We start from the raw sequence: 143,843 nt of genomic DNA on the forward strand, positions 1-143,843 counted from the left end.
TGCCTCATCTCTAAGAGGATGTCCCCACCCCCACCCCAGCATGCATTTTTTTTACCTTCATCTGTGCACACAATTTCCTTGATTACCCTGGTATTTTCTGCTTTGCATGCCTGTAATCCCAGCACTCCAGAGACAAAGGCAGGCAGAGATCTCTGTGAGTTCAAGGCTAGCCTAGTCTCACTATGGAGTGACTTTCAGGACAGTCACAGCCTCAAAACCACAAAACAAAACCACCTAACCAAAAACCAAGATGGTGTATGGAATACTGGCCTTCTTTGATAGGAAAAAAACAAAACTCTGACAATTCCATTATACATTTTTTTCTTTAAACCTGACCAGCATATACAGACTTTCTAAGTTTTATAAATAGTAAATTATTATTATGGTAAGTGACTGGGGCTGTTTTATGAGAGTGGTCTCAATGAATCTCTGGAAGAGGGCTCTAAGACAAAGAAATACCTCCATACCTCTCTTTAGCATGGCTTAAACTAAGCCTGCCTTCCAAAGGAGGCCCCTTGGCCAGGTAATTGACCAGGCCTCTCTGGAACATTAGTTCCACCCAGGCTGTAGATTATGTTCTCTAGACTGGAAGATTTGTCTTAACAAGCCTCACCTACTATTGTTTTCTTTGTTTTGTTTTTTGTTTTTTGGATTTTTTTTTTCCGAAACAGGGTTTCTCTGTATAGCCCTGGCTGTCCTGGAACTCACTCTGTAGACCAGGCTGGCCTTGAACTCAGAAATCCGACTGCCTCTGCCTCCCAGAGTGCTGGGATTACAGGCGTGTGCCACCACCGCCCGGTAGCCCTCACCTACTACTGCACCAGTTCTCGTCCTCTGAAGAGCTAACCTGGTCTGACCTCCATGTTTGAACTTTCAGCTGTGCCCCACCCTTGGGAAATAGCACCCCAGATGGGTTTATTGTTGAGAGTTGACATCCCACCCTAAAACACACACACAAACACACACACACACTCACACACCAGGGAAGGACAGAGGATGCTACACCCAGCTCAGTGGATACTTGACCTTCACCAGGAATGATGAGGGAATGAACCAAGGATCGACACAAATACCGAAAAGCTGGAGTCAGGAGGCACACACGAAGGCACACACGCACGCACGCACGCATCCACACACATGCACACACCAGGGAAGAACAGAGCTGGTGGCATTCAACGTGGCTAGGGCTTGGCTAGGAACAAGCAAGCAAGGAAGAAAAGGTTACAATGCATGGACAGAAAAAATCTGGCGCACGCACGCACGCATCCACACACATGCACACACCAGGGAAGAACAGAGCTGGTGGCATTCAACGTGGCTAGGGCTTGGCTAGGAACAAGCAAGCAAGGAAGAAAAGGTTACAATGCATGGACAGAAAAAATCTGGAGTCAGGTGAGCTGTGGGCACTCTGACGGAGTGGTCCCGGCTACAGCAACAACTCAGAACCTCCGCACCTTTATTGTGGCCAGAAGAGGCGGCGGCATTAGCTAGTCTCAGGGGTCTAGAGTCAAACAGTCTTCAGCTATAAACATTTGGGAGAATGAAGCTGCGGTTGCTGTGAGCCTTTTGCACACACTAACCGGTCCTTCACACGTATTCACATTTGCACACACTGTCCACATTCACACTCAAGGGAAGGCTTGGCCAAATTCCCATCATCTGCCATATACACCTTCACTCTGGCCTTTCTTCAGTTCTGCACACGAGGTGTTGGGCTGGGGCTACATCTTTGTGGTTATGGGAGCCCTCATCCTTGCTGGACAAGGCTTCCCAGGTGTGGCTGGTGAGCGGAGGAACATCCACACCCTGTAACCAACCCCCCATCTTCCTGTAAAGAAGCCCACTAAGTTCACCGGCAACCCTGGACTCGGGTGGAATTGTGCCCTGACTTGTCATTCAGACCTTAGAGAGAGACAGAGCTTACCTCTTCTCCCAGGAAGGAACTACCACCACATAACCCTAGAAACACCGAAGAACACTATCTGAGATCAGAGTCCCCCAGACACCTTTGGCAGCTCTGGCCCCTGGGAAGGCTGCCGTGGCCGCGGGCATCTGGCTTTTAGTCAAGAGAGAAACTGGTTACTCTTCTTTTGGACCTTTTGCTCTAAGCTGCCTAGTCAAATCTCACCCTCCCCTTCTGAAGAGGTAATCCTAACAGCTATTATGGAGTTAAGACAGTAAACATTCTGCCTTTTTCTAGCTCAGTGGAGGCAGTGGATAGGACTATTGGGGTACCTCTCCAGCAGACCTACCTAAAAGACCCCCCCCCAAAAGTGTTCTAATAGTTCCAGACATGTAGCAGCAAGGTACAGTGAGGGAGGGAAGTATTTGGTGCCTGCCAAAAGAGATGGTGACAGGGGGTCTAGGTAGGGGGATAAAAGCAGTGTGACATGTCCACACAGGTTCATGTGTGTGATCACTGGAAATAACAACAGTGTGACGTGTCCTCCCGTGTGCACACAGGCTCATGTGTCTAATCACGTGATCCCTGGCTAATGGCCATGGGTCGGAAGGAGACAGCCTTGGAGATTACAGGTCAGCAGTTAGCATTCCAGCAGCTGCTTCCTGGCCTGCCACCAAGTAAGGAGTTCCATTCTGTGTTCCAGTTGCCATGACGGACTGAGACTATCTGAACCAGGAAGCCAGGATAAACCTTCCCTCCCGTGAGCTGTTAAGTTGGGACTTCTGTCACAGCAACATAAAACTAATTACCAATCTTCAACAGCTGTCTCTTAAAGCTCCAAACCATTACCACAGTGACAAAAATATTAGTAATTAATTACTAATTAAGTAATGTCATCTTTTCTTTTCTCTTCCTCCTCCCCTCCCCCAACAAGATTTATTTATTTGGGAACACTGTAGCTGTCTTCAGACACACCAGAAGAGGGCACTAGATCCTATTACAGAGGGTTTGGAGCCACCATGTGGTTGCTGGGAACTGAACTCAGGACCTCAGGAAGAGCAGTGCTCTTAATCATTGCACCATCTCTCCAGCCCTTATGTTTTTTTGTTTTTTGTTTTTTGTTTGTAGTAAGGAACCAAACATTAACTTACTTGGAAGAAGGATGGATCGTGAAACTTTATTGATAGAGACATCTTTCCCAACACTTGATTCAAATCACATTCACAGTACATAAATACCAGACTTTCTTTTGTTGTTGTTGTCTGTGTTTTTGTTTTTGTTTTTTGAGACAGTGTTTCTTTAAAAACAAAAACAAACAAACAAACAAACAAACAAAAAACCCTCTGTCTTGTGTAGTCCTGGCTGTCCTAGAACTCTGGAAACCACGCTGGCCTCAAAACTCCAGAGATCCACCTGCCTCTGCCTCCCTGGTGCTGGGATTAATGGCTTGTGCCACTATATCCAGCAATACCACACGTTCTTGTTCAGAAAACAGAATCTCTGACCACTGTCCTGATGCTGAAATTGTACCTCTACCTGAGGCATGAAACCATTATCTCAAGCACTAGCCCAGGGACATATCCACTGAAACTCAGCGAGCAAGAAACTCACAGGTCAGCTTTTGTAAGAAGCTGACAGGTACTTCTTATTTATTTGTTTTTTGTTTTGTTTTTTTATAGTAGATGTTATGTAGCCTAGGCTGGCCTCAAACTCCTAATATAACCAAGGCTGACACTGAACTATTTCTGTTTGTTTATTCAGTGCTAGGGATCAGACCTTGAACTCGTTCCTCTGCCCCTACCCTGCCAGCCTTGATATGATTATTATATTTAACATCATACAACTAAAAGAACTGAATGTTTCCAGGAAAATGTAGCCTATGTGGACCTGAATTAGCACCTAGAAAGTAGAGAAAATAAAGAAAAGGAAAGTATGCTAGCTACTGTAATCACCTGGGCCCACGTTATTCTGGTCAAATGCTCAACCACTGAGCTATACCTCAAGGCCACATTAATCTCAAAGAAGATCCATACATGGGTGTGAAAGCCAGGGATCAACCTTGATTAGTTCCTCTGGACAAATGCTACTCACCTTGTTTTTTGAAGATAGATGGTGTCTCTCACTGGCCGGGGACTCTCCAAGCAGACCAGGCTGCCTCCACTTCCTCAGAGCTAAGATGACAAGAATGTCCCACCACACCAGGATTTTAACACGGTTCTGGGGATTGAACCCAGGGCCTCACACTTGCAAAGCTTGTGAGCTTTACTTACTGAGCCATCTCCTCAGCCAATTCACTGGCACCCGACCGCCATTCGCTGCTTTCTGGGTAAACATGGGGAACAGCTGATTCAAATGCTCTATGTCTTTAGCAACTCCCGATGCGTCAAATCTGGTATATTTAATATTAGCTTTCATAAAGCATTAAAGTTTTATATTTCACGCTGGAGAGATGGCTCAACAGTTACCAGCGTATATATTGTTCTTGCAGGAGACCTGAGTTTGGTTCTCAGCAACTAAACCACATAGCTCACTACAGCTGCCTGTCACTCTAGGTCCCGGGGATCTGACGCCCTTTACTGGCCTCCATAAGTACCTGCACTCCCACACATGCATACACAGAGACATAATTAAAAACAAAAGAAATACTTTTTTAAAGTTACATTCTTGTCCTACTTCTATTACAAAATTATTATACTGCATATTTGTAGTAAACATTTAGGAAAATATGTTAGGAAAGAAAGTCTTTCCCAGCCACTTGAATGGCATGACACTGTTGAAGAATGAATGGTGTCCTGAGGAACTCCTAATTTCACAGAGGTACTGATAACCATTAGAAGAGTCATCCATCTGTGGTATAATCTGGTTATTAAAAAAATCCACAGGGATTAGAGAAGATTCTCCCCTGCAGGGCCTCACAGAGGAAGACATCAAGTAACATTACACTGTATAATCAGTGCAATATCCTTTGGTCAGAGCGTAGTAACTACCAGGTGCATAACCCGCGTGCTGACAAAAGACCAGGGATTTTTAGCATTAGAGACATTAGATAATGTCCAGAGTCAGTCTCTCTCTCTCTCTCTCTCTCTCTCTCTCTCTCTCTCTCTCTCTCTCTCTCTCTCTCTCTCATGTTTTATTTTTTGGTTTTTTTGAGACAGGGTTTTTCTGTATAGCCCTGGCTGTCCTGGAACTCACTCTGTAGACCAGGCTGGCCTCGAACTCAGAAATCCGCCTGCCTCTGCCTCCCAAGTGCTGGGATCAAAGGCGTGCGCCACCACTGCCTGGCTCTTTCCCTCTGAGACAGGATCTCTACAGCCCAGGCTTACCTCAAACTCACTGTGTATGAGGACGATCTGAACTGCTGATCCTCCTGCCTCCACCTCCAGAGTACCAGGCTTATAAAGCACCTGACACCACACATGAATGGAGACCATTTTCCTAGAAACATAGGGGGCTGCTGGCATCTACTGAGTTCAGAAACTAGAAATCCTACACAACATCCCACAATGTACAAGGCAGTCTTGCCATAACAAGAAAATCTTAGGCCACAGTTGTCAATTCTGAGGTTGAAAGTTCCGGGAGATGTCTGTGAGAGCTGTTGACTCTGTTAGCTGTTGACAAGGTTAAGGCAGGCTGTGAAGAGCACGAGGCACCCACTTGCTTCACGCTTTGAGAAGTTCTGTCAACTCCCATAGCCTTATTCATTCGATCCAACTTCCATCCACAACCACATCTCTGTATCTCAGAATTCAGTGATAATTTGTCTGAATCCCAACATCGGTCGGCTGAGATAGGAGGATCACAAGTTTGAGGGCTTCCTGGGTTACATAGCAACAGCCTGTCTCAAAAGACCAGGGAGCAAAACAAAAACCAACCAAATAAAAAAGGCAACAGCCCCCACAACGCTGTGGGGGAAGTTTATTGGATAAACAAGGGAAAGGAGGCTACAAGCACAGTTCAAAGTCAACCGTACTAATCAGCAACTCCACGTGTTCATGTGTGTGTGGTACAGGTGTGTGGAGGGACACAGGCACGTATGTGGGTGTGTGGAGGCCAGAGTTTCAACCTTGGCTGTCATTTCTCAGGCTCCTTCAATCTTGATTTGTTTGCTTACAAGGGATCTCTCATCGTGAGAGACCCACCCCAGGGACCTGCCCCTCTCTGCCTCCCAGCAGTGCTGGTCCAAGTGTGTGTCACCATGCCCGGCTTGTCACATGGGGGCTGGACAGGGAGCTCAGGTCCTCACATCAGTGTGAAAAGTACTTTACTGACTGAGTCACCTCCCCAGGGTCCCAAAACAATTCTGTATGTGACCTAAAAGTTGGTGTCACAACTTCCTAACATGTACCAGAAAGAACCTCAGAGTTAGGGCAGTTAGTGCTAATGTCCTGTTAAAGCTCAAAATTTTTTAGATTATTTTTAGTGGGACAAACCAAATAAAATGGTGCTAGAGGCAAACATTCAATATATTTCATTTTCACCTAAAAAAAAACAAATCAGCTCATGAAATGCCATGCACACCGATATCACCCCTCCCCAGCCCTATTTTTTTTTTACATATTTACAATTTTACATATTTACTTATTAACATTATCTTCTATCTTTACAATTACAAAATTATTTCACACTTGAAGAGTGTGGGAACATAGAATTCATTTCAACATAGACTCTATAGCATCTGTCTTATCCTTTAAAAGGCAGTGTTTGCCCAAAACCAACAACAGTGTCTACCACAGAGGAAGCCCATGGGAAAATCAGGGAGGACACAAAAGAGTGACAGTTCACGCCAACCTACTCCACCAACTCAAATAAATAGTACATTATTACTTACTAAGCCTCCCCTGCTAGGGAAAAAAAATAAACAATCCCTAAATCTGTACCTTAAAAATACTTTGAAAGTTTAGCAGTTAACTCATATCCCAGACCTGGACAGTGGAACGCAGCAGCTCCTGAAATCAGCCCCGAGGACACGCGGCCGAGCAAGCCATCAGCCTGCGTACACCTGCGGCTGCAGTGGGGGAGGGAGCTTGTCATTCTCCACGTTCTCAGAGTCGATGGCTGCTAAGGGTGGGTTCGGGGGCTTGATCTCCAGTGGGTATTTCTCAACAATGTCTTGAACTTCCTTGGCAATCCCGTCTGTCCAGTCTATCAAGTCTTTTTCAAGTTTCTTGGCTTCGCTCATGATCCTTTCCTGCCGCTCGCTCAGCTGAGACAGGAGGTCCAAGTTCTTATACATCTGCTTCACACCTAAGCAGGCCTCCGGGGACCAACTCTCAGACTCCTGCTTCCTGGGGGACGTCTGGCCAGACATGTACCGGTCAAAATCCTCCTGACTTAAATTCAAAGACTGGGCATCTAATTTCTCAATGAACGCCACAGCACAGCACTGCAGAGAAAAAGAGAACCGCATGGTAGTCAGGCAGAAAGGCTGTAAGAATTCAGGCAGAGTTTTCCATCTTTCACCATTCCTAATACCGGGGATTGAACACGGGCCTTGTGCATGCTAGGCAAGAGCTCTGTCACAAGCTATATATCCTCTGCCCTGTCTCAGAGATAATTAGTAGCCCAGGCTAGCCATAAACTTACTACATAGCCAAGAATGCTCTTGAATTCCTAGTCTTCTGGATCCTGGTACGTCTGCTTCTGGAGTCCTGAGACTGCAGGCATGGGCACGAGGCCTGGCTGTCCTCTTTTTAGACAGGAACTCACTATGTAACCCAGCGCTTTTGATCTGCCCACCCATCCTCTCAGCTGCTTCTATGCACCGGTATGCCCAGTTTTCTGGACACTTGATTTTCCCCTTGTTCCAGAATCTTCCACAGCTTCACAGCTCTACTTCCCTGTTCCTCAGCAGACTGTGTCCCCTGCTCTCCATTCCACCTTCTCTAGCCTCTCACAGCTCCTCAGTCCAGCTGTTTCCCACCTATGAGCACTCCCGGGTCTGTGATACCTGCTCTAACCTCACCCTGAGCTCCTGTTATTACATGTGAAACATGCTTTCAGAGCCAAAACAGCTTCTACACCCAGTGCACTTTCATTTCCAAAAAGGGCCTATGCTATGTCCATGGCAATGCTGAATCTCCACTGGAGGGATTAAGTCAGCAACACTGGTGTCAGTGAATTCCTCCTTGCAGCAGAGCACATGGGGCTGGAGTGATGCTGGTGCCCAGTAGGCAACTGGCGCCGGACAGCCTGCTCTCCTCGGATCTCAACTCCTCAAAGAGATGAGCGGCCTTGAGTGAGAGGCACTTCTGGAGAAGTGCAGGGCGGTAGAACATGGGCACAGGCTGGTCATGGTCACCTCCACTCTGAGAGGCATACATCCTCGGGAGCTCTAAGCTGTCAGGGGTCCAAGGCCAGCCTCTCACCTCCCTCAGGTAAATCCCCTCCTGGGTCTTCTCCTGCCTCCAGGAGCCACCTCTTACCAGGTTGGTGAAGTAGTAGCCATCCTCGCCCGTCATGAGCCGGCTGGGGTTGCAGAAGCGAGTGATGTACTGGATGTTGGACTGTAGGCGAGGGGGGTTGCCCTTCAGGACGATGTAGATGAGGGTGGGCAGGAAGTCATCGGCAGAGGCTGGCTCGTTCTTGGTGATCTTGATGGCATTGAAGATGTGCTTGCTGCACCTGGTGATGCAGGCCAACTTGTCACGAGGCACACGCTTCGAGTCCATCTCAATGATGTCTGTGAAGAGGAGGCAGTGCCCCGTGAGGCAGTTACCACATAAGAAGCAACTGCTGGTGCGCACCTGGCATCTCAGCACAGGATGCTTAGGCAGAGAGAGACAGTAAGACCATCCTTGCATCAGCGTGGGGACAGCAGCAATAGGCTTAGTCCTCTAGGATCCAGAGCTGTCTCCATTATCCAGCACTCCAGCAGTTAACTTAGTATAGGGGAACTTAGCTCCCCAAAGCACCATCCACCTCAAACATGGGTCAGAGAGTGTCAGAGGGGCTGCTTGACTACCCACGATCATGAAGCCAGCAGAAGGCAGACTGGGAATGAAACAATTCTGCCCAAGAAGCCTTGGAGCCCCATGGAAAAGGAGAACATGGTTTTAAACGTGTCTCACTGCTTCTTATTGTTCACTTGCTTTTTGTGTCTTTATCTTTTCAACTGAAGCTTATATTTATAGCCCAGGCTAGCCCCAGATTCCTTATGTAGTAAGGATGACCTTGACCTCCCAACTGCTGAGATGGTGGATGTGCACCAGCATACTGGATGGAACACAGGGCTCCGTCAGCTGAGGTCCATCCCCAGCCTCTCCCAACACAGCTCTATACTCAGTTTAGAAAGTCTTCACTGTGCCCGCCGCTTCTCGGCCGCAGACAAGGCCTTCCTCAGACAGGAAAGCAGAGAGTAGGCTGAGTGGACAAGAGCAGTAGCAGTCACTGTCACCTCTAGCTGTGTTGGACCTTAGTTTATCTCAAGGATCAAAGGATGACACTGGGGCACCAGATGGCTTGGTATGTAACAGCACAGCTGCAATGCCTGACGGGTACGAGTTCAATCCCCTTGACACACACTGTGGAAGGAGAGAACTGATTCCCATATGTTGTTCTTTGTCCTCACAGCCCCAAAGACAGACAGACAGACAGACAGACAGAGGTGGAGGAGGGGACATGTTACTTTAAAGAGAATATCAGAAGAATGGGACCAGACGGGTGGCTCAGCAGTTAAGAGTTCTGGCTCCTCTTCCAGAGGACCCAGGTTCAATTCCCAGCACCTGCAGGGCAGCTCACAACCGTCTGTAACTCCAGTTGCACACACACAATGTAGGCAAAACACCAATGTACATTAAAAAAAAAAAATCAACCAATCAATAATTTTTTTAAATATCAAAATCAGTTCAAGTGAAAAGGAGAGAACTCCATCACAAAACAAGACAGGAAGGAGCTTACTTGCTGCAGTGTGGAGCGCCCAGCTCAGGTAGCAGAGGCCGAGGCAGGCAGATCTTGAGTCTGAAGCTAGCCGGGTCTTGCATAGCAAGTTCCAGGCTAGCCAGGGTTACATAGTGAGATCCTGTCTTAACTGAATGAGCAAAAGAAAGAAAGAAAGAAAGAGGGAGAAGGGAGGAGGGAAGGAAGAAGGAAGGGAGGATGGAGGAAGGAAGGAGGGAAGGGAGGAGGGAAGAGGATGGAGGAGGGAAGGGAGGATGGAGGAGAGAAGGAGAAAAGGGAGGAGAGAAGGAAGGAAGGGGGAGAGAAGGAAGGGGGAGGGAAAGAGGGAAAGGAGGGAAGGAAAAAGGGAAGGGAGGAGGGAAGGAGGGGGATCTCTAAGGGCTTTCCTATGGGTTATACTGCAGCATCATGGTAAGCCATGGAGAACATTCAGACAGAAAGGTTAGCCACACTGACCTGTGATCGCTTTCACCACCATGTCGGACACTTCAGGGATTTCCTCATTGACAGGGACACAGAGCATCTGAGGTGTCACCCAGTGCAGAGCCCTGCAGAGACAGGGGTGGTCAGGAAGAGGTCTGAGAACAGAGGGTAGACTCTAATCTTGTTGTTCCTCCAATCAAAACGAGGGAGCACTGCCTTCCTAGGCAACCCCAAGTTCAAGCATATGACTCTCACCTCTCTAAGATTAGCTGACACAGCAAGGAAAACCCTGGAGGCCACATGTTTCTGTCCCTATCACAGCAGGGGACAGAGGGCAGAGTGTCCTGGCTCAAAGGAGATTCTGCTGTGAAGGCTGGGAACCTGTGCTTGTTGTCCTCACGGTCCACAGCTGGTCCTGCACTGTTACACCCTGCCTTCCATGGCCAAGACTCTAGAGCCCCTGAAGAGGAAGACCTGTGTCCCCCAACCTCAGCCACTTCCTGGCTCACCCTGCCTGTATGCAGGCCTCTGCTGAGCTTTCCGTCAGCATGGTGAATGCTCTGAGCCCACCCCTCAGTCTTCCACCCCTCGGGGCTCTAGCCTGCGTCTGCCTGGTGTCAACTCCTCCCTTGTGGTGTCGCATCTCCATGTACTTACCAGCCCCTTTGTCTGAGACCTCACTTGGGGTCCTCAGCCAAGGACACAGGGTCCCCTAGAGTCTTTGTACGGCTGAGCCCTGGAACGCACCCTGTGTGCTGTGATGGTTAATCTGGTAACTTGACTCAACTTAGAATGGCCTAGAGGACACCCTGGACTCAGCGGTGAAGGCTTGTAGAGAAGATTAACTAAGGAGATAAGAGCTACCCTAAATTTCAGGGGCACCATCCATGGGCTGGGGGCTCAAGCGGAGTAGAAGGGAGGAAAGCATGGTGGGCAGACCTGTAATCCCAGCAGCTGGGAGGTAGAAGAAAGAAGATCAGGGGATCAAGGCTAGCCTCAGCTACGTGAGACTCTGTCTCAAAAAAACAAGAGAAAGAGGGCTAGGAGATGGCTCAGAGCTTAAGAGCACTGTCTGCTCTTACACAGGCCCTGGGTTCGGTTTCCCACACCTACATGGGAGGCTCGCAACCGTCTGTAACTCTAGACTCAGGGGACCCAATGCTTCTTCTGACCTCCATGGCTCCCCGTATGCCCGTGGCACACATAGCATATACCCAGGCACATTCATGTACACACGAGGAAGAGAGGAGGGGAGGCTTCCTGACCTGTGGAGTCCAAGGCAGCTCCAGCTCTGTGTCTGCCCTAGTTCTGCCTTCCCCACCATGATGGGCCGTTCCTCCTGAACTACAAGCCAAAATAATTCCTTCACTTCAGTTGTTTCTGTCAAGTATTTCTCCACAACAGTGAAGAAATAACTAACACAGGTTTATCTCTAAGTGTTCCACTGCTGCTGAACTGCGAAGTCTGGGTTCACCCATGAAGTCCCTGAGAATGTGTCGGTCAGTTCAGACTGCCAAAGTCGTGCCTACAGAGGAAGAAAGATGGACGTCCTCCACCACCTAGAGACTGACAGTCAGTTTCCCACTGGACTTTCCTTGAAACTTTTAGGGATCTAGAATGATCTCACATAGCCAACATGGGTCCTCTCCAGCCAGACCGAAGAGCAGGTTATCATAAGCCTGGCCGGGAAGCTCATGCTGCTCCTTCCAAGGCTGGAAACCCACACGCACTGCACTGTTAGCCACAGACTATCATTCCATTATCTACTGATAAGAGAGTAGATAGAGCAGACACTGCAATCCATCACCTGATCCTCTTTTGAATGGCGAGATCTTTCTTCTCGTCATCGGTAGTCTCTGGGCAGAAGACAAACTTATACAGACGGGTCATGATGTGCTTCTCGATCTGATCCATTATCTTCTCCACTTTCTCTGGAGGCACTGGAATATACAAAGCGGTACAGCAGCTCAAGACAAGGACTTCAAATCCAGACTTTATTTTTGTAGTATTTTCCATACAGAAAAAAATCTATAAACACACCTAGTAAAGAAATATTAAAAATCTTCTTTAAAAATTCATAACTAGTTGGGCTGGAGATGGGCCCCATTATGCATGAAGCCCTGGGGTCCACAGCACTGTATAAAGCAGGCAGGGTGGTGCATGTCTGTCTTCTTAGCACTTGGACGGTAGAGGCAGGGGGATCAGGAACATGAGGTTATCCTTGCCTATCAACAAGTCAGAGGCCAGCCTAAGCTATGTGAGACTCTGTCTCAAAAACACAACAACAAAAAAACCAACAACAAAAAAATTATAACTTTCAGCCGGGCGGTGGTGGTGCACGCCTGTAATCCCAGCACTCTGGGAGGCAGAGGCAGGTGGATTTCTGAGTTCGAGGCCAGCCTGGTCTACAGAGTGAGTTCCAGGACAGCCATGGCTACACAAGGAAACCCTGTCTCGAAAATAAAAAAATCCAAAAAAAAAAAAATTAACAACTTTCTAAACTCCATCACACAGAATTCCCACCTACATTGGAACTGGTTCACTGGAACCTAACAGGAATATGCGCTGCCTAGTAAGAAGACTTCTGTGGGGCCTTCTCTATTGCTACACTGGTAAAACACTTGCAGTTCCCAAGGCTGCCAAGCACTGGCAAATCTCCTTCCCTCTGTGGTTTTCCACAAAGCCACCTTGTTCTCTCTGAAGCATGCATGTGGACATCAAACATATGTGAAATGCATCTTCAAGTGCAGTGTCGATAGAAGGCAGGAGGATCTCTACAAAGCAAACCTAAAGCTGTAAGTCAGTGAGGCGCAATTTTTTTCTGCTCCCTCTCTCTCCCTTAGGTTTATGTCATCGTGAACAATGACTCCCCGAATGGCAATTCCAAGGTGGGGATTCATACAGAACAGAACACTGCCTGAGCATCTCTGAGCTTCCCCACTTTACTCACAATATAGGAAGTATATCACTCAAAGCACTGCCTAATTGCCCAGGTCATACATAGGGAGGCGTTCAAGGGCTCTGCGACGGGGTGTGAGGCGCAAGCCAATGTCAGTGCAGTCCTCTGGTGCCAGCCAGGCCAATCAGAGGAGGCAAGGGCAGCTACCTGAGCTACAACCGGCTGCCTCACAACAGCTGGCTGACAACATATTACCTTTCCCGCGGGTCTGCAATCTTTCAGCCACATTCTGGTAAAAATCCTGAGTACACTCTGACTGTTCCTCGATACTTAAATCCTGGAATCAACAGACAACAGGTTGGTGAGCAGCTGATAAGTCTGAGAACACCAAATTTGAACAAGTCTCTAAAACACATTTTTTTTTTTGCACTGAGCTGACTCTAAAAGAACTTACATATCCTGCAAAAAAGAAACCTCTACTACTGATAGTCGATACAGATCACTGTATGTACATACAATTTGTGCACACTCTATTTCATTTACATCATCTCCCTCACTATTAGTACTTATTACTATTACTACTACTGTTAATTTCTTCATGACAGGGTCTTACCGTGTAGGCTGAACTTCTTTTTAGACTTTAATAGCTGTAACATGTAGGTTTTGGATCCATTTTGAGTTAAATTTTAAAATATTCATTTATTTTTTTCACTTTAAAGAAACGCTGATTGCCCTCTAGTATCTCCATATTCATGGGTATCGTGATACTTCTTCTATACAAGGTGCAGCGAACGGACCAAGGCCCCCTTGGCATATGATCCTAGGTTGTCAATGTGCTGTAGCAGGAATATTCGAATTCCTTTCCACTCATTATTTTGGAATACACCATGTATGGCTATGTGTCAACAACCATAGTTTTCCTGCTGTGCTTAAGAACATCAGAAAGGCTGGAGAGATGACTCAGAGGTTAAGAGGACCTGCTGCTCTTCCAGAGGACCAGAATCAAGTTCTAGCATCCATATCAGGCGACTCACAACAGCCTGGAGCTACAGCTTCTGAGTCCCCACACCCTCTGCTGACCTCGGTGGCCACCTGCACGCATATCCACAAACTGCCATGCAGAAACACACACACACACACACACACACACACAGGAGCACTGGAGCACTGGAGGTTTAACCCTGTACCTGCTGGCCCTCCTTTCCTCACCACTTTTCCGTGCTGCCCAGTACCTGGAGGCACTGTTCTACAATCTGTTCCTACGATGTCAACATTTTCAGCTTCTGTGTATAAGTGAGAACGCATTGCTTCTAATTTTAGACCAAGTCTGTGCTACTTCCTCCCAACTTCCTCAAGAATTAAAGCTTGTTTTGATGAGTCTCTTCCTTTTAGCCATATCCTTCTGGTTTCTAACAGTAACCAGAAAGGTCAAACTACTATCTGGTTTAGACCAGTAAAGAGGGTGCTGGCAGTGTAGCTGAGTGGGTAGAGTGCTCCAGCACAGTGTAAACCAGCGCTGTACACCATGTGATTAAGCACTTGGAGGGAGAGGCAGGAGGATCAGGAGTTCAAGGCCAGCCTAGGTTACAGGAGACCTCATTTCAAAAACAGATAAATACATGCCCGTGAAATGCTCAGCAAAATTTAAGTTACAGAAGGGCCCACATCTTTCCATTTATTCTGGGGAAGTGTGAGTGAAGATGAAGATACATTTCACACTATAATCTCTTCACCAAAACAGAAAAAAAACCCTTTTCCATAAGTAAGTTAACATAAAGTAACTAGTAGCAATTGTTTCTGTTTTATTCATGTGCTTATTTAATTTTATGTGCACTGATGTTTTGCCTGAATGTATGTATGAGGGTGTCAGAAGCCCAGGAATGGGAGTTACAGACAGCTGTGTGTGGCTGTGTGGGTGCTGGGAACTGAACCCTAGACCTCTGCAAGAGCTGCCAGTGCTCTTAACCACTGAGCCAGCTCTCCAGCCCTTGTTTTTTTATTGTTGTTATTTTTCTTGTTTGTTTTTTGAGTCAGGGTCTCTCTATCATAGCCCAGTCTGTCCTAGGATTAGAACTTAAAAAAAACCACCCTCCTCTGCCTTCCAAGTGCTGAGATTAAAGGTGGAAGCCATCATGCAAGGCAGTAGCAAATCTTAATAGAAAGACTCTCTAAGAAACAAAACAAAACAAAAACAATGAAATGACCAAAAGATCCTATATTATAATTGACCACTTTCTTAGGAGATGTGATCACATACTATAGCTGCTCATAGGAAAACTGGTGTGTCTTTGCTACACACATGTATGTGCATCACATGCATGCTTGGTGCCCTCAGAAGCAAGAAGGTGTCAGGTCCACCACGCCAAGGGTGCTGAGAATTGAACCCGGGTCCTCTCTAGCTCTCCAGCCTAGAGAAATCGTGTTTTAAAACCCGAATTAAAGCCGGGTGGTGGTGGCGCACACCTGTAATCCCAGCACTCTGGGAGGCAGAGGCAGGCGGATTTCTGAGTTTGAGGCCAGCCTGGTCTGCAGAGTGAGTTCCAAGACAGCCAGGGCTATACAGAGAAACCCTGTCTCGGAAAAAAAAATAAAAAATAAAAAAAAAAAAAATGAAGGGTCTAGAGCTGGCTCAGTGGCTAAGAGCACTGGCTGTCCTCCACCCCACATTTCAGTGCAGGCCAGCCTCTAACTCACTGCTCTCCGAGTCACACACTGACATGAAAGCCATTCACCACCACACCCAGCATATGATTTTTAGTTTTGAGACAGGCTCTCATTATTTTATCCAAATCAGTCTCAAATTTGTGGGCACGAGTAATCCTCCCACCTCAGCTCCCAAGGGCTTAAAGTATGCCCTTGCATCAGCACGCCCACCCTAATAGCACGGTTGAGTTTCCACATAAACACACTTGAAAAGGCGTCATTGAATTAGATAAGAGGGTTTTGAGAGGATCGTCTCTCTGCATCTCCTCTGTGCTTTTTTTCTTCCTTTCCTTTTGAGATAAGGTCTCATTACGTAGCTCTGGCTGGCCTCCATCTCACAGAGGTAATCCACTTGCCTCTGTCAGTCCTGACGGTACAGATTAAAGCACGCGCCTCAATGCCCGCCTTTCACCATCCTTCAAAAGCACTCTTGAAGCACTGGAGAGATGACTCAGCAGTTAAGAGCACTGGCTGCTCTTCTGGAGAACCCAGTTTCTGTTCCCAGCACCCATATAGCAGCTCATACCTAACCCAGTGTCAGAGGATCCAATGCCCTCTTCTGACCTCAATGGGCCATGCAAACACTGGGTACACAGACATACATGCAGGCAAAATATCTATACACACAAAATAATAAAAAAAAATCTTTAAAATAAAATTACTCGAGACATGAGGCTATGTTCAGAGGTCAAAGGAAAGCTACAGATAGTGCACTACACAGGTGACCACATATACCCTTGAACCCACAGTCATTAGTCTACCAACTAAAGCTTAAGTCTTATGATGATGATGATGATTACTATTATTATTTAGTTTTTTTTTTTTTTTTTTTTGGTGTTTTGAGACAGGGTTTCTTTGTGTAGCCCTGGCTGTCCTGGAACTCACTCTGTAGACCAGGCTAGTGTGAGGTTATAACTGTGGTGAGACACAGTTATAATCTCAGTATTCAGGGGGTAACGAGTTCAAGATCAATGAGAAGGAAAGAGAACCCAGTAGGTGATAAGATGGCTAAAAACAACAGAGGTGGTTGCTGGACAGATGGCTCTGCAGTTAAGAATACTTGCTGTAGTTGAAGAGGGGTGGAGTTCTGTTCCCTGCACCCATGTGGCAGCTCATAACTGCCTCTAACTCTTATGCCAGGAGATTCAGTGCTTTCTTCTGGCCTAGAACAAATACCCACATTTTAAAAAGTAAATCTGTGCTCGTTTCGGCAGCACATATACTAAAATTGGAACGATACAGAGAAGATTAGCATGGCCCCTGCGCAAGGATGACATGCAAATTCGTGAAGCGTTCCATATTTTTAATATTTACACAATGGAATACTACTCAGCAATTAGAAACAATGAATTCACAAAATTTTTAGGCAAATGGTTTGATCTGGAAAATATCATCCTAAGTGAGGTAACCCAATCACAAAAGAATACACATGAAATGCAATCTCTGATAAGTGGATATTAATTAGCCCAGAAGCCCTGAATACCCAAGGCACAAATTGCATAACAAATGACGCCCATGAAGAAGTATGGAGAGGGTCCTGATCCTGGAAAGGATTGATCTAGCATTGGAAGGGAATATAAGGACAGAGAAAAAGGAGGGAGGTGATTGGAGAAGAGATGGAGAGAAGAAAGTTTATGGGACATATGGGGAGGGGGGATCCGGGAAAGGGGAAATCATTTGGAATGTAAACAACGAATATAGAAAATAAAAATATTAAAAAAAAAAAGTAAATCTTAAAAAAGAAAAACTGCAAGGCAGTGGTGGCACAAGCCTTTAATCCCAGCACTTGAGAGGCAGAGGCAGGCGGATTTCTGAGTTCGAGGCCAGCCTGGTCTACAGAGTGAGTTCCAGGACAGTCAGGGCTACACAGAGAAACCCTGTCTCGAAAAAAAAAAAAACCCAAAAAAACAAAAAAACAAAAACAAAAAAAGACTAGATGCCTTAGCACGAAAACAGCTGGTGCTGGTGTATTAGAGAAAATGAGCTGTCCAGCAGGCCTTCACACAGTTGAAGTCTGAAGCTCATCAGGTCTACCGATCGGTGATGGACACCCTGACAGGCAGCACAGTGTTGTGCCGCTTTGGTTTTCTCTATTTACTTATTCATTTGAGACAGTGTTGTACTGGCTAGCCTAGAACTCACTATGTAGACCACACTAACTTTAAACACAGAGATCCACCTGCCTCTGCTCCAGACTTCTGTTACTGAAGGCGTGTCCCACCACTAGGCTTGCTCCTTTATTTTCACAGACTCACTAAAAAGTCAATTAAGTGCTTACAGAATTAGGGCAGTTTATGCTTCTCAGAAGAAGAAAAACAAACCCAGTTGATCAGTGTTTCTGTAAGTACAATATAAACACAGTAGTATATATTTTGTACATACTACAGTGTAAATGCAACTTTATTAGAGTTTTGCACTCTTGACAGTGCAAAACCACCTCAAACTTGATTTTTTATACATTCAAGAAGCCTATCACTACACACACACACACACACACACACACACACACACACACACACACACAGCTCAATGTCATTACAGACACAGACAGACACACACACACACTTAGTGGCAGCTTGCTTGTACTCCAAATGTCACTGTTTCTCCACAAACACGTAAAGAGACAGTCTACCGCAGGGTGACAACACCCTGAAGAGCAGGAAGGAAAGCCCTCCCTTGGAGCATGCTCACAGCAGCTGCCTGGGGAACACTGCCCCGCCCCTCCTGTAAGCTCTCTTCCCCTCCCAGAAGGCACTGGTAGAGCTAGTTGAGTTAATATTGTAGAATGTGAAAAGACTTTATTTTTACTTACAAAACAAAATCTTTCACAAATAGTTTTATGAATTATGAAAACTGAAATTACGGATAAGAAATTATGGACTAAAGACACAGGTGAACAAGCACTGTGGCAGATGCCACCTGGAAATGACAGCAGCATCCCAGAGGCTGGGTAGGGGTGGGGGTTGAAGGCCCTATGGCAAGTGTGACCTAGGCTACACGTCCATACCCCTCTTCAAAACCCCACAAAATAAACCCCCTATCAGGCATAGTGGTGCATGTAATCCTAGCACTGTGACAGTTGAGGCAGGAACCAGGGAGCTAAAGACTAGCCTGGAACACACTCTCTCTCTCTCTCTCTCTCTCTCTCTCTCTCTCTCTCTCCTTCCTTCTTTCCTTCCTTCTTTCCTTCCTTTCTTTCCCCCTTTCTCTAAACAAACACAGAGAAGAATACTAAAACTCTACATGGTGGCTACACCTTTGGCTCAAATGTGGGTCTGAGTTCAGGCCAGCCTGGTCTATGGAGTGAGTTCCAGGCCAGCCACAGCTGTGACAGTGAGACCCTGCCTTAGCTGGGGAATAAAGGGCAGAAGAAAGGTCCAAATACAAAAAGGGAAACAGGTAACAAGGAACGAAGTCTAGTTCCTGCTCCTGGCCTGACAGTTGAGCGAGAGGTCTATGCAGGCAGGCTGCACTAGCTCAGGGTACAAGCCAGGCAGCCTGTCCCTCTAGCTGCAGAAGGTCCTCAGAGATGCTGAGGGCACAGTGGAAAAGTACTAGCCTGGAGTCGGGTGTTAGCTGAGCTAAAAGGCCGCCCTTAGGTAACTAGCACCTTGTTCTTCTCAGGTGTAGAAGATTACAGCTCCCCTAACCCTCCCTAAACCACAGCTCTTATTTCCAAGTGGTTAGCGTCAGCCTACCCTTTTATAAGGCATTGATTCCAAAAACATCTTCGTCTGTTTGTAGACTTCTTGGCCTGTCTTGTGGAAGGTCTTGAGAAAGTCTATGAACTCCTTGGTCACTCGGTCCGTCTCAATGCTGGTTTGCCGGGTTATGGAGGGACTGGGAGCTTTGGCTTCCTGAATTTCTGCTGGGAAAATTAAACACAGTAAGTTTTGTTACCCAGAAGATTGATGTATGGAATTACTCTGTGTAGCTAACAAGGTTACTGAAATTATGTTTAATCAAAGTTAATATCACTTTATATTTAAACACCTGTATGAGTTTCCTTAAAGTAAGAAAAATTAGGAAGTGCAAGCAGATAAAACTGCATGATGTGAACATGCTCAGCAGAGCTGGGCCTGCGGCTCGGCTGGCAGAGTGCTTGCTGGCATGGAGGAATCCCTGGGTCCCAGCCCCAGCAAGGAGGAAGCGATGATGCCAGCACTGGGGAGTAGAAGCAGGAAGACCCAGGTCAGTTAAGGTCATCCCCAGTTGCCTAGGGAGTTTGAGGTCAGCCTGGGCTACACAAGACCCTGTCTCCAAAACCTTATGTACAGATGACCAGTGGATTAACAGGTAAAGAGCCTGATGTACAAGCCTGGCAACCTGAATTTATTCCCTGAGATCCACTGGGTGCAAACACAGAACAGTTCTGCGTTGTTCTCTACTCAACATACAGCATAACAACTCTTAAAAGTACAAATACAGGGCAGGGTATGGTGTCAACGACCTTTAATCGGCAGAGGCAGAGGCAGAGGCAGGAGGATCTCTCACAGTGAGTTCCAGACCAGAGCTACAAAGGAGAGCCAGAAAATATACTAACAAATAGAAAAAGCTGGGAGGATGGATGGGATAGGGGATTTTCAGAGGGGAAACTGGGGAGGGCGGATAACATTTGAAATGTAAATAAATAATTATTTAAAATAAATAATTTTTTTAAATTAGAAAGGGAAAATTAAGTGCTAAAAAAGACTCTCACATTTGTGCTACCAACCTAAGAGCTGTGCTAGGTAGTTAATGATGTAGAAAGGCAGGATAATTCATTGTAAGGCAGCACATGAAGGGGCCCTGAAGTCACAGTTCCTCAGAGATGACTGAGTGCTGTGGAAAAGTACTAGTGCCTACCTCTCAAATAAAAAAAAATTTTAAAAATAAAAATGGGCCAGTAAGATGGCTCAACAGGGGAAATGCTTGCCACACAGGCCCAGAGGTGTGAATTTATCTGTAGAACCCACAGAGAGGTAGAAGGAAAAAAACTCTACAAGTTTGTAATGTTATTTCCACAGACACATACCCAACTAATATTTTTTTCTTTCGCTTTTTTTTTTTGTTTTGTTTGGTTTTTTTTTTTTGTTTTTTTGGGTTTTTTTTGGATTTGTTTTTTTTTTCTAGACAGGGTTTCTCTGTGTAGCCCTGGCAGTCCTGGAACTCACTCTGTAGACCAGGCTGGCCTCGAACTCAGAAATCCGCCTGCCTCTGCCTCCCAGAGTGCTGGGATTACAGGTGTGCGCCACCACTGCCCGGCCGTAATTTTTTCATTTTTTTAAAACAGAAAGCAAATAGAATACTTAACAGAAACTGCTCATTAGCATTTTAATCACTAACATGGATAGACAGAAGAAACTGTTTATTAGCATTTTAATCACTAACACTGATAGTGAAACAGCACCCTTCAACAACTTTCTTGCTGATCACCAGCGTGGGAACAGCCACCAAAGGAGGCAGGAAGGCATCAGGTGACACACAGCAGTGGAAAGGAGAAAAGGCCAGTTTATTTCCCCCACCATTCAGTTTGCAGGTCACACTGCTCGGAGTAAACATGCATTGAGCTGGGTGCACTGCCACATGCCTGTAATTCTAGCACTCAAGAGGATGAAGCAGGAGGATCAAGTTCTAGGTCAGCCTGGATTACACAGTGCATCTGACACCAGCTTGAGCTATATATAGCAAGAGTCTATCAACACACACACACACACACACACACACACACACACACACACACACGGGTGGGGGGGGGACTAGAGATAGAGATATTTTGTCTGATTTTTCCTTTTCAGACAGGATCCTCCTGCCTCAGCTTCTTCAGCAAGTGTGTGCACCAACACATCACACAAGAAAAAGAAATCAAAACATATTAAAATCTACCAACTTCACACTTTAATTTTGTCTGTTTTTGAGACAGGGTCTCACTATGTACAATACAGGATGATCTCACAGAGATCTGCCTGCTTCTATCTCCTAAACTCTGGGAGTAAAGGCATGGGCTACCATGCCTAAAACCATACTATTTAGGAAAAAGAAACTTGACTTCTACCACATGGGAACATATCCCAATCCTCACACTAGATAGACAGACAGATTGTGGAATTACTTATGTATTTTATGTATATCAGTGCTTTGCATGTGAGTCTGAACCACAGACAGAGAGGACATCCTAATAGGCAGCCATCTCTCCAGTCCCAAGACCCACAATCTTACCAGGAAGATGGGCACTTCATGCAGGACAAATATACAAATTAAAGCACAAGAAGATGCCATTCAAAAGTTAACTTCATAATTTAGATAATAAACAAGACCATAAAAAGTTGTCTTGGGCATGGTGTCTCTTCACAACAACAGAAACCCTAACTAAGGCAAAATCTGCAACTGGAGCTTGACAAGAACACAACAGCTTCTTACACTGTGTAGGCAGGAGCCTAAGTGTCGGAACTTTAAAAGGGGGCAATTCAGTAATAATCAGCAAAGCTAAAACCCACATGTCCAGCTGGGTATAGAAGCTGCAGAGCGATCCAATGCTTAGGAGGTTGAGGTAAGAGGAATATGGATTCTAGGCCAGCCTGGGCTACAAAGTAAGATCCCATGTCCCAACATGTGAACTGGGACACTAAAGGTAGGAAAAAGATACAGTCAAATAATCTAAAGAAGCTTACTCCCACCCACAAAGAAGGGCATCCCACAATGGAAAGTTAACTCTCCAAGGCACAGCAATCCTAAACAGGTATCTAACAACACAGCTTCAAAATGCAAGGAGCAAAATCAGAAATGTAAGGAACAAGAAACAAATTCAACAATTCTCTCTGAGTGACTGTCAAAGCAGGAGGTCAGAGAGAAGAGGAAAAATACAACACTTGGGCAGGCAGGATGGCTCAGCAAGTAAAGAAACTTGCTGCCACGACTAACAACATGAGTTTGATTCCCAAAGCCCTCACATGAAAGGAGAGAAATGACTCTCATACACTGTCCTGTAGAAGTGGTGCTGATGCTAAGGTCCTGTTCCCCAATTGGTTCTTGATAAGTAAAGAAAGCCATGGGCCAATTACTGTGCAGAAGGTACAGGCAGGACTTCCGGGTCCCTGGAGGAAAGGAGGCAGCAAGCAAGGAAGGAGAGGAGTTTTGTCATGCTTTGGAGGGAGAAGAACCCAGCAGCCATGTGAGGTCGCAGGAGAGCTGGGGCCTGTAGCCACTACTATGGGCGGGTTATCAGGGATGTTTGGCAGGGGCTAGACGGGACTAGCCACTGAAGTTTAGGGAAAGTGGGAGCTATGGAGCTAAGAGTATTGATAAGGACATGCTTTTCCAGGTGGGAGATGGCAGCACCCAGCAACTGTGCCAAGAAGGCAAGTTGAAAAACCACAGGTAACACTGTCCTCTAAGCCTCACATGCCCAGCATGGCCTCCCCACACATACACATTCATTCTCTCTCTCTCTCTCTCTCTCTCTCTCTCTCTCTCTCTCTCTCTCTCTCTGTGTGTGTGTGTGTGTGTGTATGTGTGTGTGTGTGTGTGTATGTGTGTGTGTGTGTGTGTGTGTGTGTGTGTAATAAAATCAATATGGCTAAACTGAAATGAATAGAGTGCTCAAAAACTGAAGCAGAACATACATTCCATGCAACAAAACTGACAAAGGAAGAAACTAAGCTTTGAACATGGTTAGAAACCTCAATGATCTTCAGTGGCTTAAGGTTAAGGACAGAACTGAACTCAAGTCAATGTGCTTGACTCCCTTATGGCAGAGCACTGAGCAGATCTTCAAAGAATGCCAAGCCCTAGACTATGTGGAGACTGAGAGCTTCAGGGCCAATGACAGAGAAAACCCAGTCACCTCCTTCAAGGTTTCACTAGCATACATCAACAAAGGGAAAAGTCCTCAGCTGGGCAAACTGGTTCAGACCTATATCTCAAGGCTAAAGCAGGAGTACGGTTAGGAGTTCAAGGATATCTTGGGACACAAAGTGAGATCTGGTCTTAAAAAAATGTAGTCTACCTCAAATCCCCTTTTAAAATTTAAGCAAAGGGGGCTAGGCTGGAGTGGAGCTCAGTGCTAGAAGACTGGGTTGGTTCTATCAGTGCTTGCCCAATCACAAAACCAACAAACCAACCAAGGAGACACACCTGTAATGTATACTAGGGGCCAAACAATGAAGCTTGTACATCAGCTTACACTCACCTTGTATTTCTCAAATGAAAACAATTTACAGCTCAAGTCCATCCAGTCAAACAGGATTCTCGAGCTGTCCGTCACCCAGCTCAAAGGTTTAAAGAGCTCTGTAGCCCAGTGAGCTTGAGCCACAAGGAGAGCAGTATTTCAGCTATCATTCAAGGAGCACAGGGTCTGTCTGTGTGGATTCAATCGCTCATTAACAGTTTCATGAGCTGGGTGGTATTACCACCTTACATAGGAATCTTAGAAAACTTGTCACTTAGCTGTCCAAAGCCACATGTTAGTAAAAGAAAGAGCTGGGATTTGAAAACATATTTGGATCTCGAGCCCAGGCCAGTTCCTTGTAACTACCCTGGACCATCCTTTTATTACTGCAGCATCTGTTCCATCTCCTAAATCCCCAGGAGGAGCTCAAAAGAATGACTAGTGAGCCAGGCGTGGTGGCACACGCCTGTGATCCCAGCACTTGGGAGGCAGAGGCAGGCGGATTTCTGAGTTCGAGGCCAGCCTGGTCTACAGAGTGAGTTCCAGGACAGCCAGGGCTACACAGAGAAACCCTGTCTCGGAAAAAAACAAAACCAACCAAACAAACAAACAAAGATCACTAGTGACTAAGAGCACATACTGCTCTTCCAGAAGCACCCATGTTGAATGGTTCACAGTCATCCATAACTCAACTCCAGTGGGCCCAACGCCCTCTCTGTGGAGATGGAACTCACATGCATAGAGTCACACACATAAATAATAGTAATACTACTAATAACAACAATAAAAAAGCCAAAAAGAAGGATGCAAGACAACAGACTCACTGCCAGGAGATTGAAGCCAGCATGGGAATACAGTGAGATCTGACCTCAGTCAATCAATTAAAAGTCAGTGAGTATCAACTAATCAAGTATTATTTGGTCTGTCAGATAGACCAAATATTACATCAGATTTCCTCTTTGATATATGAAGAGAATAAACCTTTTGGATCTGAATGATTATGAAGAATAAAGACAATATGAGGAGGTGCAGAGTGTCATTATTTGCCACATAAGCATGGGAGCCTGAATGTGATTCCCAGCATCCACCAAAAAAGCCAGGAGGACTATCATGTGACTGCAATGCCAGCACTGGGGTGGCAGACGCTGGAGCTCCCTGGCAGTCAGTCTTCCCAATCGGTGAGCCCCAGGTTCACTGAGAGAACCGTCTCAAATAATAAGGTAGAGAATAATCAAATACGATACCCAGTGTCAACCTAAGTCCCAACACCTACTCTAACACAAATGCACATACAGACCCACATGCACCCCCCCCCCCACACACACACACAACACACACACAAATTCTTCAAATCCCTTAGAAGCCTGTGCTTTGTTTGCAATCAAGCTCCCTGGGCTCAAGAGCTTTCTTTGTGTTGCTAATGTAAATAAACTAAAAAGGGCAAAGGCTCCACATACTAAGGAAGTAAAATAAAGTCACAGAGAACAAAGTTGACCACTGGTTGTACAACCTTCAGATGGAACTGATGACAAGGCCAAGCATCTTTTTTAATGTTTAAGTTAACATTTCCTTAGCTGGTTGGTTAGTGTGTAAATGCACACGTGTGCAATTATGTCTGAGTGTGCACATGTTGCAGTGCACCTATGGAGGTCAAGGACTCAGTCTCTTCCTTCTATTACTTGGGTTCTGGGGACCATACAAACCCCACTCATCATGCCTGGAAAGAAGTGCCTTTATCAACTGGGGTGCTGTGCTGGCTCAACGCCACACTTCTGAATTTAAATAACTGGTTCTCTTTTCATACAATCACATTCTGATCGTATTCTTTCCCCTACTCCAAAATAGCTTCAAGAAAGAACAAGGGAGTGAATGTGATTCCTGGCCTCAGCTCCATGTGAATCACCAGAGTTGGACCAAGACATCCTAGACAACACTTAAGCACTTCACAGGCCAGATATGCTTCAAGGACTTTGCTCCTTTAGACAAAAAAAAGGCCTGCATATGCAGAAAAAATATTACTCTAGAAAGGGTGGGGGTTCTAGAAAAGCAGTTCCCCTGCCAGCATCAGCGCTTCCTCTCAGTCTCTCTCACCATTTCAGACTTCCTGGCCTAAGTCCTGAGCAACAGCACCAGGGCTGTGAGACTGGGACATAACCAATGTCTTCCCAGCCTTGCTCTGAGCCTCTTCATAAGTTCACCGACAGAACAACTGAGCCTTTGATTACATTTATTTGTTTTAATTTTATATGTATGGATGTCTTACCTGCATAAATGTCTGTATGCCATTTCTATGTCCAGTGACCAAGGAGATCAGAAGAGGGCACTGGATCCCCTGGAACTAGAGTTATCACATGGGTGCTGGGAATCAAATCTGGGTCCTCTATATGAACACCCAGTACTCTTAACAGCTGAGCCTGAATCATTATACCTTTAATGACTTCTTTATACAGCATTTTAAATATCTTAAATTTTATTTGTATTATTTGGGTGTGTGTGTGTGTGTGTGTGTGTGTGTGTGTGTGTGTGTGTGTGAATACACAAAGGTGCCCACAAAGGCACTGGGAGCCCCTAGAGCTGCAGTTACAGGCAGCTGCCTAATATAACTTGAGTCCTACACACACACACACACACACACAAAACAAGGCCCCTAACTACTAAGCTATCTGTCCAGCCCTTAAGTATCATTTTAAGAAGCAGATGAGGGCTGAAGAGAGCCGAGGTGGTTAAGAGCAACTACTGCTCTTCCAGAGGACCTGAGTTCAATTCCCAACACCCACATCAGAAAACTCACAACTACCCGTATCTCCAGCTCCAGATTCCACTCCTCTTGTCTCTTCAAGTACTTGCACTCACATAAGATAGATACACACAGCTTTCTTAAAATTTTGGGTTTTTATGAGACAGGCTTTTCCTGTGTAGCCAGGCTGTCTTTGAATTCAGAGATCCACCTGCTTCTGTCTCCTAAGTGCTAGGATTGAAGATATGCACCACCACTGCCCAGCCTAAAAACATTTTTTTAAAGATTTATTTATATATTTTACATATGTGAGTACACTGTCACTCTCTTCAGACACACCAGAAGAGGAAATTTGATCCCATTACAGATGGTTGTGAGCTAGGAATTGAACTCAGGACCTCTAAAAGAACAGTCAGTGCTCTTAACCACTGAGCATTCTCTACAGCCTCCCTAAAAACATTTTTTAATGAGAAAAAAGGTAGATAAAGGAGCTAGGAAATGCTCATCAACAAAGCATAGCATGAGGACCTCAGTCTAATTCTCAGAATTCACACAAAAGCTGGGCATAGTGACAGAAGCTATAATCCCACTTAGGGGGTCAGAGACAAGAAGATCCTGAGTTTCAACAGCCAGCACATCCAGTTGAATCAGGGAGGTCTAAGAAACTGCTTCAAAAAAATAAGGGGGAGGCTGGAAAGATGGCTCAGGGGTTAAGAGCACTGACTGCTCTTAACAGTCGGTTATTGAAGTCCCAAGTTCAATTCCCAGAACCTACATGGCACCTCACAACCATCTGTAACTGCAGTTCCAGGGCATCTGACACCCATTTCTGGCCTCTGAGGGCACTAAGCACACAGAGATACACAGACATAGAAGCAAACAAAACATCCACACAAATAACATTCTTAAATAAGATGAACAAACACAAAACCATCCACAAGAAAATGCTTAAGAGCCCCAGCTGAGCCTTCTCCTGTCTGTTTTCTAATAGCATAGGAAATAAGCTTTAAGAGAGAAAGTCTCTCAGGTGACTTTCAAGTTTAGAAACAGCCACTTCTCCTATTGACAGAGTAGGTATTACACAAGGTAAACAAACAAGAATCAGAAAAAATAAAGGCATAAAAAATATAAAACAAAACTATCACCAGTAAGTGATACGCAGTGTGGAGGAGAATGGAGAGCTTCACTAACAGAACTACACAGTTCAGTTCTTTTTAGGTCTCCTGTGGAATAAAAAGCTTCTTTAAAAACACAAGGAAACAGTGTCTTCAAATCAAAGAGAATATTATTTCCCGTATGGCCTGGCCATCAGACTTGACCTCCATGGTAATCCGGAATGGAACTCTCTTGGGCTTACAGAAGTGACAGGCTGAGCCCACCTGCCCTCTGGATCCAGTCTACAGCTCATTCAGCGACGGAAGAAGAAAAGAGAAAATTACCCTTCTTGGATCCAGCCCTGGAAGAGGCACTGAAGAACTTCTTCACTGTGGTGACCTTGCGGGTTTTCTCATTGGTTTTCTTCTCCTCAAACTTAGAGAAGGTGAGAGACTGGGCTCCTTGGCTGCTTTGGCTGCTGGCGAAGGCCTCTTCCTCCTCCCGCTGAAGTCTGAAATCCAGGGGGAAGACTGTGAACGATCTGGATCCTCCCCAGGTTTTCCCAGGGTCTAAAAGATCTTGTTCAAATTACTGAGAAAGATCTGACTTTATAAACAGAAACTAAATATACCAAGAGGATCTGAGATCTCAGGTACATAGCTATTATAAGATGAAATTCTATACCTAGTGAAGATTTCAATATATAGCTTTGATTCCCAGTACCCCCCCAAAACAAAACAAAACAAAAAATAAAAAATAACCAAACAAACATATTTTACACCTATAGTCTCAGCATCTGGGAGGCCGGGAAGAATTATCACTGAGTTTGAGGGCGACCTGGGTTACAGACTGAGACCCTATCTCAAATGACCATATTAAGAAACAGGGCTGAGGAGTGCTGGTGGGATGGCTCAGTGTGTGAAGACACTTGTCACCAGCCTGCCCTCCTGAGTTTAATCCAGGAGCTCAAAGGATAGGAGGAAAGAAGTGACCACTGAAGTTGTCCTCTTCCCTCCACACAAGGGCTGTGGCATTTGCACACTCACACATACCATTAATCAGTGCAGGAGCTGGACAGACAGTTAGTTCAGAAGCACCTGCTGCACCTACAGAGGACCTCGTTTGGTTCCCAGCATGCACATGGCGGCTCACAGCCTCCTGTAGCTCCAGCTCTAGACATCTGACCCTCTTCTCGTCTCCTCAGCTACTGAACATGTGTGCTGCACTTATATGCATGCTGGCATCATACACATACAAATAAGTCTTTAAAAGTGTAGAAAGAGCGAGGCAGGGGTGGCGCACACCTTTAATCCCAGCACTTGGGAGGCAGAGGCAGGCGGATTTCTGAGTTCGAGGGCAGCCTGGTCTACAAAGTGAGTTCCAGGACAGCCAGGACTACACAGAGAAACCCTGTCTCTAAAAACCAAATTAAAAAAAAAAAGTGTAGAAAGAAATGTATCCTAAAGCATTAAAGGCTTAGGATATAGCTAAGTTGCCTAGCACTCTCAAGTCCCTGAGTTCAGTCCCCAGCAGTGCATACATGGTGGCACACCCTGTGCTCCCACCATTTGGAAGGTAAAGGCAAAAATATCCAAGGTCACCCTTGATGACACAGTTTGAAGTCAGCTTGGGATACAGAGAAAAGTCCTGCCTCAAAATTCTTACAGCACCAGCAAGGTGGCTCAGCAGGTTGAATAAGGACACCTGCCACCAAGTCTGATGACCTAAACGCAATTCCCAAACCCATCCGGAGGAACGAACAAAACCTCTGGCCTCCATACATGGAGAAAACTCCTCTCACAAAACTAGATAATTTTAAAATATAAACATTATGTAATATATAAATGTGTGTGTGAGTTATAGGGCTGGAGAGATGGCTCAGCGGTCAGGAGCACATACTGTTTTGCAGAGGACCTGTAAAAGTAACTTTTATTGGCCTGTTGTAAATGTTGTCTGGGAGGCTTACTCTAACCTAGGCTAGTCCTGGAAGCTTCTAGCCTTCTTAAGCTAGGTCTAGAATGTCTTCAGCCTCTGAGACTTGCTTTTGAATAAGCTTACCTTTTCCCAGTTCTTTCTGAACTCTGGTTCAACTCAGCTGTTCAGGCTCAAACTCCTCTAACACACACACACACACACACACACACACACACACACACACACACACCAGGCTGGAGAGACAATCAGAGAGCAGAGTTTAGTCTCCAAAGCCCATATTAAAAGATCCCAAATTCACCTGTAACCCCCAGCTCCAGGGAACTGACTCCCACATCCAGCCTCTGCAGGTCCCCACACACATGACATATAGACACACAGATAAATCTTTCAATGGTACGGAAGAGTTTGCTCCAAAGTTTAGAGCACTTGCTCTGCAGAGAACCAAGGTTCAATTCCCAGGATGCCACAAGGTCACAAATAACTCTATTTCCTGGAGATTGAATGACCCTCTCTTTTGACTCCCACAGGCACTAGACACACATATTACAAACATACATACATACATCCATCCATACATACATACATACATACATACATACATACATACTACAGGCCAAACATTCATAAGCATAAAATAGTAAGTCTTTTTTAAAAAATCTTTTATAAACAAAGGAAGAAGTAGACCTGCTGGGACAGATTCACAGGCAGAGTTCACACCCAGAATGTCTGGGTTCAATCATCAGCACTGAAAATCAGGGGTGTGTGTGAGGGGGTGTAGTTCTTTTCCCTATTTGAGAGCTACACAAAATATTATTATCCAGCAAGATAATTCCTAGAGCAAAGTGGAAACCAACTGTCTTTAGAACACAGGACAGAAAACTCCACTGGAAGAAAGGTCTGAGAAGGTTCTACAGTGGTGACATCCACAGCAGGTCTATAGGATGACTAGGATTCTAGACAAGCATGCCTGGGCATGGCAGGTTGTGTACCTGATTGTGTCCTGGTGACCACACCCCACCTCCACATAGCCTGTGAGGTCATTTACCGTTCTGCTAGTTCCCAGTCCTCCTGGATCTGCTTCTGCCGGGCCTTGTGGTACTCCTCCCTCCAGCACTTGGAGCAGAAACCCTGCCAGGCAGGGTTGCCGTAGTAACCGCATCCTTTCTTGCACAGGAGCTCAGATTGATCCACATGAATTCCCCTGCGTTCGGACTTCAGGCTCATCTTCTTCCTGATCACCAAGGAGTGAGAAGGCATTGAAAATTAATATGCTTCCATACTATTAAAATACAACACTTATGAAGCAAAATACAAATGAGTCTGAGATCTTTAAACCATAAGGGGAGAACAGAAGGAGAGAAGAAAGTAGAAAAACTAAAGTTAAACACGAAAAATTCAAGTAGAATCATAGTAAAGTAAGACTTCATCTGAGGCCCAAAATACACAGAGCACCTTAAGAGACTAATACTGGATTAAAGACCTAAGCATAAAGCGAAGAAAAGCTTCCTGACACTGGCAAGGACTTCTTCAAATCCAAAAGCACAGGAAACAGAAGAACAAGAACAGACAAGTGGTACAACAGCAACTTCTACACAACAAACAAAGCAATCAACCGAGTAAAGAGGCTGCCTACAGAACAGAAGTCATTGCCAACCTCTGCAGAAAAGGTTAAACCCCAAATACCAAAAGAACACTGACAACCCAATAACAAGGTACAATACACAAAAGTGTCCAACAGACATAAGACCTTGTCTCAAAGAACACACCAGAAAGTGGGTGGGGCCAAGAAGGTTTGTCAGCTTCCTGTCACCATGGCTAATGAGCTGAGTTTGAACCCCGAGACCTACATGAGAGATAGAAAAACAACTCCCCGAATGTTGTTCACTGGCCTCCATGTGTGGTGGCATATAAATACACACACAAGATTAATAAAATATACTTTATATACTGTCTAACAAGCTGGAGGTGGCAGTGCATGCCTGTAATCCTATCACTCAGAAGACAGAAGCAGGTGCATCTCTTTGAGTTCTAGGTCACCTAAAAATACTTCATGAGACCCTGTCTCAAAAAACAAACAAACAAGACTAAATAAGATCAAGAATGTTGGCAAATGCCTGTAATTCCATCAGTCTGAGACAGGAAGACTGCAAGTTCGAGGCCCACCTAGCTTACAGAGTGAAACCTTATCTAGAAATAAATATTTAATAGTCAGAAAACACATGGAAGTATTGGAATAAATCAAAACCATAACGAGACATCATTTCAGACAGCTGAGAAAGCCACCTTAAACATAAATATACACTCACTGGAAGTGTTGATAGGAACACCTATCCATTATACAGCCTTTTGTTCCATTCAGAATGCTGGGAATCAGAGGTGAATAGCCTGGTAATCTGTATTATCTATAGGACCAGGCCATACCAAGCTCCCACAACCAGGACCAGAGGTGGCTAATAACCCAAATGACCTCTATGCTAAATGTGTGACAGAAACTGTGCCAGATCACCCCTAGTTCCTAGCTAATGCAGGTAGCCATCTCTAGAACCTATCTTCTTGGAAGAAATGACATGTACTTTTGGATGAGTTTCATTATAATTATGCCTCCTGTGTACCAGGAATTGCATTACACCAGGAAACCTTTTTCCAAATTGTACTATGTTTAAGTATGCAAGGCAATAAACTACCAAGTATCAGACTCCTGAAGTTTGATCCAGCCTGGATTACTAAGTCAGTTAAACTGAATCGAGTTTACATTCCCACCTCTTCAAGTTTTTGCTGCCAGTCATGACACCTACCTTTATTTCTTTTTTTTTTTTCCTACCTTTATTTCTTATAAGTTCTTAGTTCATGTGTTTTGTTACAATCATTAAAAGATTATAGTGAAATGAAGACAATATCCAAAACGACTGTAAAGATTGATTAAAACTGGTCCTGTGGGCCAGGCAGTGGTGGCACACACCTTTAATTCCAGCACTTAGGAGGCAGATGCAGGCGGATTTCTGAGTTTGAGGCCAGCCTGGTCTACAAAGTGAGTTCCAGGACAGTCAGGGCTACACAGAGAAACCCTGTCTCAGAAAAAAAAAAAAGAAAGAAAGAAAGAAAGAAAAAAAAAAAACCGATCCTGTGGAAATGGCTCAGTAGATGAAGTAACTGTTACACAAGCATAAGGGCCTCATTTCAATCCTCAACATCACCTAAAAGCTGGGAATGGCAATATATAGATTTAGTGCTGGGGCACAGAGACAGGGAGATCCCTGGAATTTGCTGCCAGTTGGGTTAGCCAAAATGTGAGCTTGAAATCTCAGGTCGTTTTCTCTGCACCCACTCATATCTGAGATCTGCTTTTGGCTTTGTGTTATGTTTCCTTCTAAGGTTTACCTCATGTCTGCACACCTTACTATTCAGCTAGAGTGTGCTCAAACCTCTCTAGTCAGTGGGACGTTGGTTTTGAGGGGCAGAACCTGTGTATACAAAGGCAACATGAAGTGGCCCCAGAAAAGATCTGAAGGCCTGAAGCTCAGTGCATTCTTTGGCACATATATAGGGTGGGAATTTTATCTATTTTATGTGTGTATGGTATATGTATGTGTTTATATGAGTGTGTAGATAGGTATAGGTACACATGTGTGTGCGGATAGACTGCTTTCTTCAATGTTATCCATCTTATTTTTCAAAAATATATTTGCCAGATGTGCTAGGACACACCTTACTCCCAGCACTTGGGCTGTAGAGGCAGGCCAGACTGGTCTACAAGACATGTTCTATGCCATTTAGAGCTACATGCTGTGACCCTGGATGGGCTGGGGCTGGCAAGATGACTCAGCAGGTAAAGGAGCCTGCTGGCGCCTGACAAACTGAATTCAATCCCTGGGTCTGAAGTGGTGTAAAGAGAGAACAAACTCCAGCAAGTTGCCTTCTGACCTCTACATATGATATAAGATACATCCACAAATATACAGATAAAGCAAATAAAATGAAAAAAGAAAACAGAGAAAAGTGCCTTTTCCCAGAACAGTGGGAGAGGCTGTTTACCGTGCAGTCAAATGAGTACACCATGTCCCTCCCTGTAACAGTCAACAGACTAGTAAGGTCATGAAATCTGGGATCCTTAATCTTGGACTCCTTAGCTCTGACTCTGCCTGCATGAGACTTGTGAGGCAAATGCACTCACTGTGACACAGAGTCTATTCTGCTGATATCCTGAATAGTGGGTCCCTTTGTTTCTGATACAGGAGACTCAAGTCTTCTGCCTGTATCCATCAACTTTGGCAGGCTCACTTGCTACTTATAAGCAGAGTGAAAGTTCCAGTCCTTCACTGTCCTTAACATTTCCAGCAATCAGTATATAGGAAGCCATTTACACCTTCAGCCGTTAAAGCAATACAAGCAGCCATCAGATGGGGCTGGGGTACAGCTCTGTGATAGAGCACTTACCTAAATTACTCAAGCCCTGGATTCAAGCCCCTGCACTGCCAGAAACAAAAACAAACAAAAACTACACCAGCAAGGGGCATCACCCACACCTATCAGAACTAAGTAGGCATGGACGTTACACTGACAACGGCATCCTGTACACTCTGAAGGGGATGTAAATAGTCCAGCTGACTGCTAATAGCTTCTTTTTCATTGGTCTGGTTTTCTGAGAGGGTCTGACTCTGAGGTCCATACTGAGATCAAACTCATAGCAATCCTCCTGCCTCAAGCATCCTGAGTACTGGCTATATAGGTGGGAGCCACAATCCAGTATATTCTTAAGAGTTCCTACTCATTGATTCAACATTCCCACACTGACAGTCACGTGGGCCACTACCATAAACAAAAGCTCTGTGGATCTTAATGTTTAACATGGGCAGGATATAGCCAAGACCCCAAAGGAAGAAACACTAGTAATACTGAATAACTACTCGTTTTGCTTTGTTTTCTGAGACAGGGTTTCTCTGTTTCTCCCAGGCTGCCAAGGAGCTCTCTCTGTAGACGAACTCAGAGATCCACCTGCCTCTGTCTCTCAAGTTCTGGGATTAAAGGCATACACCACCACCATGCTGCTTACACCAATGACCCATGTTTAAGAAACAAGCCCTGTGTGTGTACATAGAATCTATGGAACTCTAACAACTACTTTGATAATAAGATGTATAATGAGATATAAAATATTTCACAGTACTATCAATATGCAAAAACATCTAGGAAATATTTTAATTGGAAAAGTATGTGGCCAATGTAAAAACACTGATATAAAAGCAATGGTCACAGATACAGCTATACTCCTAGAACCTGGGAAGCTAAGGCGCTAGGAAGATTCCATGTTCAAGATCAGCCTGAACCACAGAAGACAAAACTATAGAAATCAAGAAAACGTTAATGGTAAAAGACATACAATGTCATTGAGTAAAATACAAAACATTAGTAAAATGACATAGGCTCCAAAATCTGTACGTTTACTACAGAGGACAGAATTCTCAAGGCTTTTTGGGACTCAGCAAAATGATCCCATATTTCACCAGCAACAATAAACAAGACAGTGTTTAATTTTCTAAATTAATTTGCTGAATTTTTTTTCTGCATACTAGTTAAACTGTCTGAACTTAGACAAATCACTAAAAAATACAAAACTCCCAAATGAATCCTAATATACCATAACACATAATATTAAGGGAAGGAGGAGAAAGGAATGTTTTAAGTCAACAGTTGTGAATAACTAGACAGTGATCTGACATATCTCAAAATAACTGGAAAAACCTGTTAAGAGGGTAGAGCGGTGACTCAGTGGCTGCTCTTGTAGAGACGCTGGGGTTGATGCCCAGCGCCCACACAGAAGCTCATGGCCCCCTGGAAGCCCCGTTGCAGGGGATCCCCGCTCTCCTCTCCACTCTGGGGCATCTGCACTTGTGTGCACAGACAAGCATATATGCACATAATTAATGAACTCAGAGCAATACCTGCCTCTGCTGGGACCAATGTGTGTGCCACCACAGCCAGCTTTTCTCTTTTCTTTTTTAATAAGAGGACAGTTTTCAATTTATCACACTATGTAACCCAAGCTGGCCTGCAGTCCTGACTCAGTCTCCCACACGATGGGATTGACAGATGTCCACACCACAGCTGGTACAACTTAAACAAAGGATGACAGATCTCACATTAGATATTTATGAAACTTCTATACCTAGAAGCTACAGGAAAATCAAGAAGGAAGTGAAATTTGAATACACAAATTTAAATGTCCATCTAGTTTTAAAAACGGCCTCACCTGTGACCAAAATAGGTAGGCAAAAAGAAGAATGGAAAATACCATTTACATGTGACGATGAGATATTTTAGTATACAGAGATAGTAGCAAAAAGCCTGAGGTTGGCTGGCAGCTGTGCAGGACAAGGACTTGGGCAGGTTCTTTGCAAACTGGAGCAGCCTCCTGGAAACGCAAAGGGAAAGTCCTAGCACATGCACTTGACATTTTGAAAAGGCGGTGTCTGCCTGCCTGCCTGCCTACCATCCCACTCATAGGATAAGGGAACTGACATCCCACAGCCTCAGAAGCAAGTTAGAAAACTTCAGTTTTTGTCAATCAATAGTTAGCCAATGTTACTGCTATTTGTCTTCAAATTTATTTTTAGTTATGTGATGTGTGTGGGGGTGGGGTGTAGGGGGGGTGTCCTGTGCCATGGGTGCTAAATGTTCTCTGTAACAGCAGTACATGCTCTTAACTACTGAGCCGTCTCTTCAGTACCTGATATTCTTTTTGTTTTTTGGTTTTTGGGTTTTTGGGTTTTTTTTGGTTTTTCAAGACAGGATTTCTCTGTGTAGCCCTGGCTGTTCTGGAACTCACTCTGTAAACCAGGCTGGCCTTGAACTCAGAAATCCGCCTGCCTCTGCCTCACAGAGTGCTGGGATTACAGGCGTGCGCCACCACCGCCCGGACTTACTGATATTCCTTACCATGCATATTTTTTTCAAATAATTTAACCACTGATACTTTCTGCTCCGGTGTCTATATCTCTAAATTTTCCCTTTGATTCCCCAGGTGCTCTTTTTGAATTATCCTTTTTTGAGGGGGTGGGGGGGTTTCTCTGTGTAGCCCTGGCCGTCTTGGAACTCACTCTGTAGACCAGGCTGACCTTGAACTCAGAGATCTGCCTGCCTCTCAAGAGCTAAAATTAAAGACATGCACCACTACCACCACCTAGCTTGAATTATCTTTTAGCCTTCTTTTATGTATGAGGGCACCATCACACAAAGACATGGCATTTGAATCTGTGTACCCTTTTTTTTTTAAAAAAAAATTAGATATTTTCTTTATTTACATTTCAAATGTTATCTTCTTTCTTCCTATCCCCTCCGAAAACCCCCTATCCCATTCCCCCTCCCCCTGCTCTTCACCCACTCCCCCTTCCCTGTCTTGGCATTCCCCTACACTGTGGGGTAGAGCCTTCACAGAACCAAGGGTCTCTCCTCTCAATGATGTCCGACAAGGCCATCCTCTGCTACATATGCGGCTGGAGCCATGGGTCCCTCCATGTGTACTCTTTGGTTTAGTCCCTGGGAGCGCTGCTGGTAATGGTTGGTTCATATTGTTATTCCTCCTACGGGGCTGCAAACCCCTTCATCTCCTTGGGTTCCTTCTCTAGCTGCTTCATTGGGGACCCTGTGCTCAGTCCGATGGTTGGCTGAGAGCACCCACCTCTGCATTTGTCAGGCACTGGCAGAGCCTCAGGAGACAGCTATATCAGGCTCCTGTCAGCAAGCACTTGCTGGCGTCCACAACAGCTGGGTGTGGTGACTGTCTATGGGATGGATCCCCAGGTGGGGCAGTCTCTGGATGGCCTTTTGTGTACCGGTTTTAACAACTTCCCTCATTATACACATTCCTTCTAAAAGGAGTATTTCATGAAGACAACTGACATCTGAGTTTCTGTGTTAACTGTTACAAAACAGTATGCATGTAAACACTACCCAGTCTAAGTAATCCCCAAAGATCATCAAACCCACGGGACACAATTCAGGGAGTGAACTGAGCTAGTGGAGCAGGTTCTTCAGGCCTTCCAAACAGCATCCTCTGCTGTGCCCAGCCACAGCCTCTTCCCTTGAGCAAAGTTAGGGCCGAACTTCAGCACGCTCGAAATAATCCACCTATGCTGGCCAACTGTCGCCCTGTTTCAAGATTCTTCCAGAGAAGCAGCCAGCACTCAAACAGAGGTGCTCTCTGCTTACCAGAGCAACAGACTTGGCTCCCCCTGGGCAGCAGCACTTTGTAATGCAGAAGGTTTCACCACAGGGGGTTAGCTCCAGCTCTAGCTGACTTAGTTCTGCTCTAGCCATTTCACCTTTTCTCAAACACTTCTGAGTCACAAGGTCTGAGAATCTGAGTTTATCCAAGGCCTGGGCGATGCTAATGGGAACCACCTTGGAAACCACAGCTACAAAGAAAGCACCAGCAGTACTAGCCATTTTCTTTGTTAATTATTTTTTATTTTATCCAATAGGAGTGTTCTGTCTACACATATGCCTATACATCACAGAAGCTAGAAGAGGATAGGCTTTCTAGAGCTAGAGTTACAGGTAGCTGTAAACCACCATGTGGATGCTGGGAATTGAACCCAAGTCCTAGAGAAGATGAGCCAGTGCTCATAAGAGCTGAGCCATCTCTCCAGCCTGCAGTGCCCTTTTCTGAGTGTGACAGAAGCCTGTGCCAACCTCCTGCTGGGAACTGAAAATCTAGAAACAGTGCGAGACATCAAGGTTAAAGCACCATCATAAATGCAACCAAAGGCTTTGGAAGCGCCTTAATAGGGGTCCAGATCCTAGAAAACGATGTGTGATGAGGTGACTTCAGGGAAAGGCAGAGCACCCAGAATATGTGATGGAGGAGATAGAGGAAAGTTACGAAGAGATAAAAATCAAAGCTTGGGGCTAGGGAGACAACAGTTGATGAGTGCTTGCCAGGCATGGAGGAAGCCCAGGGTTCCATCCACAGCACCACAAACTGCATGTGGTGTCTTGTGCCTAGGATACTTGCACCCAAGTCAAGGCAGGAGGATCAGGAGTTCAAGGTCATCCTCAGCTACACAGTAAATAGGTGGATGGGATATGAACGACACTGTCTCAAAAAGGAAAGAAAGACAATGAAAGGAAAAAGGGAACGGAGGGAGGGAGGGAGGGAGGGAGGGAGGGAGGGAGGGAGGGAGGAAGGGAGGGAGGGAGGGAGGGAGGGAGGGAGGGAGCCAAACGAGCCTATAGGCATCTTGAAAGAGCTAGCAAAACCTTTGTCAAAAAGGCTATAAATTCTTTAAGAAGTTATTAGAGGCTAGAGAGCTGTCTCAGCAGGTGAAGGCATTTGCAGTATAAGCCTGATAATTTCAGTTCGATTTCTAGAACTCACAAGCACACACACACACACACACACACCCGGACATGTAAAAATAAGTTTTTTCTTTTTTAAAGTTCTTCCAGGGAGCTGAAGAGATGACTCAGTGGTTAAGAGCACTTGCTGATCTTGCAGAGGACCCACCTGGTTCTGTTCCGGGCACCCACGTGGTGTAACTGCAGCTCCAGAGGATCCAGTATCTTCTGGCCTCCTCAGGCACTGCGTGCACATACATATAGGCAAACACACCCTTATACAGACTTTAAAAAAAGAAATTAGAAAAAAATGGAATAAAGGTGTGTGTGTGTGTGTGTGTGTGTGTGGCTAAGAGTATAATGCAGAGGTATAGCACTTGCATAAAAAGTACTAAGTACTGAGTTTGACCCGCAGGACCACAAAACATATAAAAAATATATGGCTAAATAGACTACTTCATGTTATCTCTGACATAATGCATTCTAGTTTGTAGGACAGGTAATAACATAGTAAAGTATTCTAGGAGATAAGTGGTTAGCATCTGGATATGAAAGCATGCTACCATCCAAATCTCACCAATGGTATTAAAAATGATCCATCCATGGCTGGACAGTACCTGAAACCCTCCCACAAACTACACACTCGCCACCTTAAGCTCCAAGTGCAGCAGCTAACAAATTTTCGCAGACTCAAACGTAATTTGCTACACAGAAGGCAAACATATCATCTAAGCATATTTACTATAAAGAACTTTGGGTTTTTCCTCTTTCTTCTCTTTAATGCACTGCTGAGGATGAAGGTCAGGGGCCTGTGCACATGATGAAAATACTGCAAGCACTGCACACCAGGCCTGTGGTGAATTCTAGTCCATCTATCTCTTTTGCCTTCAATTCTTTCTGTTTTTATAATTCTCATTTGCATTATCCTATTGTAGCCAAAGCTTTGGCCACGGGTCCAACTCATTCTTTGGGGCACATTTAAAAAAACAACATCGACAGGGACAGTCCCACTGACTGTTTATTAAGGATAAATAAGAATAGTCTCCTGGCTGTGCCAACCATGCTGGCACTCTAGAAATCTTCACTACTGTTACTGACCTTAAACAGAAAGCCTGTGCAAGGCCTTTTCAAGCTAATGCTCTGTGCTGAAGCTAGAACCTCAAACCTGCATCCAGAGAGGAATCCTCACTCACTGCTATCCTTTCAGCCCATCTGCTGCCCATCTCAACCTTTTCCAACCATCCGAGGCACGCACGCACGCATGCACGCACGCACACAAAAATGCACGTGATTCTGACTGTCCAACAACATAAAATAATCTATTCAAGGCATTTTTCCAGACAACACAAGTTCAAAGTAAAAGCAGGAAAAATACTCGAAGGTAGTAAGAGGCTGTACAAGCTTATCTTAGTCAACTGAAACAGACCCTTGATTGAACTGTAAGATCGAAACTCTTGGATCACAAGACCAGGAGCGGGTCAGCTAACACACAACAGAGCACACAGCCCTTCCAAAAGGCATGCGGAAGTTAAAGGACTGAGCTGAGGAGTTTCTGATTACCTTTCAAGGCTACAAAACCATTATACTCCTTTCTCCACTGGCTACTAACGAGCAAAGCCACCCTTGTAGCTCTGGACTGGACCCTTCAGACGTCAGCCAAGCACTTGGTACACAGCTGGTCCTTGAGCCCCTCACTCTCTGTCTACTCTCAATCACTGAGCCACTCATCTCCCTGTGCGTTACCAGCGGCAGGGTGGACAAGCCCTTACAAGCCATTAGGAATCCTTTCTGGGACAAGATGTGGTACGAGAGCTGTGCTCTACTTAGGAAAACTATAGCATAACACAAACAGGGTTTCATCCACTAATAAACATTTTGAGCTCAATCTTTAAAGGCATGTTTTAAATATGCTCCGAAGTGCCATCTAAAGAAAAGAAACTGCTTTAGTAAACTGTATGCCTAAAATTAGAACATTCTATACGCTATTATAGAGGAACTTAAAAAATAAAACACTGTCATTATATACTTTTAACTTGAAAGCATAGAAAATTATAAATACAACCTATATAAAAATTCCCCAAATTATGAGCAAAGTACAATGAGACATGATGAAAAGGTAACATGAAAGGCATTATTTTACACTACACTTTCAAAAAAAAGAAAGAAAGAAAAGAAAAAGAAATAGAAAGAGAAATTACCAAAAAATTTTTTTAAAAAAGTCAAATGTGGGGGCACACGCCTTCATACCAGTGAGGCAAAGACAGGCAGATCACTGAGGTCAGCCTGTGCTACAGATCTACTGAGTTCAAGGCCACACTGACCTACCCCAAACTAACAAAAAGAATAAAAATAAACAAGATCAGCACAAATTTTCATATACAGAACATTAGTACTTTTTAGGCTACTAAAATATAGTAATACAAATAAGTACTTTTATCAGAGCTACCTCCGTGCTAAAATACCCAAGTTCAGATGCTAACTAATACCACATGAGCAGGCATCTGAAAGCACACCCTTCCCTCTGTCTGATGAACAGCAGTGTTGGGAGGGGTAGAAAAACCAGAAGCTGATGAAGGACTCTGCATCTAGTGTTCCACTCTTAAAAAAAGTTTAAAGTTCATGCAAAACTTTAAAAATCACAGCTTATTTTTATTCTCTAGAAAAATAACAACCCTCATTTTTCTTTCAGGGCTGGGCAGATGGCTCATTGAGCAAACACGCCTGCTCACCAAGCCTAACAATTTGAGTGTGGCCACCAAGGACTCATACGGGAAGGAGGAAACCAACCACCATGGTTTGTCCTCTGACCTCTACACAAGCCCTGAGCATGCATTTGCACGGGTGCATGGGCACACACACACATACATACAAACTAATTAGTTACAAAAATATCTTTAGACCCATTTTTAGCTTTTAAAGGTTTCTTCCTGTATCTATGAATGTTTGCCTGCATGTGTGCATGTGCACCACAAGTGTGCCTGGTGCGTACCAAGGCCAAAAGAGATGAGATTCTCTAGCATTGGAGTTACAGTTGCTGTGAGCTGCCATATGGGTGCTGGGATGTAAACCCAAGTCCTCTCCAAGATTAGCAAGTTCTCTTAACCACTAAGCCATCTCTCCAGCTCTCACCCCATTTTTAATTTTTAGTCCCCACATTTAATCTTAAAAGACCACAAATTCGATTACAATGACTATGTTGAATGGTGACTCGGCAGACCCACTTGAAAAGTGGTCCACAGATTTTACTCAGGATGGGGTTTGGCGGCACATGCCGGGTCTACACAGTGAGTTCCAGGACAACCAGAGCTACATAGAAAGACACAGTCTCAAAAAAACAAAACATTAAAAAACAAACAAACAAACAAACAAACAAACACAAGAGTTCACTCAATTCCACCTTGGCTGTCCTGAGCCTGGCAAAGGATCACACCTCGCTTAGAACCCGCAAGGCTCTGGCTACATTCTTGTTTCAGATCCTTTAACAATCTCCTCCCAATCATTTGGGAATAAAGGCGTATGACTTGGGGCAGGGAAGGAAGGTCAGGGGTACAGTACTTGCCGAGCATGCGCTCCACACACTCGCAGTAAGCAGCCCAGGAACCCCAGCTCAGTGGGTGTATATTGTCTGCTTCCTACTCAGATGGACGAGGCTTATCCCTCTGATCATAATTTATGACTTCTGTTACATCTAATTAACTGATCATAATCACCATAATTGGCTGTCCTGATGAATGTAAGCCTGTAAAGTATGCTACTGAAAACAAGGAAAACTTCTCTTATACAAGCAAAGTTATACTTCCTACCCCGTGGGAAAAGTTTCATTAAAAACAGAAATCTCTGAAAACAGGCATGGGGCTGGAGAGATAGCTCAGGCGTTAAGAGCATCTACTGCTGCTCTCTTAGAACACCCAAGTCTAATTCCCAGCACCACATCAGGGGATCCAATAGCCTCCCCTGGTCTTTAAGGGTACCTCAATTGCTCGTACCCACACACAAATACACAGAGCACATATAACTATAAATAAATAAATAAATAAATAAATAAATAAATAAATAAATAAAGGCAGCCTTCAAAGTGGGGCATGTTAGGTGCCCCACCAGTGAATGACAGCCCAGACCTTCTCCTGCAACTTTAACTGCAAGTTGCTCAGGGTAGCCTACACTGGCAATCCTCTGCTTCAGCCTCCTGAGGAGCTGGGCTTGCAGGTTTGCTAGAACACAGCCTCTTCTTAAAGTGTTTTGGGAATTTTATTCAAACATTAGAAAATACCAGTTAAATAATCAATGTGATAGGGTCAATAGTGGTTCCCCCTGTACCCACTACTTCTTAGAGTATTGTGAGCATTGGGCAAGATTCCCAAAATAGTTGGCCTTTTCCATGACACTCTCATTTTTTTCGGGGTGACTTTATTATCAGGCTAAGAAAGGCACTTTGGCAGTGTTTCTACTGATATATAGGTGTTGGCTGCAGATATCTCTTCTAGAGATGCTTATCTGACAGCCAATAAAACCAGTACCAAAATTTAAATGTACACAGTCAAGATTTAAAATCCTATGGTATCTAGCCAAAAACTGGGAGAAGTCCAGGGATTATTACTCTCATGCAGTCAGCAAGTACTCATGGAACCCATAAATACCCAATATGAATTGAGAGTGCAGAGATAAAAGTAGATTTCCTGTTATTGGGAATTTAAGAGGGAGTCTATCTTAGTAAATGAGTACACAATCCAACTCAAATGCTTAATCACAAGAAAAGACAGCCAGGCAAGACAGTACCTAACCAGAACCCCAGAACTACCTTGGACACAATCATCTTCAACCACACAGCAGCCTCTCTGTGTGTGTACCAGCACAGAAAAGCCCCACACCTCAGCATCTCTGCCCTCCAACATTCTTCATGTAAGCTGGGTGGTCTCTTCTCCTGGTCTCTGCTCCCCAATACACACTCACGTTCCTCCAAAATTCCCATCCCAGCTTGTTGGTTTGAACTGATTTACACATTTTTCAACACTCGGGGAAGGTATTTCCTAGTCCCTTCTTCCATCCTCCACACGTCACAAGGTTGGCCTGTGTTCTGATCCTCAGCGCTCTAGCCCAGCACACACCATGAAGAAATTCTGTGGAAGATTTTTGTCTTCTTTCTCTGTAATGGTAGGGAAAGAACCCAAGGTCTTGGTGCAAACTAGGTGAGCATTTTACCCCTTAAAGTATCTCCACTGTCCACTATCATGTGTGTAACTGGAGAAGGGCACAGATCCCCTGGATCTGGACAGTTGTCAGCCACCACGTCCAAACCAGGATCCCACACAAGAGCGGCCAGATCTCTTAACCACTGAGCTAACTCTCTAGCCAAAAGTTTTTAAGCAAGTAAAAATTCAAATCCTGACTGTACCTGAACCCTCTGATCAAGAACCAGTAAATCTTGGAGACAGACTCTCTTGAGAAGCCCACACACATGTCTTGGAGGTCCTTTTAAGTGTCTCCTCCTCTAAAGCCTGTGCTTAACTGTTTCTTAATAAACTCCAGCTTCATTTCATCAAAAACAAAAGAGGGGCTGGGGAAATGGCAAAAGTAAAGTATTTGCCACACACAAGCATGGGAACCTGAATCAGATCCCCAGTTCCCATATCAAAAAGGTGTTCCCTGTAACTTGGGGGCTAGCTATCCAGTCTAGGCAAATCCAGTTCCAGGTTCACTAAGAACCTGCCCCAGTGAAAGTCAAGGCCAGTGCGAAGCCAAGGAAGAGAGCTAACATTAGCGAGCCTCTGACCCCCGTATGCACACACTGTGAACACACACACCAAAAGAAAGACAAGCCAAGGCAGTGGTCCACACCTGCAATCCCAGCACTTGAGAGGCACAGGCAGGAGGATTGCTCCAAGTTCGGAGTCTTGCCTGATCTACACAGCCAGAGATGTATTGTGAGACCCTGTCCCAAAAATAAATATACAAATCGAAATAAATAAATAATCCCCCAAACAGTAACTCTCAAAAGCTGAATAGGAACTGGGGTTGTAGTAAGGTTAAACAGCCCCTATCTAAAACGTGTAAACCTTAAAGTCAATCATCACTAAGTAGCAAACTTTTTCTCCCCACCCCCATTATCTCCCCCCTTGACTGTCCTGTTCAAACTCATAGAGATCTACCTGCCTCTGCCTCCTGCATTCTGGGAATAAAGATGTGCACCACCACGGCACAGTAACAGGGCTGGCCTCAAGCTCACTACATAGCCCTGTTGATGTCAAACTCCCAAGATTACTGTTCCTGCCTCAATTTCCAAATACTGGGATTTCAGAAGTGGGTGACTAGTTGGGTCTTCCTTTGAAAAGTAATTCTCGGTTTGTAGGTTAAAAAGCCCAACTGTTAACTAACTTCCAGGAGGAGGCAGGGGTGGGGGTGGGGTGGGGGGACGACAGGGGCTCTTACCACAAAACTAGGTGACAGCTGCAAACTTCTGCCCAAGTGTCACATCTAAACTTCACAGGCAGACGGAGCCTACCACATCCAGCAACACATTTCCCAACCACAAAGGTTGGTCATCAGCTCTGAGACACAGCCAGATGCCAATGACCTAGACTCCAAGGCGCTTCCCTCTATGGAGATAACTTCCGCGAAGGGATGGAGGGACATCCCCTCGGCTCCTTCCAGACAGCTCGGAATCAGGGACTGCCTTTAGTAGTTTTTTTTTTTTTTCATAAGAGGTTCTTCCTAAGTGGCAGAGGCTGGCCTCAAACTCGTGGCAATCCTCCTGCCTCAGCTTCAGGACCTCTCATTCAGAGACACCCATAACCTTGGCCTCTAGCACCCGGTAGAAGTATTCAAAACCCCGCGCCACAGCAGCCGCACCATCCCCGAGACCCACGCGGGCTCCGGGTAGGACCCGCCGGGCTGCAAGCACAACAACTCCGGACTCGGATGGGATCGGAGCGGCAGCCGACGACCGGGGAGCGTGTCCTCCCGTGAGCCCGAGTCCCGCCGAGCTGTGAAGAACTCCGCCGAGGTGGAGAGGCCGAGAGCAGAGCTCAGGCGGCCTGGCCCTCTGCGCCCGCCCGCCCGGCTGAGAGGCGGAACGGAGCGGCCCGGGGTCAGCGCGCGGCCGGACACCGCCGCCGCCGTCCCGCTCCGAGTGGGAACGCGCCTCCGTAGCCCCCGTCCCTCCGAACCTGGTCTGCGGCTCCGCCGGCGTCCGACAGCCGCTCCCAGCGCCGCTTCAGTCAGTCGGGTCCCTGCCCCGCCCCTGCCCCCGCACGCCCCGCCCCCGGCACCACGAGCACCCGCGCGTTGCGTACGTGCTGCGTCATTTCCGTGACGCTTCGGATTTCCGGGGACTGGATGCTGCCGGCCGGAAAAGATAGCTAAGGTCCAGGAGGTTGTCTACGAGAAACGCTGTAGGGACAGTCCCTGAGAGCAGGGGACACCGAGTGACAGTGAGGCCATCGCTGACGTGTCTGTGACTCGCGAGAAGCCTCAGTTTCCCTGTCATCCTTCATTCGGTCTACCAGCTTCTGCTTACCTGGGGCGACCAGGAGCCCCGAGGACACTCAGAGCACGAAACGGGACGTCAAAGTCTGAGACCAGGAGACTTTTCCCAGCGCGTAGCGAATGCGGCCGCCAGAGGGAAATAAAACAAAATAAAATAAAAAATTCCCCTTGTGAGGAGTTAGCAGAGAATAGATAGGGGGAAAAATCGATAGGTAAAAAGTTAGCACATGACTTCCTGTAAAGATAGATAAAGCTCCCACTTGACTGAGATGCCACCTCACTAGCTTTTTGTTATCTCCCGGCGCCTAGAACCGTTGGGGTGGAGGAGATGAAGTAATAGGATAGTGGAGGAGAGAATTCAGAATGAGCCCGACGAATGATCAGCCCAGAATCCATGAGACTGCCTCTCAGCTCTGAAAAAAAAACCAAAAAAACAAAAAACAAAAAAGTGTTCACTTCTGGTGGCCCACAGTTCACAGAAGTGAACACTCCTGGTTTGCCTTCACAGATCTCAGGACTTTAAACCTATTCAAGTTGGAAGAACCTTAAGGAAATTGATCCAATAGCAAATAGGCTGTGATCCCAGCCCTGGAGAGGTAGAGACAGGAGGTTCAGGGGTTCTCGTGTTCTCAGACTGGGCAAATAGAAGGAAGGTTGTGGGTATAGCTTCACAGCGAGAGCACATGCAGACGATGCAGGAGTTAAGGGGCTGATTTTGGAGAGTTGGAATGTTATAGAGCCATATCTCTGCTTTAGGTCCGTTGAATGTCCATTTATGACTCATTCTATCTCAGACTTAACATCCTTCTGACCATCCGGCAAAATCTTTGGTGGGCACACACCTATCCAAAAGCAGAGAATGTTAACAGATAACATCCGGAGCCTAAAGCAGCGATTCCCTGCCTTTGCTCGAACTCCCTACCGGTTAAGCCCCACCTTTGTGTTGAGCAACTGTGTTTACATATGACTTGCTCAGTGACTGTAACAAGTTCACAGATATGATGGTACATGCTTAGAATCCCAGTTCAAGGGAGGCTGAGGCAGGAGAAACACGAGTCAAAACTACATAGTGAGTCTGAGGACAGCCTTATCTACATGAGACCATCTTAAATTATTTTTTAAAAGTTCATGTTAGCTGGGCGGTGGTGGTGCACACCTGTAATCCCAGCACTCTGGGAGGCAGAGGCAGGCAGATTTCTGAGTTCGAGGCTAGCCTGGTCTACGGAGTGAGTTCCAGGACAGCCAGGGCTATACAGAGAAACCCTGTCTCCAAAAAACCAAATCCAGAAAACAAACAAAAAATTCATGTTACTGCTGTGAATATGTGTCATCTAAGACAATCTGGAAATCCTGGGGGGGGCATAATCACTCCCACTTGGTTACAAATACTGTGATGCTGTTTTGTGTCCACAGGCTCAGTACATGAAGCCATCTCTGGTTAAAGTGCAGTCACAAAAACGCCAGCCTGAATTACAATCTAAACAACAAGTGGGGATTCATTGATTCCTTCTCCTCGGTTTTTTAAGTGCCTATTATTAGACAGATTATAAGACAAAAGTATCTTTGCTGAGGAGTTGAATTCTAGGGGACAGAGTGGGCCACACGGCGAACTTGTAAACACACTCAACCAAGCCTGGGGACCTGAGTTCAATCCCTGAAGCCCAGGTAGGAGAGAACTGATTCCTGCAAGTTGTCCTCTGACCACCAAGTGTGTGCCACAGGGCATGCACACATACATATACCCACATGTACACACACACACACACACACACATACACACACACACACACAGTAATATCTTCTTTTTTGAAGTTACCTGAGCTGGGCAGTGGTGGCACACGCCTTTAAGACTAGCACTTGGGAGGCAGAGGCAGGCGGATTTCTGAGTTCGAGGCCAGCCTGGTCTACAGAGCGAGTTCCAGGACAGCCAGGGCTATACAGAGAAACCCTGTCTCAAAAAACAAACAAACAAACAAAAAAAAAGTTACCTGAACACTCAGGAGGTAGATACAGAAGGATTTCTGTGATTTGAGACTAGTCTGGAAAGTTCTGGGACACCCAGAGCAGCTATGAGACCCTGTCTCAAACTAAACAAATTTTTTTTTTAAATTTAAAATACTGTTACATTCTCGGTGGCAGAGCCGACAAATAAATCTCCATTAGATGGCGCCATGAGGACAAACGATGCAGAAGAGAGGGAACAAAACAACCAATTTGCAGGGGGGGTTGTTGTTGTTGATGTTGGTTTGTTTTTTGTTTTTTTGAGACAGGGTTTCTCTGTGTAGCCCTGGCTGTCCTGGAACTCACTCTGTGACCAGGCTGGCCTCGAACTCAGAAATCCATCTGCCTCTGCTTCCTGAGTGCTGGGATTACAGGCGTGCACCACCACTGCCCAGTGAGATTTGCAGTTTTGAGCTGGCCTTAATAGCACAAGCTGGTGACCATCCGGTGGCTGAAACAGGAGAATTGTGAGTTGGAGTACAGCACTGCCTCTGTAGGAAGGAAGGGTGGGCGGTCAAGCAGATAGATCCAAGGTCATCACGGGAAGGAACTGTCTAGATTATAGACCCTGGGAATTCTGACTCATTGGCGCCGTTAACGGAACAATCTGCCCTCGTGCCTTTATCGTTCCTCTGCCAATTCTGGTGTTAAGATATAAAGGGGAAATTATCAGGCTGAGTAACTTTTGCTCCAGTCGGTAATGAAAATCTGCTCCTAAAATGCTGGCTTAGTACCAACATGATTAATCGGATGTGTTTGTTCATAAACATCCATTGCCCCTACTAGTTTTAAATTTTAGTGTTGACATTTATAGGTGTTCTGACAACATGTATGTCTGTGTATGACATGCATGCGGTGCCCTCCAGAGGCCAAAAGAAGGCATCAGACCCCCTGGGACTGGAGTTACAGAAGGTTATGTACGCCTAGGAAGGTTCTAGGAATCGAACCTGGGTCTTTTGTAAGAGCAGCCAGTGCTTTTTTTTTTTTTTTTTGGTTTTTGGGTGTTTTGGATTTGGTTTTTTCGAGACAGGGTTTCTCTGTGTAGCCCTGGCTGTCCTGGAACTCACTCTGTAGACCAGGCTGGCCTTGAACTCAGAAATCTGCCTGCCTCTGCCTCCCAGAGTGCTGGGATTAGCAGCCAGTGCTTTTAACCAATGAGCCACCTCTCTGGTCCCTTCCCCCATCTTGTCGTTGGGGATTACAATGTCTGAGGTAAAATATTTTATTTTTGGTTTTTCATGACAAGGTTTATCTGTGTAATCCTGACTTTTCTGGAGCGCACTCTATAGACCAGGCTGGCTTCGAACTCACAGAGCTTGACTTGCCTCTGCCTCCCAAGCACTAGGATTAAAGGCGTGCTCCACCACTGCCCGGCTTCTTGTGTCATCTTGCACTTGTGCTCACTGGCTTCCCCTTTTCCCCTTTGTTGTTGTTCTAAAATACTAGTTGGGTAGGAGGGGAAAGCGTAGAGAATCATCTTGGAAAAGAAGGTCATAAGAAGTTGGTTTCATGACTTTTCCTGGGAAGGCATGACTCTTCACTCCAAATGTTGCTCCAAATAGAGCACAGAAACCACGCCATCCGAGCCTGCTTGCTGAGACACTGAATTTAATAATGGATATTTACAGCAACATAAATGATTTATAGATAGCTATGGCAATGAAAAGACCTTACCTAAACCCTGCCCCAAACATAATTTTTTCTGAAAAGTTATCTACAATAACCCAGGCTGGCCTCAAATGTATTATATAGCAGAGGTTAACTATGAAATCCTGATCCTCCTGCCTCCACCTCTCGTGTTGGGATTATCAGCATGGCCACCAAACAGGCTCTAGGCCTGTCCTTGACAGAGATTGGCATCATATATCACATCTAGTGCAATGTATTAATTCTTCCAAAGCCAGAACTCAGGGACTCGGGAATTAACAAAACAGGATTCAGAGCAGGCCATTAAAGTTTGGCTTCTTACCCCTCACAACCTTTGGCTCTGTTGGCCTGAGGTCTTAGTTCCAAGGGGAGCGATGCTTCCACCAAAGACACAGTCATGATTCCTCTGAACCAGAGATTAAAACTGCCATTTTAGCCAGATGGCCCATACCTTTAATCACGGGACTTAGGAGTCAGAAGCAGGCGTATCTCTCTGAGTTCGAGGCCAGCCTGGTGTGCAGATTGAGTTACAGAATAGCCAGGACTATACATAGGAGGGAATACATAAAGCATCTTCAGGCAGAATGAAAGACTGGAACAGTGGTGGTTAACATTATATTAACTCAGCTGGGCCACAATGCCCAGGTCAAATAAATAATCCTATATACTTCTGATGGGGTGTATTGTGGATGAGATTTACCTCTATTTACAAGATATTTATAAGTGTGTGTGTGTGTGTGTGTGTGTGTGTGTGTGTGACCAGAGGCACTGGATTCACCTGGAGCTGTTAAGAAGCCACCAGCAGCAATCTCATATGTGCTAGACTCTAGGTAAAATATTAAGGCCTAGATGGAATGTTAAGGCCTATGTGAAATGTTAAGGCCTATGTGACAGTCACCTGGCTAGCATGCCATTATAAGGAAACTTAATCATGTTTTTTTTTTTGTTGTTACTAGGAAACTTTCTAATGCTAAGATTGATTACATATTCTATTATGTTCTGTGCCCTTGGAGGCCAATCACATTAGAAGTGAGTAGCTCTGTTTTGTACTATTCCCCACAATAAGCTTGGAACTGAACCACCCACCCACCAGCACTCTGCACCTATGTATAAGCTTATATGGTATTTGCCTTTAGAAGATGCCCCTGGGATGGCCCCAACCTAGGAGAGACACCTGTATTAGAACAAAAAACTATTTGGAATATGACTTCCACTTTGAGTAGTGGTATAGTAAATAAAGTTCCCAAGACTTCCCTGAGAACTGACATCCTACTTGGCAGAAAGAGACATGTACAAGGGTAACTGACATCCTGGTTGGCAAGTTAAGTCAGAAATATTAGACAAGGCAAGTCCCCTGCCGTGGTTGAATAACCCAACCAATGGAAACAGGATACGTGTACAACAAAGTTATGTTCCTACTTTATAGGATCTTAACTTGGGGTCATGATTCAGTTTCTGAATTTGGACCTTGCTTGGCCTTCGTCGGGTCGATCAGACCTGGGACATGTGCTCAATAAACTATCTCTGTCTGGCCGAGATCAATGTTTGTGTGGTTTGTGAGGTAGTTCCTGGACCCCAACACTGTGGGTGCCTGGAATCAAACTTGGGTCCTCTTCAAGAGAGAAGCCCACACCCCTAGCCGCTGAGCCATCTCTGGAGCCCCGAGATTTCCCCTTAAGCTTGTGGACTAAGTGGGGTAAAGAGACAGTACTCAGTTTTATGGGTGGACCTCGGTTAGGCAAGTGGAGGGTCTGAGTAGAAGAATTTGAAATCTGACTCTGGAAAGCAGATGGGAGGCCTGACAGAGAATGCTTTCAGAGTGTCTGACGTTGCAGGCTGGAGAAAAGAAAGGAAGCAAGAGCCTCGGGAGACCGCTCAGGGGCTGAGCACTAACAGCTCCTCTACAGTCTGCCCATGCTCTATTCCCAAACCCAAATGGTGGCTTTCAACCATCTGTAACCCCAGTTCAGGTGACCTGACATCCTCTTCTGAAGGTACCAGGTACCCATGTCATACCTACACATACACGCAAAACACTCATATACATACATTTTTTCTTAAAAAGAAAGAAAAAAAAACCTGTGTTAGGCAGGATGGTGCACGTGTGACCCCTGTATATATGTAGGAGTCAGGTAGTGGAGGCAGGAGGATCGCTGCAAGTTTAAGGTGAGCCTGGTCTGTACAAAGTGCAGACCCGGCAGGATGACACAGCAAGACTTTCAGCTCTCCGTGCTGATGAACTAAACCTTCCCAGAGATAAGACAAAATAGGCACCTCTTCCTGCGAGCTGTTCCTGGCAGGTATTTGGCTGCAGAATTTGGAAAGGGAGCTAATTCAGGAGGTAACTGGGGGCTCAGCCAAACCAAGAGGTATCTGTAGCAATGCAGTTGGAAGGTTTCACAGGCGATGACATGAATGGGTTCAAGCTACCTGTAGGAGATGCCGCAGCTGTCAACAATGGACTTTGTGTAGGGATGAGAGGACCGCTGGGGTTCAGATGACTTTGGTGAACGGTGCTACTGAAGATTGGAAAAAATGATGGAGATGGATGCAGGAGAGAAGGGTAAAGTATGCAAACCCATTCTTAAGTAGCCATGAAAGCAGTGATATTAACACGTAATTTGGGTATACCATTTCATTCACATCTGGGTCAACAGAAATATAAATGGGATATGTATTAGTCAGGGTTCTCTAGAGTCACAGAACTTAGGGAATGTCTCTCTATATCGAGGGAATTTATTTCGATGACTTACATTCTGTAGTCCAGCAATGGGCAGCTGTGGATTGGAAATCCAAGAATCTAGTAGTTGCTCAGTTCCACGGGGCTAGTTGTTTCAGCTGGTCTTCTGTAGAAGCTTGAATCCTGAAGAAGTAGGCTCCAACAGATGTGCTGGCAAGTTAGTGCAAGCAGGCGAGGAAGAGTGAATCTTCCTTCTTCCAATGTCCTTATGTGGACTTCGGCAGAAGCTATGGTCCAGGTTAAAGGTGTGTACCACTTACTTTGTCCCAGGCTGACCTTGAACTCAGAGATCTCCTTGCATCAGTCTCCTGGATTAAAGGCAAGTGATATCTTGCCTGGGCCTAAGCTTTTCGTAGTTACTATGCCTCAAGATCTCCATGCCAAGATCCAGTTCAGATCTGGATCATAGGTGAGCCCTCCAATTCTGGGTTGTGGTTCATTCCAGATATAGACAGTCAGGAATAGCTATTACAGGATTGTTATCAACGCATTGTCTCTCAGTTCCAAATACGCCTTTCATCACTTTTTCAGGAGGGGATCAATGGAAACAGAGATCTTTTAAGTTTCTAATGTTATATTCCTATTCGTCAGTAGGGGGCGCTGGTGAGACATGGCACAGACAGGCATTTGCCTACCTGGATTGTGCTGGGTTCAGCAGCAAAGTGTGTTGAGATTACCCAGAACTGTTCTTTGTTGATTTTATACTGCAGTGGCCCCAAACAAGCACTTGGAGACTTCCCTGCCACTCTGTAAGCCAAGAAGAACTGGACCTCAATTTTGGAGAGAGAAAGGAATTCTTCCTTTGACCTCTATCCCAACTCTAGACCAAGGCTTCTTAAATTTTTTTTTTTAACTCCTGATCCTTAGGGGTGGGGCTTGACATTTTATATAACTGGGTATATGGATAGTTCACAAGCTAAACATTTACTAAAAATAAATCATAAAAGAATTTGAGAATAATTCTTTAGTGTGTGATATACATATATGTGTGTATTTATATGTATGTATATGTATACAAATATATGCAAAAATGTGTATATGTATATATAGTCCATATACATATGCATTATATATGCACACATGCATATATACAATTTTACCATTTATAAACGATGAAGGCAAATTTGCATTCTAGTGAGATGCACAAAGAACTCAAATCTTATGCAGAAGACTTGATGCTGCATAGAGCGTCTCCCATGATTTTTCAGAGTTAATATTTTGATTTTACAATACTCCCCAATGCTGAGACTACTGCTTCACATACTGTCTTAGTTAGGGTTTCACTGCTGTGAACAGACACCATGACCAAGGCAATTCTTATAAGGACAACATTTAATTGGGGCTGGCTTACAGGTTCAGAGGTTCAATTCATTATCCTCAAGGCAGGATCATGGCAGCATCCAGGCAGGCATGGGGCAGGAGGAGCAGAGAGTTCTGCATCTCCATCTCGTGGCTGCTAGCAGAATACTGACTTCCAGGCAGCTTGGAGGAGAGTTTTAAGCCCGCGTCCACCGTGACACACCTACTCCAACAGGGCCACACCCACACCAAGCATATACAAACCATCACACATACATACACAGTACAGAACAGCGGAATGCACAGGTCTATCTAAGGAAGTGCAGGAAGGCTAATGAGAGGCCCTCCTGAGAGCTCCCAACATGCCGAGCGGACATCAGACTCTGACCGCCACGTGCTGTGGCACATGCGTGCCACCCCCCAGTGAATAAAGTAGAAACAATATAGAATGGTGGTATCAGGGTTTAGCCAGGCACCGGTGACACATGCCTGCAGCCTCAGCTACTTGGGAGGCTAGCCCAGGCTATGCAACGAGAGGTTTCAAAAAAGAGCTTTAAAATGGAGGGAGAAAGGCTGCTACTGCTTGTCTACCACTCATAAAGACCTGTGTTGCATGCCCTGCCCTGGATAAACTAGGCATGGTGGTACAGGTCTGAAGTCCAGGAGGGAAGCACAGGCGGGAAGATGAGGAACTAATGGTCATCCTTGACTACACCGTGAGTTCAAGCCCCACCTGGGACACACAAGACCCTGTCTGAAAATAAATTAGCGGTGAGGTATGGCATCTTACAACTGTCATCCTGGCATTCGGAAGGATGAGGCAGGAGGACTGCCATGAGTTCCAGGCCAATCAAAGAACAGTGTGAACCTGTGTCAACAAGAACAAATGAAACATGATATGGTGACACTTGTTGTCCTAGCCCAAAGGAATCGGTTGGGAACATCTGGAGTTTAAAGTTAACTTTGACCACTGGACAGCAAGCTTTTGACCAGGTTAGGGTATACGAGACCAGCTTTTTCAAAAAAAAAAAAAAAAACCAACTCAAATTCAAAATCAAATTCCAGGCTATAACAACTAGGAGCGTTCTCTAAGTCATGCACTGTTGGAGGATGAATCATAACGTGGAGGACAGAAAAACACTAAAAAATTTCCATGGGACCCGATCCGTGGATTTTCTGCTCCAGTTTCTACCTCCAGTCAGGAAGTCTTTCACACAGTTGGCTGGCTTTCCCCTGGTACACAGAGGCCCTGGTTCTGCTTGGTGTCAGGTGGAAGATTGTTTACAATAATGTGCCTTGGATCTCAAATGTCCCCTTTAGAGGCGTGGTCCCTATCTGGGTAAAGCGGTCTGCAACCATAATCCTGGTTTCTCTGAAGGCAAGAAAAGTGCGCAATCCCAAGGTTTCAAAACCAGCCAGGCAACATGAGCCATGTCTGGGGGACAAAAGATGAGACCTGTCTCCAACTTGATACTGCCAAAATGGTGACAGAAACTTTAGGAGGAAGGGCCTCTCAGGAGGTTATAGATCAGTAATTCTCAACCCTCCTAATGCTGTGACTCTTTAATATAAAGTTCCTAATAGTATGGTGACCATCAACCACAAAATTATTTTGTTGCCACTTTTGTAACTAATTTGGCTACTGTCGTGAATCCTAAGGTAAATATTTGTGCTTTCTGATGGTCTTAGGTGACCTGTGAAAAGGTCGTTCAACCCTCCCCTCAGTGGGGTCATGATCCCCAGGTGGAGAACGTGTTTTAGACCATTGGTAGAGCGTACTGAATGGCTGTGCTCCGTCTCAGGCTCAAAATTAAACTGTTCTCTAAGATGATTATCTCAGGTAGTTTAAAAAAAATGTTTCATGCTGGGCAGTGGTGGCACACACTTTTAATCCCAGCACTTGGGAGGCAGAGGCAGGTGGATTTCTGAGTTTGAGGCCAGCCAGGGCTATACAGAGAAACCCTGTCTCGAAAAAGCAAAGCAAAACAAAACAAAACCAAAAAATTAAGGAAGGAAATTGTGTCTACAGGACAGCCAGGGCTATACAGAGAAACCCTGTCTCAAAAAAACCAAAAAATTCATTCATTTGAGTATGTGTGTGTGTTTGTGTGTGTGTGTGTGTGTGTGTGTGTGTATGTGTATGTATGTGTGTGTATGAATACAGGGGATTGATGAGTACTGCCAGTACTGGAGATCAGATCCCCTGCAGTTGAAGTCATGGGTGGTTATGATCCACCTAACCTCTGTGATAGGAGCCAAATTTGGGTCCCCGAGAAGGGCATTGGGTCCTCTAGAAGGAAGGGCAGACTCCATCTCTCCAGCCTCTTTACCTTTTGTCTAACAGAAAATTGACCCAGGTAGACCCCGGGATCTCTGGCTGTTTTATAGAACAATTGGGCAGAAATCCTTGCAGTTCACTGATTAAGCTGCCCTGATCCAAAGTCCGTTCATGCTGTCCTTTTGTGTTGTGTCCAAAGCGTGAGAACTTTGAAAGAAGAAGTACAATTCTGGCTACTTGACATCGTAGGCAACCCCAGTGTATGAATTCTATAGGAACATTGTTAGTTTTTCTAGACTTTAGAATCAGGTGTTCACCTATGAAAGAAATGGAAGTTTACAGCTAATAAGAATGCTCGAGCCAGGCAATGGTGATGCACGACTTTAACCCCAGCACTTGGGAGGCAGAGAGAGGTGGATCTCTGAGTTCAAGACCAGCCTGGTCTACAGAGAAAATCCCAGGACAGCCAGGGCTACACAGAGAAACACTTGCCTAAAAAAAGAAAAGAAGAACAGAGACACCTTCATAAAGCCAAAGGTTCACACAGGAGGGTAGAAATCTTGAGCCTGAGTGAAGAGTTCAACCCTTGTACATCTATCCCTCGGAGAGGCCACACCCTGGACACACCCCCTAACACATCAAAATGCCCAGTAATGTCCCTACAGTCAGCTTTAGAGGGCTGCAGTTCCACTACCTCAGGCCTTCCCAGACCTAAGGCCTGGTCAGCAAGCCATCACTCGCCAGGAAGGTCACCCTCCCAGGTTACCCTCACTCACTGTCCCAGGAGCCCGGCCTTCTTCAATCTCATAGACATCTCTCTCAGGGACAAGGACAATAAATTACTGTCAAGGTAGAACCCACGAGTGATCCCGGAACTCAATTGAATTTCAAGGCTAAGACCACATTGGGCTATGTGAGTGCCTGCTTCGAAAGAGAAAGACAGACAGAAACATAAGGGCTATAAAGTGAGGAGCCCTTTAAGAGCAGAGCTTTAGGTTTCCTTTCAGTTAAGAGGGCTTCTGCTGAGTGGGGAGTGATGCACCCCCTTAATCCCCCTACCCAGGAAGCAGAGGCAAGCAGCAGATCTCTGTGAGTTCAAGGCTAGCCTGACAGAAAGCAAGTCCTAGGAGAGCCAGGCTACATTGAGAAAGCCTGTCTTAGTAAAACAAACAGGGTTTCAGGCTAAGGATATGGTTTGGTATAAGAGTGCTTACTTGACATATTATGCAGGGTTGTCAGTTCAATCCCCAGCACTGAAAGGAGAAAAAAAGAGGGGTGGGGAGGGGAAAAAAAGCCAGGAACATAATAATCCTGTACATCCCTTACTCTGAGCAGTACAGGCAGGACCAGAAGTCCAAAGACAACCACAGCTCCACAGTGAGAGTGTCTTCAAAAAGGGAGGGTGTCTTAGTTAGGGTTTTACTGTGTGAACGGACACCATGACCAAGGCAAGTCTTATAAGGACAACATTTAATTGGAACTGGCTTAAAGGGTCAGAGGTTCAGTCCAGTATCATCAAGGTAGGAACATGGCAGCATCCAGGCAGGCATGGTGCAGGGGGAGTGGAGGTCTACATCTTTATCTGAAGGCCTCTAGAAGGCAGCTAGGAAGTGGGTCTGATAGCCCACACCCACAGTGACACACCTACTCCAACAGGGCCACACCTTCTAATAGTGCCACTCCCTGGGCTGAGCATCAAGGTGGGGTGGGGGTGGGGGGGGCTGGAAAAGAGATCCCTCGGGGTTAAAAGCACAGAATGCTCTTCCAGAAAACCCAAGTTTGCTGCTGAGTGAAAGGACAAAAAATAATACAGCCTAACTCCAGCCTTCTAAGGAGCCCCAAACACTTCATATTCCAGAGCTCGCTCTTTGTGCTTTTTGTTAGAAACTAGGTAAAAGGTCACAGTCCAGAGCCCGCCCTTTAAGAGCTAGAAAAAAAAGGCCTTGAATAGGTGATTCCTGGCCCCACAAAGTTACTGGAAATGAGCTAAGCTTATCTTGCTTCGGTAAACTGCTTACGCCATTCTCCCCATTCAGGAGTATTCAGCTATAGACTCCAATAGGAAACTAATTGGTCCACTGAGCTCGGGCTCCAATAATTTAAACTAATGGGTCTAAAAATTATAGAGTGGTACAAATTGATTGGTCCGCACTACACGGGCTCTCAATGCTAAGGAATAATTGGTTTGTGATTCGCAGGCTTTGTTATAAACTTATAAATGCTGTTGCAGTTCTGCTCTCGGGGTCCACAGTCCTCTAGCCCTGCGCAGTGTATGGCTGTGCAACCCAGAATTCTGGAATAAAAGAAATCCTTATGCTATTGCATCGAGACCATTTCTTGAGAGTGATTGGATGTCGTTTTCCAAGGCGTGGGGTGCCGGGGCACCCTGGGTTTTTTGGGGGTCTTACACTGAGCACAACCTGTAACTTCAGTCTCAGGTACTTTATACCTCGCTGGTACACACAAGGTACAGACAAAACCCCCCCACACAGAAATCTTTAAAAAACATAATCCAAGCATAAAGCATGTACTTTCAAACCCAGCACTTGAGAGGCAGAGGCAGGCAGACCTCTGAGTCTAGCCTGGTCTACAGAGGGACCGGACAGAAGATCTTTGTCTCTGGCCATTCTGTTCTCCTCTACGATGGTCCCTTGGCACTCTCACCCTTGAATGGGCCTCGGATTATTCTGTAGTAAACCACATTTCTAAGCTAAAAGTTAAAAAGGCAAAACATTGCTTGTTTGCTGTTCCAGACTAGCCCCAAACACTTGGGATCAACAATCCTCCCATCTTAGCTTCCGAAATAGCTGGGACCACGGTGCTTACCTAAGGAAGCTGTCATGCCACTTTCTAGAGTCTGTGCGCTTCAAATGTTCACCGCTAGGGAACGTAACTGCTGATCTTTATGAGGGGGAATGAAGGCCATCTCCGCTCCAACCTGATCTTAGACTCTGCTGTCTGGGTTGACCTGTTTGGGTTGGAAACGACATTTCCAGGAGGTCGTTTCCAAAGGGTAAGGTGTTATCAGTGGGCCAGGGCAAACACTCAGCAAGGTGGGCACACCCTTTTGTTAAGAGGCAGACCAATCAGAGACTTAGGGCAGCAACTAGCCCACTGGTTCTCAACCTTTCTAAAGCTACAGCCCCTGATTAATACAGTTCCTCATGGGGCTGGAGAGATGGCTCAGTGGGTAAGAGCACCGACTGTTCTTCCAAAAGGTCATGAGTTCAAATCCTAGCACCCACATGGTGGCTCGAAATCCTAGCACCCACATGGTGGCTCGCAACCATCCGAAAAGAGAAAAGACATCCGATGCTTTCTTCTGGTGTCTGAAGACAGTTACAGTGTACTCACATATAATAAATAAATCTTTAAAAAAAAAATACAGTTCCTCACATTGTGGTGATCCCCAGACATAACATTACTTTTGTTGCTGCTTCATAACTGTAATTATGTAATTGCTAGTTAGGAATTGTATCATAAATATCTCAAGAGTCCTGTGGGGGTCGCGACCCACAGATTGAGAACCATTGCGGTAGCGCCTTGTGCAACCCAGGAACCTCAGAACTCAGTCGTTGGTCCTGGAAGTGACTCTAAGAGAGTGTCCAGATGAGCTTAGCCAGGGAAGTGACCACACTCCACTGTGGTGGCAAATTGTACCCATTTCTGCAGGGGCCTTCAAAACTGAGGCTCATACATGCCTGAGAAAGAGACGAATAGGACAGAAGAATTTCTGTTAGAGACTTCCCCCGGGGCACTTTCAACAAATGGCAGAGCGGTGTTAAACTAGGGAAGGGGGACATTCCTGAGCGTCCATGAGGGCCTTCCAAAAGTCCAGCGCTGGTCTCCAGGAAGAGCTAGGAGTTTCTCTAAAGATGGATTTATGTGTATATAAGTGCTCCATTGTCGTGCACACGGTAAGTGGGCATCAGATCCCATTGCAGATGGTCGTGAGGCACCGTGTGGTTGCTGGGAACTGAACTCGAGAGCTCTGGAACAGCAGCCAGTGCTCTTCACCACTGAGCCAGCTCTCCAGCCCTAGGTTTATTATTTTATTGTGGCATCTCCAGACAGCAGATCCAAAGCAGTGATCAAGGCAACCTTGCTGGCAAAGGAGAGATGTTATAAGCCAGTAAAGAAAGTCATGTCACTCAGGTTCTAGATCTTGACTGACTAGTTGTGGAGCTGGGTCTCCTTGTGCAAGATTAGTCACAAAGAGGTATATAATTGAACACAGGACAAGTTGTGCTCTGAAAGCCAAATTGATGCAAATGGAGACAGTGCCCAGCTGACCTCTCACACCCAATCTCCTCCCTCTGAAACTCAAAGAGATCTGCCAGCCTCTACTTCTTGAGGGGCTGGGATTAAAGGTGTGCACTTCTGCTGCCCGGCTGGGGGAGTTTTTAATTAAGACTCATTTCAGTCTGGGATCACACACCAATAAACTCCCCCATCTACCCTCTGCTTGCTGTGTCTCCTAGGGGTCTGTTAGTCCTCCATGGAGCACCTCAGAACTCGATCATCCTGGGACTGAGCAATCGATTAGTTCCTAAACAGCCCAAGCCCCAACAGATAACAGGCAGTTCCACCATGGTTGGTTTTCACCATTGGAAATACAACAGTCAGCTGAAGCCACATAGATAGGTTATGAATGGGGATGGTTCCTCGACTTAGATGAGTTACGGGGGGGGGGCTCCCCGCCCCCCATGTGTTGTCTTCCTGTTGCCACCCTGTTGTGGCTAATGTTACACCATGTGCTGCTATCAAAATCTTCCCCCCCCCTCAACCAGTGAGTGTTGGTGAGTGAGTCTCCCAGAAAAGATGCCCAAAAGGAAAACAAGAGGTGATCTCAAAGGCAGCAGGCACTTGGGTCTGATTCAGCAATGGCTGATCTGACTCAAGCCAGACAAGAGGCGTTGATGGACAGGACACACACATAATTGTGAGAAGGTATTTCCTGTGGGTCAAGCAGCTTTTCCTTACAAGTCTTTTGGTCTGGGCCTGGGCAACTGCAACCGGAAGGGATCAAATAGGCCGAGCTAAGTCCCACAGATCCGACCCTTTTATTTGGAAGCTATCCCCAGCCACCACACGCAACAGTGCATTTCAGACTGGCCTTGGCTTCTTGCTAGAGAGCCAAAACAGGCTATGAATTCTTTTATTCCATTTACGAGAAGTTCTTAAGAGAAGGTAGAGAAAGCTAGAGAGGAGAGCGAGCCCAAATACCAAAGATACACTTTGACACACTTTTCTTTTCTTTCTTTGAGTGGTACTGAAGAAGGAATCTAACACCTTGTGTACACTAGGTTGATAGTTTACCATGGAACCACAGCCCAGATCCCAATATATATTGCTTTATTTCATGTTTCTAGTTTACTATTCAAGGGAGAATTAGAATTACAATAAATATATTTTGGAGTACAAAGAAAAGTTTCTGTGCTGCAAGACGGTGTACAAGTTGCTGGCTTTAAAACGCAAAGGGTTTTGTTATTTAAAAAAAAAAAACCCATACAAGAAGATTCAGTACATGGTTGTTCCCTAATACCATAAATATCAAGCCAACTATCTAAAAAATAAAATAAAATAAAATAAAATAAAATAAAATAAAATAAAATAAAAGAGGGCTTTCTGAGCCGGCTACCTCACTGTCTTGTGTTCCCCCCTCTGCTGCTCCAGCAGCCTAGAGCGTTCTCTTGTCACAATGGCACGGCCCATATCAGAATATGAGAATAAAAAAGGGGACAGAAACACAGTGGCTCCAGCACATTATGAAGACGACATCTTTACCCAGCCATCTTGTAACCTTAAGCAAGCAGTCTGGGCCCAGTTTTTCGAGCAGATCTGTTTCCTCTCTGTCTGATATTTGTGGACTCTAATTTCCCAAGCATTGCAATATTCTAGAGAAGGAAGAAAAGAGTTCCAAGCTTGATTACTAAGTGCCCCAGGCTTGTCTGCCTTCTACCCGCGTGGGCATCATCCTGAACAAGTGTACCTCACTAGCTCTCCAAACAATGACCACAAGAGCTAGGTGAGGCTGGACATGCCTGTGTCCCCCAGAGCTTCGGAGGTAGAAGCAGGAAGGTCAAGAATATGAGGTCAACCTTAGCTCTACAGCTAAAGTGAGGCCAGCCTGAGCTACATGAGACCCGGTCCGAAAAATAAAAATAAAAATAATATCGGTTGAAATAAGGAACATCTTTGCTGAGACAAGGCCGGAGCCACAATACTGGGCGAAGCCCCAAGCAGGGGCGCCAGTACCTCAGAAGATGCGATGATTTGCCGAGGAGAAGAGAGAGAGCAGATGTCCTGGAAGATGACTGACCACCCTTAAGAACCTCAACCTCTAACTCTGTTAAACTCAGAGTGAGACCCAAGTTCAAAACTGTGTTTCCACCAGAGACCAGGCAAGTCACGGGCCTCCAGCTGCACAGAGGAAGTTAGCTCAGGGGCCACAAGGCCCAAGCCTTCTAATCCTTAGAAGCACACGGATGCCTTCACCCCCACCTGTCTGGCTGCGCCACTCTGATCCTACAGGACTGAGCTTGGCGATGCTACCCTTAACAATTCCTTACATTAAAAAAAAAAGTTTCATAAAAAAAAATTATCCAGGAATGGTCAAGGACACCCAGGACTACTTAGAAACCTATAGTGCAGCCAAAACATGCAATGCTCTCAGAGGAATATTCTACAGCTCTCTGTTTACGGGGTACGTGTTGTACCCTGTCATAGTTGCTCCTGACTGCAGAGCAAGCTCCCACCACCCCAAACAAAAACACAAAAACTATCAAAGAGCGAGAGCATCCTTTCCAGAGAGGTTCACCACATTGGCTCCCAAGAGCGAATCTGCATATCAAGAAGACTCAGGCTCCTCCGCTGCCTGACTCAAAGAATCTTTAGAACTTATCATTCCAGCCCTGTGAGAGGGTGACCCTGTAAAAAAGGGTTAAGCCAAAGTTCCAGGGCAGGGCTGTAAACATTGTGGTTTTTCTAAGGCCCAGCTTGGTAAGTGGCTTTGGCAGCTATGGTTAATCTCCAAGAGAAGGTGACAGGCGTGGTCTTGGGAGCACGGGACATATCTTTCTGCATCCTAAGACAAGGTACCGCAAGTCACTGGACGAGCCAGGAGCACACTGGGAGGAGACGTATGCTTTCTTCTTTGGCCAGGACTACAGGGCAGATGCTTAGCTAAGTCCCCAAGGTCACACCTTAGCGCGCCTGATGCACTGAGTTTAGGAAGGTCCGAACAGCTGGGAGGCAGTGATGGTATCTCCCTCAGGAAGGAGCTTCCCTGCAGGGCATCAAGGAGGTATCCAAAAACTCTCTGGACTCTCGGTGACATCCTTGCTAGATCTTGTGGCTTCCAGTGAGGACTGCCAGGCCTTGAAGAGAAGACCAGGTGAGAACAGACCGCATCCCCAAGGTACACAAACCAAGGAGACTGCGGCAAGCGCCTGGGGCCTCTCTCTCTCTCCCTCCATCTGTGCCTCCACGCTCTGTCCTTACCTGAGCAGCTTCTGGGACAGTCAGCAGCCCCCGTGGGGATCAGACTCCCAGAGCCACCCAAGAGGATGAACATCCTCCTTCGTGGGACTCTTGCTTTCCAAGACGACTCACCACCATGTGATTTTGAACTCATAGATGGGGCGTTTGCAGTAGTAGTGGTTGACAAGGTGTTTGTCACACACCCCGATGCACTGGTGGTCCACCGTGAGGCCCTGGGCTGAGAGGTCAGTGACCAGGCAGTGCAAGAGGTCATATACATCAGCCACCGCCTCCCAGGGCCCAAAGGACACGTCCACTTCACAGTGGTGCTCAAAGAGCTGTCCGTCACTCTCACTCCGCTCGAAGCGGAGGGAGCTGAGGAGTGGACACTCGTAGGGGGTGATGGGCATCTCTTCCTTGAAGACACAGACTTTGAGCTTGGCAAAGCGGGCCTTCCGCTGTACTGCGCGAAGCCGGGCTATCTCCACGATCCGCTCCAAATGGTCTACAGAGGTTAACACAGCAGCCGTTAGTGGACAGAGGAGAGAGACACACACACACTGACCCAGGGACACACACCCAGTGACAGGATGCAGAGGGAGGAGGCTGATCTCCTGAGGGACTCCATGGACTCCGGAAGGGAATACTTCAATAAAGACCATGGTTTTCCAAAGCAAGGAAAGCCCCGTAGGAGGAGGGCGGAAGGATATGGGAGACATCGTTCTCAACTTGAAAAGTCCCATGGTCATGGAAAGAGGGAACACTTTCTCCCCGTCTGGATGAGAGCTGGACCCACCCACTTCTGGGAAAGGCCTAGGAGCTAAATGATGCCTTGGGAGCCCTTTCCCCAGATGTGAGGCAGCCGACCCCTCACCTTTGTAATAGGGCATGAGCCCCAGGAAGGCCTGGCGCACCTTCTCACCCTTCAGCGGCTGCATGTTCTCCAGCTGCTCCAGGAGAGGCCCGATGGCGTAGTACTGGGCCTCTTTGTGCACGGCTCGCACGTGTTCCCGGGGCGGCAGGTCCCCTGAACGCAGGAAGTTCAGCACATCTCTATGCAGAGAAGAGAAAGGGGGAGAAGGAGCTAAGACCAGGCCGTGGGTTGGGAGGGGACGGTTATCAAAGTGGTTAGAACACAGAATTTGGGCCATTGTCCCTAACTATAACTTTGGCCAAGTGGACTCAACCTTTGTGTTTTTCAGTGTTCTCAAGGACAAAGTGAAAGATTTTTTAAAAAATTACCTCATATGGCTAAAAAAAAAAATTAAGCTGGGTATGGTGGCTGGGTATGTGGGAGCCAGAGGCAGGTGGGGCTGTGAGTTCAAGGTCAGCCTAGTTTACAAGTGAGTTCCAGGACAACCAGGTCTACATAATGAGATTCTGTCTCAAACAAAATAAAACAAAACAAATAAACAACAACAAAATGTAAATTCAATCAGGAAGGAAAGTGAATGAGCTAAAATACAAACAGTGCTTAGAAAACTCCTAGCACATTGTGAGCCCTCAGAATTGCTACCTGTGGCCTTCCTAAGTCATTACCATTATAATATTTATAAGGTATGCACATGTGTAAAGGAAGACTATATAACACCATTGATTTAAAACACAGATACAGTGGTTTTGCTCAAAGTGTCATGCAGCCCAGGCTAGGTTTCTGACTTGCTAGATAGACAAGCCCAACCTTGAACCCCTGTCCCACAGTCTCTTAAGTGCTAAGATGCCCTGCAGGCCCCACTGCATCGGGCTACAGATACACTTTACAGATCTCTGCAAATGTGAGACCAGTTTGATCTACGAAGCAAATTCCAGGACAGCCAGGGCTATAGAGAGACCTGGTCTCAAAAACACAAAAAGAAAGAAGAGAAGGAGGAAGACTCTGGGAGACAGAGGAGGAGGAGGAGAAAAGTCCTTTCATGAACTCAGCACCAGTTTCCCAAGTACATGTTAGAAATGTTCAGTCATTAGCTGGAGAGATGGCTCAGCAGTTAGGAGCACTGACTGCTCTTCTGAAGGTTCTGAGTTCAAATCCCAGCAACCACATGGTGGCTCACAACCATCCATAAAGAGATCTGAAGCCCTCTTCTGGTGTGGCTGAAGACAGCTACCGTGTACTTAGATATAAGAATAAATAAATCTTAAAAAAATGTTCAGTCATAACATTGTATAAGTACACAGATAATGGAATAGCTATAACCTTACACTTCCAATAGTAAAAACCACATTCTACTCATTCCACATTGTTATGGTTACTATGATTCTATAGCTATCTGGGAAGACAAAATACCAAACTGTGGGAGCTAACATTCACTGGCTTCTCAGTTCAGTAAAACCACATATGGAAAGTACAGACTCGCTCCTTCTAAGTCTCTTCAGACCCTTTAGTGCCGAGGGTAACAATAAGGCCTACTGGTAGGGGTTATGGAAAGAGAGGCAGGAAACCCCTAGATCTATTTGTTACATCAATAATTCATCCAAGCCATAAAGCAACAGCAGCTAACACCAAGCATTAACCCGTACTAGCCACGAACCATGTGCCACCCATCTGGTCCTCTTAATGACATTATAAGGCAAGTTTTTCCTCTTAGCTCCAGTGTATAAATGAGGCCCAAGTGGGGCCTAGAAGGTTATGGGAAACCTTTGTTGAAGGAGCCACAGCTGACAAAAGCTCAGGTCCAGACATAAATCACTCTGAGCCGACAGCCACCAGGGTCCCCACTTCATTAGAAGCAAACAAAATCAAGTGTCGTCAGCACGATGAAGAACCCCCCTCCCCTGTCCCCAAGCCCAAGCAGCCCCCAGGATGGTAGATGGTCTGCATGAGCTACAACAGCAGAGAAGTGCGTGTACCTTCCAAATACGCTCAACTCATACTCTGAAGCTTTGAAAAACTGTATCTACTGCCGATAAGGCACAGACTACTGGGAGTCCAGCAGTCCAAGTATGAATGCTATTACATCTCAACAGACAGCGACATGTAAGCCTCGATTTGGATCCTGTTCTCCATCTCCACAGCCCCTTTAAAGATTTTTAAATTATTTTACCATTCTGTTTGGTGGGTATGGTGTGCACAAAAATACAGGTGGAGGCCAGAAGGGTTGGCTCTCCTGGGGCTAAAGTTACAGGTGGTTGAGAGCCACCTGACACGGGTGCAGGGACCTGAATTCAGGTCTTCTTGCAAGAGCAGTACACGCGCTGAGCCTCTCAGCCATCTCTCCAGCCCCACCCAGCCCTACCCCTTTAGAGTCAGTCCTCTGAGATGTTCAATAAAACCTTACGAGCTCTGACAAGCAAAAGGCCGGGAAGGCCCAGCTAAGCATGCTATGGGAGATGCCAGCTGGGGCCAGCACTTTCCTCCCCAAATGGCCTGCAAACAAACAAAAAAAAAAATCTTTTTATAGTTCCGCAGGGTGATGTGACACTCTGTTTTCTCGCCATCAGAGGCAGCTGATGGCCCACTAGGGAAAACAAGACTCTGCAAAACAAATTATATCGCTAGAGGCTCCTTTGTAAGGATAAAAATGACCCTTGTGGGCACTCTTACTTGGAGGTCAACACAAAGACATATATTTGAAGTCACTGGTTCAAGGTCTAAAAGCTAGATCGGTCCTCTCGTCATCTCCAAAGAGGCACTGAAGGAGCAGAGGATTCAGGTCATGTGCTTTGAAGATCTGACCTCCCCGGGGTCACACATAGGCTCTTTTCTTAACCATCGCTGACACGCCCACCAGACTGCCACACTTCTTTCTCATGTCAACAAGGAAACTGAGGGCTAGAGGGATGGCTCAGTGGTTAGAGGACTTGCTGGTCTTCCAGAGGATGCAAGTTCAGTTCCCAGCATTCATATCAACAGGTCACAACGGCTTGTGACTCCAGCTTTAGGGGAATTCAACATCCCATTCTGGGTTTCTGGGGAATATCCACACACAAGTAACACACACATATAAATAAAAATAAACCATAAAAAACCTGTGATGAAATTAAGGCATAAAATTTTTTATTAAGTTTGCCAGACATATTTTCATGGGAAGGTGTAATAATCACATCTATTTCTTTAGGATATGTACATATCAGATACATTGAGACTGTGGGTTTGTGTGTGTGTGTGTGTGTGTGTGTGTGCGCACACACACACACGCATTGTTATTGTTGCTGTTAAAATCCCAGTAACATACAAGTTTGATTTCTGGTTTGGTTTGGCTTTTGTTTGTTTTTGTTTGTTTCAAGACAATTTCTCTATCTGGTTATCCTAGAACCACCTGCTCTGTAGACCAGGCTGGCCTTGAACTCAGGGATCCACCTGCCTCTGGCTCTGAAGTGCATTAGATACTCGAACCACCACTGCCCTGCTATGTTTGTTTTTTTTTTTTTTTTAAGGTTTTTTTAGGTAAAGAAAGGGCCACAATCCGGCATCAGCCCTTCCTTCACGGTTTCCGCTGTAAGCCACTGTGAGCCTCAGAGCCATCGTCACGGTCCCTCGTGCCTCAGTAGGTTTTGTTGTTTGTTGAGAGTACTGACACAGAGTCTTGCTTGCTACATAACCCAAGCTGGCTTAGAAATACTTGCAATCCCCCGTTTCCACTTCTCAAGAGTGCCACCACGCCCAGCTTGCACGGTATTACTGAATGCTAGAATCTAAATGTAAAGGTTTTCTCCAAGACAGTTTTTTTTTTTTTTTTTTTGACATTCTCTGACTCCAAGTGAGTTTCTCACTATAGCTAATGATTCTCCAAATCTCAAACTGCACAGGATGGGAAAAGTTTCATCAAATCCTACCATATTAGACTTTCTCTTGCTGGGCTGTGGTGGCACACACCTTTAATCCCAGCACTCAGCAGGCGGTGGTGGGTGATGTCTGAGTGTGAGACCAGCCTGGTCTACAGAGAAAGCTCCAGGACAGTCAGGGCTACACAGAGAAACCCTGTCTCAAAAACCCAAACCAAACCAAAGAACAAACAAACAGTTTCTCTTGCTGTCTTTACCTGTGTGTGGCAAAAGAACTTAAGCATATTAAATAACAATTTAATAAGAACATGTATTAAATTCCACCACTAGCCTATCTCCTCTACTACAGTGGAAGGCCCAACAATGCCCAAGACCCCAATCGCAGGGTACCTTGCTGGCTAAGACTACTGAGCTGATTGTAGAGGAAAAGCCAGACAGACATACCCAAAGTGTGTGCCATCTCGGTCAATGAAGTACCGACCCTCGGAGTCTGTAGGGATGTAATGGCGCCCGCTGAACATGGCGGCCAGCATGGTGTCTTCATAGCGCCGCAGAGTAGACAAGCGTGTGGTAAAGTGAGTCCCTCCGATGTTAAGGGGGACGACCTCAGGAAACTGGAAAGGAACCGTCACAGCTTTCAGACTGGCACAGGCAACAAGATCTGGGCTCTTCCCTATCAGTCTGCCTAGGTCTGACAGATTGCAGTCCCTTAAGTCATCCCAAACTGGAGGACATCCCCCACCCCACCGTCCTTGAGCATCCATCACTAAGTCCTACTCATTCGACCTGAGAGCTCTCAAATCGGGTCTCTCTGCACCCCAACCCTTCAGTCTCCATCAGCTTTCATCGTTTTTGACTCCTGTCTGAACTTCTCCCCTTGAAGTCTTTACCCACGCTGTGGCTTTCTGGCCACAGATGCTCCTAATAGTCTCCCCCGACCCGCCCAGCTAGCCAACGAAACTGCCACACGTGGTGGTGTAGATTGTTCACTGTGTAAACACCTGGATGACAGTTTTGTCTGTCAACCCAGTTGTGCGTTCTTTTCCTACTTTACACCAAGGCACCGCACAGCTCGGGTCCATTCCATCTCTATTCCACTCTATCTCCACTACTGCTCTTCCCCTCCACCTTGAGTCCAAGATGGAATCACGGACATATTCCCCACTTATTCCTTCACTACAATGACAGCACCTAGCACCGTACAATGGCAACCATTTTCTCCTGTCAACCCATTTTCCCAGATGCCAAGCATCCCAAAGGCAGGGAGAGCACAGCCAGTCGTGAACAGAGACTAAGAGCTCTCCGTGGAAGCATCGCGGTACCCACTCCCCGCTGCCGTCCTCGTATCCAGAGCCTGGCAGAGCAGGCGCTGTGCTGGAGCTCTACCTCAGAGCTTCCTGCTCTGCACCCCCAACCTCGCTCTCTACCTCACACCGTTCTCTCCCACTCACTCTATATCGAGTGATTAGTCTCCACATCACCGAAGGTTTTGGTCACAAGGACGAAGAAAATAACAGTAAAGGTTATTCGCCTGGAGCACCTCAAGTTCCAGTTCTAACCAGGATCAACTAAAACTTTATCCCAGGGTAAATTTTAGCTTAGAATTTTTTCCCCAAATGTTACATCTTGTAGTAAAAAGTCTAAAGTCTTTATATTAAACAGTCCTTCCCCCAAATGTCCACACATCCTTTGTTTAGGGGGAAAAAGAAGACCCAGCTGTGTGTGGTGCTGCACTCCTTTGATCCGAGCCATTGAGAGGCAGAATCAGGAGACTCTCTGAGTTCTAGACCAGTGAACTCAATAGTCTATAGTGAGGTCCAGGCCAGCATGGGCTGGAGAGACCCTGCCTCATTAAAAAAAAAAAGACATAAATGGATGAAATAAAACTTACCCGAGACTTGCCTTAGAGACTAAAATTCACAAAAATCAATGAATGAAATGCACAAGATTTATACTTCTAAGTATGATCTCAACTCTAATATTATTATTATTGTTATTATTATTATTATTTTGAAACAGAGTTTCTCTGTGTAGCTCTGGCTCTCCTGGAACTCACTACATAGACCAAGCTGGCCTGGAATTCACAGACATGTATCTGCTGCCTCTGCCTCTGGAATTGAGGTATACCACTAGGCCCAACAAATTCAACTCTCTCTTTTTTTTTTTTTTTTTTTTGAGTCAGGGTTTCTCTGTGTAGCCCTGGCTGTCCTGGAACTCACTCTGTAGACCAGGCTGGCCTTGAACTCAGAAATCCACCTGCCTCTGCCTCCTGAGTGATGGGATTAAAGGCATGAGCCACCACTGCCCAGCTAACAAATTCAACTCTTACACTCTTGATGCAAAACGGCTTCTATACTTCTACAGAAACACTAACTCCAATCCAGGTATATGTCAAGACTCAAATGTCATTTAGATGTAATGCTTTGCACATCTGGAGTTCTTTTTAAAAGGTAGCACCTACTAATGCACTTCTTTACACCATATGCGAACCCAAAAAAAGTAACAAAAAAGTAACCTGTGTGTCCTAGAACTCACAGGGAGGGGTGTGACTCACAGGAGGCCGGGACTGGACAGCTAGTCTACAGTCTATGGGATTGTGTGCCCTTTCACTCAAACCACAACTTCTGCCCAATGACAGTGCACAAAAAAAAAAAAAAAAAAAAAAAAAGTGTCACCGCCGTGTTGGCTCTTTTCCCTGACTGCAGAGTTATGTCTAGAATTTTGCTTATTTTCACAAGTTTCCCACGATGCTGGCAATTCGGAGATTCTAACCCTAACACAATACTGTCAGCTGCCAGAGAGAATCTCCCAAGCCAGCCGGGCCCTGTGGACAACTCTATCTGCCGAGTCTCCTGTATCCATCTTCCTATCCATCTCAAGGGTCATTTCAGGTGCAAAGTGTCACACACACACACACACACACACACACACACACACACACAAAGGGCTACTAACGAAGCCCCAGCACAGCACAGCAACAGATAAATGAAGCCCCTAATTCCCACCCCCACCATCTCTGCTCTAGAGTACAACTCACCATTGCCCTCCTCCCATTTCCCCCGAATTTATCTCCTGTATGTCCTTGCTTACGCTGCTTTCTTGGCCCCAAATCCTCTACCGCTCAATTCTGTCCATCCAGCAAGTGAAATTACCCCAGGTGGTAATGGGGATTGTTCGCTGCATAATGGTACCTGGATGAGAATTGGTCCAGCCCACTCAGGTGTGTCCTTTTCCTAAGCACCAGATAGGTTAACTGCGCGCAGTTTCTTACGCCACTCCCTGGGCAGCTGGAGGGATACACCTGGGCAACTCAGGTCCTCCTTTTGGATTGTATGGAACATGCTATGTGTTCAGTCCTCCCTTAGTTGCTAAAGGTGACATGGGATACAGGAATGGAAGTGGCATCTGGTAGCTACCGAGTATGGGAAGAAGGGACTTGGAGTGCAGGTGACCCGGGGCAGGGAGGACACACCTAATGCAGGAGAGGCTTCAGGGGCGGATAGCTCCTTGGTAGGCTCAGCTCCCAAGGTCAGCTCTGTAAGCGCCAGTCTCTCCCTCGCTTTCCCATCAGACCTCCCTTCCCCCATCGCTCGATCCAGGTACCTCCTGGGGCAGCAGGGGCAGCCCGTGCCCCGCTTGCGTGGCCGTAGGAGTGGCCGGCTCCAGGAAGTCGTCTTCGGCTTCGGAGCTGGACATGGCACCGTCCGAGTGACGGCTGTCTGGCTCCCGCCCGGTGACTACCACCATCCCTCTGGCTCTGGGCGGTGGGCGCGGCTTCGGGTAGGCGGGTGGGCGGAGGCCTGAAGAACTAAAGTCAAGCAGTGCCTGACATGACGAGACGGGCCGCCGGCGGGCGCTAGACACCGAGGACCTGCGGACAATTAGGATGTCCTGTGCTGCCCTCCAACAGTCAAACGACCACCGCGCCTTCAGTTAGTCGCTGGTCTGACCTGGCTGCCTCCAGCCATTGGCCGAGTCTTCGCTGGCCCCGCCCTGATTGTCAGGAGGCTCGTCCAATCACAGAACAAACAATTCGGCCTTAAGCCGAAGGAGCCACAGGCCTACCCAATTCTGATTGGCTCCTGGCTGACAAGCACCAGCGACGCTGGTCTGCTCCGGGGTTTGACCGAGGGGAGGTGATCGCCGACTGACGACCTCGATCGGCAACCAGCGCGTGGACCCTGCGCCGCAAATCGGAGCCAGGCGCTTCTTGCTATTGGCCGAGGTTTCTTGAGCTGCTGCTATGATTGGCAAGAGGACTGTCCAATTATAGGGGAAAGACGGCTGGCTGGGCTTGTTCCATTCTGATTGGCTCTCTGACTAACGGGAGCGCAGCCTCCCTTGGTCCAGGCCGCTTACCTAGGGAAGCCGTTCTCTCTGCGCGAGCGACCACAGCGCAGGTAGCATCTCTGGTCTCACCCGGTCGCCTCCTACTACTGACAAAGTGCGACGAGCCCCGCCCTGATGGTTAAAGGTCTGGTCCAACCATAGAGCTCTCGAACTAGAGTGACAAGTGACAACGGCTTGCCAATCAGCCCCACTCTTATAGGCCACCTAAAGGGCACGCGCTCTGCACTCCCGACGTCCCCGGCGCGGTCCCCGCAATGACAAACCACCCAATTGCTCCTGTTATTGGCTGTGTCCTCGCTGGCCTCCGCCCCTGATTGGGGGAAGCTGGCTCTTAGAGATCTTGCTTTTATCGTCTTTCTGACTAGCAGGCGCGAAGCTCCAGGCCACTTTATCTTCCCGGTCCATGTGTGCTGGCAAAGGGCCCAGGACTGGCTGGTTTGCCTCCATAGCAGCAAAAAAGGGTCAGTGAAAAAAAGGCCTAGCAGGCTGGACCTGAGGATGCACCACGGAGGGCTGAGCGCTCCTGCTGTGTAGTAGATGGAAACTGAGCACCGCAACACCTTGGCTGGCAAGGGTATGGCTGCTGTGCTGGCGCTTTTTCCATGGACTCACACAGGAAGGAAAACCTGACAGGGTTGGTTGCTCTTACTTTTAATCGCAGCGACTTGGGAGGTTAGAAGGATTTCTGAGAACTCAACTCTTACCAATAATAATAATAATAATAATAATAATAATAATAATAATAACTGAGCTGTAATACCAGTACTTGGAAGTCAAGTCCAGTTTCAGCTTCCTAACATTGTGAGTTCAAATTGGTTTACAGGAGACTGCTAAAAACAAACATTAAAAATGAAAAAATAAAATAATCACAGATGAATGAAAAAACAAAACAAACACCAAAGCAGGGCTCCCCTACTCCATCGCCTATCCGTGCCTTCATCTGCCTCCTATTTGTTTAAATTAGCCATTCAGAAGTAAGTGGATGGAGACTCACCCTATACCAACAAAAGGCTCAAGACCTCCTTTCAGGCTGGATTTCAGAATCTCTTCTCTCCTAGTGGGGAATCTGTGTGTTTTGCTGTGTGTGACTTCAATAAAGCTTGGCTGACTGCTCAGTCCTTGTCTTTTCCTACTTGGTTATTCTTTCAATTGGACAGAGAAAAAGAAGCCATACCTGCAACTCCAGATGACCTCACCACAATGACGTCATTACCTCCGCAACAGGACACAGATGGAAACAGGCACTTCCGGAAGGATCTTCCCAGCTCACTAGATGGCCTACTTGATGCAGCGCATCTCAGTCACGCATGGACTGTGTGACCTCTGTTGTAGGAGGCTCCTTCAGAAAAAGCCAAGCGTCTTCCCGAGGCTCCAATAGACTTTTGTTACCTATCCCAATAAACCGCTTAAAGAGAAAATCAGAGATTTCATCAACAGGGCCCACACTGGGAAGAGGAAACTGTCATGCCAATTATCAGATGAACTTTAGGCTTAAGTAGATGATTGGGGCAGTGGGTTGGCTTGGTTTTGATGCTTTAAGGTGCTCCAAAGAAATCCTTTCAGCGTGTGACAAGCTGATGAGGATAATTCCTGCTCCAGATGTGGCCTCAGTATCACAGATAATTGCTCCTATGGAGTTGCCAGTGGAGGTCCAGTCTGTGAGCCTCTGCAGGCCCTAGAATCCAAGATGACTTTCCGATTTTGAACTACGACTGAACGTAGCACCTGAAACAGGATACTGTAAATAGCAAGCAGTTAAGATGGCTCAGCCATTCATTCTGTTGCCTTCACCGGTGAGGGGACCTGGGATAGGTTAAGGTAGATACTCAAGTTGATTAACCTATGTGGAATCAACCAAGACTTTGACACAAAAAGGGGAGACAAAATGAGGGCAGAGATGTGCGTTTGTGTGTGAGGGTGTGCAGATGCCCTTTGGGAGGCCAGAAGAGGGCATCAGATCCCCAGGAGCTGGAGCTACAGGCCGCTCGAAGTTGGTCAGTGTGGGTGCTTGGATCAGAATTCAGGTTCTCCAGAAGTTCACCAAGTGCTCTTAACCACTGAGTCATTTCTCCGGCACAGACTTTAGTGTTTTGGGGGTAGGGGTGGGGGTGTTGTTTTGTTTTTTGTGGTTTTTCTATGTAGCACTGGCTGTCCTGGAACTCACTCTGGACCAGGCTGGTCTTGAACTCAACTTCCACCTGCCTCAGCCTCCGCCTCTGCCTCTGCCTTCCGAGTGCTGGTATTCAAAGGTGTTTATCACCACTGCCCTGCTAGAGTGTTTCCATTACAACAGAAGTCGCAACCAAATTTGGTTTAGGTAACAAAGAATTTTATTATCATTCATGACAAGAAGTCTGAGCAGGCCCAGGGTTGATTCATGGGGCCAGAGGTTTTGTTTGTCTTTTCATTAATCCACACTCCTAGAGGGTCTCTTCATCTCTCGGAATCCACATGAGAAAACTGTGTAGTTAAGGTGCACGGAGAAGATTCTGACAAGCTAATGAAAATTCAAGGAAGGTGACCCTCCCCCTCTCCCCGCAGTCCCTTGGGGAGATTGGCAGGCTGCAGCAGGAAGAGCTTGAGGCCTTGGGATACACAGGGAGACCAGAAAAAGAGTTGACGCTGCAGTTTAGTTGGCAGAGTATCATGCACTAAGCCTGGGTTCCATCCAGTTAATAGCAATGTATTAACTGGCTATTGTGGGAATAATAAAAGTAAACTTGGACCAATGGGATGGCTCATCAGGTAAAGGCACTTGCCACCAACCTGTGCTCAAACACTGGCGCCCGCATGATAGGAGAGAAGCAACTTGAGAGAGTTGTCCTCCGACCTACACACACACACCATGGCAAACGGTAGCCTGTGCATGTACACAGAAAAACAAAACTGGGGCTGGAGAGATGGCTCAGTGGTTAAGCACACTGACTGCTCTTCCAGAGGTCCTGAGTTCAATTCCCAGCAACCACATGGTGGCTCACAACCATCTGTAATGGGGATCTGAGATGCTCTCTTCTGGGGTGTCTGAAGACAGCAACAGTATACTCACATACATAAATAAATCTTAAAAAAAAGAAAAAAAGAAAAACAAAACTGCTAACCTCAGCACTCAGGAGGTAGAAACAGGAGGATCAGGGGAAGGTTCCACTCAGCTACAGAGTGGAATTGAGGCCAGGATGAGCTATGTGAGACTCTGTCTTAAAAATAAAAGTGGGCAGGGCATGGTGGGGCATGCCTTTAATCCAGGCAGAGGCAGAGAGGCCAGGAGTTCAAGGCCAGCCTGGTCTACAGAGGGAGTTCCAGGACAGCTAGTCCCACACACAGAGAAAGCTTGTCTTAAAAACAAAAAAACAAGCAAACAAAAAACCCCAAAACAACAAAAAGAGGTAGGGGAGGAAGAAGGAAGAAAGAAAAGAAATTAGGGAGTCCCAAGATACCAGGGGGACTCCCTAATTTCTCTTCTCCCCTCCCCCGCAATCAGTTTTGTGCTGGAGCTTTCTTCTACTTCTGCCAAGAATTTCCTTTAGGAATGCACTTTCCCATTCGGTTTTGTTTATACAGTTTGGGAACTCCAAGGTCAGCAGCCTGGAATGAGGGCTGCTGGGAAAGCAGGGAGGGATAAAGGGGGAGGTCTGGGAAGGAGGGCAGCTGGCTGGCAGCACACACACTCTGGGAATGACTTCCAGCCAGCTCGCAGGGAGGCTGCAGGAGGGTAGGGAGCCTCTGAGGACGGGCTGGGCAGCACATGAAGATGCAGAAGTTAGTGATTCTCAGAGAATAGAGGCTCTTATACCTTGGCGTTCCCCCAAAGAATCATGTCACATGACACCAAACCCTGAAATCAGGCACTGAGTTGTTATTTTTTGGCCAACTCTCCCCAAAGGATTTTTTTTTTTTAAGAAAGGAATCTTATGTGCTCACTCAGTTGCTATTTACTCTAATTTTATATTTCTTTATGAATCTCTGTGTGTTCATGCACCTGTATATGGGTACCTGCAGAGGCCAAAAGCGGTCAGATTCCAGGTGGTTGTGAGCCGGTTGGGAGCTAGGAACCGAACTCAGGTCCTCTGGAAAAGCAGCAAGTGCTCTTAACTGCTAAGCTGTATTTCCAATCTCTGTCTTATCCTGAGCATGGGTCTCACACGGGCTGGAGTTCCCTAGGCAGCCCAGGATGATCTTGAACTTCTAATGTCCCTGCCTCCATCCCAGGACAACACACCATCGCACCTGACCTCCCAGCTCTGAAGTTCTGATGTTTGCAACTGAATTCCGCCAAATTCTTTTAGTTGGCTGGAAAACTTAAAGTTTGAGGAACTACTACTTCTGAGGCAATATAGGATTAAACAAGCAAGAGTGTAGGTTAGCCAGCCCTTCCTGTCCCGAGCCAGAGAGTAAAGTTCTTCAGGTTTGGCACGCCTTTTGGTTTCTGTCATTGTAGCAAGAAAGCAACCGCAGACAAGACCAAGATGAGTATGTGTGGTCAGCCAGATGTGGTTCGCTGGCCAACATTTACCACCCCTGGGGCACAAAAAGATATAAATCTCAGCCTCAGTGTAATTTCAAGCCAGCTCCATCTGAGTTATATAGATGAGCCTCTGCCTCATTCTGCATTCACATTTCAATTATCTAGTTGGGAAGGCTAAAAAAGGCCAAGTCTTGATGGCATCAATAATGCTAATCATTACTCAAAAGGATAGGTTAAGTAATAAGTCATTAGAAAATAAATATGTTGAGCTGGGTGGGTCCTCGGGTCTTGTATCCCAACATTTGAGGCAGGAGGATTAGGATTAGCAGTTCACGGTAGTCCTCAGCTATCTAGAAAATTCAGGGCTAGCCTAGGATACATGAGAGCATAACAAAGATAAGGAGAGAGAGAGAGAGAGAGAGAGAGAGAGAGAGAGAGAGAGAGAGAGAGAGAGAGAGAGAGAGAGAGAGAGGTATTATAGTTACATAGGCATGTCAATGTCATTATTCAAAACCACAGGGATGGGGTTCACCTGTAGGTTTAGGGAATTCAATCTTTTGGGTTCCCCCACCCCCTTTCATCCCATCCATGTTTTGGAACTGAAGAGATGGCTCAGCAGTTAAGAGCACTGACCACTCTTCCAGAAGATTGGGAATCAATTCCCAGCACCCACTTGGTGGCTTAAAACCCATCTGTTAACTCCAGTCCCAGGGGACCCGACACCCTCTTCTTGCCTCTGTAGGTGTCAGGCACTCGCATGGTACACAAACAGAGATGCAGGCAAAACACCCATACCCATAAATAAAAACTTTAAAAAACTGGTATTCATTTATAGTAGAGTCTCATGTAGCCCAGGATGGCTCTTCATGCTCTAATGCAGCCCAAAGTGACCTTAAACTCCTGATCCCCCTGCCACCAAGTCTGGAATACTGGTATTACAAGTGTGCATCACCACACCCAGCTTAATAATAATAATAATAATAATAACAATAATAACAATAATAATAATAACCCCGTTGCAGTGGAGATTTTGTAGATGACTTTCTCCTTGTTATTTTTTAAAAGGTTAAAAGATTTATATGTATGAATGTCTTGAGCACTTGTGCGTAAATGCTGCCTATTACTGGAAAAGTTGAGCAGAAAGCAGTGGACCCCCAGACCTGGTGTTACGTGGTAATGTGGGGTGCTGAGAACTGCACCCCAGTCCTTTGCAAAGGGAAACAAGTGTTCCAAATCACCAGGCCATAGCTCCAAACCCATTTTCTCTTTTAAAAATATGATTTCTCATGTATTTGAGGTCCAAGGACAACTCGTAGGATTCAGGTCTCTCCTCCCAGCATGTGGGTTCCTGGGACAGACCTCAAGCTGCCAGCCTTGACCACCACAGCCTTTACTTACCGGGTCCAAAGTAGACAGAGCTTTCGTTCCTTCATGATTCTTTCCCATGGCAAACCTTTTTCAGACTCTGCAGTCATTCCGTGTATAGCCAACAGAGGGCACTTTAGGCTTTTCCTATCAAAGCCAGACCACAAGGTCAGAATTCTACACGCTGTAACACCAAAACAGTGGCTTTGCTGTGGAAATCGGCCAACTCTAGATTCTCAGTAATAACACCTTTGGAGAGGATGAGACACACTTCTTCATTTTTCTAAGAAGATAGGGCCAGGTATGGCAGTGAACTCCTAAGACTTAGCACTTGGGAGGCTGAGGGAAGGGTTCAGAGTCATCCTTGGTTACACAGAGTTGGAGGCCAGGGTAAGTGGCCTGGGACCATCCCGAAAAACATATTAAACACAAGCCTTATAAAGTATTGTTCATACTTACATACATACACCATACATACGTACATACATACACACACCTACAAATTGAAAATAAATCATTGTCGGGCAGTGGTGGCGCGTACCTTTAATCCCAGCACTTGGGAGGCAGAGGCAGGTAGATTTCTGAGTTTGGGGCCAGCCTGGTCTACAGAGTGAGTTCCAGGACAGCCAGGGCTACACAGAGAAACTGTCTAAAAAAAAGAACGAACGAAAGGAAGAAAGAAAGAAAGAAAGAAAGAAAGAAAGAAAGAAAGAAAGAAAGAAAGAAAGAAAGAAAGAAAAACCTTTAAAGCCAAAAAGACTCAAAGCAACAACAAAAACCAAACCTGATTTTAAGGAAAAATGAACGCCCTGCCCAGGCGATTCCCTAGCAGCCTGTTTTTGGGAGTTAATATTAGAAGCCTCGTGACTGCTTGATCTAAGGGGTTACAAGCCGTCCTGAGGACAGTAATCTCTCTGCCTGGAGTTCTTAGGACTCAATCACGCCTGTGAAATGACTGAGCCCAGGGTGCTATTTAAAAAGTTCCCGTAAGTACCGATGATGAGGAAACGGAAACGCTCCCATGCAAAGATGGTGACTGGCAGGTAATGAATGAGCGGTCACCAACCGCTAATGAGTGAGTAGTGAGGGTCACTGGCAGGCCATTAAGACGCAGGCTTGGGGTCCAGGCCACCCGCATTTGCACCCCACCCCTGACACTCACTCAGTGGGCAAGTTTGCGTAAGATGTTTTACTTCCCTGAATTTATTCATGATCTTGACAAACGTAGGTCCCAGCACAGTGTCCATCCACTGAGCTACATTGTCCAGGCTCCAGCTCCAGGCAGAGCGGTTTGCCCTGGACCTGGATCTTAAGGAGCTCCTGGAGATCCTCCTCAGAATGGCTGCTTATCAGATTGCTGTATTTTTTTTTCCTCCTTGCATTCTTTATCGTCTTATTTTTAAAAAGAGATGTTAGGTTTTAAGTGTATGAGCGGTTTGCCTGTGGGTTTGTTTGTACACCGCGTGTGTGTTCTGTGAGAGGAGGCCAGAGGAGGGTGTCAGCTGGAGCCACCGTGAGGGTCCTGGGACCTGAACTTGGGTTCTGTACAAGAGAAGAAAGTACTCATAAGGAGTAGAGCCTTTCTCTGATCTCTTTGAGAAAGGGTCTCACGTAGCCGAAGCTGGCCTTGATACTCCTAGTTTAGCCTCCCAAGTGGATGGAACTACAGGCATGCCTTACCATGCCCAGTTACTGTGGTTCAGTTCATAGCCTAGCTTTGCCTGACTTCAATATGTACCCCAAGTTGGTCCCAGAAGTTGTAATCCTCCTGCCTCAGCTTCCCAGTTGCTTTATGCTTGGCTCTATCTGGCCACTTCAATTTTACTCTGGATACTTTCAATTCATTCTACAGGGCTTCATTTAATTCTATGAAATTCTAACTCTTCACAAACATAGGCATGTTTTAAAATGATTAAGGGCCCTTGGTAGGGTCAGGCAGGGAGATAGCCGCAAGTCTGAAGGCTGCCTAGTGAATTCCAGACCAGTCTGGGCTACAGAATAAAATCCTGTATGAAAACAAATAAATCATTGAGCCGGGCGGTGGTGACAGGAGCCATAAATTCCAATACTGGGGAGGTAGAGGCAGGCATGGTGGCTCACACCTAAAATCCTAGCAGAAGAGTTGCTACAATTTTGGGGCTAGCCTAAACTACATAGTTTAGTCTAGCTTGGGCTAAAAAATGAGACCCTGTCAGAAAGAAAGGAAAGAAAGAAAGAAAGAAAGAAAGAAAGAAAGAAAGAAAGAAAGAAAGAAAGAAAGAAAGAAAGAAAGAAAGAAAGAAAGAAAGAAAGAAAGAAAGAAAGAAAGAAAAGAAGGAAGGGAAAGAAAGGAAGGAAGAGAAAGAAAGAAAGAAAGAAAGAAGGAAGGAAGGAAGGAAGGAAGGAAGGAAGGAAGAAAGAAAGAAAGAAAGAAAGAAAGAAAGAAAGAAAGAAAGAAAGAAAGAAAGAAAGAAAGAAAAAAGATAAAAAGAGTATACTTAGGCCAGAAAAAAGATTTTGTGATTAGGGGTGAAGTAGGTGTATCAGTGGGGGTTCAGCGGTCACATAACATCCTGGGCTTTTGTCCAGCTGTGAGCGGGTTCTGCCCCCTAGGAACCCCTTTCATGGGGAAGCCTGTTGGCCAGGTCTCAGTAGGAACCGTCTGTGGTCTAAAGGGACACTACTGCAGTACAGCGGCTGAAGCAGCGACCAGTCTCTCATTACCTTCCTCCAGGGTGCACCTTTGAAGGTTAGACCCACGCCCGGCTCTGACCACTCTGCTTCCCGGGCAACTAGACCAGACATCCACTTTCCCTTGCCTTCCCTCCATAGGGACTATAAGCCGAAAAGCAGCTTTTCTTCTTCCTATGAAGTTTTTTCTCTCAACTATCTTGGTCACGGCAATGCGAAGGATACTAGCACAGGTGCCTAGCTTCAGTACAAGAGCTAAGGAGACTCTTCCAGAGAGACACTGGCCTTGCACAGACCTCAGGATAAAGAGGCAGCTACCAGGCTACCAGGCCAGCAGCGGGGAAGACGTTCTAGGGAGAGAAACAATGTACAGAGGCCTATGGAGGGATGAAGCCCTCCCTCCATCCCAGGGCTGGGTCGCAGTAAGAGTGAGCTCTACTCCCAGGAGAGGTAGGTGGTCAGGACCAGAGTGGGCCTGGTGGTCCTGCTTAGATTATCTACTGTAATGGTGTCTTCACAGGAAGTGAAGTCTTTGATTAGGACAGAGGAGCTGGAGGGTGAGTGGATAAGTTCAACAAATACTTGTCGGTAGGATCATGGCTTGCTGTGCAACCCATGAGGTTATGAGTTCGAATCCCTATTACTGTGTAAAAAAAGCCAGGCACGCTAGCTGTGTAAGCCTGTAACCCCCAATTCTGGAGAGGAAAGACAAGCAGATTCCTAGGGTGGGTGCATATGCATGCACGCGCACACGCACACAAACACACACGGGGTGGGGGAAGAAAGGGAATGAGAGTAAGGGAGATAACAGGGGAGGGACAGAGAGGGGAGGGTGCAGAGAGCAGCTATGCACAGCCCGCAGGAGTCCACGTCCTACCTTCTGACGCTTGTGCCTCTGAAAGACAGCACAAAAACCAAACCACCGAGTGCTTCTCATTTAAGCTTTTATTTTGAAAAATAAAATACAAAAGTCATTAGGTTGTAAATGTATACAGTAATTTCCAAACGTCTCTGAAACAATACAATGAATTATTTAAATAATTAAGGTATTTACTATTATCCACATCAATACATTTAAACAGGCACAAGTGTTCTACAAAACATCGGAACGTGTACAGAAAAATCTATTCATTCGGAATGAGACTGCCTGATTTTGTTAACAGAACGCCATCTTCAAACTCTTCTTTCCTTGAAATAAAAGACTGGAATCTGGGAAGGAAAGACAAGGACAAGAAACGCTGTGACTGAACTGTGTCCCTGCTGGGCATCTCCTCTTGAGGGCCATGCATGTTACCGGGCTCAAGAGCCATCATTTGGGGAGGCCCGGATGTGTGACGCCTCCCCCAGGGACAGGAGGCTGGCAGGGGAACAGGAGCAATGGGCACAGACACCCCTTCTCGCAGCAGACAGCAGTTCCCGAGATTTCTCTTCTGTAGACAACGCAGCAGTCATTCATTCCTAGGAAAACACACAGCACATGGTTACAGGCAGGGCTCAGAGCTGCCTCTCCTGAACCTCCCGCCTCAGTCCCTGCAGCCCAGGAGCACAAGGACAGACAACCACCTGCATAAGCCTCTGAGGGACAGGCATGAGGGGAGCAGTCTTCCATTTGTGATTTTTTTTTTCAGTACCTGCAAGTAAGATCAAGATACAAAGCAAGAGGGCTGCCACAGGCCCTTTCTAAGGATGGGGACAGTGACCGGCACCTGAAGCCACCACCAAAGTCCAGTGTCTAAAGCAACCATACTGACTGCTCATCATGTGACACGACCTTAACAAATGGGCTCTCTGGGATCTTTTTCCACCAGCACAGGTGTCTGGGCTCCGCAGTCTCTCGGGCTCTCGACCTAATGAGTCATAATCTTACAGCCCCCTTGCAAATGCTATCTCCACACTTTCTCTGTGCCGGACTCTCTGGGGAAGCCATGTTAGTGAGATCTTGCCATGGCCTCTGCTTACAAACTCTTCCTATTACAGATAGGGAAAGAGGCAACAAGCAGTTCGGTGCCAGGAAGCGGCAGAGCCGATGCCAACACAAGCTGCCTGAGGCCAGAAGTGTGCCCTCCATCTGGACACGTGGCTATCTCTGCTAGCCCACGTGGGAAATTCCACCCAGCAGCACCCGCCGGGCCTCACCTCACTTGTGGGAAGTTACTCCACTTGCTCTGTCTGTTGAAGGAACCAAGAGATATGTTAAAATCATTGGAGTTGCTCGGTTAGTAGTGACTGTTCTCACCAACACATCAGGTATGGCTAAAAGGACTGTAAGGGGTAACATTACATTTAAGGTTTAAACTTACAGTGATTGAGAAACAAAAATAAGATAAAATAAAATAAAGCCCCTAGAGCCCCTAGCTTGCATAGGCTGTGCTCTAGCAGCCAACTTCCTGTGCTCTAGCAGCCAACTTCCTGTGCTCCACCAGCCAACTTCCTGTGCTCCAGCAGCCAACTTCCTGTGCTCTAGCAGCCAACTTCCTGTGCTCCACCAGCCAACTTCCTGTGCTCCAGCAGCCAACTTCCTGTGCTCTAGCAGCCAACTTCCTGTGCTCTAGCAGCCAACTTCCTTTCCCCCCCAGACACTGAAGCCTCTTCTTAAAATTGACTGATCTTGTAATATCTGCAGTTCCAGCAAAGATGGTGGGTTATAAAACTGCTAATTTGTTTGTTTGGTTGGTTTTGCTTTTTTGAGACAGGGTTTCTCTCTCTAGCCCTGGGTGTCCTAGAACTCTGTAGACCAGGGTAACCTCAATCTCACGGAGATCTGCCTGGCTCTGCCTCCTGAGTGCTGGGATTAAAGGCACACGCCACCACCTCCTGATGACTAACTACTATTTCTGCTTTCATAATCAAACTCAAAGAGATGATGAAGACAACTGCAAGACATACACGATAAACTAAGACCCTGTCTACACATAGGCAGAATACATGCAATCTGTAGGTTCTGCCTCTATAAGCCCTGGGCTGGCAAGGCTGGGGCTGCATCTTGGGTGAGCTCTTAGGTACCAACATAGGCCCAGGCCTCTTCTTGTTAAAATATATGCATGGTCATGGTGAATGTCCAAGAGACTACACACTTCCAGGAGGACCTGCCCAGATAAACTCAGCCTGCAATGCTAGAAAGAAAGGAAGGAGAGGAGAGGGGAGGGGAGGGGAGGGGAGGACAGAGGAGAGCAGAGGAGAGGAGGGGAGAGGCGGGGAAGGGAGGGGAAAGGAGAGCTGAGCAGAGGAGAGTAGAGGACAGGAGAGGAGAGCAGAGGAGAGGGGAGGGCAGAGGAGAGCAGAGGAGAGGAAAGGAGGGGAGGGGAGAGGAGAGGAGAGGACAGGAGAGGAGAGGACAGGAGAGGAGAGCAGAGGAGAGGGGAGGGGAGGGCAGAGCAGAGGAGAGGAGAGCAGAGGAGAGGAGAGGAGGGCAGAGGACAGGAGAGGAGAGGAGAGGGGAGGGGAGGGCAGAGCAGAGGAGAGCAGAGGAGAAGAGAGCAGAGGAGGGGAGAGGAGAGGAGAGCAGAGGAGAGGAGAGGAGAGCACAGCAGAGGAGAGCAGAGGAGAGGAGAGCACAGCAGAGGAGAGCAGAGTAGAGGAGAGCAGAGGAGAGGAGAGCAGAGGAGAGCAGAGCAGAGGAGAGGAGAGCAGAGGAGAGCAGAGGAGAGGAGAGCAGAGGAGAGGAGAGCAGAGGAGAGCAGAGGAGAGCACAGCAGAGGAGAGGAGAGCAGAGGAGAGGAGAGCAGAGGAGAGGAGAGCAGAGCAGAGGAGAGGAGAGCAGAGGAGAGCAGAGCAGAGCAGAGGAGAACAGAGGAGAGGAGAGCAGAGGAGAGGAGAGCAGAGGAGAGCAGAGGAGAGCAGAGCAGAGGAGAACAGAGGAGAGGAGAGCAGAGGAGAGGAGAGCAGAGGAGAGCAGAGGAGAGGAGAGCAGAGGAGAGGAGAGCAGAGGAGAACAGAGGAGAGGAGAGCAGAGGAGAGGAGAGCAGAGGAGAGCAGAGCAGAGGAGAGCAGAGGAGAGCAGAGGAGAGGAGAGCAGAGCAGAGGAGAGCAGAGGAGAGGAGAGCAGAGGCGAGCAGAGCAGAGCAGAGCAGAGGAGAGCAGAGGAGGGGAGAGGAGGGGAGGGCAGAGGAGGGGAGGGGAGAGCAGAGCAGAGGAGAGGAGAGCAGAGGAGAGGAGAGCAGAGGAGAGGAGAGCAGAGGAGAGGAGAGCAGAGGAGAGGAGAGCAGAGGAGAGCAGAGCAGAGGAGAGCAGAGGAGGGGAGAGGAGGGGAGAGCAGAGGAGAGGAGAGGAGAGCAGAGGAGAGGAGTTAGGACACGGGGTCTCTGGGTGAGCTCATCCCCAGAAAGATCGATGCTGTGGCTGGATGTTTGAAACTCTGAACCAGCCCAGCCTCAATTCAAATTTGGGAGCTAAAGTTCAGGGAACTTTTGGCTACTGTGTCTACGAACAGAGAAGAGCGTGGGCTCTGAGTGCACAGGTGTCACCGGGACCCTCCCAGATCCGGCCTGGGGCCCTCTTCCTTAGTTCTGACTGACCTTGAACTCAACTATGTGGGAAGGGGTGGCCTTCCAGTGGTCCTCCTGCCCCTGCCTCCTGGTTCTGGGATTACAAGCGTGTGCTGCTGTGCCTAGCACATCTCTGTTTCATGCAGTTTTTCATGCAGTGACAGGGTCTCGTGCAGCCCCAGAGCCTTGGGCTCTCCATGCAGCTGAAGCCAACTTGGAACTTGACCCTTCTGCTTCTGATTCACAAGCACCAAGGCAACAAACATGCGCCCCTACTCAGATCCATCTCTTACTTAAACCATAATCGTGCATTTACGTTTTAATTTCTATGTCTATTTACATACTATGTGTATGCCTGGTATCTGAAGAAGGCAGAAGAGGGCATCAGATAACCCTAGAACTAGAGCTACAAGTAGTAAGGAGCCCCCGTGTGGGGGCTGGGAACTGAACAGGGGTCCTCTGGAAGAGCAGCCAGCGCATGCTACAACATGCACCTTCAAGATTTTATTTCTATTTTTTTTTTTTTTTTGATTTGCTTTTTTTGAGACAGGGTTTCTCTGTATACTCCTGGCTGTCCTGGAACTCACTCTGTAGACCAGGCTGGCCTCGAACTCAGAAATCCGCCTGCCTCTGCCTCCCAGAGTGCTGGGATTACAGGCGTGCGCCACCACCGCCCAGCTTATTTCTATTTTTTATTATGTGTATCTGTCTGTCTGTGTGTCTGTCTGCCTAAGAGTATATACACGTGAGTGTGATGACCCAAGAGGCCAGAAGACAGTGTCAGATACCCTGAGACTGAAGTTACAGCCACTGGAGGTCACCTGACATGGGTGCTGGAAATGGAACCAAGCTCCTGACAAGAGCAGCCAATAATGAGAATCACTAAGTCATCTGCCCAGCCCCTAAGACACAGTCTTTCATTTTCCAGTGTGCTATTTTATGAAATATTCAATATAGTTGGCACAGTAATTTGAAATGTTTATCAAGGCATTGTAAAAACCTTATTTACATATAAGACTTCTCTACAGTCAACACATGTGTGTTGTATTTAAAAAATAATTGTCCTACTGAAGGCTTATTTTTACTATTTCTTGGGGTTTTTTTTTTTTTTTGGTTTTGTTTTGTTTTGTTTTGTTGGATTTAGTTTTTTCAAGACAGGGTTTCTCTGTATAGCCCTGGCTATCCTGGCTGGCCTTGAACTGAGAAATCCACCTGCCTCTGCCTCCCAAGTTCTGGGATAACAGGCGTGCGCCACCACCGTCCGGTTTACTATTTCCTTATTTATGGTTCTTAAAGATTTTGTCTTTGGAGTTAATCTGTGAGTTTGAGGCCAGCCTGGTCTACATTATGAATTCCAGGACAGCTTGATCTCTACATGGTGATTTTCAGGATAACCAGAACTACAGAACAGAAAGACCTTGTCTCAAAAAACAAAAATAAAAACAAATTTTATTATTGGGCTGGAGAAGTCTCAGTGGTTAAGAGTATTTGTTGTCTTCCAGAGAACTCAGGCTTACTTCCCAGCGCCCACACGGTGGCCCACAACCGTTTACCCATTCCAGGGGACCTGACACACTCTTCTGGCCTCCTTGGGCATCAGACACACGTGCTCCACACACATACATGCAGGCAAAACATACATACACTTAAAGATAAAAATAATAGGGGTTGGGGATTTAGCTCAGTGGTAGAGCGCTTGCCTAGCAAGCGCAAGGCCCTAGGTTCGGTCCTCAGCTCTGTTAAAAAAAAAAAAAAAGATAAAAATAATAATTTAAAGTTTATTATTATTATTTTGAGACAGGGTTTCACTGTATAACACTGGCTGGACTGGAACTCACAATGTAGGACAAGCTGGCCTCGAACTCATAGACATCCACCTGCCTCTGCTTCCCAAGTGCTGGGGTTTTCAAGGGTGTGTCATCATGGCCAACTCTGGCACTCATTTTTTTTTTAATTATTTGCTTATTTATTTATTTTTGCGTGGATGGGTGCTGGTGTGAATGCTCTGGGGTGTGTGTGCACACAGTACACGTCTGTAAGTCTGAGGGCGCCTTCAGGAGTCACCTCATTTCTTCCACCTTTATGTGGGTTCCAGGAATCAAACTCAGCTTGTCAGGTTTCCTGACGATGCCTCTACCCACTAAGCCGTCTCACCAGCTCTAGCAGTATTTATTTATTTATTTATTTACTGTTTGTTTGTTTGTGTTTTTCTGGGGGTGTTTGTTTGTTTGTGATAGAGTCTGGCCCTGGAGCCCAGGCTGCCCTTGAACTTACAGTCTTCTTGCTTCTGTCTCCCCGGTGTTGGGAGAACAGGCCCGGGCCATTCTGCCCAGCTATGATAAGATGTAACACGTAAATACCCTCGAGTCAGGTGTGTAAGTTATCATTCTTTAAATCCATTACTGAAGACATCCTTTCCTCTCGAGGCCATGGGACATTCCTCTGGATGTCCTTGTTCCTGTCCACCCACTTCCTTCTCTACCTGGAGATGACTTGGTTGTGTGCCGAAGCACAGGGACACCTTCATTTCCCTCTCAAATCACCTTTCTTGGCTTCCTCAAGTTTCTCCTGTCTCTTGGCTTGTTTTCTGGCACCAAGTTCCACAGCTCTGAGTAACAGTCGATTTGGGAACGCAGCCAGGGCTCTGGGATATCACGTGCACTTTGAGCCTGGCCCTGCACTCCCCTCTATGCAAGAGTCAGAGTCTTGAGGTAGATCAGGAGTTCCTTGAGGAGACCTTTCCTTTCCCTCCGACTCCTGAGGACGGATCCCAGTTTCTCACTCATAACAGATCCTTGGTAAACAATGGTTGAAGCCATGAGGAGAATGGAGGAGTGTTAAAAATAGACTGCTAAGAATATGCCTGGAAAGTGCTTTAAACTCTCCAGTGCCAGCACTCAGTGTGGAGGCTGGGAACCGAGAGTACTCAGGTAGGGCAGAGCCTTCAAATCTGGTGGGAGACAGTGTCACTGAGCTCTGGAGGACAGAGCCTTCATCTGTGGTGGGAGACAGTGTCACTGAGCTCTGGAGGACACCCCGCTTGCTTCCTCCAGGCTTGTGGGCGACACAGCTCACACAAACAGGTAAGAGCATCTCCCCAGCGAGCGTAACTGAAACACTACAAGAAACTAAGCTCAGTATGGACAGTGGCACCCGCCCAGCAGGTGCTGGACAGCAGGGGCCCCCACTTCTTCTCCCAGCTGTTTGCAGGTGACAGGTGGTGACAGGACACTCTGGGCCACTTTGGGCACATCTGCAGTAACACTCTCTGCTTTTCTCCAGCTCGGGACACAAGAATGGAATATAAATGAGCCGAGACATTACAGCTGTAATTCTAAATTGGTTTCTGGTTTTGTTTTTCAGGCAGCGTTTTAGTCTGTAGGCCTGGCTGTCCTGGAACGTACTCTGTAGAACAGGCTGGCCTCAAACACACGGAGATTCACCTGCCTCTGCCTCCAAAGTGCTAGGATTAAAGGTGTGTATCACCACATCCAGTGCTTTAGGTTATTTTTAAAGCATAAGAACTACAAGCTTTGAACTCTCAGCAGCTGCTGACAGCCATGTGAGAACAGTTAATGCACCACAGATGTGAATATAATACAAATACCAACCGTGGCTGCACAGTCTTAATGTGGCTGCATACTTAATTCAGTGACAGGAGCTGGGCACTCTCCAGGCATCTCCTTATTTATATGTGAAATCCTTTGTGGCTGTGTATGACCTGCTATCAAAGCACTTCCCTGGCTTTGGAAGACCCTGGACCCTCTGTTCACAACAGTTCGCTACCAGGGCACATAGCTATCTTTTCCTATTTCCTGACTTTGTTTGTCTGTACACTGAGAGGGGTCTGACCTGGACCTCTGTGTTGCGTAGGCTAGCCCTTGGACTTGTGATTCCTTATCTCAGCTGATGGCTGACAGGATAGGCATAAACCACCACAGCTGGCTTTTATTTTCTCGTTTTCAGTTAAGTCCCTTTGTCTCTTCAAAAGCTTACTGTCTGGAAGAGCTAGCTCTTATGTAACAAGAGGAGGAAGGAGAAGCAGTACAGTACCTGGGGTTTTTCTTTCAGAAAGTCAGGTAGCTGAAATTCTCCTTTATAGACCTGGAAAGAACAGAGCAGGGGTGAGTTTATGGAATCAGGTGCAGCCTAGTGCACACGTGACCTCTGCAGCCACTGAGCTGCGGCACTCTTGGGCAGTCTGGAACGAGAGAGAGAAACCCGTCAGTTCAGGGGCAGTCGGAGAAACAGACCTTGGTGAGACCCCCACTCTCTCTGATCCCCCTGCAGCAACGGCTCAGTGCTCCTGTGCTGGCTGCCTAAGGAAGGGCGGGTGTGCCTGGGTAGAGAATCCAAATGAAAGTGTCAGTGCTCTTCCTAGTGACTGGGAGAAAGCTGGCCCTAGGCACGCTCTCCCGGGAGGGATGCACCGTGGTTAGGAGCAAGTTCCTCCTCCGCGCTGCCCATCACGTCTCCAGTTACAACCCTGGAGATGAGACAGCTTTACCAAGATCCTATTTAAGATGTAGTAGATGATCCTTAAAGGGACATCTAGTTAAAGTTCACAGATCTTGTTTGAGACGGGATCATCCCAGGCTGGCTTCAAATGCACTGTTTAGCTAACAATCACCTCAAATTTGTAATCCTCCTGCCTCCACTGTCCAGGTGCTGGGATTACAGGCACCCGTCACTATGTTCACCTTACACAGTCCTGGGACCAAATGCAGGACCCGCGGCATGCCAGTTCAGCTACGTCCCGGCCCACGCTCATAAAATTTTATAATAAAAAACATACTTAAAATATTACAAAAGATGTTTCTAGTTCACGTAGTAACTAAGAGATGATTTTTATTTTATTTTCTAGGGTTTTTGTTTGTTTGTTTAGTTTTTTTGTTCAAGGCAGGGTTTGTCTGTGTAGCCCTGTGTGTTCTGGACTCTGTGGACCAGGCCACCTATCTCTGCCTCCCGAGTACCAGTATGAAAGGTGTGGGCCACCACTGCTCTGCATTTTTTTTTAAGATTTATTTTTATTATTTTATATGTGAGTATTTTGCCTGTACATGTGTCTGTGCATCATATTCAGGCATGGTACTAAGGAGGTGGAGAGCCTTCACATGGGTGCTGGGAATTGAACCTGGGTCCTTTGCAACAATGACAAGGGCCACTTAACCACTGAGTCAACTATCCAGCCTCATTTTTTAAAAACTACACTATTTTAACTTTTAAAACCTTACTGAATATCTAACAATAAATGTAATAGAAGGGTCGGGGAGATTCAATACAGTAGTGATGGCTCCTTAAATTAGTCCCAATTAAGTTCCTAGCATCTCTTTTTGGAGAAGAACAGCAAAAAGTCTACTGTAAAACTTACATAGGAATGCCTAAGGCAAGGGCTGGAGAGACCATTCAGTTGTTTTCTACTCACGGGGATCTGAGTTCCATCTCCAGAACCTACATAAAAGGCGGGGTGTGGCTGAACATATTTGTGACCCGGGGCTAGGGAGACAGAGGCAGCAGGACCCAGAGACCACTGGCTGGCCAGCTGAGCCGAATTGGGGAGCTCCCGTTCCCAGAGAGGGACCCTGTTTTAAAAGACAAAATGGACACCTGAGGGACAGCACTTGTACATGCACACACACACACACACACAGAGAGAGAGAGAGAAAGAGAGAGGGAGAGGGAGAGAAAGAGAGAGAGACTGAGACTCACAGGTCTAAGAGTCAAAGAAATCATCAAAGGAAAAGCAAAGTGGGAGGGCACGCTGCACTCTGCAGTGAATCCTAATACATTAGTGCACTGCGTTTGATGGTTAACTTGCTGCACTCTGCAGTGAATCCTAATATAATAGTGCACTGCGTGTGGTGGTTAACGCGCTGCACTCTACAGTGAATCCTAATATAATAGTGCACTGCGTGTGGTGGTTAATGCGCTGCACTCTACAGTGTATCCTAATACAATAGTGCACTGCGTGTGGTGGTTAATGCGCTGCACTCTACAGTGAATCCTAATACATTAGTGCACTGCATGTGGTGGTTAACTCGCTGCACTCTGCAGTGTATCCTAATACAATAGTGCACTGCATGTGGTGGTTAATGAGCTGCACTCTGCAGTGAATCCTAATATAATAGTGCACTGCGTGTGGTGGTTAACGCACTGCACTCTACAGTGAATCCTAATATAATAGTGCACTGCGTGTGGTGGTTAATGCACTGCACTCTACAGTGTATCCTAATACAATAGTGCACTGCGTGTGGTGGTTAATGCGCTGCACTCTACAGTGTATCCTAATACATTAGTGCACTGCGTGTGGTGGTTAATGAGCTGCACTCTACAGTATATCCTAATACAATAGTGCACTGCGTGAGGTGGTTAATGCACTGCACTCTACAGTGTATCCTAATACAATAGTGCACTGCATGTGGTGGTTAACGCGCTGCACTCTGCAGTGTATCCTAATACATTAGTGCACTGCGTGTGGTGGTTAACACGCTGTACTCTACAGTGTATCCTAATACAATACTGCACTGCATGTGGTGGTTAATGCACTGCACTCTACAGTGTATCCTAATACAATAGTGCACTGCATGTGGTGGTTAATGCGCTGCACTCTGCAGTGTATCCTAATACAATAGTGCACTGCATGTGGTGGTTAATGCACTGCACTCTACAGTGTATCCTAATACAATAGTGCACTGTGTGTGGTGGTTAATGCGCTGCACTCTACAGTGTATCCTAATACAATAGTGCACTGCATGTGGTGGTTAATGCACTGCACTCTACAGTGTATCCTAATATAATAGTGCACTGCATGTGGTGGTTAACTCGCTGCACTCTACACTGTATCCTAATACAATAGTGCACTGCGTGTGGTGGTTAATGCGCTGCACTCTACAGTGTATCCTAATACAATAGTGCACTGCGTGTGGTGGTTAATGCGCTGCACTCTACAGTGAATCCTAATACATTAGTGCACTGCATGTGGTGGTTAACTCGCTGCACTCTGCAGTGTATCCTAATACAATAGTGCACTGCATGTGGTGGTTAATGAGCTGCACTCTGCAGTGAATCCTAATATAATAGTGCACTGCGTGTGGTGGTTAACGCACTGCACTCTACAGTGAATCCTAATATAATAGTGCACTGCGTGTGGTGGTTAACGCACTGCACTCTGCAGTGTATCCTAATACATTAGTGCACTGCGTGTGGTGGTTAATGCACTGCACTCTACAGTGAATCCTAATACATTAGTGCACTGCATGTGGTGGTTAACTCGCTGCACTCTACAGTGTATCCTAATACATTAGTGCACTGCGTGTGGTGGTTAATGAGCTGCACTCTACAGTGTATCCTAATACAATAGTGCACTGCGTGTGGTGGTTAATGCGCTGCACTCTACAGTGTATCCTAATACATTAGTGCACTGCATGTGGTGGTTAACTCGCTGCACTCTACAGTGAATCCTAATACAATAGTGCACTGCGTGTGGTGGTTAATGAGCTGCACTCTACAGTATATCCTAATACAATAGTGCACTGCGTGAGGTGGTTAATGCACTGCACTCTACAGTGTATCCTAATACAATAGTGCACTGCATGTGGTGGTTAACGCGCTGCACTCTGCAGTGTATCCTAATACATTAGTGCACTGCGTGTGGTGGTTAATGTGCTGCACTCTACAGTGTATCCTAATACAATACTGCACTGCATGTGGTGGTTAATGCACTGCACTCTACAGTGTATCCTAATACAATAGTGCACTGCATGTGGTGGTTAATGCGCTGCACTCTGCAGTGTATCCTAATACAATAGTGCACTGCATGTGGTGGTTAATGCACTGCACTCTACAGTGTATCCTAATACAATAGTGCACTGTGTGTGGTGGTTAATGCGCTGCACTCTACAGTGTATCCTAATACAATAGTGCACTGCATGTGGTGGTTAATGCACTGCACTCTACAGTGTATCCTAATATAATAGTGCACTGCATGTGGTGGTTAACTCGCTGCACTCTACACTGTATCCTAATACAATAGTGCACTGCGTGTGGTGGTTAATGCACTGCACTCTACACTGTATCCTAATACAATAGTGCACTGCGTGTGGTGGTTAATGCACTGCACTCTACAGTGAATCCTAATACAATAGTGCACTGTATGTGGTGGTTAACGCGCTGCACTCTGCAGTGTATCCTAATACATTAGTGCACTGCGTGTGGTGGTTAATGCACTGCACTCTACAGTGTATCCTAATACAATAGTGCACTGCGTGTGGTGGTTAATGCGCTGCACTCTACAGTGAATCCTAATACATTAGTGCACTGCATGTGGTGGTTAACTCGCTGCACTCTGCAGTGTATCCTAATACAATAGTGCACTGCATGTGGTGGTTAATGAGCTGCACTCTGCAGTGAATCCTAATATAATAGTGCACTGCGTGTGGTGGTTAACGCACTGCACTCTACAGTGAATCCTAATATAATAGTGCACTGCGTGTGGTGGTTAACGCACTGCACTCTGCAGTGTATCCTAATACATTAGTGCACTGCGTGTGGTGGTTAATGCACTGCACTCTACAGTGAATCCTAATACATTAGTGCACTGCATGTGGTGGTTAACTCGCTGCACTCTACAGTGTATCCTAATACATTAGTGCACTGCGTGTGGTGGTTAATGAGCTGCACTCTACAGTGTATCCTAATACAATAGTGCACTGCGTGTGGTGGTTAATGCGCTGCACTCTACAGTGTATCCTAATACATTAGTGCACTGCATGTGGTGGTTAACTCGCTGCACTCTACAGTGAATCCTAATACAATAGTGCACTGCGTGTGGTGGTTAATGAGCTGCACTCTACAGTATATCCTAATACAATAGTGCACTGCGTGAGGTGGTTAATGCACTGCACTCTACAGTGTATCCTAATACAATAGTGCACTGCATGTGGTGGTTAACGCGCTGCACTCTGCAGTGTATCCTAATACATTAGTGCACTGCGTGTGGTGGTTAATGTGCTGCACTCTACAGTGTATCCTAATACAATACTGCACTGCATGTGGTGGTTAATGCACTGCACTCTACAGTGTATCCTAATACAATAGTGCACTGCATGTGGTGGTTAATGCGCTGCACTCTGCAGTGTATCCTAATACAATAGTGCACTGCATGTGGTGGTTAATGCACTGCACTCTACAGTGTATCCTAATACAATAGTGCACTGTGTGTGGTGGTTAATGCGCTGCACTCTACAGTGTATCCTAATACAATAGTGCACTGCATGTGGTGGTTAATGCACTGCACTCTACAGTGTATCCTAATATAATAGTGCACTGCATGTGGTGGTTAACTCGCTGCACTCTACACTGTATCCTAATACAATAGTGCACTGCGTGTGGTGGTTAATGCACTGCACTCTACACTGTATCCTAATACAATAGTGCACTGCGTGTGGTGGTTAATGCACTGCACTCTACAGTGAATCCTAATACAATAGTGCACTGTATGTGGTGGTTAACGCGCTGCACTCTGCAGTGTATCCTAATACATTAGTGCACTGCGTGTGGTGGTTAATGCACTGCACTCTACAGTGTATCCTAATACAATAGTGCACTGCATGTGGTGGTTAATGCACTGCACTCTACAGTGTATCCTAATACAATAGTGCACTGCGTGTGGTGGTTAACTCGCTGCACTCTACAGTGTATCCTAATACAATAGTGCACTGCGTGTGGTGGTTAACTCGCTGCACTCTACAGTGTATCCTAATACAATAGTGCACTGCGTGTGGTGGTTAATGCGCTGCACTCTACAGTGTATCCTAATACATTAGTGCACTGCGTGTGGTGGTTAACTCGCTGCACTCTACAGTGAATCCTAATACAATAGTGCACTGCGTGTGGTGGTTAATGCACTGCACTCTACAGTGTATCCTAATACAATAGTGCACTGCGTGTGGTGGTTAACTCGCTGCACTCTGCAGTGTATCCTAATACAATAGTGCACTGTGTGTGGTGGTTAACTCGCTGCACTCTGCAGTGTATCCTAATACAATAGTGCACTGCGTGTGGTGGTTAATGCGCTGCACTCTACAGTGTATCCTAATACAATAGTGCACTGCATGTGGTGGTTAATGCACTGCACTCTACAGTGTATCCTAATACAATAGTGCACTGCGTGTGGTGGTTTAGACAAGAATGGCCTCCATAGGCTCATGTGTTTGAATACTTGAATACTTGGTTCCCAGTTGGTAGAACTGTGTGGGAGGGGCTAGGGGGTGTGGCCTTGTTGGAGGAGGTGTGTCACGGGGGGGGGGGGGGAGACTGAGGTTTTCCTAGTGAGCTCCCCCCTCTCTCTCTCTCTCTCTCTCTCTCCCCCTCTTCCTCTCTAACCCCTCCTGTTTGTGGACTGGGGAGTGAGCGCTCTTCTGCTGCTCCAGGCATGCCAACATGCCTGCTGCTATGCTGTTCCTTCGTGATGGACTCTAACCCTCTGAAGCCTTAAGCCCAATGAGCTGCTGTCTTTTATATCCTGCCTCGGTCATGGTGTTACAGCAATTGAAAAGCAGGTAATACAGTATGTATGCATGCACACAGACAGAGAGACGCGGGCAGATATGCATTCCTGCTGGACTGATTAAGCAGCTATGTAATTAGGACAGTACAGGTTGCCATAAGGGCATAGCAAGTAGTGAACCCTCACTTGCGGATTCAGCAGTTGTGTAGGACATGATCAGGATGGAGGAGTAAGCCAGGCACAGGGACGCACATCTATAACCCTAGCAATGAGTAAGCCAGGCACAGGGGTGCACATCTATAACCCTAGCCGTGGCAGGCAGAGGCAGGAGAATCTCTAAGTTTAAGGCCATTTCTGAGCTATACAGTGAATTCAAGGCTAGGCTAGCTGACACCCTGCTTCATCGAACGAACGAATGAACGAACGAACGAGCCTCTGAATGCGCAGGATGTGCTGGTGTATGCTTTTAACCTAAGCACCCGGGAAGTAGAAGCTCTCAAGCATGAGGTCAGCTTTGTCTACACAGCAAGTTACAGGCTAGCCAAGGATACACAGTGAGACCCTGTCTAAAAGAGGGGTGTGGATCATGGGTAGAGTGCTTGCCCAGAATGGGTGATATCCTAGCTTCAATCCCTGGGACACTGAATAACAACAACACATTACTAAACGTACTCAATGCATTTGGGTTGTACTCTGCAGTGAAAAAATATTAACTGCTAGACTACTAATGACACAAATGAATCTTAACACACAATCATCATGATATAGGGGTGTGTAGAGGTGAAACACCCTAAAAATATACTATCTTGATACGGCAGTTGTTATGAAGTATGATAACTTTGTGATATTTTATCAACAATGCTGGGCATACTTCTCTGAATATATACTTCAATAAAAATTTCAATAACCAATTTAACTCAGTGGTTTAATGTTAGAAAGTTATTGATTGTTGCTCGATGGACACCTGGTATCCAGCACTCAGGAGGCAGAGGAAGGAACAGAATAATTTTGAGTTTGAGGCCAGCTCAGCATACACAGAGACCTTATTTCTTTCTCCAAACAGACAAACAAACACATATACACCTGTTGTTTAAGTATACAAATGTTTGTTTCAACACAGTTTTCAATAGTTTCTTTTTTAAAAAAAATAATGTGATAAAGAATGGAAAAGTGGACTTTTAGAAAAAAGTTGGAAAGCTGCTGGGTTCAGAATTACTGGGACAAGAACCCATGGATATTGACTAGAGCCACCAGATAGCACCCACCCCAACAAAGAAATGTTCTAAATGATGGTTTGTTTGTTTTAGACAGAGTCCTAGACTAGATTCATTAAAGAGATTTATTTATTTATCTATTTATTTATTTATTTATTTATTTGTGTTTATGTGTATGTTTCTGTGTTCGTGTCTATCTGTGTTTGTGTCTAAACATGCTGCATGAGTAATGGTGCTCATAGAAGCCAAAAAGAGTGCCGAGGGTCCTGGAGCTGGAGTTATAAGCAATTTTGAGCTGCCTGGTGTGGGAGGGAAGAACAGAAAGAAAAGAACAACCAGGCACGAGAGCATGTGCTCCCCTTTAATCCCAGCACTTGGGAGGCTGAAGCAGGAGGAACTTTGGGAGTTTGAGGCCAGCCTGGTCTACACAGTGAGTTTCAGGACAGCCAGGTGCTACACAGAGAAACCCTATCTCAAAAAGAAGAAGAAGAGGAGGAGGAGGAGGGGGAGGAAGAGAAAGAGGAGGAGGAGGAGGAAGAAGAGGAGGAGGAGGAGGAAGAGGAGGAGGAGGAAGAGGAGGAGGAGGAGGAAGAGGAAGAAGAAGAAGAAGAAGAAGAAGAAGAAGAAGAAGAAGAAGAAGAAGAAGAAGAAGAAGAAGAAGAAGAAGAAGAAGAAGATGATGATTTAATATTAGAGAGCTCGGTGGCTTAAAGTATTAGCTGTCCAATTCCTAGGACCCACAGTGGCACAAGCTGACAACTACCTTTAACTCCAATTCCAGGAGACCCAATGCTCTCTGCTGACCTCAGAGGCACAGCACACACACTGGACAGACACATACATGCACATACAACGGAATAACTAACTCTTTAAACATGTTTTTAAAAGAATGCATTGCAGCCTGACTGTTGCTTAGGTCACAATCCCTGCAGGAGCCCTGGCCCTCATGGACACTGACAGGCACCTGCTGAGACACTGTCAGTCTCTCGCTGTCACACTTCAGGGTCCAGGGTTTCTGATCTGGAGAAGGGATTACATAAAAGGAGCTATGTGTGGCCACACATCCCGCTCCCCACTACCTTCCCTGCCTACTTCTTGGTAACTGGAGAGCCTGGCTACAGCCTTGTGCTGTGAAACCAGGCCCATCCTCAGAGAGCTCTAGGATAGGCACCTTCTGACACTTGGGCCTGATGCTTATCTCCAGAGACCCTGCCATGATGTTTGTCTCTGATGCTCGGGGTTGGACTCTCCTCAAAGTCCCAACCACGTTGCTGTCTGTCTATCCGTCTGTCTGTCTTGAGCATTGGTAACTATTCTAATCAACCCCTAATTACCCAACAATCAGTGTTCTTCTTGAGGCCTTTCAAGATGCACCTGGCTCCCCATCTCTGGATGCTACGACTATGTATGTTTGAAGCTGCTAGTCCGCCCGAGGGTAATATGTTCTGTTTCAGCAGAAAGCAACACTGAGTGAAAGTATTCTGTTGTAACACGCGGCTAAAATGTTGACAGCATCAGAATGGAGAGGGCAAGTAGAATCCAGGACTTTAAGGAGAGCAGCTATTACAGAAGCCTAAATGGCCCAAAACTGAGTCAGGAGATTTGGGGCTTTGAAGAGCCTGCCCGTGAGCATTTTAAAGGATGGGTGGGACAACAGGGAGGCAGGGAGAGAGTTTGTTAAGCAGCAGCTAATGTTTAGCAACCCAGACAGGCAGAAAGTAGAAAATGTACCTAATGGACTAAAAGGTACAGCCAAGGAGATTTCAAATTTCAAACCAAGGGTTTAAAGTTTCTATTTGGATTCTTCTTTTTGTTTATTTGTTTGTTTTTGGATTTGGTTTTTTTTTGGAGACAGGATTTCTCTGTGTAGCCCTGGTTGTCCTGGAACTCACTCTGTAGACCAGGCTGGCCTTGAACTCAGAAATCCACCTGCCTCTGCCTCCCAAGTGCTGGGATTACAGGCGTGCGCCACCACCGCCTGGCTGGATTCTTCTTAAGGACTCTCATTTTTGTTGTTGTTGGTGGTGGTGCTTTGTTTTGTTTTTTAAAGAAAAGGAATCAAGGTGTGATGGTTTTAAAAATGCTGAGGCCTCCATCTTCAATTTGGCAGGGTAGGAAAGTCATACTCCCTCCACAGATTCTGTTCCCGTCACCACAGCATCGTCTACTGCCCGCCCCTCATGAGGACCTGAATTACACCTGTGACCCCCTTTTGCTAGGCAGAGACACACATTGGAGCAAAGGGAAGTGGATGTCTTCACAGACCATCATGCGGTCTATCACATGCAAACAATTTATGCCTAGGGCGTTACCCCTAGAATATCAACAGTTTGTAGATGGAGACCTAGGGTTAGACACAGTGCTGTGGAAAACACCTGTCATGTAGCCTGCACGGAGCAAAACAAACAAACAAACAAACAAAGCAGACCTCCCACATGCGGTCTGGAGAAATGGCTCAGAGCTTACAAGCATTTGCTGTTCTCCCAGAGGACCCTGTGATTTTTTCAGTGCCCACATCAGGTGGTTCACAACCATTTGGAGCTGAAGCGCTCAGGACCAATACCCTGTTCCAGACCCTGCATGTCCCTGGACTACATCTTTCAAACAACAAACAAGCAAAGCTCTCAACGTGTCTCCAAATCTTAACTCAGGTGGTTATATGGGACAACTTTATTCCAGATGTGTAGACCCAGGAATCAGAGTATTGGAAACTTCCACATATGAAAACATCTGAAGCCAAAGCCATGTGTCCACCACACACAGGAGAGAGGAACAGGGAAGACTGTAAGAACCAGTCTAAGATAGATATATACAGATAATGGTACCGCTATTCCTTCAAGTCTTCCCCGAGTCAAGTCTGGAAGATAAAAACTTTAAAATAACAAATACATTAACCTTACGAAGTTCACTGGGCTAGACCATGAGAACCACAGCAGGGCTGGAGAGATGGCTCCGTGGTTAAGAGCATTTGTTACTGCAGAGGATCAGGTTTTTGTGGCTTACAACCACACATAACTACAGTTCCAGGGAAGCTGACCTCATCCGCTGATCTTTTCTGGCACCAGGCACATATGTAGTAAGCTGATATAAATGTGAGCAAAACACCCACACACCAAAAAGAAGAGGAGGTGAAAAGGAGGGAGGGAGGGAGAGAGGGAGGGAGGGAGAGAGGGAGGGAGGGAGAAGAAAAGAAGAATCCCATGGGGGGGGGGGCGGCTGGAGAGATGGCTCAGCAGTTAAGAGCACATGCTGTCCTTTTGAGTTCAGTCTCCAGCACTGAACTGAGCCTGGGGAGCTCAGGCCCAGGGGAGCCACACCCTCTTCTAGCTGCTGTGGGCACCCCAGCTCCAGCCCATAAACACTTGTAAAATCTTTTTTTAAAGAATTATTTATTTTATGTATATAAGTACACTGTAGCTGTCTTCAAACACCCCAGAAGAGGGCGTCAGATTCTATTACAGATGGTTGTGAGCCACGATGTGGTTGCTGGGATTTGAACTCAGGACCTTTGGAAGAGCAGTAAGTGGTCTTAACCTCTGAGCCATCTTTCCTGCCCTATGTAAAATTTAAGGAGGAAAGTAAAACAATAACTTAATAACTTAAAACAAGTGTTTGTACTCTGGTGCCTCCTCCTTGAGGGAAGGAGGGAGGGAAGGAGGGAGGGAGGGAGGAGAGAGAGAGGGAGGGAGGGAGGAAGAGAGAGAGAGAAGGAGAGGGAGATGGAGAGAGGGAGGGAGGGCAGGAGAGGAGAATCATTTATGAGGGGACTAACTGCACTATGTAACCGAGAATAAATATTTCAGGCTTTGCGGGGCCACATAGTCTCTGTCCCAGTGCCCAACTCTACCCTTGTAGGGAACAAGCAGCCGTACAGAACACTCAAATGAAACATGCTCTGGTAGCAGCTGATTCACACGAACCCATCGCCTGTAAGTAATGACCTCCAACCTCTTTAACCTAATAAACAAACAAACAACACCTAAAGCCTTACAACGAGAAAGCGTTATGCAGCAGCCAACAACGAATAAGTGCAGGCGGCCCGATTATGCACTTGGCGCTGTCCTAGGCACCCCAGACTAAAGTGTTGCTTCTAGTCATAGTTTTTTCGACGTACACATACTGTGTTTTTCTTTATACGTATGTTTGCAGTACTCTGGGTAGAACCGAGGGCACGGCATATGCAGACAGGTGCCACAGACATCTCTTGCTACAGCCCTTTTTACTGCAGCTTTTTAACTGCAAAGGTCAAAGATTGGTCTCACAGTCTCTGCACATTCAAGGCCATACATTCAAATTTTGCTATAGGTTAGAATACCTTCACCCTTTTTTTCTCTAAAGTCACTGCAATTCCTGCTTTTTTCCTTCCAATTTTACATAATTATGTGTAGACTGGATTAGTTTTCATTTCAGTCCCTGACAGAATCTCACCAACATCAGTTATACAATTCATTGTTTTTATTGCTTTTTCTCTTGAGAAATTATAACTTGGTATTTTCACATGCAGAGAAAACACAATTCCGGCCAGGAATGACAGCACAGGAAGGAAGCCAGCTTTGAAGCTTACATTCCCGGTCCCTCTGGGCTTGTGTGACCCATTAGAGAGTCATTATCTCCAAAACAGAGATGCTAATAGCTGGTAACACGCATGTTTACATGGTCTCCTCTGACTTTAAGGTTTCTGGCAGTGTGCACATCAAACTGGGTTCTTAGAAAGTTCAACAATCTTGTCCCGTCTGGAAACAATGAGGAAAATGAAAATGCTTCCTATATTATGAAGATAAATGAATTAATCAGCACAGAAATAAAAAAAAATTCACTCCCAAAATGTCTTTAATACAAATTGAAAAGTTTCAGTGTCATACCTACTGGTTGAAGATTAGTTGAAGTGTGCTTAAATCAGGACTATAAGCCAGTATTAAATAGAAAATTTTTCCTATCACAGAATGGAATATCAATATACAAAATTCTGCATGGTTTGTTGCTTGTTCTCATTCTATGTATATGGGTGCTTTGTATGTCTGTGCAGGACATTCGTGTACTTTCCATGGAGTCCAGGAGAGAGTGTCAGATCCTCCCTAGAACTGCAGTAACAGGAGGTTGTGAGACACCATGTGGTTGCTGGGGATTGAACCTGGGTCCTCTGGAAGAGCAGCCAGTGCTCTTGGCTGTGAAACCATCTCTCCAGCTCCCAGGAGAAGGTTCTGAAGACTACGGCTCAAGATCACGGTGCTGGACCATGTTTGTCAAGGATGACAGTCACGTTACGGTAACGGTCGAGTGCTCCAAAGTACCAGCCACTGCCATATGGAGACTGGCATCCTGGCCCGGCTCCCCATTACTGTATGAAAAGGCGGGGATACATATGTATACATATATGTACACATAAAACCTAAGTCTGTTTGGTGTTGCTTGTATGTACATGGGTTTAAGGATGACCACTTGAGACTTGATAACCTAACCAGGGGCCTGACCCTGGAGGAAATCCAGTCCTAAGGGATCAGAGTCCTGAACTTTGTGCACAGGTGGTACACAGACATATATGCAGACAAAAACACTCATATATATACATTAAAAAATCTGAAAATAGAAATTATAAGAGGCAGCAGGTTGGCATGGTGTCACTCAAAAGCGATTGCAGCCCTCAAAGGGTTGAGACAGTAGGATTTTAAGTTTGAGGCTAGCCTGGGCTATATAGTGAGTTCCTGCACAATTCAGGCTGCACACATCCTGTCTCGAAAAACTGAAAATTAATAAATGTAAGGGAACCAGAGGCTAAGGGACATGATACATACACTCTACTCTCAAAAGCTAGTAAAAATACTAACTGTACTATTACAAACTGTAATAGTAACTGTACTATTACAGCCACGTGTATCGTTTATAACATTTACTATTTCTGAGTGAGAGCATTGTAGCCAGAAATATTCTGGTTCGCTAATAGCTTCCCCCTGGTCCTCCCTCCTCCTCTCTGGTCCTCCCTCCTCCTTTTCTTTTTTTACCTTGATACCAAGATCCTTGAAATGTAAAACATAGCCACAATCTCTCTAGGCTCTGCCATCTTCTCACAGTGCTCCTTAGACTCAGTGAGAGCTTGTCCTTGTCAGGTTACACAGCCCGGGAAGCTTTCCATGACCCTGCTCTCTCCTTTGGACATCTATGAGTCACTGGACAAGCCTCCATTTTGTTTCACCTGTGTGAATTTTCTGTAATTATCACCTTCACCTCTGGTCTTTAAAAATGTAATTATTGGGGTTGGTGAGATGGCTCAGCAGTTAAGAGCACTGACTGAGCTTCCAGGGGTCAAATCCCAGCCACCACATGGTGGCTCACAACCATCTGTAATGAGATCTGACACCCTCTTCTGGTGTGTCTGAAGACAGTGACAGTGTGCTTACATATAACAATAAATAAATCTTTTTAAAAAATTATTATTTTACTAGTTTTTGCATATATGGGTGCTTTGTGTATAAGGCTGTGTGCCAGATGGTATGTGGTACCTGCCAAGGCCACAAAAGGGTTTCAGATCCTGTAGATCTGAGGTTACAGGTGGTTGTGCACTGAGTCAGCTCTCCAGTCCCGTCATCTCTAGCCTTTAGCTGCATCCTGGAAGAGCATCTCCAATGTGCCTGCATGCATCCCTCGTTTGACCAGTCTATGGCCTCAGTTCTGTCCTTATTCTAAGTCAGGGTTAGGGCTTCCAAGGCTGGCCTGTGCTCGAGTTGCCTGCCTCTTTAGGCAGGGTGGCCCTCAGATTTGGATGAGAGGACAGAGGTAAGTCAGTCTTGTTCTGTCCCCATCATAGAAGCCATATCTGAGTGTAAGAAGCTACGTGGCTTGGTCAGAAGCGTAGCGGAAATATGTCTCATTCTTTAGTATAGGGTTTTCACGTCTTTATTTTATAATGTCTTTGTAGAGAGTATGATAAGAGACCAAAACAAAACAAAAGAAGAAAACAACTACCAACTCCGAGTGCCCGGGCACTCTCTATGCCTACCCTGCCTTTGGACTCAGGACAATCCTCCTACCTCAGTCTTAGGATTGTCATACTAACCCTGTGAACAAATGGGGTTTCCAACACTTTTAATCCCCTTAAAACAGTGCAGGGGCTGAAGAGATGGCTCAGAGGTTAAGAGCATCTTTACCGCTTGGTGGTGTTGGCGCATGCCTGTAATACCAGCACTCTGGAGGCAGAGGCAGGTGGATTTCTGAGTTGGAGGCCAGCCTGGTCTACAGAGTGAGTTCCAGGACAGCCAGGGTTACACAGAGAAACCCTGTCTTGGGGTGGGGGGGTGTTAGGGGGAGAAGAGCATCTTCACTCTTGCAGAGGACCTGGGTGTGGTTCTCAGCACCTATGATGGCTCACAACCACCCATCACTGCAATTCCAGGGGATCCACCTTCTCATATATACATGCATGCAGGCAAAACACTCACACACATAGACTTAAATAAGAAAATCTAAAACCACAGTGGAGCTGATGGGTGCCCAGGAGCATGCCTGCAACTCCAGTACTTGGGAAGCAGAGGCAGGAGGATCAGTCCGATGTTATCCTAACTACACAGTGAGTTCCAGCCAGCCTAGGCTTCACGAGACCCTGGTTTCAAAAACAATAACAATAAAAACAAAACAACTTCCGAACACCTCCCCCCACCCTGGAGGCAGCAAGCGGCAGTCTGTGCACCGGGTGGCCCCCGCCCACGTCCAGCAGGAGGAGGATTAAGTAACCCTGGGAGCTCCACAGCAGAAGCATGCTGAGTCCACACGTCCAGCACCTTATCCCAAACCCATTTCTCCCCTCAATGTCAACATTCACAAGGATGAGGCAGGAGGATTTCTGTGAGTTAAGTCAGCCTTATCTATGTAACAAGTTCAAAGTCAGCCAGTGCTACACAGAGAGACTGTCTCAAACAACAACAATAGCAAAAAGAATGTGGAAGGTCACTAAGAGTACAATACATCTCTCGGTGGGCAGCTGGACCTTGGTGTGTGTGTGTGTGTGTGTGTGTGTGTGTGCTAGGCAGAGGGAGGCTGACCAGAGCAGGGCTGAAGACAGCTGGACCTCGGTGTGTGTGTGTGTGTGTGTGTGTGTGTGTGTGCGCGCAGAGAGGGGAACTTTCCAGAGGCCAGATGATGAATTCAAATTTCAGTCCAGCTAGCTCCCAGAGGCCTTACTAATACAAATCAAGGAAATCGGTCCTTTATCTAGATAGCACATGTGGCGTGGGGATGTGGGAATTAGGCTAAAGGTCAGTAACTAAACTCTAAGAGAAAACCAAAATTAAAAGCTGGTGTTCAATGGCAGAGAAGCTCACTCTAAGACCTGAATGACCAATCGCTCCAGCTAAATGAAGGAGGAAAAACTGTTTATTTCGCTTCCTATTCTACTGTGTGTGTGTGTGTGTGTGTGTGTGTGTGTGTGTATGTGTGTGTGCGCTCATGTATACATGCATGCAGAGGCCAGCGGTCAATGCTGAGTGTTTTCCTGCACTTTTTGAGACAATCTCACTGAACTCTTTTGCTCACCAATTCAGCTAAACTAGCTGGCCAGGATTCCTCCATTGTCTGTGTCGCACTGGGTTACTGGCTCTTGCCATAGTGCCTGGTCTTCAGGAACCAAGTCATCGTTCCAGCGCCATAGCTCTGCCTTCATACAAAAGGCCCAGCATGGCCACGAACATCTAAGACATGAGGACATGCAAATAAATATAATCCATACTTCTAAAAGGTCAACAGAGGCCCATGGGTGAAGACACTGAAGGTGGGGCTATCTTTGAAGTACTGGTGTGGGACAGAAAGACAGACACTTAGGTGGGCATGGGAAGGGAAAGGCCCCTCATTCAGTAGTCTGGCTGAAGCCTCTCACAAGCTAAGAGTCAAAACTCCCAAAATAGGTGGCACATGCCTTTCATCCCAGCACTCAGGAGGCAGAGGCAGGCAGATCTGCTAGTTCATGGTCTACAGAGTGAGTTCCAGGACAGCCAGGTGTACACATGGAAATCCTGTCTCAAAAAAACAGAAACCAAAACAACAAAAAAGCCCAAAATAATGAACCACTTCTGCCCAGTGCTCGGGTTGCTGTCGAGGAGACAGCAGGCCCTTTACAGAGAGATTTCAATCAGGATGTCTGTCTCCACAGCGGTCCATGTGGAGCCCCTGAGCGAGTGCGCCCCAGAGGACAGCTTTACTCCTCCCCAGATGAAAGCTTCTCAGCAGCTCCCAAACAAGACTCTCACTTCTCTGGTCTGGGCTACATTTCCTACTCAGCATCAGGAAACACCGGAGTGTCTTGTCTAAATCCCTTAGAACCTTCCAAGATTACATTCATGGCAACAAAGAGACAACGAGGCACGTATCTCCCAGGAACCCCACGCCAGTGTGTCCTAGCCCGACCTTCCCCTCTTTATTTCTAAACCAATGTTAATCTCAAATCAATGCCAGATTCTTCTCATTAATAAACCCCAAACCCACTTGACATTAGCACTGAGGGAGGTCAGCACCCCGGGCCTGAGCAGAGAGAGAGCTTGGAAAACGAGCCCTTCCGGCAACAGCACAGAGACGTTTCTGCCCAGTGTCTCGGACACACTGAAGAGCACAGAAAGACAAGCATGATGAAGAGATGGAAAGTTCCAGAAGAGAAATGGAAATCCAGGAACTGGACAGTGCATTGTTTGAAATGAAAATGTCACTGGGGTGGCAAATTAGATTCATAAGAAAAAGGGATCTGTAAACGAAAGAGTAAGTTCATTTAGTTTAAAATAATGAAGAGCCAGAGTGGGGCTGGGAGACAGTTTAGTAGACAAAGCACTGTTGGGCACAGAATAAAGGCCCACAGCAGTGCTGGTGGGCATGCTGACTGCCCTGCACTCCCAGGGAGGGACTGCACAGGGACAATGAGGAACTCCCAGAGCAAGCGGGCTAAGTCTATCTGGGAGAGCTGGGTTCAGTAGACAGACCCTGCCTCAAAGAACTAGGAGCACAGTGACTGAGGAAGATGTTTAAAGTCACCCTGTGGCCTACACCCCCCCACCCAAACCCACACCCCAACACACACACCTGCACCCCTCAACACACACACAGACATCCCCACACACCCACACCCACACTCCCAACACACAGACACCCCCACACCCACACCCGCACCCCTGACACACACACAGACACCCCCCACACCCACACCCGTACTCCCAACACACAGACATCCCCACCAACACACACAGACACCCCTTCACACCCATACCCCCAACACATATGGACACACACCCACACCCACAACACACACACAGACACACAGACATAGAGCTGGCATGGTGGTGCTCATTCATCTCTCCCAATACAAAGTAAACACACGCAATTAAAAAGGTCTCAAAGACAGACACTTTATCTTAAAATCCAAACTAAGAGAATTAGTAGCTAGCAAACCCTATTAAGGCAGGCATCTGGCTGAAAAGATGCTGGAAAGAAATCTGTATCAAGGAAAACAGTACCCATGTGGCCTACAGCACATAAAATATTTAATAGCTGTCTGTTTACAGAAGAATGTGCAGCCCTGGCTCTGGAGCCACAACAGACAAACACGAAGCACAGCTAAAACGAGGAGGCAGTTGCCACACTGGATAAAAGGCTGAAAAATAATAATAATGGATTAATCCAAAAGAAGCCAGGAAAATAAAAGAACAAAGACAAACAGTTCAAAATTAAGAAATACACACTCGATGGCCGACTTCAGCTCAACCAGATGAGTAATTACAGTGCGTGTAAGGAACTAAACATCTCATCTAAAGTGAACAGTCAAACGACGGTAACTACAATACCATCGCTTCATCGCTTTAGATACATGGACAGATTGCAAATTACAGGAGGAGGAAACCAAACCAAGCATGCGCTCTGCTGATCAGACAAGGCCAACCGCTAGGAAAGAGTGTCAGTGCTGGCCCCATCACAGTAAGAGTCACACCTTCAACTGCTGACTGCTATCCTCTCAGGGACGCACACTCAGAATGCATAAAGCAGACCTGGCATCGGAAGCAGAGAGGCCACTGCCACAGCACTCTTTTAAATCAACTAAGAATTATCAGACAGAACAATATGGTAACAGTTATAAAACATCAAAACTGCACAACAGTTTTCCATATGAACATGAGGCCACATGGTGGCCACAAAACAATTTCAAATATATTTAAAGAATTGAAGCCATAGTCTGTGTGTGTTCTCCGGCCACAGAACAATCGCATCAAAAACCAGGATCCAAAGAAAACAAAATCCCCAAATACTTAAAAAAGCAAATGCCGTTCTAAGAAATCTAGACTATATCCCATACTAAGAATAGACTTACTTAAGGATATTTTAAAGATTTATTTTAATGTTTTGTGTGTGTGTGTGTGTGTGTGTGTGTGTGTGTGTGTGTGTGAAATGGTTTCAGGTGCCTGCAGAGGCCAAAGAGGGTATTAGATCTCCTGGAGTTGGAGTTGGAGGTAGGTATGACTTGCAGGTCCTCTGCAAGAGCAAGCACTCTAACTACAAAGCCATCTACGATGGTCTGTATCTGCTTGGTCTAGGGGGTGGCACTATCAGAAGGTGTTGGAGTAGGTATGGCCTTGTTGGAGTAGGTGTGTCACTGTGGGTGTGGGCTTTAAGACCCCCATCCTAGCTGCCTGGAAGCCAGTATTCTGCAAGCAGTCTTCAGATGAAGATGTAGAACTCTCAGCTCCTCCTGCACCACGCCTGCCTGGATGCTGCTATGCTCCCACCTTGATGATAATGGGCTGAACCTCTGAACCTGTAAGCCAGCCCCAATTAAATATTGTCCTTATAAGAGCTGCCTTGGTGAGAGTGTCTGTTCACAGAGGTAAAACCCTGACTGAGACATCATTTCTCCAGCCCTCTACTCAAAAATTTTCCCATAGGATTTGTTTTTGTTTTGTTTTTTCGAGACAGGGTTTCTCAGTGTAGCCCTGGCTGTCCTGGAACTCACTCTGTAGACCAGGCTGGCCTTGAACTCAGAAATCCGCCTGCCTCTGCCTCCCAGAGTGCTGGGATTACAGGCGGGCGCCACCACCGCCAGGCTTCCCATAGGATTTGCAATGCTAAGTGACTCTAGGGTGACAAACAGGAATGCTGAGCTTTTCTTTTTTACTTTTTTTTTTTTATGTGGCTGGATGTTTACCTGCATGTATGTATGTATACATGTATGTATGTGCACCATGTGTGCCTGATGCCCACGGAGCTCCAGGAGCTGCCATGTGGCTGCTCGCACAATAGCAGGTGCTTTTAACCACTGAGGCGTCTCCAGCCCCACAGGTACCTTTTCTTAATAAACATGGGACCTTACTTTGTAGTTCCGGCGGGCCTGGAACTCCAGGGCACACTGGTGTAGCTCATGATGGCCTTTATGCTCTGCCCCCCACTCCTGGCTTAGAACTTCTTTCCAGCTCTCTAGTCAATTTTACTTTATTTTTCAGTAGTACAAGAAATAGGATCCCGGGGCCTCACACATTCTAGTAAAGTGCTCCACCACTGAGCTACACCCAAGACCCAGCTCTTCAAGTTTAGCAAGCAGGTCTTTAAACAGCATTGGGGTTGACCTGTGTGCTCCAACATCTGCTTCCTGGCTTGCAGTACAGGCAGGGCATCATAGCTACATTCCTATTACCTGGTCTAATTCCTTCTAGGCATGGAACAATTCCAGTCAGCTTCTATCTAGCAAGCAACAAGTTTGGACAGTATGTTTCACCCTGTATTTGGAATTTGAGGTTCTTTGGTGCACCCAAGTAGCAGTTAGGAACAATGAGCCCTCAGCTCAGCAAGGGCCACTCAGGAAAACCCCACAGCATTACAGTTCTCAGCAAACGGGCTGTAATAAAAGTCTTAAGAGCGGATGAGCTAGACAAGAACCCTATGGAGCAGCGGACTTTAATCTGTGTCCACCGAAATTCAGTGTCTGCATATGCCTATGCCTCTGAGGTAGGGAGGAGTCTATATCTGGTCATGTTCTCAAAGAAGCCACTAAGTCTGAAACAGCTTAGAAGCGATGGAAGAGGGAGAAGGCTCAAGTGTGACCTGGAGAGCATTATTTATTAAAGTGGGCCACAATCCGGGGATTAGAGGCTGGTGGAAGAGGGCATGGAACGTGTTAGCATCTCATTTTCAGTTTACTGTGTGAGTCACAGCAACCGCCACACACATGACTTTCATTTAGAATTGGACAAAGTACTCCTCAGATGTGCTGACTCAGACAGCACTACTTTTGGGCTCTGCACACGCCATGAAAACCAACATTTTTAGGCCTACAGATAGGGATGTCCATTTTCCAGTCAAATGGGATTTTTCTCCTACCCCTGTCCTTCCCACTGTAAGTTAAGTTACTGTAAGTCAAGTGTGGCTCTAGCCACCTTTTTCTTTCTCTGGAGCCACACAGCTCTGCCAGTTTGGAGAGGTTTTGGAGTTTATGACCATGATGCAAGCTCACGCCTGCTGCGTGTTATCAGCATCTGAGTCATCACAGGCAAAAGGAAAAATAAAAATAAAAAGTTTTGAAGATGCGCAGGATTTGGTTTGAAATACAGCTAGCAAACGGTGAGACAAACAACAAAACAAACTCAAAGAAACAAGGTCAGGGTTGGCAAGCCGGCTCACTAGGTTGAGATGGGTTGGGGTGCTTGATTCCTGGAACCCGCATACAAGTGACAGGAGAGGACGCTCCCCACAGAGTTGTCCTCTGACTTGCACATGTGTGTCACAGCATGTCCAGGCATGTTAGTGTTGCATGCAATCTTACGAAGGGCTCAAACAAGGCGCTCGGCCTTTCTTTCTTAACCGCCCGCCCCCAGTGTGCGTCACGAAGCCACAGGGAGTAAAATATATCCTCGCATCTCCTGGGTTCAAACCACAGCATTCCTCTTTCCCTCCCCTCAGGGAAGCCAAGAATAACCTGGCCACGAGGACTTTCACATGTGAGACTCTAGCCTACTGTCCTGAGAACCCCAAAATATTACGGACACATGTCTCTTGGCTTACGGAAATCCTGGCCAGTCTGTGCTTAGGAGAAAGCTGGTTACCAGCCCATTACAAACAGACTTGCAGGGACTGCGAAGTGGGATGTCAGACTAATGCTGATATTAGGCAAAGGGCAGTTCAAAACTTAAGAGGAGGTTCACAGAACACATACAAACAGCTATTAAACAGGAAATGTTCACTTACATTAATCAGTGAAACATTAAAATTAGCAAAACTCTAGAAGATGTCTCCTCCATCGTGCTGATTTTCAGAAGGTCTTTTGGATACATGTAAGGGCATCAGCATGTATCAGGCCCCTTAACAAATGTTCAGACAATCTGACCTGGTCTAATGTCAGTGTAACCTTAAAGAAAACCCTAAAATATTGGCCCTGAGTTCAGAGCCCAGCATCTCTGCTATATAGTGAGTTAAAATTAAAGACCAGCCTGAGCCACGTGAGGCTGTCTGAATCTTCCCCCAACCCTGATCCCCCAAAAAGTTTAAATTTTATGTTTATCTTAACCAATACAAATTTTAATGCAGAATATGATTTGAAATTAGATTTAACCATCAAGGTATTTATTCAGATTAGTTCTATAAGGGTTTAGAACAGTATTTTATAGAGCTGTGACCCTATTCATTTATTCTTACTGTGTAAGTGTTTGCCTGACTGTATGTAAGTGCACCACATACATACAGTGCTCTCGGAGGCCAAAAAGGGCATCGAGGCCTTGAAGCCCACCTTCTCGGTGGGTTCTGGGGACCGAACCCAGGAGCCCGTATCTGAGCAGGGAGCTTTCCTGACTGAGCCTTCTCCCCAGCCCATATCATTCAACAGAGATCTAGTATATACAATCATTCTTCTCGTGAAGCTACTGGCTAGCCCTCAGGAGGTCATCGAAACAAAGCCTCGAAAGCAAAGAGGTCCTCACACCTAAGGAAAGGGAAAAGCAAGCAGAAGCCAGGTCACCACGATTCTGTTGTTGGTGCAAATGTTACACACTGAGCCAAAGCATGCTGCCGTCCCGCAGCTTCCGGGAAGAAGGGTTTGGCAGATGCTGCCTCCTTCTGATGATAGAACATCCGGCAAGTTAGACAATGGTAATTTAAGATTAGTTTCCTGTCATAAAAAGCAAGAAACAAAACAAGAAAAATCTACTTAAACCAAAAAAATAAATAAATAAAGTCTATGTTCCCTAGTTACTTGGGGTCTCACTTACCCTTCTGGTGTTTTCAAGGATCTTGGGGTCGGGTTTTCCGTAGTTAGGGGGATTGGCGTATGGGTCATATCCAAGCTTGGCAAGCATGGGCGCAATCACGGCCATGTCTTGTAAGACATCTGGGGGTATCTTCCCAACCCACTTGGAGAGCGCCCCCACATTGACGGGCTTGATGACTTGATCTGTTGACCTCTCCACTCTGAAAACGACACCATAAACAATTATTTATGTAAATCCTAAACAAAATAAAAACATGTGGCATGCATAGAATCCCAGAACTCCAGAAGCAGAGGCAGGAGGACTCGGAGTTTTAGGTTATTCCTGTTTACAACAGCAGGTTAGGGGTCATCCTGACTACATGAGACTCCTTTCTTATAAAAAGAAAAATAGGAGGGGGTACCCAGTGGAGGCTCCCCCTTCTTAGAGGAGAAGGGGAGGGAGGAACTGGGGAGGATCTACATACATGACAGAATACTGGGAGGAGAAGGGGGCTAACATCAGGATGTCAAGTGAATAAATAATTATTTTAAAAAGATGCTAAAAGAGAGAGAAAGAGAAAAAGGAAGAGATAAACAACTGTAAATTCTCTGAGGACTCTAAATTCTTTAATTGTCTGAGCTGGTGAAATGACTCAGTGGGTAAAAGCATTTGAAGACTAACTTGACAACCCACAACAGAAAAAGACAACTGACTCTTAAAACTTATCCTGTCACACACACACACACACACACACACACACACACACACACACACAGTTTCTCTCACACATTCATGCTTACATTTTTTAAATTTAAATGCATAACTGTCTACATTATAAGTCAATTACAAAAGGTTGGGTGGATGTTATCATAGCCAGTATAGGAACTAGACGTGCTAGCACAAACCTTTAATCCCAGCTCTTGGGAGACAGAAGCAGGTGGATTTCCTTGAGTTCAAAGCCAGCCTGGTTCACTTTGAACTCACCATATAGTTCAAAGCCCAGCGACCCCTTCTCGAGAAAGCAGAAGAGACAGCATGGACTCACCAGGTGGCTTTCCTTTGTGCTTGCTCCAAGCCTGTCAACCGGAGTTCCACCCCCAGGACACCAACATGGTGACAGGGGAGAACTCACACTGGTTGTCCTCTGACATGTGCTCACCCACCCAAACGCACACAGACAAATGGACAGGCAGGGACACACACACACACACACACACACACACACACACACACACACGTCTCCTTCAGTCTCAAAAAGCAGCCAGCATGTTCTTAGAGTGTGCCAGGGTACTCAGTGAGCATTCTGGCACCTTTCAGCCCCCCGGAACCTTAACACACACTGCTCAACATGCTGGTGTGCTTAAAAACCCACAGCCCAGTGTGCCAAGGCAAGGGCTGCCCATCACTCAGGAGAGTCCAGCCTCTGTTCCCTTCTCAGCACCACTAGGAGAGATGCTCAAGAAGTTTCTAGAGGTGGAGCAGAAGCAGGTGGGTCTCCACGAGTTTGAGGCTGGCTAGGTCCAGCTCCAGGTCAGCCAAGGCTACACAGGGCTTTTTTCTTCAGTTTACTAATGGATTACTAATGTTGACAGGTGCTAAGATAAAAGTTATTTAGCCATGACAGCTTAACAGACTTTGATATACAGTTGAATTCTTTTTATTGCTATCGTTTATGATTTGAGCATCTGGGAGATATAGAAAAATTCATCTGAAGCTTCCTTCCTGTAATTCTGACAGTTGTGATTAAAATTTCATAAAGTGACAAGTTTTTGCTTTTGTTTTTTTGAGACAGGGTTTCTCTGTGTAGCCCTGGCTGTCCTGGAACTCACTTTGTGGACCAGGCTTGCCTCGAACTCAGAAATCCACCTGCCTCTGCCTCCCAAGTGCTAGGATTAAAGGCGTGATTTTTAATTTTTTTTGTATTAAGTGTATGGGTGTTTTCTTGAATGTATATCTATGTATCATATGTGTGGTTGTACACAGTCAGAAGAGAGCATTGGAGCCTCTAAAACTGGAGTTTCAAGTGGTTGTCATTTGGGTACCAGGAATTGAATTCAGGTCCTTTGAAAAAGCAGCAAGTATTCTTAACTGCTGAGCCATCTCTCCACTCCTATATATTTTTATTTTTAAGTGTGTGTGTGTGTGTGTGTTTAGGTACCTATAGGGGTTAGAGGTGTGTGTGTGTGTGTGTGTGTGTGTGTGTGTGTTTAGGTACCTATAGGGGTTAGAGGTGTCAGATCCTATTTTAGTCAGGGTCCTTCCTGTGTGTTGTGTGTTTGTGCATGTGTTGTGTGTGTCTGCATTTAAGTGAGTGTTAAGATAGTAACAACAGCCAATTCACCCCTGAGGAGCTATGAACCAGGTAGTCTATTTGGTCACTGAGGATGAGTTTCCCACTAGCTGTCTCTCACTGGAGGATAATCACCAACGCTCATCCTACAAGGACAGTGCCTCCTCAGTAATCCCAATCTAGAGCCAGAAGCCTTGAAGCTTCCCGGAGGGCTGCTGACCGATGCCACAGCGAAAGCTTGGGTCCCTGGCTCTGCTGTCATCTAAGGAATCAGCAACAACAGAGCACGTTCACCCAGCAGCAAGGGGAGCCACCCAGGCCTCGCAAACAGAAGTCTCCCTCCTCACAAACTTTCCGCCTCTGGGCTCCTATCAGAAGGTGCCGCCTTCACTGGGGTGGGTCTTCCCACAGCAATGGGGCAAAGAGGACAGTTCCGGTGAGGCTTCCTTCTCAGGTGTAGCAATCTGACATTAAAACCCCACACAATTGATCTTTGGCGTTATGGATGGCTGTGAACAGGTAGACACGGGTGCTAAGAGTCAAACTAGGGCTCTCCCTCTGCAAAAGCAGGTCTCGCCCTTAACTGCTGAGCCATTTTTTCCCACCCCTTCCCTGTGTTTGTTTGCTTTTGAGATCGGGTCTCAGCTGTGGGGCAGCTTGCTTCTATGAAGAACAGCAGCCTCGAAGCACAGGCCAAATGTTCGAACCCTTTCCTCCCCAGCTTGCTTTTGGTCATGGTGTTTCATCACAGCAATAAAAACCCTAACAGACATAGTCTCTAACTCTCCATGTAGCAGTCCCCGGCCTTTAACTCCCGACCCACCTCCCAAGTGCTGGGATCGCAAGTGTCAGCCACATGCCTCGCCCTTATGACCTGAAATGATTATGTAACGTTAGACTCTCCATTCCCTACTGGGTGAAAACAATCCACTTGTGATGGCCTTATATAGGACATTTGTTTACCACGTTTAATTTCTTTGATGCTAATCACCCTGCTTGGGCTCAATATCCACCTTGGAAAGCCGGCGATTGTCTCTAGAATGAAATTAATAAAAAATGCACTTGCATGATTGCTTTAAATAGTTTTTATCTTATTGTTTCTACTGAACAAAAAAAGCTGGGGAAATCTGTTTCCGAGTTTCAGAAACAGTAAGCATTTCCCCGTTTAGAGAACAGTTAACCCAAGAACAAGGCACAGAAGCCCCCACCCCTTTACTCCACGCTCTACCCCACCCCCCACCCCCGCACATGATGACTACGCCTCAGTCTTTCCTCTTCCATATGGGGGAAACAGTTCTGGTTCAGTTTGTCCCTGGTTGTCTTGTTTTCTCTGTGGAGCAACATCTCGCTGTGTGGCCAGCCAGAGCTGCATTCTTTATGAACAACAGATCTGATTTCATTTTTTTTAATGGCCTAATGTGGTTGTAAAAACACTGCATCCCAGTTCTCCAGTGTTCCCTCACTAACACATGCTGCTTTGGCCCTCCAGCATGAGGTAACAACCAGTGTGGTTGAACACTGCTTATAATTATGCTGAGCCTTTTGGGGACTTCAAGAGTAACACAAGGGGCCAAGGACTTAAACGCTAAAATTCAATAGCTAACTGCCTTAGTTTTCTTTCTGTTGCTGTGATAAAATACCATGACCAAAAGTAACTCTGGGAGGGGACTTAGTAGGCTTACCCATCCCCATCACAGTCCATCGGAGGAAGTCAGGGCAGGAACCTAGAGATGACATGAACTGAAGCAGAGACCACGGAAGGCCATTGTTTCTGGAATGTTCTCACCATGGCTTACTCTGCTTGCTTCCTTACACGACTTAGAACCATCGGCACAGGGAATGTTTTCTCTTTATTTTTAAAGACTTACTCATTTTCATTTTGTGTTGTGTGTTGCAGTTTTGCCTGCCTGCATGCACGTGCACATTCGTTCAGTGCCTGTGGAAATTGGAAGTATTAGATTCCCTGACACTGAAGTTACAGCACCATGTGGATGCTGGGAACTGAATCTGGGCTCTCTACAAGAGCAGTGAGCACTCTTAACTGTTAAGTCTTGTCTTCAGAGCCTCTAAAAAGCATTTTCTGAATTGAAGTTCCCTCTTCCCAAAGGACCCTGACTGTGTCAAGTTCACAGAAACAAAAAGCAAAACAGCAAAAAAACCACGTTTAACCAGAACAGAAACCGACAAAATCATAATTAGATTTAGGTTTATGTTTTGGGTTATTTTTTGTTTGTTTGCATTTTGTTTTGTTATTGTTTGAGATAGCGTCTCTCTATGTAACCCTGTCTGTCCTGGAACTCACTATGTAGACTAAGCTGGCCTTGAAATTACAGAGATCTACCTACCTCCGGCTTGTTTCTAATTTAAAAAAAAATCAATTATTCAGAGCCTGAATAACTCAGAGCCACTTTATCCATAAAGTGTTTGCCTTGCAAGTGTGGAGACCTGAGTTTGATCCTCAGAACTTATGTAAAAAATGCACATGCTGGGGGCTGGAGAGATGGCTCCGCGGGTAAGAGCACTGACTGCTCTTCCAAAGGTCCTGAGTTCAAATCCCAGCAACCATATGGTGGCTCACAGCCATCTGTAATGAGATCTGACTGTCTTCTTCTGGTGTGTCTGAAGACAGCTACAATGTACTTAGATATAATAAAAAAAATAAATCTTTAAAAAAAATGCACATGCTTAGTATAATCTCAGTGCTGGAGAGGTGGAGACAAGCAGATTCCTGGGGCTCAGGAGCAGACAGCTTGGCTGAATCAGAGAACTGCAGACCAAGGGGAGATCCAGTCCCAAAAAACCCAAGGTGGACAGCACTAGAGAAACAACATCCAAGGCTGACTTCTAGCCGCCACGTGCAGACACACATGTGCACGGGCATCAGCACATATGTGTTGAACACACAGTTTGCAGTCATTAGTGCTCAGTATACAGTAGTCTTCCAAACTGACTCTACACAGTCTGTATGTCTTTTTTGTTTGTATAGCACTTTAGTCTGTTGGGCAGACTGGTAGTAATGGTTTCTCCTATGTCTAACTCCACAAGAGCTCTGTGTGTATTTGGGGCATAGTACTCAGCCAGCTGGTTTCTAACTCTGCCTTTGCCCTGTTTCCTGCTTCAGTGGAGTCTTGAGGTCAGCCAAAAAAATCTTCCCTAGGCACACACCCATGTCCAGGACCAAGGCTATCTGCACTTGCAGGAACATGTCAGAATCCTTGTATGTTTTCAGGGTTCCTGGTGTCTGTCCACACTGCAGTCTACTGACTCAGGCAGCATGGCAGAGTTTTGTAAATGCTTTTGGCGGCAGCTTCAGGGATAAACCCATTTTGGGGCAGGAGGAAGAAAGAGGCTGTTAAACTGGCTTTCCAGGCAACTACAAAAAAAGCAAAAGGAAAACAAACAGACAAACAAACAAACAGTACCAATAATACGGGCTGTCAATTCAGTCCACCTGATACGGTAAATGATGAACAGGCCTGGGACAATAAAATACCATCGATACCAACCTTTCCCCTGGACCTCAGACAGGTTAAGAATAAGCACTCCCTAAGATGGTTTTAATTGCGTTTTATTGTACACGCATGAGTGTTTCTTCCTGCTGTACATCTATGTACCACAGGCCTGCGGTCTAGAAAAGGCTGTCAGGATATCTGTCCCAGGAGTTTGGGAGCGCTGAACCCAAACCAAGGCCTCTGCAAGAGCAGCAGGTGCTCTTAGCCAGAGTCGCCATCCAGCCTCACAGAGGTTTAGAGCTTGTGACTAATTTCTAGATTTCTGAAAAACTTGATTCTTAGAGGTTTGATTATTTTTATGTGGGTTGTATGAACATGTTGCTCTTCTGGAAAAGAAAATCCCACAGTTCTTTACAGCATCATTTGTTGTCTGATGTCAGCATAGAACAGCAAGATATTTTATTTTTAATTACTTGATTTTTTTGGTTTTTTTTTTTTTGTTTGTGTTTTGGTTTTTTTCGAGACAGGGTTTCTCTGTATAGCCCTGGCAGTCCTGAACTCACTCTGTAGACCAGGCTGGCCTCAAACTCAGAAATCCACCTGCCTTTGCCTCCTTGAGTGCTGGGATTATAGGCGTGCACCACCACTGCCAGGCAATTACTTGATTTTTTTTAACGTGTTTTTTAATGTGTGTATGTGTGTGATATGTGGTGTACATATGTGGTTTGTGAAGTATATATGTGTGGGTTGGTAGTGTATATGTAAGTGTATCTCTGTGTGTGTGTGTGTTGCCTATGTAGATATCAGAGGACAACTTGTCATTTTCTTCTACCATATAGGTGTCAGGATCAAACCCAAACTCAGATCATTGGTCTTGAAGGCAAAACTGACTTTTAGCCACGGAGTCATCTCACCTGCCCAGGAAAAAATTTCAAACTAAGTTTTTATTATATTCACTTTTTAGAGGTGACCATGCAATAAGAAGTATAGAGGTAAGAGGACTTGCAAGGACTGGTTCTCTTCTTCCAACATATGGGTACCAGGATCAAACTCAGGTCATCAGGTTTGTCAGAAAGCACCCTTTTCTGCTGAGATAACTCAACGGTCCCAGAAAATATTTTAAGATTTTTTTTCATGTATATGAATGTTTTGCCTGCATACATGTATGTGCACCATGTGTGTGCCTGATACGCACAGAGGCCAGAAGAGGGCTTTGGATCCCCCTGGAATTGGAATGACATGCTGTTGTAAGCCATCTTCAGAGTGCTAGGAATCAAACCTGGGTCAAATGCAAGAGCAGCTAGTGCTCTTAACTAATGAGCCATCCCTCCAGCCTCACGTCATCTTATTTAAGTCTTATTTACTTGTGTTATTATATGTGTGTACCTCGGTGTATGTACATGCTCTACACTCGTGCAGTTGTCAGTGGAGACAGAAGCGGGCATCAGAGCCCCTGAGACTAGAGTTCCACAGAGTTGTGAGTCACTCAGTGTGGGTACTGGGACCTGAACTGGGTTCTCTGCAAGAGCAAGTTTCCTTTAACCAACTTTGACTTCAGTCCCCACCAGGGCACTTAACACACTCAAAGATGCCTCTTTCCTCCACTGATTCCTATTAAACCAGTATATCCAGCACTTAATGTACATGGACGACGTTGTGAAGCTAAGAGCAAACTATGACAGATATTATGATAAATGATACAGAATTCCAAGTAAAACTGCGGCAGCTGTGACACTGGGATCAACATCAGTATCCAAGCCACCTGAGATGCAACCGTTCAGAGGAAACTCGCCTCCGGTTTTCTTCAACCTCTGCCTACTAGGAATACAGTGAAACGTAACGTAACTGTTAAAGAGACAGGGCAGAAGAGTGAGCATTCAGGACAGCACAGTCACCACTACAGAAACCACAGAGTGTTAACACATGATGAGAAGAAGGGACTGCTGGGACGGGACTGCTGCCACATGCCTGAAATCCCAACAGTTTGGAAAGAGAAGTAGGAAGATCAGAAAGTCAAGACCATCAGTAACTACTGTGATGGCTAATTTTGGTTGTCAGCTTGATTACATCTGGAATGAGCTGCAATCCAGAAATGGAGGGCACACCTATGAGAGATCTTTTGCTTGGTTTGCAATGGGTAGATCTGGACCTTTGAGGCAGGATGACATGTGGCTTGATCAGGACCTTGAGGTGGGAAGACACCTAGGCCATTCCTTCTGCTGGAAGTGTAACTAAGGCCACAGGAGAAAGCTTTTGCTCTCTGCCTGCTTGTTGTCGCTTCGCTAGCACATCCATTCTGGCATTAGAGTGTACTTTGTTGGGACTCCAGCCTGTACTGAAGACCAGCTGAGACATCTTGAGCCTGGAAGCAACTATTAGATTCGTAGACTTTCCAATCACAGGCAGCCACTGTCGGATTAGCGGGACCACAGCCTGTTACCCATTCCAATGAATCCCCTTTATGTATACAGAGATTCATTCTATAAATCCTGTTACTTCTAGAGAACCCCGACTGATACAACTACATACGGAGTTCAAGGCCAGTCTTGGCTACACAGTACACGTCCCAACCATGAAGGTTGAGTCAGGCTGGGGCTTTCAGGACAGAGACAGAGTTGAGAGTTGAACAGAGGGATTCTAGAGCTGTGATGGGGGACAGAAACATCCAACCCAGTGCATAGGGAACTGTGTCCAGCCTTATATGGAAGCAGCACAGAGCCTGCTCCTACCATCCAGGTGGGAGAACTCTGTCCAGTAGACAGCATTCAGGAAGGCCTTACTCATAGAAACTATAACGGAAGCAGTTCTCTGACTCACCAAACAAATCATACACACAAAATTCTAACTGAACAGTCTAGCCAAGTAACTTAACTGAACTCCACAACAAAGCTCAATCTTTATAGAGTATTTATAGAAAGTACAAAAATATCCGACACCCAAAATAGTAAGGTTGACAATATCCAGCACAGAAATAAACAGAAAAGTGTTATAAATAATGAGGAAAATAATCAAACAAAAATGACATAAATTTAGAATTAAACACATTTAAAAAGCTATTCCACAGATTTTTTAACTAGGTGGATAGTATCACACCCACAGACGCCAAGGGCATGAACGCATGCTCACGTGCGTCTCTTCCTTCAGTCCAGGAGCCCAGCTCATAAAATGGAGCTGCTCACACTCAGGGCAGGTCTTCTCACCTCAGTTCATCCAATTATGAAAATCCCTCACAGACTTGTCCACAGGCTAATGGAATCTCAATGGAATCTCTCATTAAGATTTCTCTTCCCAGGTGACTCCACACTGTCAACTTGACAACTAAAATGAACCATCCCAGGGTCGGTGGGGTGGGGTGGGGGAACTAAACAACACAGCTTCTCAAGAAGCTGATCGCATTTTTATGATCCAGCAATCATGTTCCTTGGCGCTTATGCAAATGAGATAAAAACTTATACCCACACAAAAATCTGCGTGGATGTTTATAGCAGCTTTATTCATAATTGCCAAGTCTCAGAAGCACTCCAGAAGCTCTAGCTTCTTGGATGGATAGTGAATACACGGAACTGCGATACATGCAGACGATAGGGTGTCATCCCACACTTCAATCCAGGAAGAGAAAGAGATGTAAATACGCATTACTAAGTGGAACATGCCGATCTGAAGATGCTATCAACTTACGGTTCCAACTCTATGAGAGCCTAGAAAAAGCAGAACATTGCCTGGAGTGCAACAAAACAAACAACAAAATCCAGGGCCGCGGGAGCAAAAGGACGAGTAGGTAAAGGATGGAACGCTGTTAGGACAGTGCAAGTACTCTGCATTCTGGGGCTGGAGAGACGGCTCTGGTTAAGAAAGCTGATTCATTCTGCAGTTCTGAGATGCAGGATCTGAATTCAGTTCCCAGTACCCATGCTTCACAGCGCACCGCTGCCTGTAAGTCCACCTCTAGGAGACCTGAAGCCCTCATCTGCTTCCACAGGCTCCTGGATTCATATGGCACATGTACATGCACACGAGTGGGCGTGTGCTACCTACCTACCTATCTATATTTATCTATATCTATAAGATAGATAGATTTAGAGAGATTTATAGATAGCTATGTTTATAGATATATAGATATACAGAAATGTATACATATAGATACAGATGTAAATGGCCTCTGATAGGTACTATAAGCATTAGCTCTTGAATTTCTACTTCAGGTCTTTGTTAGCTTATTTGTTTTTCTTTCTTTTTTTTTTTTTTCTTTTTTGTTTTTTTGGATTTGGTTTTTTCGAGACAAGAGTTTCTCTGTATAGCCCTGGCTGTCCTAGAACTCACTCTGTAGACCAGGCTGGCCTCGAACTCAGAAATCCACCTGCCTCTGCCTCCCAGAGTGTTGGGATTACAGGCGTGCACCACCACCCCAGGTGTTTATTTGTTTTTCAAGACGGGATTTCTCTGTGTAACAACAGCTCTTGCTGTCCTGGGACTCACTTTGTAGACCAGGCTGGCCTCAAACTCACAGAGATACTCCTGCCTCTGCTTCCTGAGTGCTGGGATTTTCTCCTCCTCCTCCTCCTCCTCCTCTTCTTTTTCTTTCTTTGTTTCTTTCTTCTTTGTTTCTTTCTTTTTTCTCTAATTGGGTTCTTTTTTTTTTTTTTTTTTTTTTTTGGATTTGGTTTTTCGAGACAAGGTTTCTCTGTATAGTCCTGGCTGTCCTGGAACTCACTCTGTAGACCAGGCTGGCCTCGAACTCAGAAATCTACCTGCCTCTGCCTCCCAGAGTGCTGGGATTACAGGCGTGCAACACCACTGCCCGGCTGGGTTCTTATACCAATAGATAACTAGCACTGGAGTCTCTAAGTCAACATACAGACATAAGGAATGAACAGTCAGTCTTTGATGTTAGGAGGAAGTACTTGCTGACCCTCCTCAGAAAACAAAATGTGTACACACTAAAGACCTAGACTAACACAGCATTTGCACAGACTGTATTCACATCCTCTCATATACAACACCCAGTACAGTTTAATGCACGCTCGAGCTCCCCTCTTCATTCAGTGCAGGACCCCACTTGTAAAATGGAGCTGCCCATTCCATTTACCTACCAGACGTTCACACTACACAGCTCAAAGAACAATAACAGGAAAGGCTCTGCCTGTGTGTTTAGAACAAAAATTTCCAAATACTTCTGGCCCATAGTTCGCTGAATCCAGGTGTGCAGAATTCCCCCAAGGCACAAGATGGTACACATCTGTGAGCTCACACACAGAAAGATCAGGAAGTCATGGTTGTCCTTAGTTGCTACTGAGACCTTTCCTTAAAACCATTTTAAAAATCACTTAGTCTATTATCTGGAAAGTGCAACTAGAGCTGTAACTTCCTCTGAGTCAGTAAAAGAAATCTAGATGAGGATTAATCACTTGTAAAATAATTAATGGCTGAAAGGCAGGGAGGTATAAGCACTCAACTGTTGCTTTAAATCATCTACATGAAAAAAATCAATATTTAGCATATAATTCAGAACCCTGACAGGTGAGTCTACAGCTGAACCACCCCACACATGCGCAAATTATAGACACTGAATTTACAAAAACAAACAAACCAGGAAGCTTCCTTAATGGAAGCTAGCTGGCCCAAGAGGATGGGGCATGGCTTTTCTTTCTTTTTTCCTAGTGCAGCAGAGTTGGAGTTTTATTTAAAAAATGTATTTTAATATGCTGGTCATAGTAGTAAATGCCTTTAATTCCAGGACTCAGGAACCACAGGCAGGCAGATCTCTATGAGTTTGAGGCCAGTCTAGTCCACACAGCAAGTTCTAGGACAGCCAGGGTTATACAAAGTTGTCTCGAGAAACAAAACAAAATTAATACAGGCTTAAACATAATTAAGGGACAAAGGACAGCACTCAGAAAGACAGACCTGCACGGAGGGCGTGAGTGTGGGGGCGGGGCCTAGAGACACCCACACAGAGGGCATGCTTGTGGGGGTGGGGCCTAAGGGAGGAGTTCAAACGAGGAGTTTTAAGTATAACCAATTTACCTTCCTGGATTTAACAGCAACTTCCATTTGCACAGTCTCACTGAAGGAAAAAAAATGACAGCTACTTCAGGAGAAAGGAAGCAGACATTGGCACTTCACAAGGTACCACAGTCACTGGATTATGCTTGCTGAACCTAAGAAACTTCTTGTAGAAAGTAGGTGCCCAAGTTTGTAGTCTTTTATAAAAACACAGTGCCACATAGCCACAGAAGCAAGGCGCAGGAAGGGGGGGCACAAGCCTTTAGGAAAATCCAAGAGTCCAGCATGGCAAGCTCTCGATTCTAAAGCTAGCTTTGATCTTTCTGCGGCTTACCAATCTCTTCCCTGCGAGAGAGAACAATGTCCTTGTCCTCTATATAATGGTTTCTAAAGCTAGCCTGGTGATGCAACTCAGGAAAGGGCTAGCTTGGCATGCATGAAGCCCTGGGCTCTAGCCCCAGCACTGCATAAACTGGGCCTGGTGGGGACACCAGACAGTAGGGCAAGAGGACTAGAAGTTCAAAGTCAAACTCAGCCAACAAGTGATTCTGATGGTAGCCTGATGTGTGTGTGTGTGTGTGTGTGTGTGTGTGTGTGTGTAGTTATTTGTGTTTGTTTGATCAGTGCAAACCCAACGTCTACACAGTGGAAGCTTTTCTCACTGACCTCGGCTTCCATGTCCATCATTGGGATTCAGTGGCTTCTGATTTATAGTCATGTTGGTAAATTAGAACAATTGGCTTTTTTGTAGTTGATATCAGGAAGTACATCTACCATGTGTGGATGCATTTAGTGAGTTCAAAGCATTTAGTTATTACACACACACACACACACACACACACACACAGGAATAAATGGAAAGACAGAAAATGAACTGGTAGTAGAAGAACAAAAGAAATGAAATTGTTTGTCACCAATGAAAAACCAACACAACACAAACATACACTGGTGCATGTCTTTTCTTTTTCTTTTTCTTTTTCTTTTTTTAAGCAGGGTCTTCTCCGTGTAGCCCTGACTGGCATGCAACACTTCACAGACCTGGCTGGCTTTGAATTCACAGAAGTTTGCTTCTGCCTCCCAAGTGCTGACAAGAGCAGCCATAAGTGGCACGGTCCGTATCTTTATCAGCTGAATACAGGGAGGAAGGAAGGAAGGAAGGAAGGAAGGAAGGAAGGAAGGAAGGAAGGAAGGAAGGAAGGAAGGAAGGAAGGAAGGAAGGAAGGAGAGGGGGAGAGAGAATGAGAGAGAAAACACTACGTTTACTCACTTTGACAGAGAAACTCCCCCAGCTTTCCCGATCATTTCTTCGTGGTGCAAAACTGAATGGTTCCATGGGATGTGGAGGAACTTTAGGAGCGTTCTCATCCACCGCTCAGGGTGTAAGACAAGCTGTTCGTAGTGAACCAACATGCATTTCTTATAACCCACTTCCATACACTGGTTGTACATGGTTTCTATGGCCCGGTTCCACTTGGTCAGACAGTCCCGGTAGCTGTTCAGGTCAAAACCAGCTATAGTAACTTTCCGAGAAATCATCGAATGTACTGACGCCCGGCCATCTCGGACCATCAGGAGAAATTTGGCATTGGGAAATAACCTGGCAAGGTAAGTCAAGGATTTCAGGGCAAAAGGATCTTTGTTACATAAATACGGTGCCGGCTCCCCGTGTTTAACGATGACCTCCAGAAGGAAGGCCTGCATGGCAGAATCCAGCACTTCATCTGTGACGCCAGCCTCATCCAGGCGGATCTTCTCTTTACTGGACCGAGACCACATCTGCTTCAGGGCCAGGATTCGAGGGATGACCCTGGTCTCCTCTCCGCAGCGGATGTCAGGATGGGCATCCAGCATGGCCCTCATGAGCGTGGTCCCGCTCCGAGGCACACCTCCGATGAATATTAAAGGCATATCTTTGTGATAGGTGAGTGTCTTGTTGGCTTTGATGTCCAGACCAGTTCGAGCAGTGGCCTTGGGGTTCTCCAGCCTGGCTGGCTGGCTCCGCTCCTCTATGCGGTGGTGGCACTCCATGGCGTGCTGGCCCAGGTAAAACACCGTCACAGAGCTGATCACCAGACACGCCAGGAGTAAGTTCTGCTTCAGCTTCCCCACCATCTTGATGTGGTTATCTTCCTATCAAACATATATTTTGCTCAGGATTATTGTCAGGAAACGTTCAGGCCATGGAGATTCTACTGCGGAAAGGTGATCAGCATCTGGTGGAAAACAAAGTTCACCGTCACATTACGATTGTCTACAAACCAGTCATCAATGGTTCTAGTCAGGAAGCAGCTCAAGCCATCTGGACACTTCCTGTCCTAGGAATATAATATCCACATAAGTGAGCAGGAACAAACCAGTTAAGTACACTGGTGCAGGCCTGTCACCCAGCTACTCAGGAGGTGAGGGAGACAGACTGTTAGGACCGGTTTGTACTGCAGAGTACCTCCAAGGCCAGCCGGGGCCACCTCATGAGATCTTGTCTCAAAATAAAAAGATGACAGCCTAATGTCAGAGTGCTTGCCTGGCACAAGACCCAGGCTCAACCTCTAGGAAAAAGCCCCATCCCCCAAACAAACAAACCATGTTTATAATCACAAACAGCATTTTTCAATTTAACAAATCTGAAGCTATGCATCTGACCCACAATGGAAAACCAAAATGTTTTAACAGCAAATTCAGCAAACATTTAATACATTACAACGTGTATTAAATGCTGCAGTCTAATCACTTGTATTCAAACTGCATGTCCACCCCCATCACTAGCTCCATGTTCTCTAACAGAGACAAATTACCTACATAGAGCCCAGAGCCCAAACCATATGTGCCTAACTGTCCTCTGGAGTCTAACTTGCAGCCCCACAATCTCTGAGCCATTTCCTCAAAATCAATCTCCTAGCTGTCCCACACCTGCTCTGTGTGTGTGTGTGTGTGTGTGTGTGTGTGTGTGTGTGTGTGTGATGTGTCCCCTAAGTATATCCTGTCCTATGTCCCCCTCTAAGTATATCCTGTCCTATGTCCCCCTCTCTGGGTGGAATCTTGCTGGCTCTGTTTCCCGCAGGATGCTAACTAGAACAGTAAAGAAGTCTCTATGGAGAAATGATCTAGAGAAATGATACTAGAGAAAGAATACATTCTGACGGGCTGGGGAGATGGCTCAACACTGGCTGCTCTTGCAAAGGACCTGGGTCCAATTCCTAGCACCCATGGTGGCTAATAATCATCTGTAACTCCAGTGCCAGGGAATCTGAGTCAATCAATCAATCTCAAGATTTATTTACCCAAGAGTCAGGACTTCCAGTTCTGGCCTAGTGACAATGTAGCCAATCTCCCACCTCCCAAAACCACTATTACAAAGCTTAATTAACAGGTGGGCCTTTCAGTGCTCTGGAATCAGTTGTAGGACTGGAACAACCTAAGAACATTTACAACTGACACCTGCAGAAGCTGCTCAGAAGCGTGCGAGTCTGTAATTCGGCCATCTCCCGACTCAGCAGGGCAGCACTAGGCACTGGTAACTTCTGCTCTCAAGTGGTGGGGAGCTTGCTGCCTGCGAGGTGGCCGAGTGGACACAGGCCCAAGAGCGCTGTCAAGCTCAACAAGAAAGTGAGCAACGGGCTGGAGAGATGGCTCAGCGGGTAAGAGCACTGACTGCTCTTCTGAAGGTCCTGAGTTCAAATCCCAGCAACCACATGGTGGCTCACAACCATCTGTAATGAGATCTTACTCCCTCTTCTGGAGTGTCTGAAGACAGCTACAGTGTACTTACACACAATAAATAAATCTTAAAGAAAAAAAAGAAAGTGAGCAACTCTAGCAGGCAGGAGCTGCAGTCCTGGCACCCAAGAGTTGGGCACAGTCCAGGGGAAGCTTGTCTAGTTCCAGTTCATAAGCCTGGAACTTAGCAATAGGAACTAGAGGAGGGGGGAGTAGGAAAGATGGCGGGGAAAGGGAAAGGAAGGGAGTGTGAAGGAAGAGGCAGAGTACACACAGCCAGATCTATTGGGGGAGGAGCTCCTGGCTGAGCTGTCTTAGCCAAGCAACTGTTGAGTACTGAGCTATCCAGACCGAACGGCGACCCCTAGAAACCATGTTAGAATGGAAAACAATGACTAGAGCACATATAAAATACAGGTTTACATTAAAGCCACTCATATAGAACAGTGGCCACACAACTATCTACAAAGTGATAACCACACACAGTATACATATACAGCATACAAATATACAGTATACAGATACAGTATGTTCACACGGGCAAGCTCCCGGGGACAGAGGACAGACTGCAGAAACAAGGACTTAACTGCCAACGGCAATGTGGGACTTTCCAGAGCAGATGAAAACTTTTTTGACTCGAGTGTTGTCAGAGTTGCACAACTATAAAATCTAATAAAACCACTGAATCGTTGACTAACAATGGGGGAGGATTATGGCCTACAAATCACACCTCGACACAGCTGTTTTCTAAACATGAATACATAGCTAAAAAAAATTTCAATGAGCTACAGCAACTGAGATCTGGGTTTTGTTTATTCACAGATTAATCCATTTGATGTATCTGAGCACAGACGTCAGGCACTGCACAGAACTCCAATCAAGAATCCTCAAGAATAGGTTGAGATTAAAAGATTGCCTTAATAAAAAAGGCTACAAAGAAGAAGCATCAATTTAGGATAATTGGTAGCAATACAGCATTAAAAAGCCTTAATACAGAATGGGACCCATTATGTGGAAGGCAGCCTTAAGATGCCATCCCAGGACTCATTGGAAAGGGAGTGTGTGGGAAGAAAGAACAATCCAACCTCAGTACAGTAACACTCTGGTTGATGAAATTAGAACTATATTGTGAGGAGGAGGGGGGACCTTCCCAAACTAGACTGGGCAGGGCAGTCTATAGAGCTGAGGGTCGTCTGTTTCACCCAAATGACAGAGACATAGAGGACATAGCTTGACATTTAAAACACACAAAAAATAATTCAGCAAAGAATCTAATAAAAATATAAGAACCAAAGGGCCAAATAACCAGCTGGCAGCACCAGATGCTGAGAGAGAGAGAGAGAGAGAGAGAGAGAGAGAGAGAGAGAGAGAGAGACTGAGACTTCAGTGGCTGTTAAAGGTGTTGGAGTCCCTGGACTAGAGTTACAGGCAATTGTGAGCCCCCTGAAATGGGTGCTAGGAACCAAACCTGTCATCTGGAAGAACAACAGCAAACACTCTTAGCCATACAGCTAGTCCCTAATTCAGTATTTTAAATAGAAGCCTCTCCGCCCCCCACCCCCCCTCTGCCTCTATCTCTGTTTCTGTCTGTCTGTCTGCCTCTGTCTCTCTCTCTCTCTGTCTCTCTCTCTCTGTCTCTCTCTCTCTCTCTCTCTCTCTGTGTGTGTGTGTGTGTGTGTGTGTGTGTGTGTGTGTGTAATGAGAGTGTATGCCTGAATGTGAAGCTCGGAAGTCAACCTTGAGTGTCCTCCTCAGAAGTCACCCATCTGCGAGCTGGCAGGCCGGTGAGCCCTGAGGCCAGACCACTCTCTCCTTTCCACAGAGAATGGGGTTCCAAGCATTCAGCTCCACACTATGTTCTGGGAATCAACTTCCCGTCCTTGTGCTTGCTGGGCAAGCACATTACTAAAGCCACCCCCCATCCGTCTTCCTTTTAAAGTGGCACTGGGGCTAAAATTTGAACAGTGAGTGGGAGTTAGGCAGTGTCAAATGAAGGGCGTGCCAAGCACTGGAGCCCAGACTGATAAGGTGTTTGAAAGCTGTCACGAGTCAAGAAAAGGCCAAAGTACTTACAAGGCAGGGAACAGGAGCACAAATGACATGAAGCCAGTCAGGGCTGGGCTACAGAACCTTACAGGGCAAGCTAGGGGTGGGGATTGTGTGACATAATTAAACGGATGGACTCAAAACATTTTAAGCAAGGAGTCACTTGATCAAATTTAGGTTTGTAAAATTTCATTCTGGCCAAAACAACCTTAACAAAGAATAAAGTTGGAGGTCTCACACTTTGAAGTTTCAGAACTATAAAAATACCAGAATGGTGTCAACCCAAAATGACTAACAGAAAGACTGACTTAAAGATGCTATGTGCTTTAGTGTGAAATCCCAGCACAGGGAGGGAGAGATTGTCACTTGCCTAACCTACTTGGCGAATAAAAGGTGGATGGCACCAGAGGAATGAAACTGGAGGGAGTCATATGGCCTCCCCACACATGCATGCCCACATGTGAACTGCATGGCCTCTCTACACACGCACACCCACATGTGCACTACATGACTTCCCATACACATGCACACCCACATGTGCACTACATGACTTCCCATACACATGCACACCCACATGTGCACTACATGACTTCCCATACACATGCACACCCACATGTGCACTGTATGACCTCCCACACATGCACACACACATGTGCACTGTATGACCTCCCACACATGCACACACACATGTGCACTATATGACCTCCCACACATGCACACACATGTGCACTGTATGACCTCCCCACACATGCATGCCCACACGTGTACTGCACACAAAACTTGGGAGAGCGCGTGCCTAGCATGCCTGACACCCTGGTTCCATGCCTAGCACCACATAAATCCAGCATGTGACACAAGCCTGTAATCCCTGCACTTAGGAGGTGGAGACAGGAGAATTGGGAGTTAAAAGCCAGCCTTGGCTATATGACACTCCATTTCAAACAATAACAACAACAATAACAAAATAAGTCAAAGAACTACGTGTGGGGGGAAAGGCCAGTCTTACTATATGTAAGTTTTGTTTCTTCTTTTTAAATGACTGTTTTCGTGACTATGTGCACTGTGTGTGCACACGAGTGCAGGTGCTGGTGAGGGTGCTGGATCCTCTGGAGCTGCCTCACAGGGGCGCAAGGGCAAAATGTGCTCCTAACCACTGAGCTATCTCTCCAGCTCCTGTCCTTCTCACATTAACAAAGGAAAATTGGAGGGAAAGCGCAATGCATCTCACAGAAACAAAAGGGTGGATCTACGCAAGGAGGCCACGGCCCTAAACAGTCCAATTGCTGTAGAGTGCTCCTGATCAAACAGCGCTTAGTGCTGCGTGTTCAGTGGCAATGAATGAAGTTCAGGATAAATTTTACTGATGTTGACAGGAAAATGATTTAAAGGAAATAAAGCTTTTCAAAATAATTGAAATCTGGACAAAGCAGGCTCAACGCACTCAGTAAAACAGAGCACAGCTTTTAGGGGCTCTATAACAGTTGCTTTCTTTTCAGATTGTCACGGGAGAGGTTTTCTAACATTATCTGTTTTAGAGCTTGTATAAGCTCCAGGAGAGCTGAGAAGTAAAACAGTAACAGAGTCTTTTCAACTAGCAAGGCCCTTTGATTAAAACTTACCCTGTTCATATTTTAAGTTATATTTAACTTGCTAACTCTGGACAAATGTCAGGATTGAGTAGGTGACAGATGACTAAATGTCTTAAAATTACCTTAGCATTACGGTGAAAGTCAACTAAAGGTCGGGATGTGGCTCAGTGGTAGTGTTTGTCTAGCACACACAAAGCCCTGGTTTCCATCCCCAGGAGGGAGAAAAATGACTCAGTTGTAAAACAAAAACAAACAGGTAGCTACCCCTCTGAAATCAAAACTAAAAAGTATAAGCCTGGCCAGGCGGTAGTGGCGCACTCCTTTAATCCCAGCACTTGGGAGGCAGAGGCAGGCAGATTTCTGAGTTCGAGGCCAGCCTGGTCTACAGAGTGAGTTCCAGGACAGCCAGGGCTACACAGAGAAACCCTGTCTTGAAAAACAAAAACAAAAAAACAAAAACTAAAAAGTATAAGCCTAACAAAAACTAACAAGGTACACTGGGCATGGTGGCACGCGCCTTTAATCCTAGCACTCGGGAGGCAGAGGCAGGGGGACCTCTGAGTTGGAGGTCAGCCTGGTTTACTAAGAGTTATAGACAGCCAGGGCTACACAGAGAAACCCTGTCTCGAAAAAGGAAAGGAAAGGAAAAAGGAAAGGAAGGGGGAGGGAAAGGGAGAGGAGGGGAGGGGAGAGGAGGGGACGGAAGGGAAGGGAAGGGAAGGAGTTAACAGGGTGGGCATGCCAACTACTGCAGTGCCTTTAGAAGGCCCAGCAGAAGGTGAAGAACTCAAAGCAGTCCTTAGCTTTATTTATTTATTTATTTATTTATTTATTTATTTATTTATTTTGGATTTGGTTTTTTTTGAGACAGGGTTTCTCTGTGTAGCCCTGGCTGTCCTGGAACTCACTCTGTAGACCAGGCTGGCCTTGAACTCAGAAATCCGCCTGCCTCTGCCTCCCAGAGTGCTGGGATTACAGGCGTGAGCCACCACCGCCCAGTCCAGTCCTTAGCTTTAACATCATCCTTAGCCATGTATGGAATTTGGGACCAAGCTGAGCTGAGACTACAGCTCAGAAAGAAAAGAAAATGTTAGCATGGCTGATGCCTACAGTATCTCATTCATTACCAACTTTCCACGGAAACATCTCAACTGCCAGTTGAGCATGCTGACGTGTGCTGGCAGATCTTACAATGCACTCTCTGAATACAGGTGCTTCTGACCCTATCTGTGACTTCTGCGACTCTAACCAACTGAATGTCCCTAGTTAAGGACAGAATGATCACCTGGACATGCTGGCCAGCTGGGTCTTTGGCTTCGCCTTCTCTCTCCTCACTTTTCACTGACTTACAAAGATCCACTTCCTCTCTGGATGGTTCCCAAATTGGAAGTTCACCGATCCACATTGCATCCCTGCTACAAGGGGCTCCTGGTCAGCCCACTTCACAGAAGAACAGGCTGAGGCTCAAGCAGTGTATTATCCTCAGCATTTCTCGAGGTCTTGCCAAGTCTTCCAGTGTCCTTTTGCAGTTTATCTCACGGACTGTATTGATCCCAAAGGATTTTCAATCCCCACAGCCTAAAGGCTCTGTCTACACTGCCTCTACCTCAGCAGACTTAGCAGAGTGCGGGCTCTCAATGCACACTGCCCCTCCAGCAAGCTTCCCATTTCTCCAGCAAGAAACCATTAGGCAACACCTTTCTCTGCATAAGAGATAGTGTTAAACCTGAGGTCTCCTTTCAAACCCTTGGCAAACAGCCCTTTAAGAAGAAAGCAGGGCTGGGGATACAGTTCAAAGGATAAGGCACTTGACAAGCAACTGTGAGAACCAGAGTTTGGATCCCTAGAATCTACATTTAAAAAGTTGGGCAGGCATGGTAGCTGCCTGTGATTGGAGCACTTGGGAAACAGAGAAAGGGATTCCCCTGGGCAAGCTGGCCATTTAAGACCAGACAAAAAAGTGAGCTCCTGGTTCAGAGAGAGACTCTGTCTCAATAAAATGGGCAGAGACTGAGAAAGACATTGAGAGTCCAGCCGTCTACACTCATACTCACATGAACACATGTGCCAACACAAACACACACACACACACACACAGAGAGAGAGAGAGAGAGAGAGAGAGAGAGAGAGAGAGACAGAGAGAGAGACAGAGAGAGAGACAGAAAGACAAAGACAGACCAAAATGGAAAAAAGACATGGCAGGGGCTGGAGAGATGGCTCGGTGGTTAAGAGCACATCCTGCTCATCCTGAGGACCAGGGTTTGATTCCCAGCACCCACCTCAGGTGGCTCACAAGTGCCTGTAACTCCAGCCGCAGGAGATCTCACACCTCTGACTCTGTGGGAATCTACATTCATGTGCACATATCTCCCATGCACATAACTAAAATAATAAATCTTTTTTTTAATGGAAGTAGGAGGGCTTGGTGGGAAGAAGGGTTCAGGGGAGAAGGAGCTAAGAGGGTGATGGAGGGACAAGACGAAAGAGATCCAGAGATACATATGAAACCGGGAAGGGCTAGGGAAGTCAAAGAGAAAAAAGCACAATAAATGTTGACCTGACCATGTCCCTTACCCACGCGACCACCGCTACCACCGCTACCACCGCATCCATGCAAGTGTGCATGGAATCTGTGTGACACGTGCCCAGAGGCCTCTTACCACAACCATAAATGCTCTATCGCGTCTCTTCAAAAAAAAAAGTAGTACCTGTGCCGGGCAGTGGTGGCACACGCCTTTAATCCCAGCACTTGGGAGGCAGAGGCAGGCGGAGCCTAGTCTGCAGAGTGAGTTCCAGGACAGCCAGGGCTACACAGAGAAACCCTGTCTGGGGGACGGGGGGAGTAGTAGCTGTATCTTCTCAACTGGGGCCTTTGCGGAGTAAGGCTCAACAGAACTAGAACAGAACCCTAGAATGCTTCCTTTCATTTTTAGCCTCAAGAAAGGGAAAGAAGTGAAGCAGTGTAAAACATAGCTTACAACACTGTGACGGAACTGCTCCAGTGCAGCACGTTGTCTCTGCAGGCCAGGTGACAGCGACACCTTAGAAAGAACAGAGTGCTTTTGGACTTGGAGAGTCACGCTCTCTCTCCCTTCTTACAGAAGGCTTTGAGTGCTAGGGAAGCATCTTACCTGCTCCCCCAAAATCTCTGCATGTTTTAGGAGGTAATTCTGCTAGTTTCAGACAGCACTGAGCTGGAGAGATGGCCCAGAGGTTAAGAGCACTGGCTGCTCTTCCAGTGGGTTCGATTCCCAGCAACCACATGGTGGCTCACAACTGTCTGTAACACCAGTCTCAGGGGATCCAAGTCCTCTTCTCCCCTCTGTGGGCACTGCGTACATGTGATACACAGACAGAGAAACAGACAAAACGTCCAAACTTATAGAATAAAGAAATAAATAGTAAAAACAGCCTGCCAGATATGGTGGCGCACACCTTTAATCATAGCACTCAGGCAGGTGGCTCTCAGTGAGTTCAAGGCCAGCCTGGTCTACAGAGCAGGACATCCAGGGCTACCTAGTGAGACCCTGTCTCAAATAACTAAGTAAGTGAATAATAAAAAATTAAAACAGTAATGACTGGCCAGCCAAATGCCTCCGTAAGTAAAGATGCTTGCTGCCGACCTGGTGACCTACATTCAATTCCCAAAACTCACATTAAAATGGAAGGGAAGCAACTCCTGCAAGCCGTTGTCTAACATCTACATGCACGCCATGGCACCAGCCCATCCAACTCTCCTATATCCACATACACATGACAGAGAAATAAGACGACAATGCCACAAAGCTGGCCCTGGTATGGATTCTGTAGCTGATTTGTTTACTGTGGGTGGGCGGGACGGGGCTGGGAGGGTGGGTAGCTCAGCAGTTAACATTGACTGTTCTTCTGGAGGACCTAGGTTCAAATCCTAGCGCATGGCAGCTCACAACAGTCTATAACTACATTCCAGGGATCTGACATCCTCTTCTGGCTTCAGTGGCACTGGGCACTCGTGTGGTACAGACATACATGCAAGCAAAACACCTATACGTATAACATAAAGATGTATCTCTTAACTTCCACACAACTCCTGAACCTAGGGCTCAAAGAGAAGTACAGGAGAGGGGGTAGGGACATTGTAAAGCCAGAGGAACAGGAAAGTGCTGTGAGATTCTCTCTCCTAGACACTGAGAGAAGCTACACCCATAAGTCGCACCAACATGGCGGCCTGGCCATGGTGTGAACAAGGATGACATTTGTAGAAACGCCAACACGAATGTGGAAGGAGGAACGCTCAGGAGGCCTCAACCCCAGACCAAGAATTCCAAGGTTAGACCTGACAGGAGGCAGCAGTGAGTGAAGGAAGCACAGGCAGATAGACCAGACACAAGGAAAGCTGGGATTGTGTGGACCCACCCGGATTTCTGCTGGAGAACCTGCAGTGCCCTGGGGGCTCAGCATGTTTGTTCTATAGAGTCGACCAGGGGAGAGCGATTACTGCATACAACTGAACAAGAAAGCAGGGTTTTCACACACAGATAACCAAGGAGGCCGTGTTTATGGCTTACAGCTGGGTCATGGGGAAAGGTCTAGTTAACCTTAGTAGGAACAGGCTCTGTAGGGGAGCAGACTCCAGGCTGTGACTGAATATTCGAGGAAAGAATTTCCTGCACATGCTATCAATACCATACACGGACTACAGGAAGGCTCTGACATCTTTCAGTGGGTCCTGGATCGGACATGGCTCTGCCCGTGTCAACATGTACCCATACAGGACTTCACTCGTGGGTTCCTCTGCTCTCTGTAACAGACAACTAAGGAACTGAGAGCAGGAGAAATAGTCTTCTCCCCTGAAGACTATACCAACTGGCTATCCAATACCAAATGCTCAGGCCTAAAACCATATATATGCACATAACATCATATGGATTGAGTGCATTGTTTTTATATTTAGAAGTTTATATATGTGTGTGTGTGTGTGTGTGTGAGCGGTTAAGAGTATTGAATGTAGCCGGGCGGTGGTGGCGCACGCCTGTAATCCTAGCACTCTGGGAGGCAGAGGCAGGCGGATTTCTAAGTTCAAGGCCAGCCTGGTCTACAGGGTGAGTTCCAGGACAGCCAGGGTTACACAGAGAAACCCTGTCTCGAAAAAACCAAATCCAAAAAAAAAAAAAATGTAAAAAAAAAAAAAAAAAAGTATTGAATGTTCTTCCAAAAGACCAGGGTTCAATTCTCAGCATGCACAAAGTAGCTCTCAGTGGTCTGTAACTCCAAGATCTGACACCCCCAACACACAGGCAAAACATAATGTATATAAAATAAAAGTAAATTTAAAAAGAAAAAAGAAAAAGAGGCCATAAATTTGAATGAGACATACGAGATGTAGAGGGAGAAAATAAAGGAGGAATGATAAAATTAAGATTATAATTTGAAAGAATAAATCAAATCTCAAAACATTGTAATGAAAAAAAAAATCAGTCAACAAACACAAGTACAGGTTGGTGGTTAGTCAGCCCATGCCAAGACTCTCTGCACACACAGGCCCAGTTGTAGCCACATTTCATGCCCAACATGATGCTTGGGAAATGTGTCAGGTAAAGATAAAATAAAAAATGCACCAAGTCCCTAAGCCTTTTCTTTCTTTGCCAACCCTCAGCTCCTCATGGTTGATCATGAACTCCCGACTCAATCAGTATGGCAAAGCCAATGCCATCCTGCCAGCTAATGTCCACACCACGGCAGTTTCTGCATTCACTTCTAGCTCCTAGGCATAAAGAAAACTCACTGTAGCTCATGACTGCATGCACCACAGGATGTGTCCGCCGTTGACCTCCGACCACGTCCCCATTCCCCATTCCCCATTCAACCAACACCAACTTCAGATCTCCCAGTGAGGTACTACAAGCCCTGCACTGAATCAGAGCAGTCAGAACTCAGTGGTCAGAACACTCGGGGCTGGCTCTAGACCCAAAGACAAGGAGCAAAGAGCAAAACTAGAGCACCCTTCAGTAAGCCCTATGGTCATGGGAAAAAGAGCTGGCCAAGCATTCACAACAGGTCCTGAAACCTAAGATACATGGAGGGGGGGATGGGGGGCACAAGCTAAAACCTCAAGCTGTTTTATATGAAACAATGTCTGGGAGCTGTGTCAGGACCACTGGAGGGCAGATGTGTAGAGAAGGACATTTGACATGAGACTGGTAAGCTGACTTGCGGATCAAAGATCATACATGTTGCTGAACATGTATGACATTTGTCAAGAAGCTGAGATGGGGCCAGCAAGACAGTGCCGTGGAGCGGGTGAAGGTGCTTGCTGCCCAGTTTTGCAAACCCGGGACCTGAGTTCTGTTTCCAAAAATCAGTGTGAAAGTGAAAGAGCTTACTCCACAGAGTTGTCCCTGGCCTCCACAGTGCACAGTGTTGAGCACAGACATGCTGTCTGATTTTGCTGACATCTTCCTCTTCTGGATTCTCCAAGCTCATGTTTACAACTTGTAAACCCATGGCTGTAACCCACGACAGACAACACACACAAAGAAATGTGGTCCATTTGTTTATTTCCATTCCGTCACTCAGTCAAGATTATACCTTTTCTATTAATTCCGTGCATTTTAGAATGAATCTAGACAAGGAAAAGGAGAGGAGAAGGAGGCACTGAGTTGGCCTAGCAGGGGCCCAGTTAATTACTAGCGCTGGGAGCGCTGGGCTCGGGCTGAAGTGGGCTTCTTAGTCATCTGGCATTAGATAAGGACTGAGTCATAGCTCTCCAATCTGCACAAGAGCACGATAAACCCTTGCACAGTGATCAGAGTGGAATTGTGAATGGCAGAAGCAGGGAGCAGAGGAAGTGAAGCCCACTGCGGACTTTCCTTCAGTGCCGCTGGAGCATCACGGGTGGAAGTACCTTCCTCTTTTTGAAGGCAGTTTCACGTGGCCCTCGAACTTCTGACCCTCCTGAAGGGCCGGACCATCATGCTTAAAGTTCACGCAGTGCTGGGGATGGAACCCAGAGCTTTGTGCATGCTGCGCACGAAGTTAACTGAGTCCCATCCGCAGCCCACATGTGGAAGAGCTTTTAAAGAGCAGCTTCCAGGGTGCTCACACCGGTCCTCCTCCCCCGCCCCACCCCCCCAAGCAAGACTGATGTCACGGCGCCTGCTCTCTGGACTCCTCCCACCGCCCTCTGGACTCCTCCCACCGGCTCCAGCTGCTCAACAACTGCCTGTGCTCCCTCCTTTCGCCCTCACACTCCTTTTGCTCCTTCGCTCCTTTTGTCTCCTGAGGGAAGCCTTCTCTGGATGGATGCTTGTGCCCCATCCTCCAGCCCCAAACTAACCACTTCCCCTTCTGCAACCTCAAACTACTGGGTAAAACATCGTATGTTCGCTCAGACCGCGGTTAGTTCAGGCTGTGGTTAGTTCACTCCACTCCACTGCAATCTCGTCAAACCCATCATCATCCAGGATGCTGTGGAGACTTGAACAGCGGGTACGGATAAAGCCAGGAACCCACAGGTAAAGATGGAGTGAAGTACCATTTCCTAATCTTCTTGGACCACCTAGAGTCATCTGAAACAACGCGAATGTCCAAGGATAAATCAAAGACTAAAGCAAAGAACAAGGAAACGGAAAGGACCAAGTGTTGCAGTTATAAATGTCATCTTCGAAGGGTCTTGCTAGTTTTATTGCATGTGTATGGCGTGTCTGTGTACCACTTATGTGCTTGGTGCCCATGGTGGCCAGAATGGAACATTGGACCCCTGAAACTGAGCTAACAGATGGTTGGGAGCCACCATGTGGGAAATAGGAATGAACTCAGGTCTGCTGAAAGAGCAGCCAATTTTTGTAATTGCTGAGTCATCTCTCCTGCCCCATTTTGCTGTTAGATCATCATCATCATCATCTTGGGTTTTTTTTTCAATCTAAAACAAAACTAAAGAATGCCAGCAGGGCCAGCAGGACAGCTCAGTGTGTAAGTACACGTAGCACTGAGCCTGCCAACCTGAGTTCAAGCCTAAGAAGGAGAGAAGCAGCTCCCTCATGTAGCCTCTAACTTCCACACACTCGACTGTGCTGTGTGGGCTCACACAAAATAAACAAGTAACAGCAACTCCACGGCCTCTTTCATGAGTTCTGCCGGTCTCCACTCAGTTCCCAGACTGCCCCAATATGCAAATACACTCAACGTTCCCCCTGCTTAGGACCTTTCAGCGGGCGATTCCTCTCAGAAAGTAACCCATCCCTAAAATACAAGGAAAGTCCTTTATGGTCCAGCTCCAGCCTTCAGTTGCTATTTGGCCTCTAGAACCTCCCCACCATCACCAGCCTCCTCTTCTCTCTTGCCCAATGCTGCCTGTGTCAGCCTGAAGCATTCCCAAGTTGCCTGTGCAAGGCAGCGCGTCTATGCTAACACCCATTCATCCCTTTCCATTCAACTTCAATCCATCCTTACTGTTGCAGTACTAATATCACACCAATTCACAACAGTAGAGGGCTAATGTGTCAGCTTTTCCAATACACCGTGAGCTCCTTAAAAGCAAGACTTTATTTATTTTTAATTATGAGTATGTATGTGTGTGTGGCTGTGTGCACATAAGTACCAGTGCCCACAGATGTCAGAAGATCCTGTAAGTCCTAGAGCTGGAGTTACAAGTGATTGTGAGTCCCTGACTGAGCCAGCTCTTCAGCCCTGAGAACTGCAGTGAATTCCTTTTGAATACATTAATTTCAATTGCCAAGAAGTTAGTGATGTGAGGGATGTCTGTTGTGAGTTCCTGGAAGGTAATGACAATACTCTGTGGGTTACAGTACAGAATGGCCATATTAAAACTCCCTCACTAACATTCTAGGCAGCTAGCACTTTCCTAAGATTAGCCTACTGGTGGCTGGGCAGTGGTGGCGCATTTGGGAAGTAGAGGCAGGCAGATTTTTGAGTTCGAGGCCAGCCTGGTCTAGAGAGTGAGTTCCAGGACAGCCAGGGCTACACAGAGAAACCTATCTTGGAAAAAAAAAAAAAATTAGCTGGTCCTTTCTTCCAAGATAATTGTCTTATCTTTAGAAAGGCTAGAAATACAGAGGCCAGCTTCTGTTTCCTTTTCTTTCACCTTCCATAGTTTGGTTTCTTTGCCTGTGCGTGTGTGTAAAATGCATGCACACATGTGTGTGCATGAATGTGGAGACTCAGAAGTCTCAGTGACTTACCACTTTACTGATGTGGGATCTTTCAGAGATTTGGACTAGTCTAGCCATGGCGCTTGCTCCTGGGATCTTGTCTCTGCCTCCCAAGGGCTGGGAAAAGAGCCAGTTGACATGCTTACCTAGTTTCTACACAGCTTCTGGGAATCTGAATTTCAAGTCTCATGCTTGTGTGAGTGTCTGACCCACTGAGTCATCTCCCCAGCCTCTTTTGTATATTTTCAATGTGTACGGGTGTTTGCCTGCAGGTATGTCTATGCACCACAGGCATACAGTGTCTGTGAAGGCCAGAAGAGAGCACTGGATCTCCTACAACTGGAGGTAGGGAAGGTTGTGAATCAACATGTGGGTGCTGGGAATTGAACTGGGGTTCTCTGGAAGAGCAACAAGAACTCTTAACTACTGAGCCACCTCTGTAGCCCCTAATCCACTCCTCATTTCTTGGTCTATTACATCTGCTTGTGCCAGCTCCCACTCCCACTGATGTATAACACAGAATCCTAAGTTTACGAGATCACTTATGCTTGATGCCAGAATTAACAAGGTGGGCTGGGCTGCAGGGCCTGAGTTCAAGTTCATGCAAGGTGGAATGTGGAGGAGCAGGGGCAATGGGGGAACAGGGGCAACGGAGGTGGGGAACCAAGTAAAGGAACATTTCTCAGAAGAACTGTAGATGTGAAGAAACTGAGGCACAGGAAGATGGTTTCCTTCGTCTGTTACTTGGCAAACTGCTGGCCAAGCCAGAACCCAGGTAGGCCTCACTCTGTGTTCCGGTGCTTCCCAGACACTAGGGGTGATGTGCACAAAAAGCCTTGTATGCGCTGTAAGAGAAATGAAGTGGACTTTAAGATTTTCTTCGTAAGCAAGCCTCTTGTATTTTCTCTGTTAGAACCATCTGGAATGTACTTAGAGTAACAGAAGAAAAGCCTAACCCACGCGTGCTCTCTTCACTTGCATGAGTGAGAAGCATGCTTCCCACAGCTTTTGCCTTCCACAGAGTTCCCCTGGATAAACTTAAGGATAGAGAGCTGGGCCTGACCTTGGGATAACAGACCTATCTGGAGGCCAGAAAATAAAGGCCATGTATCTCTGTGCCTTTTTTGTGTTAAGATTTTGTTATTGTTGTTCTTTTTTGCAGTTTTTTGTTTTGTTTTTTGAGACAGGGTCTCATGATGTAATCTTGGCTGATCTAGAACTCACTCTGTAGACCTGACTGGCCTTGAACTCAGAGAGATCACCTGCCTTGGTCTTCTGAGTGCTGGGATCCTGGGAATGCAGCATCATTCCCAGGTAGTATGTTTAAAATGCACATGTGTGTGCCTGCATGAGTTCATGTGTACCTCATATCCACAAGTGCTTTCAGAAGCCAGAAAAGGGTATCAAATCCATTACAAGGCACGTTACAGGCAGTTGTAGCCAGCCTGATGTGAGCGCTGGAAACCAAATCCTGGTCCTCTGCAAGAGCAGTGTGGTAGATTGAGTAAGAATGACCCCCACAGGCTCAAATATCAGAATACTTAAGTCACCAGGGAGTGGTACTATTTGAAAGGGTTAAAAGGATTAGAAGGTGTGGCCTTGTTGGAGGAAGTGTGTCACTGGGGATGACAGGCTTTGAAGTTTCAAAAGCCAATGCCAAGCCCAGAGTCTGTCTGTCTGTCTGTCTGTCTCTGTCTGCCTATGGATCAGGATGTGGCTCTCAGCTACGACTCTTGCATCTGCTTGTACACCTCCATCTTTGCTTCCTGCCCTGATGATAATGGTTAAAAATCTAAAACTGCAAGTGAGTCCCCAATTAAATGCTTTCTCTTAGAAGAGCTGTCTTGGTCACGGTATCTCCTCATAGCAATAGAACCATGACTACGACAAGCAGCAAGTGTTCCTAACCACTGAGCCATCTCTCCAGCCCTAGTGTGTGTGTATGTGTGTGTGTGTGTGTGTGTGTGTGTGTGTGTGTGCCATGTGTGTGAAGTGCCCCTGGATGCCAGAGCAGGCATCAGATCCCCCTGGAGTTGGAGTTACAGAGGTTGTGGGCTGCCACGTGGGTGCTGGGAATCCACCCCAGGTTCTAGAGGAGGAGCCAGTGCTCTAACCACGGAGCCATCTCTCCAGCACCACTGCAGCTTTACTTTATCCCAGTCACTGTCCCACATAAACAGGTTCTCCATTTTGCCATGGCACACTGCCCCCAACCTAGTTACTCACAGATGACATTCTGTCATCTTCTTAAAGATAGATATGAAACTGCTCACCAGAAACCACAATGACAATTTTTATGAGCAAACTGGAAATGCCTTATTATTTAATTTTCTTGCACCTTTCCGAGGACTTCATGAGTAAGGTCTGTATGATTTTTCTAGCGTAGGAAACATCCTTCAGTTTGGTACTAAATAAATAAAACGCAATTCATAGTACCACTATCTTAAATGCAGACTCTTCTTGCCATGAAGTTGGACACCTACATCCTGGTCAAACACACAAGTCATATAAACAAATGTGACTCACAATCTGCCTGCAAAGAACTCAGGAGCAGGTAAGAAATCTCCACACATGTCATGATGGAATGCTAAAGGGTCATACAGGAGGTGTGAACAGACATCTAGAACTGAGGAAGA

General features: G+C 46.1%; 3 protein-coding genes, 1 long non-coding RNA gene and 1 other non-coding gene across 13 annotated transcripts in view; 2 read left to right on the forward strand and 3 right to left on the reverse strand.

Moving 5' to 3' along the window:
- Window positions 1–5,779: 5,779 nt before the first annotated feature.
- Window positions 5,780–46,732, reverse strand: Rabgef1 (RAB guanine nucleotide exchange factor 1). Of its 5 annotated transcripts, none has more exons than XM_052168534.1 (9): window positions 46,584–46,732; window positions 30,783–30,968; window positions 28,147–28,313; window positions 19,523–19,692; window positions 13,377–13,458; window positions 12,030–12,162; window positions 10,256–10,347; window positions 8,326–8,582; window positions 5,780–7,286 (listed from the first exon to the last, which is right to left on the reverse strand). In XM_052168534.1, exons 2-9 carry the CDS (start codon window positions 30,959–30,961, stop codon window positions 6,888–6,890), a joined length of 1,479 nt encoding a protein of 492 aa, XP_052024494.1. In that variant the 5' UTR covers window positions 30,962–30,968; window positions 46,584–46,732; the 3' UTR covers window positions 5,780–6,887. The 5 variants fall into 5 exon arrangements, with proteins under 5 accessions (XP_052024494.1, XP_052024493.1, XP_052024492.1 ...); XM_052168533.1 differs by lacking the exon at window positions 46,584–46,732 and adding an exon at window positions 46,234–46,307; XM_052168532.1 differs by lacking the exon at window positions 46,584–46,732 and adding an exon at window positions 45,497–46,222.
- On the forward strand, window positions 17,023–17,129 carry LOC127673433 (U6 spliceosomal RNA). Its single transcript, XR_007975166.1, has one exon. It is a non-coding gene; the product is annotated as a U6 spliceosomal RNA (small nuclear RNA).
- A 15,123-nt stretch (window positions 46,733–61,855) lies between the features above and the next one.
- Kctd7 (potassium channel tetramerization domain containing 7) lies at window positions 61,856–73,320 on the reverse strand. The gene is made up of 4 exons (XM_052168543.1): window positions 72,325–73,320; window positions 69,166–69,335; window positions 64,874–65,052; window positions 61,856–64,504 (listed from the first exon to the last, which is right to left on the reverse strand). The coding sequence occupies exons 1-4, from the start codon at window positions 72,466–72,468 to the stop codon at window positions 64,128–64,130; spliced, it is 870 nt and encodes a 289-aa protein (XP_052024503.1). The 5' UTR covers window positions 72,469–73,320; the 3' UTR covers window positions 61,856–64,127.
- Window positions 73,321–82,498: 9,178 nt separating this feature from the next.
- Window positions 82,499–143,843, reverse strand: part of Tpst1 (tyrosylprotein sulfotransferase 1) — a 67,156-nt gene continuing 5,811 nt past the window's right edge. For 2 of the 5 annotated variants that reach the window (XM_052168536.1, XM_052168537.1), the window contains exons 2-6: window positions 125,977–126,922; window positions 112,986–113,184; window positions 90,106–90,156; window positions 83,705–83,737; window positions 82,499–83,026 (exon numbers count right to left, since the gene is read on the reverse strand). In XM_052168536.1, coding sequence (XP_052024496.1) covers window positions 83,720–83,737; window positions 90,106–90,156; window positions 112,986–113,184; window positions 125,977–126,821 — 1,113 coding nt within the window. In that variant the 5' untranslated portion in view covers window positions 126,822–126,922 and the 3' untranslated portion in view covers window positions 82,499–83,026; window positions 83,705–83,719. Of the gene's footprint in view, window positions 83,027–83,704; window positions 83,738–87,756; window positions 87,789–90,105; window positions 90,157–112,985; window positions 113,185–125,976; window positions 126,923–143,843 lie in introns of those variants that run through there. The other 3 variants (XM_052168539.1, XM_052168538.1, XM_052168540.1) reach the window with 3 other exon arrangements.
- Window positions 91,960–95,191, forward strand: LOC127673023 (uncharacterized). The gene is made up of 4 exons (XR_007975061.1): window positions 91,960–92,137; window positions 92,418–92,529; window positions 93,594–93,705; window positions 94,938–95,191. It is a non-coding gene; the product is annotated as an uncharacterized LOC127673023 (long non-coding RNA).

This window comes from Apodemus sylvaticus, chromosome 22 (assembly GCF_947179515.1).
Source record: "Apodemus sylvaticus chromosome 22, mApoSyl1.1, whole genome shotgun sequence".
NCBI lineage: Eukaryota > Metazoa > Chordata > Mammalia > Rodentia > Muridae > Apodemus > Apodemus sylvaticus.

Coding starts and splice junctions, on each gene's coding strand:
- Rabgef1 (XM_052168534.1), bottom strand. CDS start 30,961: ATGAGCCTGAAGTCCGAACGCAGGGGAATTCATGTGGATCAATCTGAG. Junction 19,693..28,146: donor CAGGGCTGGATCCAAGAAGG/GTAATTTTCTCT, acceptor TAATTTTCCCAG/CAGAAATTCAGGAAGCCAAA. Junction 13,459..19,522: donor AATCAATGCCTTATAAAAGG/GTAGGCTGACGC, acceptor TGTTGATTCCAG/GATTTAAGTATCGAGGAACA.
- Kctd7 (XM_052168543.1), bottom strand. CDS start 72,468: ATGGTGGTAGTCACCGGGCGGGAGCCAGACAGCCGTCACTCGGACGGT. Junction 65,053..69,165: donor CGAGATGGCACACACTTTGG/GTATGTCTGTCT, acceptor TTCTCTGCATAG/AGATGTGCTGAACTTCCTGC. Junction 64,505..64,873: donor GCTCATGCCCTATTACAAAG/GTGAGGGGTCGG, acceptor TAACCTCTGTAG/ACCATTTGGAGCGGATCGTG.